Source organism: Uloborus diversus, chromosome 8 (genome assembly GCF_026930045.1).
Source record: "Uloborus diversus isolate 005 chromosome 8, Udiv.v.3.1, whole genome shotgun sequence".
NCBI lineage: Eukaryota > Metazoa > Arthropoda > Arachnida > Araneae > Uloboridae > Uloborus > Uloborus diversus.
Genome location: NC_072738.1, coordinates 24,854,568 through 24,998,746, shown reverse-complemented (window position 1 = coordinate 24,998,746; position 144,179 = coordinate 24,854,568). Strand labels below are relative to the sequence as shown.

The 144,179-nt window shown below is 33.9% G+C and overlaps 1 protein-coding gene across 1 annotated transcript; it reads left to right on the top strand.

Annotated features, from left to right (window-relative positions):
- The first annotated feature begins 62,115 nt into the window (after positions 1 to 62,115).
- On the top strand, positions 62,116 to 127,924 carry LOC129228076 (staphylococcal nuclease domain-containing protein 1-like). The gene is made up of 18 exons (XM_054862712.1): positions 62,116 to 62,485; positions 67,935 to 68,078; positions 73,975 to 74,095; positions 74,831 to 74,909; positions 79,589 to 79,847; positions 88,441 to 88,590; positions 90,611 to 90,717; positions 93,821 to 94,003; positions 98,417 to 98,611; positions 99,993 to 100,176; positions 105,553 to 105,694; positions 105,826 to 105,935; positions 106,395 to 106,583; positions 110,766 to 110,901; positions 118,092 to 118,285; positions 122,080 to 122,187; positions 125,635 to 125,883; positions 127,557 to 127,924. The coding sequence occupies exons 1-18, from the start codon at positions 62,429 to 62,431 to the stop codon at positions 127,611 to 127,613; spliced, it is 2,664 nt and encodes an 887-aa protein (XP_054718687.1). The 5' UTR covers positions 62,116 to 62,428; the 3' UTR covers positions 127,614 to 127,924.
- Positions 127,925 to 144,179: the final 16,255 nt, after the last annotated feature.

The window sequence follows — 144,179 nt, the reverse complement described above, 5'->3', positions numbered from 1 at the left end:
CTTTCAACTGTCTGCGTAAAAAATTTTCCTTTTTTAAAAAAAATAATAATAAACGTTTCATAAAGTTCTTTAAAACTTTTTGATTACTTTTCATAGTTTCATCAATTTTCTTAAAGATTTATTTACTTGTGCATAATGATTTTAATAATCAACTTCTTTACGGATTTAAATATTATACATATAGTAAATAAATGATATTAAAAACCGTATAATTAAGTAATATAACTGTTCTTTCCTACTTTGTTACGTTTTTTGCACAAATTTTTACAGTTAAACGGGTCGAAAAAGACTGAGAAAAACTGTGTTGGCATATAACTGATAAAAACCATTTATGCTCAAACAAACTTTCAGCAAGGAGGGGAGTAACTGCCTCCACAGTGTTAGATCGGAAGGAATTATTTCAGCTTCATTTTGAAAAGAATTTTCAATTTTGACTATGAATACAATTCTTTTCTTCATCTTTTCTGAACCATGCTTCATCTCGGCGCTGAGCTGATTCCAAGGAGAGGTTTAACGCTACATTTTACACAACCCTTAGTGTTAAGACACATTGCTAATCCTGGTACAGGGCGTCCAGGAAAGGACTTCCTGATTTCAAAATTAGATATCTCGAAAATAAAGGCCGATATTGGAACAAAATAAAAGTATGTTTATTGTGAAACCCATAAAAATCATGTACAGAAACTTGGAAATTAGTAACAAAATTGCCACCAGGGGGAAATAGAAGTCCCCATAAATAGTGCTGCGAAGAGGTTGGACGATAATTTCTAGCGTAAATGTGAGTACCCCTGAGAGGTAAAACTACCGCTGAAGCGTCTAACCCCACTGCAGCACTATTTATGGGGATTTCTATTGCAATTACAGCGTGCAGAGCCCTCTGTTGGAAATTTTTGTTTCTAATTTACAAGTTTCTATTCATGATTTTTATGGGTTTCACCAAAACACACCGTATATTTTATTTCAATATCGTCCTTTCTTTTCGAGACATTTAATTTTGAAATCAATGTAGTTTGTGCCACAAAGATTGTAGCACAAGCTTGTAGCAGATCTTGTAGCACTAAATGCAGTTCATGCTGCTCCATTTTGTAGCGTCATCAACAACTGTTGGAGTTTGTGCTTAGTGTTGTATCGTTTCGTTCAACAAGTCGAAGATTACACCAAACAAAGAGCATTTCTTTCTTTGCATTAATATGCAAAAAAGTGCTGCCGAATCATACGGATTACTTTAACATGCTTTAGTGTAAGATACGTGTGAACGACAGCTTTGGTGTTTCAAATGTGGTGAGTTTGGTCAGAAGGACGATGCACTGTATTTGGTGGAATCAGACCAAAGTGGTCTGTTGGGAACTCTTAAAACCTGAAGAAACGGTTAACATTAGACGTCAGCCAGCAACAAGAGACCGATTTGAACCGTTCACTGACCAGAATGACAAGAGAGGCTGCTCGAAGTCATTTTTCTTCAAACTTCTGAAGTCAACGCTTCATCATGGAAAGTAAAACAAGCTCGCGACACGTTTGACGCGTTTCACCCCAAACGGCTCACTCACCAGACTTGGCTCTCTCTGTTTACCACTTGTTTGCATCGATCGCTTGCGCACTTATTCAGCAGCGCTTTGAATCTTATTAAGATGTGAAAAATGCCTCGAGGAAGGTTTTTGCAATCGTGGTGTTTACAAATCGTTCGAAAGATCAAGGAAATGCAAAACAAATCATGAAGCATATTTTGGAAAAAGCACTTTTCCAAATTCAACATTTATTTTTAGATAAAAAAAAAAAATCTGCATTTCATACTTGTACTGCGTGCTTCTGTGTGTGAAAGGGTATTCTAAATAAATTTAAACTACCAATTCGGTTACTGTCATCAGTATCATCAACTTCGAGAACAAGTGACTATTTCGTGTTCTTCAAGGGAAATAGCCACTGTTTGCACCCATAAAAACAATAAAAATACTCCATTTTCTGCGCCTTTTTCAAACCGCTTTATCATCGTGTATGGTGAAATAACAAATCTCTGTTCACAAACTGCCGAACCCGCTTTTGAGCCATGCTATTCTCTCGTTTCTCACAATCATGAGTCTCCAAGGTTAAAGGCATTATGTTTCAAAACTTCCGAAACGGCCGGGCTTGCTTAACGACAACCGTAACGATATCCTTCATTCAGTAATGAGGGGTTGTTATCCTTCTCCTTTTGCTTCTGGTCCTTTGTTTGTCTTCTTTTTGTCTTCTTTGGGGATCGGGCGAGAGAAGTGGAAGAAGGGGTAGGAGCGTAGCGCAGACGATGTAGAAAGTTCTGATATGATGGGAATTCAGATTCGTTCAATAGCACTATTGTAGATGTTAATTTCAAATCTACGCTAAAATCAGTTCGCGTCAATCTTAAAAAGGCTATCAAATATTCCAACTCTGCTCCATAATTACTGCACAGGCAGTGTGATTGGATTTAATACAAATTTTAATCCAGAATAAAATAAAATCTAGAAGAAGGATCTTTTTTTATATTATATTTGTTCTTTGCACCAAAGGGTTAACCTTAACATCCTCCAGAATGCCTAGTTTTAATAAGTGTTTTTGTCAGGTCTTGAAATTAAATCTCCTTTTTAACTGGAACGACAGCCCTAGAATAGAAATTAAATCGGGATTGAAAATGTACAGCTTTGAAACGGATATTTCTTTTTATTGTTGTTCGTTGTAACGGGATTTTACTGTAATAAATAAGCAATTAGGCCTTGGCATTTTCCAAAATTCAATTCCACATCATCCTGTTCTTGGCCGAAATTTTTCACAATTTGCCACTTTAATAACTTTTAGGTCCTCAGCGGACCTAACTTTTGGTTTCCCAATGTATTGGGTGTCAAAAAGTTTGTGCAAACAGATGTTTTTAGTGGCTCGATTGTCATCCATCCTTATTTGGTGTGATCCTGTTTAAATTTCTGTATCACTATGAAATGTAATAATACAGGTAACTCACCAAATAGTTTAAATTTGTGGATTATATTACCAGGTCTAGTATGGTAACATTAGTACACGTAAGAATTGCCCCCTCAGACAGGAGTAACTTCTTTCAACTTCCCTTACCGTTACTTTTTTTACTTTTCTTTCTTTTCATTCCTGTTGTTATTGCTTTGCATTTAGCGGCTCAAGACGCCAACTGCTTATTTATTACAGTAAAATCCCGTTGCAACGGACAGCAATAAAACGAAATATCCGTTTGAAATTTATAAATGTTCAGTCCCGATTTAATTTCCATTACATTTCTTAGGCTCCATTACTACGAAATTCCGGTACACGAACAAAATTTTCGATTGGAAGTTCATTGTAACACAGTGTAAACAAATTCCGAAACATCACTGATTGTTTCCATGTAAAGTTTCGGAATTTCACGGGTTTTCATTTATTTCCCCGTAAAATTAAGTATCTTTGCAAGAAAGTCTCCTGAATTACTACAAGTTGCCATGAATGAAGACTAGGGTGGTAACAAGGTACATGGGGGAAAACTTTTTTCAACTAATCTTTTGCGGCACCCCCCCTAAAATGTGCCAATAGACTAGAAAATGTGATTTGCAAATTTTCAGGTCATTTCGATGATATTAACACGTGCCGCAAAGAGGCTAAAGTTACGAAAAACGGCAATTTTTAGCAAAAAATCGTAGTTTTTTAACTCTCAAACCAAAACTATTCATTCTAGAAACTTCTTTCTGGTCTCATTTTATAGGAAATTTTATTCTCTTTAAGTCTAATTGCATCTAAATTCTTGTAAAAATTGATTGAACATTATTCAGGATTTTTCAACTCAGGTCGTAGCTAATATCCTCAAAATCGCTTAAAAAGAATGAATCATTATAATATAAATTGTATTGCTTCTTTTAGTTAATGTTTGTAACCCCCCTTACAATGTTTAGCTATCAGAGTAAAAATAGCAATATTATCAGAAAATATATGCAGTGAAATCCTGTTACAACGAATACTGATACAACGAAATATCTGTTTCAGCGAAAGAAATTTTCAGCTCCGATTTGATTTCCATTTCGTTGCTTGAATTTCATTGCTACTAAAACCTGGTTACAACAAAGAAACTTTCTGGTAATTTAAAGTTCGTTGTAACAGAATTTCACTGTAATATATTTATGTCTCTAAAACTCAAAGCTAAAACAAACAACTGCATGTAAACCTTATGAAATTAGCTGTAGAGGGGATAAATATGGAACGTTGCTTTCCTCCTCGGTGGTCAGTGCTAAAGACTAGCTTAAAAATCACAGTCTTGTAAAGGCTTTCGACACCCCCCCCCCCCCCCCCCCCAGAGAAAGGAAAAACTACGATTCCCAAGAAAGTGGCCTGTGTTCTTAGACGAGGACTTGTTAGGGCTTTCGTTAAAATGACAGTCATTTTAGGGTTCCCATTCTGCAGTACAAACCTTCGTTTTGCGAATACAGATGTTACAGAAAAAGTTTTTGTATTTAGCATGTCGCTACCACATCTTAGAAGTTGGTTTGAAAGCAGTTTTGATTTGCAAAATAGGTACGTCCACTAGTCCTCAACCAGATATTTTTCAAGAATTTCAGGATGAATGGTATAGATAAGAGTCAATTCAAAGCAAGTATAGAAGATTAAAAACAAAATAAGCAATCCAGGTGAAATTTCAAGCTTTCTTTTTGAGAAATAAAAACAGTAGTAGCTTAGGGATGCCTATAAAAAATGTTCATTCCATTTTGCTTAACTTATTTAGGGAGTCTTTCTCCAAACAATGTTACTTTTCGAGTATCTGGCGCTATTTATCACACAAGGTGGATGGCAAAGGCCATATGAGACAGTGAGAAGCAAAGTGATGCAAGTGGACTATTTTAAATTTCAAGTAAAACGCGTTTAAAGATCAGATCCTAGGTAGGCTTTCATTGAAATTTTTTTCTAAATCAGCAGCACCTACAAGGGCTACTAGTACAATCTCTTGCCCCAAGACAGAGGAGAGGTTCACCTACCATTTGTTCTGGTAATCTCCAAAATTTTAATTTTGCCACTTGCATCCTTTTGCTTCTCACTACCTCATATGACGTAGTAAGAAGCAAAGGGACGTAAGTGGACGTTTTAAAGTTCCTCATAAAATGCGTTTAAAGTGCAGATTCTAGGTAGGCTTTCGTTGAACTTTTTTTACAGCCCCTACCAGAGCTACTAGCACCATCTCTTGCCCCTAAGCAGAGGAGATGTTCCCCTTTTATATGTAACTAGCATTCCCGTACCCGGCATTGCTCGGGTAATGGAATTAGCAGGGGTTAACAGTGCTTGGTGCACCTAGTTTCGAAAATCCCCTATAATAATTACTTATTACCTATAACTTTTTCTAATTTGGGGAGGATCCCGTGGCCCCTGAACTCCTTACATATATGCCTTTGTCCTTAACCGATCTTTGACTGTTATTAACGATCCTTTTAAAGTATTGATTATCTTTGCAAACACAGGCCATCCACATTTTATTGATATACCTATGTTTAAGCAAGAACTTCTTTGTATACAACATTTTTAGTTTTTTTTTCTGGTGCTAAAATTATTAAGCTGCTTGATGAACTGACTTTGGAGAAAGCTATATAACATTGGCCATGTTAAAAAATTCTTCTCTTAAATTGGTCCCTGCTACTTTTAATGTCTGTCCTTGTGATTTATTAATGGTTATTGCAAAGCAAACTTTAACAGGAAACTGTACTCTTCTAAATTCAAAAGGATAGTTCGCCTGTGATGATGTTCTTAAAAACTTCGTTTCTAGTTTTGAAGAAATGAAAGCAATAGACAGAAACATTATGATTTGACTTGAGAAAAGCCTCGAAGAACCACGTGAGAAACAAAAACAATATCAAATTTATAGTTCGCTATCGACCAAAAGTTGAGATGAAGTACTGAATAATGATTTGAATGGAGGAAAGCCTTCGAAAATAAGGGATTTGAATTCAATGACAGGTTTTAATTTCTCAGAAATTAAGAGGTTTTAATTAATTTCTCCCGAACTAATTCAGATTTCGAAAAATCCTTTCTTAGTGGTTACTTTCGTAATCATGCGGACATGCCTGCCAAATTTCAAGTCTGAAGCTTCAGCGGTTTCGGCTGTGCGTTGATATATATATATATGTATATATATATGTATATATATTATCTCAGGACATTGATTTTTATATATTAAGATGATTATCGCGAAAATTTTAATTTTGTCAATTACATTCCTTTGCTTCTCACTGCCTCATACACTCTTTAAAAATATATCTTCTCAGGGATCAGCTTTCCTTAATTGATTTAAAGATAGAAGGTGTTGAAGATATTTGGTTGTTTATTAACAATATTTATGGAAAAGTATGGTTTATTGTCTGCGATCCAGCTATGGCCCCCAACCAAGATTTACAGTTAGTAAAATCTTTGGTTCAATACAAGAGTATTTATGAAGATGATGTAGACACAGAACTACCGAAGGTAATTAATCATTTGTGGTCCCTGAACTCAGAGAAGGTTGCATTTCCCTTTTTTGATGATACTTTAGGGAGAAAAAAAAGATCAAAACGAAGAAGGCTGCAAAATTAAAATCCGAAGTAGGAGATAATGAAGATGATTGTGATGATAGGGATACAAAAGCACAGCTCAATCTGAAAGAAGCTTAGTTTACTAGACAAAGAAGTAGATATTTTCATTTCTCCTCAAACTTTTTAAAAGATACATTTTTTTTTACAGAGATTCGAAATCGATACAAAGTTTTTAAGTACTGATCTTTATGAATAATGTAAAAACCAATATTATATTAAAGTTAAAAAGAGAGTAAACAGTTTAAGGGCTGTCAATGGCACATCTGAAACAGGTGTAAAACTAATTTCTAACTAACGACAGTTTCTATTACAAGTTATGTCCGAATGCAGGCACATTTTTCCACATTCATCAAAATTTGTCATATCGAAGCCATTACCACTTTAACTTCTCAATAAAAAGTAATAACATAATGATGTATAATTTGACAGTGTAAGCAATAAAATGCATTAGATTTTTTTCTTTTCTTTCTTGTAATTTTTTAACTCTGCTTTCTCTTCTGAATTGCTTAGTTATTTTATTTTAAATCAACAATTTGTTGCATTTAATTTTTAAAGTACCTCCAAATGAAGCCTTTTTAATGGATAAATTAAAATTAACAAAGAGCAAATAAGTGTAATTGAATATTGTTATGCTTTTAGATCTTTGCATGAAAATTCCTTATTGATGGTATCTTCCATGACCTGACCTGAAAAATGCCCAGTACCATTTTATAAATTTTGTTTAAAAAATAGATAAGATAACGCATCACGGAGAATAAAATTTCCTATTAAATGAGACCAGAATGAAGTTTCTAGGATGAAAAGGTTTGGTTTTAAAGAAGAAAAACTACGATTTTTTGCTAAAAATTGCTGTTTTTCGTAAATTTAGCCTCTTTGCGGCACGTGTTAATATTATCGGATTGAGCTGAAACTTTGCAAATCATGTTTTCTGGTCCATTGGCACATTTTAGGGGGGTGCCGCGGAAGAAATTCGAAAATCGATTTTTTGTGACCACCCTAATGGAGACTTATCACTTTTGTGAAAAATATTTTTTGCTACCGGTTTAAAGATTGACAGAGCGTGTTTAATAAGTATATCGGCTTTATTTTGATTGTGATCCGCCCAGATTGACCTAGAACCCCTTAAATAGGACAGGCCGACTTATCCGACACTTTGGTTCCATGATAGCTTAGGATCCAACCTTGCTTCTAGTATTTTTAATACGTTACAGTATTCGCTGGTTGCTATGTCGTGAAAAAAATGATGGAGGCTTTTGTACAAATGCTAATTTTTGTCAAACGACAATTTTGGAACCAAAATGTCGGATAAGTCATCTCTCCTCATGTAATGGCCTTTGATTGACCAAGCTCCCAATGAGAGCAAGTAAGGCGCTGGTTAGCTGCAGCATTGCAGGCAAAGGCGATGCCTGGATCCTTCTTGCAATCCTGCCTCAGTTATGGCCATGGTTGCTTTGATGCTTCTGGAGCTATTTTAGTTAACTAGGAGGGTTCTAACCCATTACGGTGCGTACATAACTAATTTTCCTTGAAAGGTTGCAGACTACTTGGAGATACCCAGTCCTAAGGCCACAATAACAGGGGAGCTGACTTATTCGGCATTTTGGTTCCAGAAGTGTCTGTTGGCAAAATTAGTATTTGTATAAAAGCCTCATTGCAGAAAACTGACCAAGCTTTAGATGTGTTGTCCGATTGATGTTTGCTTATTTATTCTGTAAATGAAGAAGATTTAATCTTACTACTATTATATATGCGAAAGTTTGTCTGTATGGATGTATGGATGTATGGATGTTTGTTACTCTTTCACGCAAAAACTACTGAATGGATTTTGATGAAACTTTACAATAATATAGCTTATGCATCAGAATAACACATAGGGTAGTTTTCGTCCCATTATGGGGGGCAAAACCCTCTTAGGGGGGCAATAAAACACAATTTTCGTATAAATTCTTTAATATGGGGGTGAAAAAATACTTGCACATATTAACATTATATGTCCATCGAAAGCTCTGATTTTTCTGCTGAAGTCTTACTACTATTATATATGCGAAAGTTTGTCTGTATGGATGTATGGATGTATGGATGTTTGTTACTCTTTCACGCAAAAACTACTGAATGGATTTTGATGAAACTTTACAATAATATAGCTTATGCATCAGAATAACACATAGGGTAGTTTTCGTCCCATTATGGGGGGCAAAACCCTCTTAGGGGGGCAATAAAACACAATTTTCGTATAAATTCTCTAATATGGGGGTGAAAAAATACTTGCACATATTAACATTATATGTCCATCGAAAGCTCTGATTTTTCTGCTGAAGATGGCACCTGTTCGAAATTTCTAAGTAGAATAAAAAACGAGTTATGAGCTTTTTAGTTCCATGTTCGAAGGCTTTCCTTAACTCAATACAATATTTAGTGTATCATCTCAACTCCCTGTCGATAACGACTATTGTTGTATTGTTGACTATCTGCTTTTCGTGACTGTTCAATGCTTTTCTCAAGTCAAATCTTGAAGTAAGATTTTTGCACAAGATTGGCAAATAATACATTTATTTGGCTGATTTTTTTTCCATTTTAATGCAACTTTGAGGCAATTAATGCTTTTTTTTTATTTATTTGTATTGACTGGGTCGATCAGCTGGAATCTAGCCAAACTTTTTTTGTGGAATCATTTCAATAGCTAAGGCATTTGGCATTTTTTTCAACTGTCGCTGTTTTTGAAGCTTAAGACTACGCAATACTGTTTCTCGGTTTTCACCATGTAACCAAATATCGCCATTTCTTTGATATTTCTTTTTTTAAATTTGTTAACACGTAAAATAATTCGCGAACTAATTCGCAAATTCATAAACAGCGCAAAAACTTCCATTACTTTGTCTTTGCACACAATTTCAAACAATAGCCAAATTTTTACTGTTTATTGGAAACATTTCGGGTAGCATCATCGTTGACCCTATTTTGGGACGATTTTTACGGTAAGAAGTTACACATTATACAATAATTTAGATTGCCGGTGTAGCACTGGCGATTATGTATTTGATGGAGATCGGGATTATAAGGGAACTGTTTCACATTATTTAAGAATAGTTGACCTCACTCGAATTGGATTTTTTGGGAATTACCCAAACTGACTTCCTTACAACTCCTGAACGTTTTCGTGATTTATTTTTTGCGATTTTTGGGTTTCTTCTCAGTTTTGCCAACATTTCATTTACTCCCTTTCCCCATAATTTTCAGTTTTAATCATACCTTTTGATACATTTAAGGGGGCAGGCAATTTGAAATGTTGGCGAAACTAGAGACAAACAATGTTTAAGTAACTATTTGACCTCTGCCTGTAATGACCATTAACTTGAATCAATCGAAAAAAAAACTACATCAACGTGAGCGAAGCCGCGGGCAAGAGCTAGTTAATAAATAATTCAAAATAAACAATGTGTGAAAATGAGGTTCATTGCAGTAAATATTTATACATTTGTATACATTTTTGTTGAATTTACGAACTAAGTTATCTTTCTAAATTTACCTTAAGTGACATTTATCATCAATTATTTTACGTTACAGCAACCAGCATATATAATACTGTAATTATAAAGACAAGAAACAAGGTTGGATAAAATGCTGTCTTGGAACCAAAATGTCGTATAAGTTGACCTGTCTTTTCAAGGGGTTCTAACCAATCCAAATGGAAAGTGAACCTTTCCTCTGCTTTGGGGCAAGAGATAGCACTTGTGGTTCTGGTAGGTGTTGTTATACAGCATGATTTAGAAAAGTTTTCCAAAGAAAGCCAACCAAGGACTGCATATTTAAACGCGTTTCAATCAAAACTTGAAAATGTCCACTTTGATCCCTTTGTTTCTCACTGCCTTATACATACATATACAAATATACAAATATATATATATATCTTAATATATAAAAATCAATGTGCTGAGATAACATATATATATATATATATATATATATATATATAAAAATCTCGTGTCACGATGTTTGTTCGGGGTAAACTCCGAAACTACTCAACCGATTTGTATCAAACTTCATACGTAACTGTAATTTGGTCCAACTTAAAAGATAGGATGGTTTTTATAATTTTTAATTGCAAATAAAATGTTTATTACACATTAATAGTGTGTATTAATTGTTTAGTTCAATAAATTCTTAATAGATGGCACTGCAAGTAAATTCTTCTTCAAAATCCTTATTCTTAAGTTAATTAAAATTACAAATGATACTATGTTACGGATATCGATGGCAATTGTATCGCCGTAGAAACGATGAGAATAGTTGCCACTCTTTTCAATGTAAATGTCGAATTCTACAAATCAAGTTGAAATTGATAAGCAGCGGGTAGTTCCATACTCACCACTGCTTTTAAAAACGTATGAGGCTCATATAAATGTCGAGCTTCGTAATTCCATGAAATCAATTAAGTACTTTGTCAAATACGTTATTGAAGGTCCTTATTAGCTCGCATTTGAGGTACGAGTTGTGGACAAAACTGACGAATTAATATGATGAGCGGATATATAAGCAGCAACTAAGCTATCTGGCATAATTTAGTTTCCCCGTACACAAAAGAGACTCTTCTGTACAGCATTTTGCAGTACATCTTGAAAACAGTCAACGAGTTTATTTTACAGAAGATATTTCCAACAAAAAGCACTTGAACTACCAAAAACGACCCTGATTTTATTTATTTATATATATTTTTTTTACATTGTCAAAAACCTAATGTGTTTGGCCCGATTCTCAGAAATAAAATTATTTACGAATGATACACGCTATTTTACAAAAATCCGAAACGTCACTGATTATTTCTGTGGAACATGTTGGACTTTCACAGGTCCCCAGAAATTTTATTTGGAAATCAAGTATCTGCGTCAAAAAGTTTCCTGAATTGCTAAAAAGGTCATGAATGTAGACTTCTTACTGTTGCACAAAATATTGTAGCTTCCAAGTTTAAAGATTTACTGAGCGTATTTATTAAGTTTATCGCCTTCAAGTCAAGTACATTCTGTCTGCATTGTCTAAGCTCCCAGCGAGAGTGAATGAACCTCTGGACTCCGTTAAGGCACCTATATAAGGGGAGCTGCTTTGTCCGACATTTTGATTTCAAAATTGTCGACCGAAAAAAATAGTATTTGTACGAAAGTCTCATTGCAGAAAGCTGGTGTCCAAGCGTTAGATGTGTTGCCTAATTGATGTTTTATTATTTTATTCTGTAAATGAAGACGATTTAATTAATACAAATTAAAAACAAATAAGGTGTGAAAATAAGGTTTATTACAGTAAACATTTCCCGATGCATTTTTGTTGAATTTGTAAACTAAGTTATCTTTATGGATACGCAATAACTGACATATTACTCAACGTATCATCAATTGTTTTAGAGCATAGCAACACGCGAATATTATAACGTATTAATAAATACTAAAAACGAAGTTGGATCCTCTTTCGTCTTGGAACCAAAATGTCGGACAAGTCAGCCTGTCCTATTCAAGGGGATCTAGATTCCGTAGATTTGCAGGACTCACAGGGGGGAGTCAGACTTATGATATTTGCTTGCAAGTCTTTCTTACCTTTCACCATGCTTGCAGCATTATTGTTGGAGTTTTCTTGGAAAAGTAAATAGGTGTCAAGCTCGGTATTGAACTTACCAAAATTTTTTCTGAAGGTCCAGCGACACGACTGGCTTTTAGCCTGGGATAGTACTGAATACTAAAAAAAGATTTCAGGAAAGTTAATGAATTTTAGTGATAAACTGACTTCACTACTGTCGTCGTGGTGCGTCCAGATTGACGTAACTCCCAATGCGAGGAAGTGAGTCTCTCGGTTTCGTAACTTTCCAAGAGTAACAAGCAAGTAGAATTCCTTCTTAGCAGTGGTTATGGTTGCGATAATGCTTTTGGTACTTTCTTGGTGAGTCAAAAAATGTGCAAAGCCATTACTTTCAATCTTATTTCGGTTCTCTCTAAAGGTTTCAGATAAATGGGTGTCTCGAATCGAAGAAGCCTCTTCAGAAAGACTTCAGGATAATATTAGGAAGGTTTCGGACTTTTAGTGGGATACTTTCTTATTTTTTTGCAAGATATATTACTGGCAGAAATTGGGCGCATTCACTGCCCATTATTTTTCAGCACGTTTCTTAATTGTTTTTACAGTGTTGAATAAAATCAAAAAAAAAAAAAAAAAATCATGGAAGCCATGCAAATAAAGAGCACAACATTCATCAATCTCGGGCATAATTAAAAATTAAAGCCAACACATTGGGACCAAAACTCCATCCAAAACAAAGTGAATGTTGTTTTTGCATTTGTTTTCGTTAAATGTTCCCGAACAGACGGGAGTATTTGCGAACCGATAATTGTCGAGTATTTAATGCATATCACGTTGCATTTCGCGAATTGTAATTATTGATAGCGCACAATCATTGGGAGTTGCATTTTCTAATGCAGGTTTTGCATAACGAGAAACAGTATTCGTCAACTGTTTAAGATAAATTTGACGACATAATGTCCAACACAATCATCATTTCTGTGGGGAAACTATTTAAATTTTACGCTTGAAGATGTACTCCATAACGTTAAATAAACACATCGATGTCCAAATCTAGGCTTTACCCCATAGATGTATAATGAATTTTTCGTGTTGATTAAAGATTTATGTACTCCAATTTCAAATTTGTTGTTTAGTCATTATTGTGTGATATCACCCGATTGATTCGTCACCGACTTAGTTAACACTGATTTACAGTGAGAAAAAACAGTGCAACGACACTGTCTTAGCTACAATTATTGTGAATAATGAGCCATTTCTACCAGTTGAAAAAAAAATCATATTTAGGTTGTGCTGACCGTTGATGTTGAACATGGCTATACGGTTGTTGATGAAAACAAAGCCGTAAACATTCCATTTGAATTTTTAAATTCTCTCAAAATGACAGGAATACCATTACCCGATTTCCGGATGAAAATTGGTTCACCAATTATTCTTTTTCACAGTTTAAACCCACCTAGATTATGCAACGGTACACGTTTCTTCATCAAAATTTCAACAATTTTGAGGGGAAAGTTTAAAGGAGAAATTTTTGTGTTGCCACGTAATCCATTAGTAGCGTCATAATTTCCGAACACATTTGAAAAGCTTCAATTTCCGATTTGTTTAGCTTTTGAAAAGACCATAAATACATCTCAAGCCCAATCGATGTCTACCTTCGGTTTGGACTTGAAACATACATGTTTCTCTCATGGGAAACTATCTATCGCCTACTCACAAGTGGGAAAGTTACCATCCCAATTCGTGTTAGCAAAAGAAAGGTTAAGCAAGAATATTGTGCTCAGCTTAGTGATTAAATAATTTTCAGTTTTCAAATAATAGAAACAATAGACCGAAATCAATGTTATGTACCTCCTTTATAAAATTTAATTTTTTATGTTTTTAATTTAGTTAATGAATTTTGTTAAGAAGTTATTGATAACAAACTAAAGAAAAATCTGAGATGAATAAAATGTCGTGTACATTCTAAAAGTGTGTGTTGATTTATGCGTAATTTCTGCGTTCCAATATTTTACAACCAGTTTCGATATTTACTATCTTTTCCAAGTTACTTTGCTTTTATTTTTGACCGAAGTCATATCGCAATATATACTATGCGTAAGAACAGAGCTTTTACCATTGAAAATTTAGTTAGTACTTACAAAATTCAATAAGTACTTAATTCAGCCAACACACACCTTTTATCAATTTCACATGTTTTAGAATTACCTAGACTATTTTTAGATTTACTAAAAATATTAATTAAATTCCATCAAAATATTGAACAAAAGCTAGTATATATATATATATATATATATATATATATATACTAGCTGACCCAGCCACGCGTTGCTGTGGCGAAGTAGTTGGGTTAAAATAACCTTTTGTTCAATATTTTGATAGAATTTAATTAATATTTTTAGTAAATCGAAAAATAGTCTAGGTAATTCTAAAACATGTGAAATTGATAAAAGGTGTGTGTTGGCTGAATTAAGTACTTATTGAATTTAGTGAGTACTAACTAAATTTTCAATGGTAAAAGCTCTGTTCTTACGCATAGTATATATTGCGATATGACTTCGGTCAAAAATAAAAGCAAAGTAACTTGGAAAAGATAGTAAATATCGAAACTGGTTGTAAAATATTGGAACGCAGAAATTACGCATAAATCAACACACACTTTTAGAATGTACACGACATTTTATTCATCTCAGATTTTTCTTTAGTTTGTTATCAATAACTTCTTAACAAAATTCATTAACTAAATTAAAAACATAAAAAAATTAAATTTTATAAATGAGGTACATAACATTGATTTCGATCTATTGTTTCTATTATTTGAAAACTGAAAATTATTTAATCACTAAGCTGAGCACAATATTCTTGCTTAACCTTTCTTTTGCTAACACGAATTGGGATGGTAACTTTCCCACTTGTGAGTAGGCGATAGATAGTTTCCCATGAGAGAAACATGTATGTTTCAAGTCCAAACCGAAGGTAGACATCGTTTGGGCTTGAGATCTATTTATGGTCTTTTCAAAAGCTAAACAAATCGGAAATTGAAGCTTTTCAAATGTGTTCGGAAATTATGACGCTACTAATGGATTACGTGGCAACACAAAAATTTCTCCTTTAAACTTGCCCCTCAAAATTGTTGAAATTTTGATGAAGAAACGTGTACCGTTGCATAATCTAGGTGGGTTTAAACTGTGAAAAAGAATAATTGGTGAACCAATTTTCATCCGGAAATCGGGTAATGGTATTCCTGTCATTTGGAGAGAATTTAAAAATTCAAATGGAATGTTTACGGCTTTGTTTTCATCAACAACCGTATAGCCATGTTCAACATCAACGGTCAGCACAACCTAAATATGATTTTTTTTTTCAACTGTCAGAAATGGCTCATTATTCACAATAATTGTAGCTAAGACAGTGTCGTTGCACTGTTTTTTCTCACTGTAAATCAGTGTTAACTAAGTCGGTGACGAATCAATCGGGTGATATCACACAATAATGACTAAACAACAAATTTGAAATTGGAGTACATAAATCTTTAATCAACACGAAAAATTCATTATACATCTATGGGGTAAAGCCTAGATTTGGACATCGATGTGTTTATTTAACGTTATGGAGTACATCTTCAAGCGTAAAATTTAAATAGTTTCCCCACAGAAATGATGATTGTGTTGGACATTATGTCGTCAAATTTATCTTAAACAGTTGACGAATACTGTTTCTCGTTATGCAAAACCTGCATTAGAAAATGCAACTCCCAATGATTGTGCGCTATCAATAATTACAATTCGCGAAATGCAACGTGATATGCATTAAATACTCGACAATTATCGGTTCGCAAATACTCCCGTCTGTTCGGGAACATTTAACGAAAACAAATGCAAAAACAACATTCACTTTGTTTTGGATGGAGTTTTGGTCCCAATGTGTTGACTTTAATTTTTAATTATGCCCGAGATTGATGAATGTTGTGCTCTTTATTTGCATGGCTTCCATGATTTTTTTTTTTTTTTTTTGATTTTATTCAACACTGTAAAAACAATTAAGAAACGTGCTGAAAAATAATGGGCAGAGAATGCGCCCAATTTCTGCCAGTAATATATCTTGCAAAAAAATAAGAAAGTATCCCACTAAAAGTCCGAAACCTTCCTAATATTATCCTGAAGTCTTTCTGAAGAGGCTTCTTCGATTCGAGACAACCATTTATCTGAAACCTTTAGAGAGAACCGAAGTAAGATTGAAAGTAATGGCTTTGCACATTTTTTGACTCACCAAGAAAGTACCAAAAGCATTATCGCAACCATAACCACTGCTAAGAAGGAATTCTACTTGCTTGTTACTCTTGGAAAGTTACGAAACCGAGAGACTCACTTCCTCGCATTGGGAGTTACGTCAATCTGGACGCACCACGACGACAGTAGTGAAGTCAGTTTATCACTAAAATTCATTAACTTTCCTGAAATCTTTTTTTAGTATTCAGTACTATCCCAGGCTAAAAGCCAGTCGTGTCGCTGGACCTTCAGAAAAAATTTTGGTAAGTTCAATACCGAGCTTGACACCTATTTACTTTTCCAAGAAAACTCCAACAATAATGCTGCAAGCATGGTGAAAGGTAAGAAAGACTTGCAAGCAAATATCATAAGTCTGACTCCCCCCTGTGAGTCCTGCATATCTACGGAATCTAGATCCCCTTGAATAGGACAGGCTGACTTGTCCGACATTTTGGTTCCAAGACGAAAGAGGATCCAACTTTGTTTTTTGTATTTATTAATACGTTATAATATTCGCGTGTTGCTATGCTCTAAAACAATTGATGATACGTTGAGTAATATGTCAGTTATTGCGTATCCAGATAGATAACTTAGTTTACAAATTCAACAAAAATGCATCGGGAAATGTTTACTGTAATAAACCTTATTTTCACACCTTATTTGTTTTTAATTTGTATTAATTAAATCGTCTTCATTTACAGAATAAAATAATAAAACATCAATTAGGCAACACATCTAACGCTTGGACACCAGCTTTCTGCAATGAGACTTTCGTACAAATACTATTTTTTTCGGTCGACAATTTTGAAATCAAAATGTCGGACAAAGCAGCTCCCCTTATATAGGTGCCTTAACGGAGTCCAGAGGTTCATTCACTCTCGCTGGGAGCTTAGGCGATAAACTTAATAAATACGCTCAGTAAATCTTTAAACTTGGAAGCTACAATATTTTGTGCAACAGTAAGAAGTCTACATTCATGACCTTTTTAGCAATTCAGGAAACTTTTTGACGCAGATACTTGATTTCCAAATAAAATTTCTGGGGACCTGTGAAAGTCCAACATGTTCCACAGAAATAATCAGTGACGTTTCGGATTTTTGTAAAATAGCGTGTATCATTCGTAAATAATTTTATTTCTGAGAATCGGGCCAAACACATTAGGTTTTTGACAATGTAAAAAAAAATATATATATAAATAAATAAAATCAGGGTCGTTTTTGGTAGTTCAAGTGCTTTTTGTTGGAAATATCTTCTGTAAAATAAACTCGTTGACTGTTTTCAAGATGTACTGCAAAATGCTGTACAGAAGAGTCTCTTTTGTGTACGGGGAAACTAAATTATGCCAGATAGCTTAGTTGCTGCTTATATATCCGCTCATCATATTAATTCGTCAGTTTTGTCCACAACTCGTACCTCAAATGCGAGCTAATAAGGACCTTCAATAACGTATTTGACAAAGTACTTAATTGATTTCATGGAATTACGAAGCTCGACATTTATATGAGCCTCATACGTTTTTAAAAGCAGTGGTGAGTATGGAACTACCCGCTGCTTATCAATTTCAACTTGATTTGTAGAATTCGACATTTACATTGAAAAGAGTGGCAACTATTCTCATCGTTTCTACGGCGATACAATTGCCATCGATATCCGTAACATAGTATCATTTGTAATTTTAATTAACTTAAGAATAAGAATTTTGAAGAAGAATTTACTTGCAGTGCCATCTATTAAGAATTTATTGAACTAAACAATTAATACACACTATTAATGTGTAATAAACATTTTATTTGCAATTAAAAATTATAAAAACCATCCTATCTTTTAAGTTGGACCAAATTACAGTTACTTATGAAGTTTGATACAAATCGGTTGAGTAGTTTCGGAGTTTACCCCGAACAAACATTGTGACATGAGATTTTTATATATATAGATATATCAACGCACAGCCGAAACCGCTGAAGCTTCAGACTTGAAATTTGGCAGGCATGTCCGCATGATTACGAAAGTAACCACTAAGAAAGGATTTTTCGAAATCTCAATTAGTTCGGGAGAAATTAATTAAAACCTCTTAATTTCTGCGAAATTGAAACCTGTCATTGAATTCAAATCCCTTATTTTCGAAGACTTTCCTCCATTCAAATCATTATTCAGTACTTCATCTCAACTTTTGGTCGATAGCGAACTACAGTGGCTCCCAAAAGTCTTCGTACACCTACGACTTTCAACGAAATAGGCACTAAATCATTGGTTAGAATTAATATTTCGGAATAGGTATTTAATTATAAGATTTATGATAAATGTTTAACAAAACTGCATGAAAAGTTTTTAAAAAATATTAAAACTTAATTTTTAAAAAATCAAAACCCGAAAAGTGCCGGAAATTTTATCTCACAAAAGTCTTCGTACACTTTATTAAATGTCTATATATTATTGAATAATCCAACTTTTGATTAAGTTATTAATCAGTAGAATATCATACATTATTAATAACACCTTTTAAACGTCTGGGAATAGATTTCATTCTTTTTCTTTCTTTTTTTAGCGTAATTTCTGAGTAAGTGTTCTACCACACTTCGAGTATTACTATTTCTAGCTCTATTTTCGTTTTAAAGCCCTATTTTCGTAATCTGGCCTCCAGATATCTCTAAATACGTTACATTAAGTTACAATCTGGAGATTGAGAGGGTATTTTCTAAACTTTAGGACAATTTTCGAGTCACTAGACGCAAATGTTGAAAACCGTGTGCTTCTTATCGTTATCTTGATAAAAAAACAAAGTTGTTTCCAATAACCAAATTTTTGGCTAAGAGTTCAAAATTGGTTTTTAAAATATTTAAAGGAACAGCATGATTCATTATTTCATCAAAAAATTACAAACTACCAAGTCCTGATGCTGATATGCACCCTCACACTAAAACACCTTCACCGTCCTGATTAACTGATACACATAAGTTCTTAAGATTAAGTTCCTAATTTTTTCTTCTACTTACAGTTATACAACAATTTAACCAAAAATGTTGAATTGATTTTTTTCTGTAAGTAAGACATGATTCTAAACTGTTTTTAGCTTATTTATTATTGATTTTGGGCCGAAAAGCGTAAGCTTTCTGTTTTTCGCACGACCAAGAAAATTTCTGCAGGAAGAGGTCCCATTTAATCCAGCTAATCAAAGAACTTGGCGAACAATTTCAAGTGAAAATTAAATGTAAAATGTTTCATTTAACTCTGCAGAAACTTTTACAGTGCTCAAATGTGTATTTTTCATTATTTTTTTAACTTTAAATCTACGATCACGTTTTGTCAACTTTGCCGGTTGACCTTTTCTTACCTTGTTTTCGGTCCGATTTCTTTCTTTAAAGCATTTTATCAAGCAATTTACTATACAAACAAATAAATTAACTAATTTAGAGACATTTCAAACCAATTTACCACTACTGTGGGAAAAAAATTCAAATTTTGAATGGCGTTTGCGGTTTTTTACGAATACCAGCCATTTTACAGTAATAAGCAATATATTAAGGAATAAATAAACAAAAAATTAAAGCCAAATGACTTATAAGGGTCAACATAATGCAAAAATATTAATAAAACGGCATATGATAATTTTAATCATGAATTTATTCGAAAATATTTGAGTGTACGATGATTTTGTGGCGTGTTATTTCTCTGTCTCTTCGTTTTCTGACCCATTTCAAAAAAAAGATCTGTCAATATTTTGAAAAAAACCAATGGGTTATATTTAGAATGACATAGGAAGGATGTGAAAAAATATTGGACTTCATATTCGAATTCAGTTTTGAGTTATTTTGGTTTTACTAAAAAATTTCAAAGTGTACGAACACTTTTGGGAGCCACTGTATAAATTTGATATTGTTTTTGTTTCTCACGTGGTTCTTCGAGGCTTTTCTCAAGTCAAATCATAATGTTTCTGTCTATTGCTTTCATTTTTTCAAAACTAGAAACGAAGTTTTTAAGAACATCATCACAGGCGGACTATCCTTTTGAATTTAGAAGAGTGCAGTTTCCTGTTAAAGTTGGCTTTGCAATAACCATTAATAAGTCACAAGGACAGACATTAAAAGTAGCAGGGACCGATTTAAGAGAGTTTTTTTATTTACTTTTTTTCACACGGCCAATGTTATGTAGCTTGCTCCAAAGTTAGTTCATCAAGCAGCTTAATAATTTTAGCACCAGAAAAAAAAAACTAAAAATGTTGTATACAAAGAAGTTCTTGCTTAAACATAGGGTATTAATAAAATATGGATGGCCTTTGTTTGCAAAGATAATCGATACTTTAAAATGATCGTTAATAACAGTTAAAGATCGGTTAAGGACAAAGGCATATATGTAAAGAGTCGAGGGGCCCCGGGATCCTCCCCAAATTAGAAAAAGTTATAGGTAATAAGTAATTATTACAGGGGATTTTCGAAACTAGGTGCACCAAGCACTGTTAACCCCTGCTAATTCCATTACCTGAGCAATGCCGGGTACGGGAATGCTAGTATTATATATATATCTATATACATACATATATAAGTAGTTATCAAAATAATGGAAACACCTTTGAATAAAAGTGACATTTTTGAATGTGCTTCATAAATAGTAACGAAAAACTAGATATCTTGGTTTTTTAATAAATCGCAATGTTCATTTTCTTGTAGTATGTGGTGACTTAACTGAAGTTCTGGAACTCTTGGATTTTTTTCAAGCGCGTGAAATGTCGGACCTCTAAGATTTTAAAAGAAGCCAAATTGTTGAAGCACGTCTAGCTGAAGCAAGTGTAACAGAAAAATCTCAACTTTTTGACTTTTCTAGAGGTACAGTATCTAAAGTCATGACAGCATACACAGAGCGCGGTAAGACAAGCTCGGCAAAGCAAAATAGTGGCGGAAAGAGAAGCTCAGTGAAAGAAACCGACGGGTATTGAAGCGGATTGTAATGTCTAAAAAGGGAACAATAGAAGCAAAAGTGACCACAGAACTCGATCACCATCTGGATTCTAGCCCAGTCAATGAAGGTAAAAAAATAGGCTTTGTCGCAACTAATTTAGGGAAAGCTGAATTTTTTCAGGATGTTAGCAAATAAAGTATACACTAAAAAAATACAAAGTCCCGACCCCCACCCCTCTTGCTTTCTCCCCCACCTCCCTTCGAAACATTGCAAGAGCAGTACTATGATTATACGTTTTTCGTGTCGCAACTAATTAGGTGAAAGCTGAATTTTGGCAGGATGTTAGTACATAAAGTATACACTAAAGAGCCACGAAGTCCCGACCCCACCCCTCTTGCTTTCCCCCACCCCCTCCGAAACATTGCAATAGCAGTACTATGATTATACGTTTTTCGTGTCGCAACTAATTAGGTGAAAGCTGAATTTTGGCAGGATGTTAGTACATAAAGTATACACTAAAGAGCCACGAAGTCCCGACCCCACCCCTCTTGCTTTCCCCCACCCCCACCCTCTCCGAAATACTTAGACCATCAAGAGCAGTACTATGATTATTCGCTTTTCTTTTCGCAGCTAATTAAGAGAAAGCTGGATTTTTGCACGGTGTTAGTACATAAAGGGTACACTAAAACCTACACAGTCCCGAGCCCAATCCCTCTTGCTGCTCCCCCCCCCCCTACGAAACATTACTCACTGATCAGTTCAGTACTATGATTATACGAGTACAGCTTGAAATTTTATGATGTTACCGGGGTGTTCCTTTTGTTATTTCACTCCTAACAATATTATAAACCAGTGGTGCCGAACCTAAGGCCTAGGTGCCGTATCCGGCCCGCGAAGCTGATCCGTGTTGCCCGTTGTTTTGTGAAATGTTACAACTCGAAAAGCACGATTAATGACAATGTTACAAATTGTTAGCCAAATATTTAGAAATTGGTTTCTGAAAACATTGTTGGGGACCACTGTTATACACAAATTATGAAACATACACTTTTTATGTAGATAGCTCAGTTTCACCATTTTACCAACTTAATCATATGCAGAAATCTCACAACAAAAACCAAAAAGTAACTTCAACAAAGCAGCTTTTTATCATTACGTCTGGAACGAAATGTTTGAACAAAATTTATAGATAGATTTTATATGATAATAGTCATTTTCTTAAAATGGATCAACAATGTAATAAGGGGCCATCTTCTAATATTTCGTTGGCTTGGTCCGAAATATTGTTACAGTGCATTCCACTACAGTGTCCACACATAGACGTGCAATCGAACCTAGCTTTACGACAGATGCAGTTTGAAACACATAATCTTTTCAATAGATTTTCAATAGATGTTTTCATTCTTCTGCAAGATACTAATTGGAGAAGTTCACTTGAAGCAGAGGTAATCTTCATGAACTTAGGAATCAGTCTGTTGCATGAAGTATAATGCCAACCCCACTCTTCTGGGGGAAGTTTAAAACCTAATCGAGTTTGAATCTGGTGTTGACCCTAAAAACTCTGGTGGAAACTTTAAAAAGATGTTTACGAGTGACGTCTGAAGTTGGTGGAAGTTTTGATGAACCAAAAGTGGACTGTAGGGACATTTTTGTGATTACTTGCTTTTCACAAACTTTTGTTCAAACTTGGTTAGGTTTTAAACTTCCAGCAGAAGAATGGGTTTGGAAATAGATTTCAAGCAACAGACTGATTCCTAAAATCATGACAATTACCTCTCTGCTCCAAGTGAAATTCTCCTATTAATATCTTGCAACTGTAAAACATTGTGTTACAAACTGTAGCTGTCGTAAAACTGGGTTCGATTGTACGTCTATGTGTGGACACTGCAGTGCAATGCATTGTAATAATAATAAAAAAAATTACAACAACGTGTATAAAGTACAAATAAAGTAGTATAAAAGAGTTAAAAAACTCAGCAAACAGCTGTTTCGGGGCTGTCACATGCAAGCCCCTTCATCAGTGCAAAAAAGAAGAATTAAAAGTCCACACAATGTGAACCGAACGATAAATGAACAAAAAATGGAAGGCAGCAAAGTAAATAGGCATGGAAACCGGAAACGCATGCGTCACAGAACACCAACGACACCTATAGTGCGGAAAAACGTCACAAACAGAAAACAGTTTTTTAAAGATTTCCAAACACTGGGGAAAGGGGGAGTACTCGACAAATCATTAACTATTGAAGTAGAATTTTTCCAAATGTAATAGGATTCCCAAAAATCTAAATCATAAATCGAGGAACACCCATGAATAACCTTGGCAGAAGAAAAATCGAAAATATGATTGAAAGACCAACAGTGTTGTGCAATCGAGGAACGTTTTAAATCTTACTTCTTGACATAATTTTCATGTTCTTTAATACAGAATTTCAGAGAACGTCAGGTCTGTCCTATGTATGTCATTTGACACTGACAAGAAATACTATAAATGCCCCATGCAATTGACATCATTGACACCATACACAGGAAACTGATCAATTCAACTAATAAAAATCAAGCACTGTCTAAGATGAATTATTCTAATTTGGTTGTTTTACCCTTTTTCCCAAGAATCAGTCTTCAAATTGCAGGAATTTTAAAAAGGTTTAATTTTTCAGTTGCATTTTCTCCTATCAACAAACTTAAATTTTCGCAACTAAAACACCCGGTTCCGGAACTTGACCGATGGGGCATTTATAGTATTTCTTGTCAGTGTCAAATGACATACATAGGACAGACCCGACGTTCTCTGAAATTCCGTATTAAAGACCAAGGTTATTCATGGGTGTTCCTCGATTTATGATTTAGATTTTTATGAATCCTATTACATTTGGAAAAATTCTACTTCAATAGTTAATGATTTGTCGAGTACTCCCCCTTTCCCCAGTGTTTGGAAATCTTATCTTTAAAAAACTGTTTTCTGTTTGTGACGTTTTTCCGCACTATAGGTGTCGTTCTGTGACGCATGTGTTTCCGGTTTCCATGCCTATTTACTTTGCTGCCTTCCATTTTTTGTTCATTTATCGTTCGGTTCACATTGTGTGGACTTTTAATTCTTCTTTTTTGTACTGATGAAGGGGCTTGCACGTGACAGCCCCGAAACAGCTGTTTGCTGAGTTTTTAAACTCTTTTATACTACTTTATTTGTACTTTATACACGTTGTTGTCATTTTTATTCATTCCATAGTACAAAGTTTTCGACTGCTTTTTTACAATTGTAATAATATTTCAGACCAAGTCAACAAACTGTTAAATGACCCCTTATAAAAGAAAAATTGTAGTTATAATAAATTGATTCCTTTTTTTTTTTTTTTTTTTTTTTTTGAATGCAACCTGTTTTTCAGAAACCAGTTGCTACATAGTCCTCGAATTGTAACATTTCGCAAAACAACGGCTCACACTGATCAGTTTCATGGGCCAGATGTGACCCGTGGGAAGTAGGTTGGGCACCACTGGTTTATAATATTTTAAGAATTAAAATAAAAAGGGAATTTATCATCATTAGTTTTCGAGCTGTAAGCGTATAATCATAATACTGCTATTGCAATGTTTCGGACGGGGCGGGGGGGGGGAGTGAAAACAATAGGGGTACTGTCCAACCACGGATTGTATGGAATTTTCAAACGTCCAGATAAGACGAATCTATCTGAATGAGGGGGAAAACTAAAAATTTGATGCTGTTATTCCGCTCATTTGAATGAGACTCAGCTTTTGCAAAAGCTGGCATCGCTAAAAAATAAGAGTAAAAATAAAATGTGGCAAGTTTTTTGATAATGCTGATATGTACTATCCAACCCCCCAGCTCTGACCTGCAAAAAAAAAAAAAAAAAAAAAAAAGATGCAGAAATCTTTCTTACCTATTCTATTAGAAGAACATAAAAACGCCAAGATATCGGTCATCCAATTACACGAAGTCCAATTCCATGCCAGTTCTAACAAGTAACCGAAGGCGCCTTAAGGCTAAGCATCCAAGTGAACGCCTCCCTTGCAGAAGGTTTTGAGCGCCTCTTGTCATTCAAGCCATCCAGTGGACCATTTGCCATTCGCAGTTATTTGGGCGGAGACTATAATTGTCGATGTTTTATAAAAGATTTCTTGAATAAATTAAAATAAACGAAGTTAACATTGGCAGAGTAAAAATTGCAGTAGTACAAATTCGCAGCAAACTTAAAACATAGTTTGTTAAATTGAACATTGTTTTTTTTTTTTTTTTTTTTTTTTTTTGTCGTGTCCGTGGACAATTACATGGCTCCGTGTGTCTTCAAGACCGCGTCCGCTAGCTGCAACGCATCTGTGCATTGTTGTTACATATCTTGAAAAATCTGCTCAACTGTCCAATTATTATATTAATAAAAACTTTCTTATGCAGATTGCTAAACCAATGTCGCATACTTTTAATGAAAATATTGAAATTATCCTTTTTATTGTAGATATCAGTGATGAGTCCAAAATTATCGATTTCAAAAGAAATATCCAGAAAATTAGCTGATTGTTTGTCATCATTGACTTTATTTAATTGTAAGTTTTGTGTGTAAATTAGTGAGAACTTCTCTTCCAAGTTACTATTGAAACTCAGGATGCCCTCGATATATCTAAAAATATTGTGTTTTTTGTTGTGTTGAACCGTGTTCTTGAATTCATAGAAAAATAGATATAAATTGGCAGCCGTGTTAGAGTAATTTGTGCCAATGCCAATTCCATGAACCTCTTTAAATGTAAAATCATTGAAAGTTACGAAATTGTTGTAAAAACAGAAATGGCAAATACTGTCGAAAAAATTCTTATCGATTCCGAGCTCCTCACCAATAAGAAAAGTATCAAAAAGTTTTAACAGAGTTTTATATAAATCATCGATGGGAATATTATGAAACAAATTTTCGAAGTCGAAATAAGCAAGTAAATTCTTGATAATTTGATAAAAATGCAAATACTCGCTGACTTGTGCGTTACCGACCTCTATAGAAACCTGCAAATTAGTATAATATGCCAACTGCTCCAGCTTTTAGATAACGTTGAAGTTACTGCCTATTTTATTATCTTAATATTCATATTGTTCAACTTTTCATATTTACATGGCTTTAAATTTACATTGTTAATATTCTTCTGAGTTTCTTGACGATGTTCTTTGACGACATTTTGAGTTTTTGAAATATATATATATATATATATATATATATATATATATATATATATATATATATATTTAAAGATGAGCCATACTTCCGGCATAAAGTCGATGAGTGCAGTAACCTTTTTATTTGAAAAGGGGAAAGAAAAGTAACTGCCTGAGCAAACGGTAAAAGACGTGCAGCGGTTTTCAAGTCGATGTTTATTTTGAGAAATAAGAACATTGTTATAATTTTCGAAGTTAGTATAATACAGTTTGTTCGAAAAAAATCAGAAAATTTTATAAATAAATAAAGTAAGGGTAAAATAATAACCTAGTTAATTATTTTACTCTTACTTTATTTATTTTTTTAAACTTACTTTACTTTTTTTCTTTTTTCTTTTTTTTTTGGGGGGGGGGACTTGGCCTACTTTGAACTTTCCAGTCCTGTAATGACTTTATATATGCATATTTTTTTTTCTTTTTCTTGTTCAGCTTAACATTATGACTTTCCAGAATAGTTTTCTACAAATCACATGCTAATTGACCCTTTTGCATATAAATGGCAAACATAAGTTTCACTATACCCAAATTACCCCGTGGATGGGAGAATTTGGGTATAGTGATGGTTAAAGAACAAAGCATGATTTTAATAATAATCTTACTCAATATTTTCAAACTGAGGTTGTGTGTAGGTGCAATAGAAATAAAGGGATAGTATGAATGCTAAATTGTTTTATTTATTACTAGTGATACCCGCACGGCTTTTGCCCGTAATAGAAAAATTAAAAGATCTTTTGGTTCGCCTGTATATTTACAAATAATGTATGCTGAATTTTCTCGCCAGTTGGCTTGTACCCATCTTACGGTTCCACGTTATCATAATTTCGTATCTCGCCAATTGGCTTGTGCCCATGTTACGGTTCCACGTTATGATAATTTCGTAATTTACTCGTCCATCTTATGAAATTTTTTTTCTTAAAATCGGAATAGAAAAAGAACCACATCGAATTTTCGAAAAATCGCTTCGAGGTGCACACCCCCATGCTACATACTAACTTTGTGTCAAATTTCATGAAAATCGGCCGAACGGTTAGGCGCTATGCGCGTCACAGACATCCTACAGACATCCAGACATCCAGACATCCTCCGGACAGAGAGACTTTCTGCTTTATTATTAGTAAAGATAAATAAGATAAAGATAAAGATTCTTTCCCATTTTATTAAATTTCTGTGAAAAATGGGCTTAAAATTGGAATAGAAAAAGAACAAAATAGAATTTTTGAAAAATCGCTTCGAGGTGCACACCTTCATGCTACAAACTAACTTCGTACCAAATTTCATGAAAATCGGCCGAACGGTCTAGTCGCTATGCGCGTCACAGACATCCAGACATCTAGACATCCTCCGGACAGAGAGACTTTCAGCTTTATTATTAGTAAAGATTAGTAAAGATAAAGAAGATGGATTAGACTGAAAATAGCACAATTTGACAAACTGTTAATGAACGGGAAGTAGTTTTTTGTTACAGAACTTTTAAGCAAATTTAAACAACCTTCCAATTTATTTATTAGCATATATTACCTTGGGTACACATGCATGCCTATGTTTGAAGTCCAATAAAATTATTATTTGTCCTTCTGATTGGTAAAATGTAATTTATACCTAAATTACCCCATGTTTTTAAATCATTAATTACATGAAAACTAATTATGTTAAATGTTTCAATTCAATGCCAATTTAAAGTAAACATATGTAATTTCTACATACCTAAACTTGAAAAACAGAGTGGCAGGTTAATTTGAAGCACTATTTCACTGTAAAAAAATTCCGAAACGTTACTGGTTATTTCAGTGGAACGTCTCGGGATTTCCCACGTTTTCACCTATTTCCCCGTAAAAACAAGTATCTTCACAAAAAGTTTCCTGAATCGCTACAAGTTGCACGCGTGCAGACTTTTCACTGTTGTGGAAAATATTTTTAGCAACCAGTTTAAAGATTGAATGAGTGTGTTTGTTAAGTGTATCGGCCTATGGGTTCTTTAAGGCCTGTCCAGGTTGACTAATCTCTTAATGATGAGTGAAAAAGTCAATGGATGGCTACAGCCTTGCAAGGCAGGAACTGCTGGCAAGAGATATGGCTGTGGTCGCTATGATTTCTATGGAGCCTTCTTGGTAAATCAGAAAGATTCTAATCACTAAAGCTAAACCTACTTAATTTTGCGAGAAGGTTCTAGAGACATGACTGGCTTTAACAGGGGAGATTTCGCATTTATTTAGTTTCAAGGTTAATTTCAGAAAGGTTACTGACTTTTAGCGGAAAACGTTCCGGATTTTTCCAAGATATGTGACTGGAAGAAATTGGGCACATCAGCTGCCTATTATTTTCCAGGAACGTTTCTGAATCGTTTTTACAGTGTTGGAAGAAGTTGGTTTGCATGCATCGACATCACCAAAAAGTTTAATTTATTTTTTACTAGTGGTACCCGCACGGTTTTGCCCGTAGTTGAAAATTAAAAGATCATTCGGTTCACCTGTATATTTACAAAAAATGGATAACGAATTTCTCGCCAATTGACTATGTTCATTCGCTCTCCCATCCCACGTCATGATAATTTCGCAATTTACTCGTTCATCTTAAGATAATTTTGCTCCGGAAAATGTTCCTAAAATTGAAATAGAAATGGAATAAAATTGAATTTTCGAAAAATCTCTTCGAGGTGCACACCCCCATGCTACAAACTAACTTTGTGCCAAATTTCATGAAAATCGGCCGAACGGTCGACTCTATGCGCGTCACAGACATCATACAGACATCCAGACAGAGAGACTTTCCGCTTTATTATTAGTAAGGATCAATTTCAAAAAGAGTGCTGGCAACATTATTTCGGCATATATTCATATCTAAGAATGACGTTTATAACTGTGAATTTTTGTAGGTGTATTAAATGAATAGTTTTCATTTTATTCAATGAAATATGACTTATACCCAAATTACTCCGATTACCCAAACTACGTCGGCGGACCCTAGCGAAACTAGATTTTATTTTCTGTGTTGGGGGGAGGGGGGGGGGTCCGTCGTACTCACAATAGTCTTATTATGTAAACTGTATAACAAAAAAATCGACGCATCAAGAAGGAGTGGTCCGATTGAGACGAAAATTGGTGGATAGGTAGACAATGCACAGAATAGTAAATGATTAAATTCTCAGAACAACTGAATAATTTTTGTCTGAATTACAGTAACAAGTTCAATAAGGTGTTGACTCACATCTATTCTGGATATAAGCTGAAGCACGACTTAGCAAAAACCGATAAAGCTCCCGGAGGATGTCCTGCGGTATTTCCGGCCGAATTCGCTCCAATTGTCGGAGGAGATTATCAACATTCCTTGCCAGATGCAATCGCCATCCTATCATATCCCAGACATGCTTAATGGGAGAGAGATCTGGCAGGCAACGGAAGAGTTTGACAAGCTGGCAGACAGTTCATAGCAACACGTGCCGTATGTTATCTGGCATTGTCCTGCTGAAAACCAGCCGAGGGTACTGCAAAAGGAAAGGCAGGAAAACACATCTTAGGATGTCGTCGCCTTACCGCTTTGCAGGAAGTGTGCCTCTAATTGCGACCATGGGGTCCAGCTATCAAAGGAAATGGCACCTCAGATCATAATGCCTTGTTGAGGGCCAGTGTGGAGTGCAAAGTGAAGCCAGGATCCCCCTCTGCCCTGGGTGTCTCCAAACACGTCTTCGATGATCGTCATGACACAGTTGGAAACGGGATTCATCGCTAAAGACTATCCGTCCCCAGTCGGTATCATTCCAACCTGATCGAGCCATGTACCACTGTAATCTGGCTCGGCAATGTGTAAGCGTCAGTGGCAGGTGGCGTAACGGTCGGCGCGAACGTAGATTTTGCTGTCTCAACCGTCTGAAAATGGTCATGATGGACACTGGTGTTTGGGTTGAACGTCTGATGGTTCATAGAGATGAAGCAAGCGCTGTAACGGCTGATCGGACAATCACTCTATCATTACGATCTGTTGTGACCCTACGTCGACCGCTACCATCCTGACGCTGAACTCTGCCTTCTTTCCCCCCATCCATGCCAGCATCTTCGAATCGCCGCATCGCTTCGGCTCAAATGACGAGCGATTCTCCGATTTGACTAACCAGCCTCTTTCAATACAATGATGTGAACTCTTTTAAACTCTGACAGTTGCTCGTAATGAACAGGAACCACGCGACGAGGCATTTTTAATTTCATGAAAGGTAATATAAATCGCAATCAAACCCAAAGTTTTAACAAATATTGAAGAACTGCTCTTTATATAGATCTGCTGGATGCACAGTTTCGATGCGCTGGAGATCAAACTATTCTTTCATTGGACACCAAATTTTAATCATTTGCATATCTTTTCAAAACACTTATGTATACAAAATTTCAAAGCGATCGGATGATTGCTTCTTGGTGCGTCGATTTTTTTTGTTATAGAGTGCATATAAATTCCGTACCTGGATTGGTTATATCGCTTGAATCCAAGTTTTCCGGTGGGGGGGGGGGGAGGAACTCCCCTGCCGTTCCCTTACAATCAAGTATTGGTCAAACCGCTGAAGAAAGTTGGAAATTGAGACAAAAAATTGGGAGGAGAAGGACCTGTGTACTAGTTAGTGAATAGTGAAAAAAAATCTAACTGCTTTGCAAATCTTCATTTTTTTTCAAGTCTACAAATTACATTATACAGAGTCCACGTACTCTAGAATTTTTATCGCTTTCACTTGAAACAAGCATTTAACGTTGAAACTTATTCAAATATTAAACCACTGTTGATAAACATTTTGATGATCATAAAGCCGGCTAGTTCAGAATTTAAAAACTATGCATTTTTGGAGATTCTACTTATACAGGAAGTTCCGTTTTAACCTGCAAGACCTTTATTTTCGCAACCGTTAGTCCTAGATGCATACTTTCAGTTGCAGAAATGTTCAAAATCAGATGCAGAGTTCAGATATTGAAAGTTTGAAGCAAAAATAAAAAGGAGTCAAAAAATACAAAATTTAACTTTTTATACGATCCCTAGGTCTCCTAACTAATATTTAGAGTAATAATCTCCATTGAAAACTATTACTGATACAAAAAACTTAACATTTGTGCGACAAAAACGCAAGGAGATATTCCATTTCAAAGTTTTAAGGAACCATACAGGAGATGAGATTGGAACTTATCGCCCTTTCAGAAGAATGGCAGGTTGTCAAAGTAGAAATTCATGTATTTATATTTTTTCATTGCTATTCAAAAATAAATGAAAATGTTATGCCGTGATACGCAAAAACATACTACAGAATCTCGAACAATTTGAAAAATCACTCTATGCACACATATAATTTTGAACACTTACCAACCACTATATTTTTCCCCCAGAAGGTGTTACTGATGGCGAGTGTAAAGTAGCGTAAGTCGTAAAACGCTGCGTGTCATAGCTCGGCAAATATTAGTCGCACTAATGTCTAACTTTTTGTGTTGTATTGGTTTTTCAATGGAGAAAATTTCCCTAAACATTAGTAAGGGGACCTGGCGCCCGTATTAAAAGTTAAATTCTGTATTTTTTGACTTTTTTTTATATTTACTTCAAACTTTCAGTATCTTAACTCTGCATCTGGTTTTGAACAATTTTGCAATTGGAACTATACATCTAGGACTAATGGTCGCGAAAATAAAGGTCTTGCAAGTTAAGACGGAACACCCTGTATATATATTTGGGGATTCTACTTACGTATAAAAATCTTACTTTTACCATATTTTCACAATAGGGGTCGGTTCATAACACTGTAAATAAAATTCTGAAATGTTCCTTGAAAATAATGACTAATATGCCTAAATTCTGCCAGCAACATATCTGGCTAAACGTTTGCCCAGAAACCTTCCCAGTCAAAGCCAGTCATGTTTCTGGAATAACCAAAGAATCTTCAAGGAAAATTTACATACCTTTAAAATCATAGCTTTTGGCACAGTCTTGATTTTCCAAGAAAATTACTAAAGCATTTTAGGAACACTGTAAAAACGATTCAGAAACGTTCCCGCAAAATAATGGGCAGCTGTTGTGCCCAACTTCTACCAGTAACTTACCTTGCAAAAACCAGAAACGTTTTCCGCTAAAATCCAGCAACCTTCCTGAAATGATTCAGGAAGCCTCCTGAAATTCAGAAATCTTCCAGTTTGAAGCCAGTCGTGTCTCTGGAACTTTAGAGTAAATTTAGTTAGCTATAATATAATAGCTTGTCAACTTTCTAAGGTATTAAGAAAGTGTCATATGCGGTATTGCAAACATGGCCAAAACAAAGGCAGAATCTCAAGTAAGCATCGAGAATTTATCTCGCCTGCAATTCTTGCAGAGCACCGTAGTCCATTCTCTTTCGCTCCCTTTAGGAGCTTAATCTGCATGGACGGGTCATAACAGAACTGAAGCCGATAAACTTTATTAAAACTCGGAGCTAAAAATATTTTTCACAACAGTGGAAAGTGTGCATTCGTGCAACTTGTAGCCATTCAGAAAATTTTTTGACAATGATACTTGATTTTTCCGGGAAATGGATAGAAACCATTGAAATCCTTCAGCTTTACACGGAAATACTCAGTAAGGTTTCGGATTTTTTTACAGTGAAATACTGTAAAAAAAAATCCGTCTAACGCTATTGCAGCATTTGGAGCTAATGCCTTCAAAATGTCCCCCTCCTTAGCCAATCCCGGGCAGGCAGTAAAGCAACTGTACACTGTAAAAACGATTCAGAAACGTTCCTGGAAAATAATAGGCAGCTGATGTGCCCAATTTCTTCCAATAACATATCTTGGAAAAATCCGGAACGTTTTCCGCTAAAAGTCAGTAACCTTTCTGAAATTAACCTTGAAACTGAATAAATGCGAAATCTCCCCTATTAAAGCCAGTCATGTCTCTAGAACCTTCTCGCAAAATTAAGTAGGTTTAGCGTTAGTGATTAGAATCTTTCTGATTTACTAAGAAGGCTCCATAGAAATCATAGCGACCACAGCCAAAGCTATGCCAGCAGTTCCTGCCTTGCAAGGCTGTAGCCATCCATTGACTTTTTCACTCATCATTAAGAGATTAGTCAACCTGGACAGGCTTTAAAGAACCCATAGGCCGATACACTTAACAAACACACTCATTCAATCTTTAAACTGGTTGCTAAAAATATTTTCCACAACAGTGAAAAGTCTGCACGCGTGCAACTTGTAGCGATTCAGGAAACTTTTTTGTGAAGATACTTGTTTTTACGGGGAAATAGGTGAAAACGTGGGAAATCCCGAGACGTTCCATTGAAATAACCAGTAACGTTTCGGAATTTTTTTACAGTGTAGACGAAACAGTTAATGAAAAAGGAGTATAATTTTAAATCTGACAGCTAAATTTGTAATTTTGGAAATATTTTTCACAACAGTTTGCATTCAGATAACTTGAAGCGATTGAGGAAACTTTTTCACAAAGATGTTTGATTTTCACTGGTAGCTATTGAAAACCCGTGAAAACCAGGACCGTTGCCTGGAAATAATCTGTTACGTTTTTAGAATTTTATTTCAGTTCATATATGAGTCAACCTCTATACAAAAGTTATTACAGTTTCGCTATCTAATCAAAGAACTATTTTCAATCTAATCAGAGAGCTATCAATGAATAAATGAGTTTTTTCTGCAATGGCAGTATTAACGCATGGTAAGACAACTCTGCATGCTAGGAATTTAAATTTCTTAAAATTGACCTGGTATATTGCATGTTGTCCTTTTCTATTAGTAATGACATATAAAAAGCATGTTTCTGGGTGTCAAGTTGTTGTTTGCGAAGATTGTCTCGTCTAGATCTTCTATTTCTAATAGCAAAAGCGTCCTCTCTTTGCATCATGCACTGACCACGGATTGTATGTAATTTGGCAATCGGCCAAGTTAAGACGATTCCACCTGAATGAATATAACAGGGAGAAAGGAAAATAGCTATGGGAGATTGATGCACGCGTTTTATAATGTCACTAAAGTACCCTATTAATTTATTGCATTCTCTAAATTGAAAATAAGGGGAAACAAAAAGAGTTTCTATGGATACAACAAAAGGAAAATAAACTGTTTTGATTTCGTCCGGAAATGTTAAATCAAAATGGTCTCCAGATTATGATGTAAAAAAATTTATCAATTCATATTAATATAGTATAGAGATTAAAAAAATGCCATGAACAAATTGTCATTTGTACGAAACTGCGTCAAATAAGTAAGAGACAAAAGTGCAACAAACTACCACCCCTGTAAACTAATAGATGCGTCGATTTCCGGCTGTAAACCGGAAATTAGCCTTTCCATATAATCCGTGGTCAAACTACTGTAAAAGCATTTATTTTTGCGAAGGTTTAATTTTCACGAGCCCGTTGTAATGGTGAAAATTTAAGTCACGCGAAATATTGGTACTCCAACTTGCGGTTTTCATCATATGAAATTCACGAAATTTTCATATTGCAAAATCATCGGTATCTTCAATTTTGCGAAAATTACAGCTCACGACAAAAAGTGCTTCTACAGTAGTTGTTTCTGCTTTAAATGAAGGCATGGCTTATCGGTATGATATGAGCTTCGACAATAACATATACGAAAATTGTCGTAAAACCGGTCAATATAAAGGGACCGAAAACGTGAGACATAATCAAGCGAAAAAAAAACTTTTTTTTTAAACATGTTCTGGTGCATATGAATATCTGCAAATGGCAAGTTTCTAAGAGCTCTAAAGACCCAAAATGTTCTTATGAAAGAAAGTGATTAATAGCTGAAATTTACAGAAACATACACAGAAGACTTTGAAGTTTTCCTTCGTTTTAATAAAACTTAATGGTTTTCTTTTTACATAAAAGAAATATTTTGTATTCAAAACACTGTTTTTAATGTAAAAAAGACATGTTAGAAATAATTTGAACCTAAGCCAGTTAGGAGAGAAGCAGGGACGCGCCAAACTTTTGGGAGGGCGGAAATTCTCCAAATTTTGCTGAAGGATGATAATTTTTCCGAACATAACTCCAAATTTTTCGGAATGATGATAATAGGGAAGTTGCAACCTATTAAATTGTTATGTTTTGGCTATTGGATATTGTTAATTGACGCTCAAAACTAAAAAATTCACCATCGCCGAATTTTAAAACACCGTGGTTGATTTTTAATGAATTTTTTAAAATCCACGCGCAAAAGTGCGCGCTTCTGAAACGTCACGAGCCTACGTCACAGGGCGCGAATGGGCAGCCTTCTGCCGAAGATTCCTTGTTTTCGCTAGGAACATTTTGAGCGCGCTGATATTTTTATTTTTTAGAAATTCAGTAATCCTTTTGAACACACTATGGAGACCGGATTCGTTAAAGCACAATCTAAATAATCTTCCTCATGTAACATCAATGAGGATATTCGAATATTTCCGAGAGGATGAGAGGTTTAATGTTCCAGAAACGCGAGGAGTTAAATGCGAGGAGATAAACCTTTTACGTTTCGGAAGAGGGCATGACGTCACTTCCTATGCCATTTGACGTCACAAGAGCTTGAACTTTAGAAATTAATTTAAAAAAAACTACTTATCGTATCGCAAAAATTTTTTCACCTATGATATCCATACATGTTAATCTATCATATAAAAATAAAATTGAAAAATCGAAAACTTCCCTATTCTGCCGAATTGTCAGACAGACTTTAATTTTTGGAGGTCACAGTAACCTCCCGCGACCATCCATCTGGGTACCCTTGGAGAGAAGTATAGATAAAAATGATGTGAAGAAATCGATGCTGGAGAAAGGAAAAACAGTTCGTCTAGTTTTGGACGAAATTCTTGTTTGCATTTTAGTTGTGTATAATATATACATCGCACTTCTCTGATGAAGTTTTATATTGCAAAGCTCTTTTTCCTTTTCTAAACTTTTATGTTCAACGGTTGAATCATTACTCAATTCGTTTCAACGGACATTTTTCACTTACGCCTTTAATGACCAAGATCGACAAAAAACACATTTCTTTTTTTTTTTTTTAATCATGTCATTCAAGCGTTGGACTTGTCGTTGAACTCAAGATATTTGAATTGTCGTTGTGCGCCGACATCCTGTAACTCCTTATTAGCTCTTACACAAAAAGTTATGGAATAAAATAAAGGCTGCGAGAAAATTTTCCACGTTGAAAATTCAGAGACAAAAGTTTCATTGAGGCAAACATTTTGCTCGGTGAGAAAATCTAAATTGTTACTTATTTCCAAAAAAAAAAAAGAGAGAGAAAATAAATCCAACTCAGACTGTATTTTTCATTTGTACACTCCTGTTTGTGAAAATTGCAACACCATGAAGGAAACATCATAGTTGAATGACATTTAATACACAGTTGAGTGGTAATTGTACAAGTAAATGATTACATTTTCAAATCAAACGAACAATAAAAAGAGATAGAAATTAGTATTTTGTGTGGCTACCACGCGCCGCAATAAGACTCGGCATGGAGTGAAACAAAGTTTGAATATCTGCCTGCGGAAGAGTATTCCATATTGTTTGTATGCACAACCAAAGTTCGTCTGTCGAACCAACAGGACAAGGATCACGAGCGAGACGCCGCCCAACGAAATCCCACACATGTTCAATCGGTGACATATCCGGGGAATATGCAGGCCAAGGAAGAAGCTGTACCTGCTGCGAATTAAGGTAGGATTGGACAGTCCTGGCGACATGTGGACGGGCATTATCCTGCTGGAATACAGCCCCTGGCAATCCTTGTAGGAAAGGAATAGTTTGGGGCTGTAAAACTTCGTTTATGTATCGGATACTGTTCAAATTGCCCACAATTCGTAGCAATTGTTATCGTCCATGATATGCTATGGCACTCCAGACCATAACTCCGGGTGTTCGTCCACTGTGGCGTTCGATAATGCACTCCGGAATATGCCGTACATCGGCATAGCGCCTGACATGAATTCGGCCATCATGGTGCCACAAATTGAAGCGGGATTCGTCAGAAAAGACGACCTACTGCCAATCATTACGCCATCTCCTATGCACATTGGCCCATTGTAGCCGCAGCGACGATGGTTTTGCGTGAGAGGAATCCTGTATAAAGGAATCCTTGCGCGCAGTCCACGCTGCAGCAGACGTCTCCGAATTGATGAAGCACACAATAAAACACCTGTAGCTAATGACCACTGTGCTGCCGATTGTCTAGAAGAAGCTGTGCGGTCCGTCAGCGCCATACGCACCAGGTGTCTGTCATCGCGAGCTGACGTCACATTTCGGGGTCCACTCAAGGATTTCCGAGCTGTCCGACCCTTGTCCGTCCACTGCTTCCTAACACGCATGATTGTGCTACTGTTTCGCTGCACACGAGCGGCTACTGCACGATAAGACAACCCAGCTTCACGAAGGCCGACGATTCTGCCCCGTTCAAACTCCAAAATTTGCTCAAATTTCGCTTTCTTTCGTAAAAGAGACATATCAAAGATTCAGTTAACGTTTACTCTAGCATATAAACGATAATCATACACGCCTCGCTACAGCCGTCTATTTATATTCGGTTCGATCCGCCGTTCAGAGGGCGCTGCCCAGCATGCGCATGCGCTAACGATCTGCAATTCTAATCATTTGCATATCATGCCCTACTTTACATTTCCTGCAATTTTCAGTTCACTCGCGTAAGTCCTTCGTGGTGTTGCAATTTTCAGAAACAGGAGAGTATGCATATTTTTCCGACAATTCTTATAAACTGCTGCAAAAATTTCATCTTTACGAATAATAAAGCTGAAGGTCTGGATCTCTGCCTAGCTGTATCGATGTCAGGATGTTTTTGACGCGCCTAGACCGTTATGCCGATTTTTATGAAATTTGGCACACAATTATTTTATAACATGGGGGTGTGCATCTCGAAGCGATTTTTCGGAAATTCGATTTTGTTCTTTTTCTATTTCAATTTTAAGAAAATTTTACCGAGTAAGTTAACATAACGTGGACGAGCGCAAATTACCGTAACGTGGACGAGAAAATAATCATAACGTGGAACAAGGGCGAGCAAATGAACTTAGCAAATTGGCGAGAAATTCATCATCAATTATTTGTAAATATACAAGCTAACCAAATGACCTCTTCTGCTACGGGCAAAGCCGTGCGAGTACCGCCAGTAAGGAATGAAGTACCATCATTTAGAGGAGTCGTGAGGAAGCAATCGCCCCCACGTCTGAATTTGAGTAATCAATGTAGTACTTGTGAGCGTGGTTTTCGTTGATTTTTGATATACAGTAGACTCTTTCTACAGGGTGTCCCAAAAGGTCGTTTACAAACTTAACATGCTGGTCTGCCATATCATGATGAACAAGATTTACATAGTAACATACGTTCGCAAGCCCAATGCTGGCGCACTACGCACACCAAGTCAGGCACTAACGGATGCAGAACATGTCGCATATTTATTACACAAAGACGATTTTACACAACATTTTAGTTTTCAAGGAAGGCTTATAGCTGTTGTTGAAATTTGCTGCCTTTAACTGTCAGACACCGTCGCAACGAAGTACCGACCGTCGTAATAACGATCCATTCTGACAAGATTTCTCTGATCGCTGCGTTGTCATTGCAACGTGATTATGAGAGCTGGCAGGACTCAAATTTTAGCAACTGCTTTAAGCTTTCCTAAAAGACTAAAATGTTGTATAAAACCGTCTTTGTATAATAGATATGTGACATGTTGTGCATCCGTTAGTGTCTGACTTTGTGTGCATGGAGTGCGCCAGCATTGCGTTTGCGAACACATGTTCCTATGTAAATCTTGTTCATCATGATATGACAGACCAGCATGTTAAGTTTGTAAACGACCTTTTGAGACACCCTGTATTCTGAACACTCATGGGACTGAACAAAAGTGTTCTGATTATAGGGATGTTCATTATAGAGGGAGACTGGATGATCCGTGTGTATGTATTCTATTACGTTTGTGGATTATGTTGCGTACTTTGCCTAGTGAGCTATATCAGTTACTGAGATAGAGGTGCAGAATTTTGTATTGGTAGCTAGTGCAATGTCTAATTAAACTCAGCAGGACCCAAAGTATTGCGTTTATTTATTTCTTTTTTAATTCAAAAAGTTTAACATAGCATTCAACAATAAAATATTTTAATACAGCTATCGGTACAGTAACCTGAAAAAAGAGTTATTTTCAATCTTTTTTTGCATTGTGCATCCTCGTGCGAGGTATGTGCTATCAACCAAGGGAAAATGTTTCTGGGCGATTCTCAGTCGCATTTTGCTTAAAGGTTATCATACTTTAAAGGCCTTGAAAACAACTTGATACAATAGTTAAAGTCTTGAAATATAGTTCAGTGGCCGAAACTTCTGAGCTGAATGATTTCATGTGATGCAGTAATATCCAAGAAAATATTTTTTCATCTTCCTCTCTCCATTTTCTCTTTAGTAACATTTAATCATTGTGATGATGTAATTGTGAATGTATTTCAGGCTTTCCAATTTCATTCATAGGAATTCCCGAGCACTGCTTGTGAACATGTTCAGTACTTATACAGAGAGGTAATTATTGAAAGGGGGTAAAAATAGCGTCCATAATACTGGGGTGTTCATATTATAAGGTACAGAGAGGTCAGCCTATGTTAAGTCTACACTAAAAATGATTCAGAAACGTTCCTGCAAAAAATTAGGCAGCTGATGTGCCCAATTTCTGCCAGTAACATATCGCGCAAAAACCAGGAACGTTTTACGCTGAATTTCAGTAACCTTCCTGAAAAATAAATAAATCTTCTCGTTTAAAGCCAGTCGTGTCTCTGGAACATCAGAGTCATCTTAAGTAGAGATAATATAACAGCTTGGCTCCTTCCTGGTTTATCAAGAATGTTCCAAAAACAGTATTGCAGCCTTGGCCAAAGCTAAGCGAGAATTGCAAGTATCTCACTTGATTGCAATTCTTGCAAAGCTACCTAGTCCATACTTATTCGCTCCCTTTGGGAGTTTAATCAGCATGGACGAGCCGCGGCTGAACTGAAGCCGATGCACCTTATAAATACTCTCTATTAATCTTTAAACTGGGAGCTAAAAATATTTTTTACAACAGAGAGAAATCTGCATTCGAACAACTTGTAGCAATTCAGAAAACTTTTTGACAATGATACTTGATATTTCCAGGAAGTGGATAAAAATCATTGAAATCCTGAAACGTTACATGAAAATACTCAGTAACGTTGCGGAATTTTTTTACAGTGTATGGAGTTTCGCCGGGACCGTCAAAATGTTTTCAGAATATCGGGATGTTCACATTAAGGAGTGTCCAGATGGAGAGAGTCCACTGTAGTATCAAGGACGGATCCAGAAAGTATTCAAAGAGGGGCCGATTTATTTCAGATTCTTACTCTTTTTAAATCCCCTGATTTCTGCACAGTAACATCATGGAAGATCGTCTCAAATCATTATTATTATTTTTTTTTTTTTTGGGGGGGGGGGACTTTGGAACTTTTATTTCTAAAACATTCTGGACGAGTGTATTAATTTTCGTCCCTTACCTTGACGTCATCAAAGTTGTTTTATAGTTCCTTTTTTTTTTTGGACCGCAAAAGACTTTCCAGGAGAAGTCCCCCGAACCGCATCTAATATCATCTAAGATTGTCTATAATTGAGCTTTTGGAAGTTCGAAAAACATGCTGTACAAAGCCCCGATCGTTATCACTAAAATGTTAAGAGATGTGCTGCAATTGTGCTTTCAAGAAAACAATTCGGAAAAATTGCGAGAGAGAGCCCTCTTTTTCGTAACATTACTGAAGATCGACTAAAATTACGTTTTTGGAACTTTAGTGTCGAAAAAGACCAAGAAAGATTCCCTGCATCTCGGCTCAAGGAGGGGGCAGTTGCCCCCATCACCCCTCCCTTGTATCCGTCCTTGTGTAGTGTGCATTGAGTAAACAACTGTTAGTCATTGGTTAGGAGGTACTAGAAATTAAATTCCGTTGTCACTCAGGTCTTTGCCCGGACAATCTTGAAATTCCAGGCCAGGAAGAATGACTAAGTTTCAAACTCATAAAATATAACTGGTTAATCCACTTATAACTAAGCTATAAGTTACCGCCCTTAAGACAGTGCTAAGACAGAACTACATGCAACATACCGACAGCCTAGTTATCACATCCAGAGACAACAGTTTCGTCCTTCTTGTGAATAAGGATAACAAACGATTTTTTTTTGGGGGGGGGGAAGTATATTTTAATGAGCTTTGTATTTTTAATTCTTTTTTTATTTATTTAATTTATTTTTTTTTAAACGATAAAAGAAATTTTTTTATGAGAAAAAATACGTTAGGTGCATTGTTATAAAGGTGCTACTACTTTATTTGTTCACTTATTTATTTTTTATGTAAGTCTTTCATCAGCAGATTTTGTTTTCCGAAATCAGCTAAAATGTTGAATAGGTACGCTTGACATAATATGCAGTCCTAGCCAATTTAGAAAATAATGATCACATGCAAAAAAAATCGATGTAGGTATAGGGGAAAGTAGGCTCGTTTAGTTTTGGACGGAAGTATTTGCTAATATTTAATACTTCCAGTCGTCAGCAGTGGCGTAGCTAGGGAGGGGCGGAGGGTGCGGTTCGCCCCGGGCGGCACTTTTTAGGAGGGGCTGCAATTTCATTCTTTTGATGCGAAAAAATTTAACGCGTTTTCCCAGTAAGGAAATCATGCTTTTAATCTATTACTGTAGGCAAAAAAGAAAAAAAAAAAGCCATCGAATTGTAAGATTTTAGTACGACTACGATAATAAAATTACAATAATACAAAGCATTTGTTTTCCTTGTGGACATCTCAGCCTATTGTTTGTTTTCTCTCTTCCTTCGTCTGAACCTTCAAACTGAGGGAGGTGGTAGTGTAAAGTCAAAGGACAACGTTTTTCCTTTTTGCTGTTAAGGTTAAGTATTACGGAGGAAACAGTAAATTTCATAACCTTTCGTTATATGATGAAGCTACCACTTGATTTTAAATAAGTTCCTAGGAAACCACCGTATTTTATTTTAAAAAAAAAGTTTTTTTAAAGCAAAGTGACAACAAGGACAAAAGGAGACAGGTCTCAAATGTTGAACGATTTCTTGCTCTTTTTTAGGATAGTACTATCTGTTTCAACAATTGCTTTGATTAGTCACTGACTACAAAATTTTCACTAAAACAGAATGAATCTTATGTTCATTTTATAAAAAAATATTCATAGCTATAATACACTACTGGCCATTAAAATTGCTACACCAAGAAGGCGACATAGTACAGACATGAAATTTAAACGACAGGAAGAAGATGATGTGATATGCAAATGATTAGCTTTTCAGCGCATTTAGACAGCGCACGCGCCCGCAGCGACACCTACAATGTGTTTAAATAAGGAAATTGTACAGACATTTTCCCACGTGCTAATTCAGTTTGAACGTTGCTGCGTGTTGGAAAATTGTTGTGATGCCTCGTGTAAGAAGGAGAAATGCGTACCAGCACGTTTCTGACTTTGATAAAGGTCGAATTGTAGCCTACCGGGATTGCGGTTTATCTTATCGCAGTATTGCTGCTCGCGTCGGTCGAGATCCAATGACTGTTAGCAGAATATGGAATCGATGGGTTCAGGACGGTAATACGGAACGCCGTGCGGGATCTCAAAGGCCACCTATCACTAGCAGCCGAGAAGACAGGCATATTATCCGCATGGCTTTAATGGATCGTGCAACCACGTCACGAGCCGTGAGTCAAGAAACGGGCTCGTTTGGAAGACAACAAGTGTCTGCACGAACAGTTCGAAGACGTTTGCAGCAGCATGGACTCTCAGCTCGGAGACCATGGCTGCGGCTTCCCTTGACGCTGCGTCATAGACAGGAGCGCCTTCAATGGTGTGATCAACGACGAGCCTGGGCGCACGAATGGCGAGACGTCATCTTTTCAGATGAATCCAGGTTCTGTGTACAGCATCATGATGGTCGCATCCGTGTTTGGCGGCATCGTGGTGAACGCACACTGGCAGCGTGCATTCGTCATCGTCATACTGGCCCATCACCTGGCGTGATGGTATGGGGCGCCATTGGATACACGTCTCGGTCACCTCTTGTTCGCATTGACGGCACTTTGAACAGTGCACGTTACATTTTTGATGTTTTACGACCCGTGGCTCTACCCTTTATTCGAGCCCTGCGAAACCCTACGTTTCAGCAGGATAATGCCCGACCGCATGTTGCCCGTATTGTACGGACCTTCCTTGATACGGAACATGTTCGGCTGTTGCCCTGGCCAGCACGTTCTCCAGATCTTTCACCAATCGAAAACGTCTGGTCAATGGTTGCCGAGCGACTGGCTCGTCACCAAACGCCAGTCACTACGGTTGATGAACAGTGGCATCGTGTTGAAGCTGCATGGGCATCTGTACCTGTATATGCAATCCAATCTCTGTTTGACTCAATGCCCAGGCGTATAACTGTTGTTATTACTGCCAGAGGTGGTTGTTCTGGGTACTGATTTCTCAGGATCTATCCACCCAAATTTCTTGAAAATTTAATCATTTTTTATTTCTAACATAATATATGTGTCCAATAAATATCATTTTGTTATCTGCATTTCCTCCTGGTGTAGCAATTTTAATGGCCAGTAGTGTAGTTGTACTACTGTATTATATCAACTAATTCCCTTATACAATGAGTTTCACGTTTAGTTATTCATTTTAAGTAAAAATGATCTCTAGGCAAAGCCTTTAACATTTCGACCTCTATTAGTGAAAAAGAGAATCATCCAAATTTGGTAATAAAGCAGTACCGGTTCTAGGGAAGGTGAGTGGGTAAGTCTTGCTCGTACCCTGGGTGGCAACTTCTGAGTTTGTCGACATTAGGTAAGTCGCTCAAGTATGGATCCAAAAGGGAGTTAGTTACATCTCCCTTTGAGAAACCAAATTGATCCTAAATTTGCGTTTCTAAAACTTTAAAATAGAAAAATTTCCCCGACTTTTACGCTTCTTCCTATTGTCACAAAGCTTAAAATGCATTTTCAAGACTTAAAAATTTCCGGAGGGGGGGTCACTTACCATCCTTTCTTCCCTTAATTTGGCGAAACATAGCCTAAAACAGCGTTTTGGAGGGCTCATTTTCAACACCCCCTCCCCCCCCGCCTTTTCGCTGTCTAAAGTGTGCCAAAGATAGCTTTAAAATGTGATTTGAGGCCGGATAATTTTTGCCCACCGAAGACACCTTAAACCTGCACTGTTAAACCCTCAATAAATGTTACATTTTTCGGAAAGAGCAACCGAATCTTCCTATCCCTTAACGTCACCAAACTGCCCAAAAGTGCAGTTTTAGGCCTTGAGTCCCGAAACATTTCCAAGAGACAACGGCTAACCCATCCCTTAACATCTCATCTTTTAGCCTGATATTGATTATTGAGTTTTTATAACTTTAACACCAAAAACATCCTGAGGGCGGTCAAGCCCTAAATCTTCCTGTATAATGATTTAAAATAGTCTAAAGTGTGTATTTAAGACATCAACTTCGAAGTTTAAAATCCCCATCTCATCCAATGTCTCAAAAAATAGCTTAAAGTTGGGTTTTTTAAACTTAAACTTCAGAAAAATTCTAAGGTAGGGATCTCAGATATGAACGAAATAACCTATCGTCATCACAGTTAGCTCCAAATATCGTTTTTAAAAATTCCTGAGGGAAGATAGCAAATCCTTTTTTTTTTTTTTTTTGTCGGTGGTGAAGAGCTTGAAATAAGCAACAGTTTTTTTTTCGAAAAAGATTTCGGGTGGGAAACCCCCCTCTGATCTCTCTCTCATAACGCTGTCCGTCAAACAACGGCTGAAGTCACGTTTTTAGGACGTCATTTTCAAAACGTTTCAAGGGGAGACTGAAAAACCATCTGACTACCCAACGTTTTTGGGAACTTATGCCGTCATAGATAGCCTACAATTGCGTTTTTGAAACTTCGGCATCGAAAAATTTCCAGAGAGCTCCTGAGCGTTCCCTGTTCTCTTTAACGTCATCAAAGACAGACTAAAATAGATTTCAAGTTTGAAAATATTTCGGGAGGAAAATCCAGTCTTTGTTGGAATTAGGGGAGACCCTTACACGACTTGATACAGCCTACATTTACGTGTTTTGTTAGAAAGCTTTTCAGACAGCTCCCCCGAATCTTCCCCGATATCTTCACGCATCCGAAGATAGCCTAAAATTGCTTTTTTAACACTTCAGTTTCGGAAAATTTCCTTGAGAAGTTCCAAACATCTAACGTCACCAAAGAATGCATAAAACCAATTTTAATTTTGAAAAAAGAAAAAAAAATCTGGAGCGAGCTTTAAGCATCTTTTCTATAAGCGTTACTAAAAATTGCTTAAAATTCCCAATTTTGACTCAACTTTTGGAATGTTTCGGTGGGGCTTTGAATTCCATTTTTTTTTCTTCTGCAAGAAAAAAGGAAGGAAAAAAATAAGTTTCTTTTCTTGTTTGTTAAAATCTTATTAAACTGCTTTTGACTCTATAATGTGTCAACTGTTTCCCATTAAAAAGGGCGGTAATTTGAGGAACCGCCCCGGGCGGCAGAAAGTGTAGCTACGCCAAGACAGTGTTTTATAATCACAAATTGCAAATCATTCAGTTTCTTTCAAATTCTTTGAAAAAATTAAGTGGGCAAAGCATGAAATGCTTTTTGTCTATCCTGATCTGTTTTCTCTCTTTTTTTCCTTCCTTTTTTTTATGAATTGAGCAGCTTTTAATTATAAATTAGCCTTAGTTATACTTTTGAAAAACTTCTTCCACATTTAAAACGACATTTTTCTACCATATTGAAAAATAGACAGAAATGCGCTTCTCTCTCTCTCTCTGACGGTTTCGCACAATGGTGAATGTAATTTTAAACTTGAAGTGCGATTTTGAATGATTAGGTTGGGGAGAAAGGGATTCTGCCGGGTAGATTTGCATTTTCAATATGATGACACATTTGAGAAGAGGTAGGGAATGACAAAAGAAAAAGAAAAAATGAAAAAGGTTTCGCTGATACTTGTTTTTTAACTTGCTTTTGCAATCATTTTTCTGCGTGAGTTGACGGCAGGGGTGAGCTCGTATAAATGTTCTAGTGCCGGATCGCCAATGAGAAATACAGTGAAGCACCGTTTATACGTTTTTGAGGGAACAGTATGAAAAAAACGTATAAATGAAAAAATAATAATAGGTATACGTTAATATGTGTTATACTCTGCAGAGATTAATTTTAAAAACGTATAAAAGAGGAACGTATAAACGGCGCTTTACTTTACGCTGTAAAAACGATTCAGAAACGTTCCTGGAAAATAATGGTCAGCTGATGTGCCCAATTTCCGCCACGAACATATCTTGCAACACACAGGAAAGTTTTTCTCTGAAAGTCAGTAACTTTCGTGAAAGTATCATTGAATCTTTCTGAAGAATTCAGTAATTTTTCCGTTTAAAGTTAGTCGAGTAAAAACTTACGTAGGTTTAATATAATAGCTTCACTGTAAAAAAATTCCGAAACATTACTGGGTATTTCCGTGTTACGTTTCGGGATTTTAAATATTTTTATCCACTTCCCGGAAAAATCAAGTATCATCGTCAAAAAGTTTCCTGAATTGCTACTAGTCGTACGAATGCAGACTTTTCACTGCCGTAAAAAAATATGTTTAGCTCTCAGTTTAAAGATTAACTGTGTGTATTTATAAAGTGTATCGGCTTCAATTCCATTGAGGGCTGTCCATGAATTAAGCTCTCAAAGGGAGCGAATAAGTATGGACTACGTTGCTTTGCAAGAATTGCAGGCGAGTAAAATTCTCGTTACTTACTTACCAGCAATTCTGGCTTAGCTTTGGCCATGTTTGTAATAATGCTCTTGCAATTTCCTTGATAAATCAGGAAGATGTCGAGCTATTGTATTATTCCTTCTTAATTTTACTCGGTTTTCCAGAGGCAAAACTGGCTTTTAACGGGAATATTTCTTAATTTTTCAGGAGGCTTCCAGGATAATGTCAGGAAGGTTACTGAATTTCAACGAAAAACGTTCCTGGATTTTGCAAGATATATTACTGGCAGAAATTGGGCACAACAGCTGCCCATTATTTCCCACGAACGTTCCTGAATCGCTTTTACAGTGTTGGCACCTTCCTGTTTTGCCAAGAAAGCTCCAGAAGCATTTTTGCAGCTGGGGCCAGTGCAAAGACGGAATTGCAAGCACCTCACTTGCTTGTAATTCTTGTAAAGCTGCGGAATCGAAATGAACTCGATACACTTAATCTATACGCAAAGTTAATCTTTAAACTGAGAGCTAAAATTATTTTTCACAACAGTGAGAAATCTGCATTCGTGCAACATGTAGCAATTCAGGAAACTTGTTGACAACGATACTTGATTTTCTCAGGAAGTGGATGAAAACCATTGAAATAACGAAACGTTACACCAAAATAATCTGTAACGTCTCGGCATTTTTTTTACAATGTAGTTGAATCTAAGGTTGTGGCCAGTTTTGTGTGAATATGAATTTGTTTTTCCAGAAAGGCAGAAAATAGCGCTCCGGTGTGTTCTAGCCCCAAACCCCCCAAATCGCCGCTATTTGGATGTAGTATTTTCCAGTGTATTATCTGTTAACAAGAAGGTAGGTTCAGAACTAAACGAGCCTATTTTCCTGAATACAAGTATCGACATTCTAGTATCTGATTAATATTCTCAAAATTAGCTAAAATTGCAAATTATTTCCAGAAAACTTCTTCACATTTTAAGCTGATTTCTATGAATAAAATATGCCTTGCCCATCTAAAGAAATAGATGCGTTGAAATCAATGAACGAACAAATAAAGTAGCAGAACCTTTTAAACAAAGCCGATAATATCCTTTCCATTTAAAATAAATCTTTAATCGCTTTCAAAAATAATTTAAAATAATAAATTCATTAAATTAAATACTTCAAATTAAAAAAAAAAGACATTTGTTTTCCCCCGTTGCCAAAAATATAATTTTAAAAAAAGAATAAATATGCTTTTAAAAATAAATTAATAAAATGTCAACTTAAAGTAATAATTTTTATCATTTGACAAAAAAGAAAAAATAATCTGTGCTTATCTTTATGTTAAAATATGAAGGACTCCAAATTTCTCCGTCAAAAGCTGAATACACGTTAAATTAAAACTTTAGAGTGAAAATAAAAACAAATCATATCAGCAATAACTATTTCACAGTAAAGACCAAGGCTGCGGAGTCGGAGTCAATCTCATTTTGGGGTAAAGGAATCAGAGTCGGGAGTCAAATATTTTTAATTCAAGGACTCAGAGTCGGAATCGGTCACTTTCTCTGAAAGTCCGCAACTCTGTCAATGTTTGCGGAGTCGGAGACGGACTTATTTTGAGATAAAGGAGTCGGAGTCGAATTTCCAAGAGTCGGAGTTATTCAATTTTTCCTCCGTGTATAAATTTTTACCAAAGTTACGAAGTCAGAGTCGAAGTCCGACTAATTTTCGCTCACAGGAGTCGGAGTCGGAGTCAGGTGCCTCAAAACTCTCGGAGTCGGAGTCGGGAGCTGTTCGTCGAGATCTATTTCCAACAACAGTTGTTTGAAGTAAATCTGCCTTTAAGTTCGGAATCTATATTGACTTCCAGTTTTCCCATAGGCGCTAATGTTAAAGGATTTGAACTGTTCAAAATTGAACGGAAAATTGTTCAGATCAAAAAGATATTTTCTACACATGGTCTTCATCAAAAGCTTTTTCTTACAAAGTGTTTTGAAGCAAATTCGCCTCTAAGTTCGGGATTGCCTTGAATTTCCCAGTAGGTGCTAATAATAAGTTTTTTTGAACTTTCCAAAATTGGACGAAAAATTGTTCAAATCATAAAGTGAAACATAGGAATAAGGTGTCCTCGTCAAGATCTTTCGAACAAAAAAAAAGTTGTTCGAATCGAACTGTTCACTCAAAAGTTATTGAGGGGGGGGACAGACAGATCGACAGGCCACCAGACATTTTTCCCTATCTCAATGCACTGCTTTTCAATATTTAATTTTTCGATATTTATTTTTTTATTTAAAGTTTTTTTGACTTATTTGTTTAGTTTTCCGCGATCTTTTTAAGATGCATTAAGCCTTCTTTCATGCTTTTTTCTTCTTTCTCTGACTTTTATTGGGAAATTAAGCTAAATATTTTTTAAATTATTTTATTTATTTTTGATTTTTTTTCCTTTTTTTTTTTTTTTTTTGCTATATTTTTAAAATGCATTAAGCCTTCTTTCGTGCTTTTTTTCTTTTCTTAGACTTTTCTAGGACTTTTTATTAAGACAATATAAAAACTTTTTGGTTTTTATATTGTCTTAATAAAAAACCATGAATTATAAAGTTTTCTTTTGAACAATGAAAATGTTACAAAAGAATGATAAACAAACTTTTAATATTAGTATATATTCGTATGCGTTACTCAGAAAAATTAGTTTTGAATATTTAAACCACAAAATCTGCTAGACGTTCATCAAATGCTAGGTAGCACCATCTGTTGAAAGTAATTGAAGTATATATTGGGAAAAAAAAAAAAAAAAACATGCGTAACGAATAGGTGCAGAAAACAGCTCTTGAAAACAATTGTGAAGACGAATATTTTTCGCATCTGCGGCAATCAGAAATAATTATTTTGTTGAAAAAAAAAAAAAAACAGAAAATCACTGATTAAATAAATTATCTGTGGATTGTATTGCCATTTGTTATTTTTCGAATGTGTTAAATATGGAAAGTTGACTTTATTCATTAAATAATGGCCACTGGGGCAGTTTGAAAAGAAAGAAAAAAGCTATATCATGAAGCAATCTCGGCTACAAATCCAGCGAATATTACAAAGAAACGCAAACTCAAGGAGATAATCCATTAAAAACACCAATTTCACTCACCTAATGAAGAATATTTTTATTGCAAAAGAAATAAAAACCTTTCTGTTCATTTTCTGAATTCCGTACTTCTTTTAGATAACAGAAGAACTTAAATGCAGTAAAATTGAAAATTTGTAATTACATTGATTAATTGTAAAAGCCCTAATAATTATGTTGTCATGTGTATAATATCACAACCAAAGGTATTGTGAAAACAAGACTTTTTTTATTACGTGATTATAGCACTTGTAATTTATTTTGGAAAAATAGAATTTACGAAACGAGGGAAAAAAATCGATTTCATTCAAAATCGTTTATTAATAGATTTCTTTTCCCGTCACTAGATGGCAGTAGTACGGTACTTTACTTAGATATTGAATACGGAGAGATTGGACAACTTCGGAACGGCAGCCATCTTATGTCCAAAGATGCTCACTCCCCGTAGACCGTAATGCATCTTCTGCCCCAAATATTACTGTACATTGTATCGAAAAAATTGAAAGCTAGTTATGATATTTTGAAATGCAATATGCAGATCACAAATATCTGTTTGTTTTCTATTTTAATGCACAAGTTTTCGAGAAAAAAATTTCTTTGTAAGCGCTATGAGACGATACGAAACAGTTGACGCCGGATTGCCAGACTTGGCGCTCACTCCGTTTAATGAAAATACGAGGAGAGAAAAAAATCAGTTGTTCTTCCAAACTTTCATGTCCTATATTCCGTGGGAAAGCTAAAAATTCACACAGCACAGCATTCGAGCTGACAACACTTGGACTAAACATGGCGGAAATCGGCACGCCGTTGTCCAATCTCTCCGTTTGTAGGATCTCTAACTTGACTTTATCGCACAAGGTTACTTCCTGGAATGAGTTCGAGCTGCATATTGTCCGTTCCCAAGCGATAATTCTGTAATACACATTACGGCTTGGTTTTTTTGCGTGCTCGATAGATGGCGCCACTACTTTTTCATCATATTTTTTTGCGCTCTCTTCAAAAATGTCTTGTGTCGTATGAAGTTTTAACCATGGATAGCTTACCATCCGGCTTTACTTATTCAAATATTAATATTACAAACGATCAAAACGAAAATTTAACTTTCAGAGTAAAAGAAATCACTGATGAAAATGCTGCAAATGTAAGTTTTAAATTTTTTTCCTTATTTAATTGCGGATAATCCCGAAAAAAATGTTATTAAAGGGACAGAACAGCCTATTTAAATTATTGGAATTTAAAAAAAAATGTGACAATTCATGTGCCTAAATTCATGTGCCGTTGTAATTAATAATTTAATCAGCGGTCTAATTGATACAATATATCAATTAGATAACATTATTATATTCAGTATTCGGGGGGGGGGGGGAGTACATATATATAGTGTGAAATGTAAGTCAGAACAGGGCGCTCATTCCAAACAATTCTCGTTTCGACTTCGAGATTTCCCGTCACGTGATCGATGTTGTCGAAAAAATCTCGCAACATTGAATTCTGAACAGCTCGCAGCTGTCTCTCGAAGAGGCACCGATTTTTTCGATTAGTTTGGTCGGCCAGGAGGTACACGTGACTTCTTCCAACCAATGTCCTTTCAGCGCAGCTAGTTTTGTTTTGTTTAATCCTTGCACGGAAGAGCGCGAACTTTGATGACTGGCACGCTAATGGCTACTTTTCAAAGAATACGTTTTACGTTACAAAGAATCACACCGAAATAATTTTAGATTTTCTTGAAGCAAACCCAGATGTTCTTAAAAATTAATTCTCCGAGAATTTTACAAAATAGTACACAAAGGAAAAATGGCCGAGTGCTCCGGTGCAAAAAGCTTAGTCGAATGGCAAAAAGTAAGTCATATTTTTTGCATATTTCAATATTAGTGTCTAAAACAAAAATCGAAAAGGTGAAAACAGCCAATACATAAATATGATAAAAATTAACCCGTAAATTTTGTTGATTTACCCTATAACACCATCTATATTAGTAAGAACGTCTTATATGAAATATATTTTTCCCAAGAAACTATAATCGAAATAAAAAATAATGATACTAAAAAAAAATCTTAACCCTCATAAATGCAGAAGAAAAAATACAAATAGTTCGTAATCGTGGACTGAATAATATGTTGTTGCCGTGTCTAATGAAGTGCAGAGTGCGAAAGGTTTAGAGGCATTCAAAAGTCTTGATGAAAAAATCTACTAATTCAAATTGAATAAAAAAAAACACTAAAATGCAGGGAGGGGGGTGTTAGGGCATGGCGCTGACTGCGCCATTGAAATTTTTAAAGGGGGTTGAGGGGTATTTTTTTTATTTGGGGGGCTCTTGCTTTTGGAGGGGGGGAGTCTACCGGATATTTTGGGGGAGGACACCCCTACAAAATGTAAAAGGTTTGTTGTGCTAATTGAGCTTTTGGGGATGGGAGCAGACATAACAGAATATATAATCTTCCATATTAGGATTAGTAATGTAAAAACCAACCCTCCCCCCCCCGCTCCCAGTTGCAATTATAACAATAATCTCAGTTTCAAAGATATGTTCCAGATTTTTTTTCTCTTCTCCTTTAAAATTATAATTTAATAAGCATATACTAAATAAAAAGTATTACTTCTTCAATATTCCTGTTTTCAAATTCCATTTTTTCTAGGTATTGGTTTTCCAAAGATATCCTCAAAACAGTACTTTTCTAGCTTACTTTTTCAAAACAAGCAACTTGTACCTATGATTACACAATTCCATCTTTATTTTCAAGATTAAAAAGTCAAAACAGTAATCTTGGTTACAAGAGCAGTTTAAAATAAATAAATACTCTGCTTCTGTAAATGTATATTGAAAAATATTCGTAAAAGGAATAAATTTTTCGATCATTATTTCTCTTCATCTGATAAAGAACTTTAAAGTTCAACCCAAAGGAAAGATCCTAAATTGAAGAAGAAAAGAAAAAAGGAGCATTTTGAAGCATTCTCTTTTCCTTGAAATGCATCATATTACATAGCAGCCAATTTACAAATGCGCACACGATAATCGAATACATGTATAATATTGCTAATTTTGATGTCGGCGAAATGGAAAATCAAACTTTAGAAACAATTCCCCAGAAATTACCAGTATTTGTACTGTTTTGTAATTAGTAAATCAATATCAAATTTCAATAAAGAAAAATAAATTTTCTTACAAATTGAATTCAATTGAAATTGAATATTGACAGTAGGTAATAAATAAAGAATTTAGGAAAAAAAAGGGGAGGAGGATTTTATATCAAAAGAAGACAAAAAAAAAAAAAAAAAAATACCTACGTCAGTGGCGTACCCCAGCATGGGTGACACCCGCCGGGGGCGATAATTTGTGATGTCACCCCCCCCCCCTAAAACGCAAAAAAAAAGGGATTGTATATTCTGTGTAAGTTTGAAATTCATACAACTTTCAGAAACAACTAGTACTTTTGTGAAAAAAACTAAATTTTAAGTGGGATAATGTACAAAAGAAAAATAAAATTTATAAACGCTTTTTACATAAAATTTCCCCTAGACGCATTAGTGCAGGCCGTCGAGCGGTCAAAAAAATAAGAGGGAGTAGGAAATTCCTAGCCCCTTAATTATTTCAAATGCATTATATCTTGAAAATTTGGAGTGCCCCCCGATTCCCCCCCCCCCCCCCCACTCGTACCTTAGTTCTTAAATGATGGGTTTGGTTACTGGAATCAATGGAAGTTATCAACCTTAGCCTAATGCATTTTCATTCATAAACATTTTTTACATTGAAAAAGGAGCTCTTAACACGTGTCTACCGAAACACGTGTCTGCAATTTAAATCGGATGTTTGTACATTATAATGTTGTTATTAGTTGAATTAAGCATTTTAAGCTTTGAAAACTTGTTGTAAAGCGAAAAATTTAGCATATATACCTGTTTTATGTTGTCAGTTATAACCCCCCACCCTGCACCATTTTTGGGGTTGGCCACATCCTAATTCGTTTTCCTCGTGCCAATACCTATCAGAAAAACCAACTGCCGTAATTTTATCACAAAAATTCCACGGACAACCACTTTTTCACCCCCCCTTCACTATGTTCAAGGTTCCTAACATTCTAATTTGTTTTCTGCTTACCAATACATTTCAGAAAAACTAACTCCCGTTTTTGTGTCACAAAAGTTTTACGGAAAACCACTTGCCCCCAGCGCGGTTTTAACCCCCTTCCCCTCCCCTTCACAATGTTCAAGGTTTGTAACATTCTAATTTGTTTTCTGCTTGCCAATACCTTTCTGAAAAACTAACTCCCGTTTTTGTGTCACACAAAAGTTTAACGGAAAACCACTTGCCCCCCAGCGCGGTTTTAACCCCCTTCCCTCCCCTTCACAATGTTCAAGGTTTGTAACATTCTAATTTGTTTTCTGCTTGCCAATACCTTTTCTGAAAAACTAACTCCCGTTTTTGTGTCACAAAAATTTAACGGAAAACCACTTGCCCCCCAACGCAGTTTTAACCCCCCTCCCTCCCCTTCACTATGTTCAAGGTTCGTAACATTCTAATTTGTTTTCTGCTTGCCAATACCTTTCAAAAAAACTAACTCCCATTTTTGTGTCACAAAAATTTAACGGAAAACCACTTGCCCCCCCCCCCCCAGTGCAGTTTTATTCCCCCCCCCCCTTGCCCCCTGCACCATCTCCAAGTTTGGCAACATCCGAATTCGTTTTCCTCGAGCCAATACCTTTCAGAAAGACAAACTACCCCAAATTGTATCACAAAAAATCGCTCAATCTCACCTACTTTAGGGCAGTCGAGATTTCGCTCCGCAAATAAGCGCCCGAAAAGTCACTTTTTCCCCCTTCTTTTGGCGCTTGGAATTGCTACTTGCGAGAATTTCCTTTCGAGACCGCTTTTTTCCCTATAGCGCCATCTAGTGAGGCGATCAGAACTAATCTCGCAAGGTGAATTTCGAGCTTGGAATAAGCACCCTGTGCAGAGGAAAATAAGAAGCTGACGTAAGCGCTCATGCGCTTTTTTTAAAAACTACATTTTTGCCGCCAAAAGAAGACTAGTGAGAGTGCTTTTCGTTGCATTTAACGACAGACGTTCATTGCTGTATTCTACCTCGTTTTGTAGTGGAAAATATTTTTGGAAATGCGAAATACCTTTGACGTTTGCAAAATCAAATTAAAGTAGAAATATTTTGCACGATAGGGGGTATTCCTATCCACGAGAAATTTCTGCATTTAAAAGTGCCTAAGAGCCTACGAAAAACTGCACGGTGTAATCTATTTTAGATAACCTATTTAGCAATATGCCACTGTTGTAAACTAACAACTCATTTTTTTCTCACTTTACTTTATTTTTTCAATGTGATAGAGTTAAATTAGATTTTCAAAACGAGTTTGGTGTTTGAAATTTGCTAAATAGCGCCAAAGCAAAATAATTGTGTTGTCATCGTGAACGGGGTATTTGAAATATTCGGAAAATCATGTATTTTTTGACAGTTTCAGAAATTTTACTATTTCAATATTGTTTTTAGTTTAAAAAGAAAAAGAATAATCTTTTAAATCGCAGGAAATAGTCGCCAAAAACTAAAACTAACTTGCTAACACTTAAATAAACGTTTTCAAAATGCATTTAACTTCTCAGAGGTTAAAATTACTGCTAGAAAATAAGAAAATAGTGAATAAAAATCTATTCCTCTTTATTAAACTGATTGAACTTATTATTTAACAAAAATATGTATAAAACCTCATAGCGAAACAATCGGCTCGAATAAGAAAAACTACTAGGCATTTAAGTAAAATGTAATATTAATAAAATGCTTACGTGTGAAATGTGACAGTTCCTCCCTTGACACGTACAGCAGTAGTGTGCCATCTCGCACTTGTTATTTTTAATTAGAAAACTCAACTGAACCAAAGTTTGGCAAACATGATTCCGCAGAAATCAATGACATGGAAGACGTCGTCTGCTACGACAGCCGTAAGTAATATGATTTGTTTGTGAGCAATGAAAAGGTTGGTAAACACGAGTCATACAAAATCAAATTTATTGAGTTCCAAAAAAGGTGTCATTAGTAACAATTAGCTATTGATAAAACATAAACTTAAATACAACTTTTTAGGAAAAAAATTAAATAATGCTCTTTTATAAAAGATTAACCGCAAATAGCATCACTACAGAGACAAGCCATATAAAATTAAAAATTAAAATAAAACTCCGATTCAGTCGGAACTGTAGAATCAAGAGGGAAAATTGAAAATCCATTTAAAAGCCTTATACTATTAAAAATCAATTTCAATTATTTTATTTGCTAACAAATAGAAACTGGCAACAGATAAAAATTTTAAATCATTGCGTTTAATTTTAATGTCGGCCAACAATGAATTCGGTGATCAATCGCGTGAATAAAAGCTTAGCCGTTATTAAAATCTGCTTTAAAAATGTTGTAGGTCGAATTCTACGTAACATGGAAGTTCCAAACACATTCCATCAGACGCGGAAAAAATTCTCTTTATTTTGGAATGAAATTTAAAATTTTTTAAATATGTTTTCTCTGCAAAAATTACGAAAAACCTTTTAGAGGTTTTTAATTAAAATCTTCGTTAATTAATGTCATCCAAAGACGCAACCTAGCTAAGAACACTCTCGATCACTCTCCTTTCGAACGATCTTTTTATTTATTTATTTATTTTTTTCAAAATCGGTCCATTCGTTAAGGCGCTAGAGTGCCTCAGACAGATACACAAACACACAGATACACAGACACGTCAAAATTATAACCCCCTTCCTTTGTGTGTCTGGGGTTAAAAATGAAATCGATGCTTTTTTTTCTCTTGTAAAAGTTTTCAAACTGAGTAATACAGTAATACACCGACTTAGGACAACCCGAATTACACGAACTTGGAGTTTCGTGGTTTCTTACTTTTTATCACATGGCCAATACAGAATTTGTTCCACCAATGTTTTAGCGGCTTTATTTAACTTTAATAAGCAAAAAATATTTTTTTTTTACATAGTCTCAAATAGTTACCAGTAAAATTCGTTTACCAGATATTAAAAGTACATATATTACAAGGTTGAGTCCTTTACATCAAAAACTACCAGTTTTTTAAATGTGATTAATATATATTTATTCTATTTGCTTGAACATTCGCGGTATAAATTTCTTCCTGTAATCCATGTCGAGAACATTCGTTTTGATAACGAATAACACTGGAATGACTGTTTACATACTAGTATTCACGCACATTGATGCTAGTTAATGACTAAAAAGCAGTGTTTAAACAAATACCGAACAAAATGCAATTCGTTAGTGGAAATGGTAAAACACTTTGCATCTCAATTTTGTTTATACGGTACGCATTTTCATCAGGGACCTTTTTTCCTAAGGGACAATTTTTCCTAGGGGACGTTTTTTCCGGGGATATTTCATCCGGGGACGTTATGTCCGGGGACGTTTTGCTGGGGACGTTTTTTCCTGTCACCTACTTTCCCACTCTCTTTAAAAATGCGATCGTAATCCCAATCCCCAAACCAAATGCTGACCTCTCACAGCCTATCAACTACAGGCCTATCAGCCTCCTCAGCTCCCTATCAAAGCTCACTGAGCGGACTATCCTAAACCAGATAAAAAACCACATTACTCAGCACCAACTGATTCCTAATTTTCAATTTGGGTTTAAAGAAGCTCACGCCACTACCCACCAATTACTTAGGACGGTTAACTATATCACAAAAAATATGCAAGACGGAAAAATCACCATCGGCATTTTCTTTGACATCAGTAAGGCCTTCGATCGCGTATGGCACGAAGGTCTTATCTACAAACTCATTAAACTAAGTTTCCCCAGTTACATAATCCAAATTATTCACCACTATCTCCACAAACGCACGTTTCAAGTGCGCATTGGTGATTATATATCCAGCAAACACAACATCTTGACCAGCGTGCCCCAGGGCTCTGCGATTGGATCAACATTGTATAACATTTATATTAGTGATTTCCCCAATATTGATCCACACTTAACTTGCTTATTTGCAGACGACACCAGTCTCATGGCTAGTGACTGGAATAGGAACTTTGCCCAGTTAAGATTACAAAAATACGTAAATAATGTCACGTCTTACCTCAACAAATGGAGAATTGCTATCAATCCTAGTAAAACTCAGGCCATTTATTTCTCCAAAAATGACCTCAATAATGCTCCCAAACCCCTCTGTCAACAACGAAAACATCAAGTACTTTAAATATGTAAAGTACTTGGGCGTGAGCTTAGACAGAAAACTCACATTCAAATATCACATTCGTGAAACCATTAAAAAAGCTAAAACAAAAAGTGGCTACATGTACGGTCTATTAAGCAAGACCAACTCATTAAGCACCAAGAACAAACTCGCCATATATACTACCATCATCCGCCCAGCAATGGTTTACAGCATCCCGGTATGGGGTCATGCTGCAAAAACCAACATGATGGGGCTCCAAGTCATCCAATACAAAATACAGAGAAAGGTCTTTAATGCCCCTTGGTATGTCTCCAATGATACGATCCATAATGATTCCCACATTGTGTATCTAACAGATTTCATTATTGACATGGCAACAAATTTCTTCACTCGACTCACCTACCACCCCAACCCACTGATACATGACCAAATACAATACACATACAATAAGGGAGACACAGGCTTCCCTTCGGACACAATGTTCATTACTTACCAACTCAAGGGGAAAAAGCGCCCCAGGCGCATTCCCCCTGCCGTCTCCGACGGCTAAATCTCTTCTCTGCCATTCCGGCAGATGGTTCGGCTCTCGAACTCTCCTTGCGGGTAGGACAGGCCTTACCCGCACTGATCTTCCTTTGGATTTTCGCTGTACATATTGTAAATAGTCCTTATTTATCCACTTATATTTATCCTTCGTTCTTCATACTTGTAAATTATTTCACATGTGCTTGTAAATATTGTATATACACAAGTGGCCCTGAAAAGATTCCTTTTTTATATATATTTATCCCCCTCATACCATCAATGATCTGTTCCATGCTATGACCCTATACCCTCACACCCGGCAAAAGAGCTCACGCTCTCCACCGAAGAAAAATCATGATCCGTATCCGTATCCGAGAGCACAGCGTTGTACTAGTAAGTGTGCCTCGTTGTGCCCGCCTACGGTTATAAACTTCCAGAGAGAAATTTGATTGATAATCTGTGTCTGTCACGTTAGGTATTAATTCCAGGTTCCAAGAACCTCTGTTTCTATCAGAACAAGCAACGAAATTTGGGCTGTGGCGACACCTACCAGCGCTGTGTTGCAAGATTGTGCGTGAAATACGTAAATTGCGAGGCTTTTTCTTTATGGCGCGCTAAAATTTTTGCATGGCACCTGACTCTTTTTGGGTAGGTTTTCGGAAACTAACTTGCGAAAATTGTAAAGGGAGGCGAATTATTTATTTCATTTGTGTGTGTGTGGGGGGGGGGGAGTGCATTACAGACATAGTGAATTTCCTACGCTTGTCTCTCAAGGAAGTCTTTAAAGAGCAGAAGTATTTTTTTAGGTTCAAGCAATGAAGATACAACAACAAAAAACGTTATGATTTTTTTCTTAAAAAAAAAGTCTTCTATATCTGCAAAAATCAAGGTGAAACTATTAAAAACTAGTTGCTCAAAAGAAACATTTGTTGAAATGTAGAATAAATTGAAAAATTGCTGGTACTGTTAAAATTTGAATCCAGATTTGTAAGGATATGAGGTTAAAGTTCACACACACACACACCCAAGTTTTCATACTAAACCATAAAATTTCTGAAAGAGTTTTATTTTCTTTGTAACAAAATGCTTCAACTTTGTCCAACACGATGGCGCCAAAAATAATAAATAAATACCTAGAAAGGGAGAAATAGTTCGAGGGGAGTACGCACACACAGTGGCTCCCAAAAGTGTTCGTACACCTTGAAATTTTGTAGTAAAACCAAAATAACTCAAAACTGAATTCGAATATGAAGTCCAATTTTTTTTCACACCATTCCTATGTCATTCTGAATAAAACCCAGTACTTTTTTTTAGATTATTGCCAGATTTTATTTCTGAAATTTGTCAAAAAACGAAGAGACAGAGAAAAAATACGCCACAAAAGTCATTGTACACTGAAATAGTTTCGAATAAATTCATAATTAAAATTATCATATGTGGTTTTTTTTTATTATTTTTGCATTGTAATGATACTGTAAAGTCATTTACCTTTAATTTTTTTTTTGTATTCATTCCCTAATATTTTAAAATGGCAGGTATGCGTAAAAAACAACAAACACGATTCGAAATTTGAATTTTTTCCCTCACAGTTGCCGTAAATTGGTTTGAAATGTCTCTAAATTGGTTAATTTATACCATTCTATAGTGAAGGGCTTGATAAAATGCTTTAAAGTCAAGAATCGGATCGAAAACAAGGTAAGAAAAGGTCAACTGGCAAAGTTAACAAAGAGTGATCGGAGGTATACAGTTGAAAAAATATGAATACACATTTCAGAACTGAAAAAGTTTCTGCAGAATTGAATGAAACATTTTACGTTTAATTTTTACCTAAAACTGTTCGCTAAGTTCTCTGATTAGCTATATTAAATGGGACCGCTTCCCGCAGAAATTTTCTTGTTCGTACGAAAAACAGTAAGCTTACACTTTCCGTCGTAAAATCAATGATAAATAAGGTCAAAACGTTTTGGAACAACGTCTTACTCATAGACGAAAATGAATTCAACATTTTGGGTTAAACTGTTGTATAATTGTAAATGAAAGAAAAAAATGAGGAATTTAATCTTAAGAACTTAGTTGGATCGGTTAATCAGGACGGTGAAGGTGTTCTTGTGTGAGAGTGCATCTCAGCATCAGGACTTAGAAATTTGGAATTTTTTGATGAAATAATGAATTATGATGTTCATTTAAATATTTTAAGAAGCAATTTAAAACTATTACCCCTAAATTTGGTAATCGGAAACAACTTTGTTTTTTATCAAGATAACAATAAGAACTAACGATTCGCGTTTGGTGCCTCAAAATTTGTCCTTAAGCTTAGAAATATCTCCTCAATCGCTAGATTTAAGCTTAATGGAACATATTTGGAGATATCTGGTGGCTAGATTGCCAAAATACACCATTGAAACAAAAAGCGAACTAGAAACAGTACAACTCGTAGCGCGGCTGAACACTTACTCAGAAATTGTACAAAAAAAGAAAGAAAAAACAATGAAATAAAGAAGTCTTTGAAAAAATACAGACAGAAAATATCAGAGAATGGTGCTGATTTAAAACAATTTAAATATTTAGAATCGAACTTCGAGACATAGTCCCATTGGATGACAGCTAATATATACTTAGGGGAAGTAAGCCCAAAGCTGGTACTTTGAATTTGATAGTGAAGAAAAATATTTATATTTACATTAGATACTTTTTTAGCATTCATAATTTTTTGTAGATATTTTGTTTCTATTTCAAACAACAAACTCAAATACTTGATTTAATGCGAAAGTTATCAGATACTTAACTCTTCCAAAAACCCACTTTAGCCGCGGTGCCGATCCCAGAGCGGGTAAGCTATATCGGGGCTATTCCGTGCTGTTTCCGAACGTAGATTTTCCGCACACCTAAGTAATTTTTCCTGATTTCAAGGTGCCTCAGGGACTGTAGTTCCGCCATCTCTGCAGAAGAATCAATCAATAGAAGAATTCCTCCATAGCTTTATTGCGCTCTCTAGTGGTGAAAATTGGTTTTCATTCTTATACACAGTGAATGTGTTGTAAGAAACACCTCTTTTACCTTTCCGTAAAAAATAAAAATAAACTTCTTCAAGCCAGTGCTTCAACACGGCAATATACGCCACATCATCTGTTCGGCTTGCTAACTTGTGGGGCAGGTAGCAACGACTTTGCGTACCAAGTATTTATGGTCAATTTGTTTGTTCTGTGATTTATGTCAAATAAATTAATTCTTAAATGATGTATTTGAATGAAATCTCATAAACTAGATCTCGGTAGTTTTTCTTATTGGTCTAGAATCACTTGCTTGTTTAATTTTGCTGCGCTAATCATTCCGACTATCAGAAACGTGTTCACAGGTTTTAAATCCCCCAGAATTTGAAAAATTGAAAATTTTTACCATGGCTTCTCAACAACAACCTCCTCAACGACAGAGCGGTTACGCAATCGTGAAACAGGTGAGATATTTTATGTTTAACTTGTAAAAAATATGTTATATGGTCAACGACTCCTGATTCCTAATCTAGTTTTTCATGACACGTGACATCAACATATTTTAAAGCTCAGTCATATTTTTAAATTATCCAAATATGTTAATGAACTTCAGTAATGTTTAATCGGAATTAAACTACTAAAATGTTTGATCTTTTCTGTGGGTATAATTTTCAGGAATGCTGTAGTTGTAAGCTGTTTGGAAAAGTTACACACAACGTCCTATTTATTAAGTTATGTATTTAATGAATATTTTTTCTTATTTGTCTGCTCCCTAAAATTTATTTTCTTTATATTATAAGTATTTTCATGATTACCTTCTTTTTTTCAAATGTTTGGTTTGCTTTATTGGTCATGTCATTTCCTATTTTGTGAATGAGTTAATTTAATTCTTAATTGGTAAAATAATTTAAGCTTATGATTTGTATACTAGGTTTTGAAAGTTGTGCGCTGTGTGTTAGATTGAACAATTTTTGCTTAAAGCGTGGTCTTTTATATATGTGCCCATGCAGTTTGTACAAAAGTTATTTTCCGAACCCAAATTTTATTGTACCTAAAAATACCATTTTCATACAATTTACAATTTCAAATCTAACTTTTCTGCAGAAAAAAAAAAAAAAAAAAAACTAGAGGCGTTAGTAATGCAAAAGCTGTAAATATATTTTACACTTGTTGCTGTTGTTACTTCATGACCCTGCAACAGCTGGATCTAACCCATGAGTCCATGAATTCTGGCAAAGTCTATCACCTGAAGAGGAAATGATATCAGGTCCTCTAAACCTTATACCAGGGAAGTCCTCAGGAGAGGCTGGTTCTGATGACACTTGTTGCAGGTTGAAAAATTTTTGCAACCGGCAATAAATGTCAATCCTTTGGGATGTCCACTGTTAAGCCCAGAAATTTCTATGATTTGTCGACAACCCTCAAGTTCAGTAATACAGCCTTGGTGCTTTCTACAGTAATACCAGTGGCGAGCAGGAGTAGTAAGCTATATTTGTTTGCTGTTGCTTTTACAAGCAGAAGAAATCTCGTGGAAAGTGAGGGAGTCTGGGGGTTGAAGCCCCTCGCAGAAGCATGAAGATGAAATCTCTTGAGCAAAAAATTCTAAAATTGTTTTTTTTTTTTTTTTGGCCTTGAATTTTAGAAGTTTATCAGGAGTGAGCACTCAATCCCCAACCCCCATCTTAATTTCATCAAAGAAAAGTTTAATTTTTTCCAATTTCTTCAAATTCGTAAGATTTTCGAAGAAGGGCCAAAGGTATTTTTCAAAGGTAAACTGAACTCTTTCTCTTTACTAACATCACCAATGATAGCCTATAATTGCGTTTTTTCTAATTTATTTCTAAAATATTACGGGAGATGGTTCTGAACCTTTCCATTCACCTAGAATTGCTACATAGCCTAAAATTGTATGCTAAATCCTCAACTTTAGAAATTTTCAGGGCAGATCCCCTGTCTAGGTAAGTGAAGTTAATGAAAAGTTGACTACGATTTTGAGACTTTATTGATTTTGCCTTTCATTTCAGCTATCGTAGTTTCTTGTGAAACTTCTAGTCCCTCCCAGGAAACAATCTTTGAGTGCGCCCCTGGGTATATCCATTGAAAATGAACAGCTTGTTTCTGGAACATGTAATTCAACGTTTCAAGTACTTGCAAACCCACTTGGTCACTGACTTGATTTCGGTTTTGAGGGTGCCGAATAGCACTATGACCAGGGTTGGCTTTCTGCCAGCAGAAACTGGTTATAACCGGTAAAAACCGGCAGAAACTGGCAAAAACTTAAAAGTGTCTTTAAGACCTTTAACTTTACTTAACTTTTGAAGTAATTACTAAATGATATTCGTTTAAATAAACTGAGATATCAAACATCATTTCATCATTGTAAAAAATAAAATACTATGCTAGTGCCCTTGATTTAGTTCAAAAAGGGAACTTTTCAATTGCAGATGCTTGTAATAAAGGACAAAAATTAGATGGGTTCTTGGGAAAGAGGAGTGACATACAGAACTAAAAACAGGAAATTACTGATTGTAATTTGCTCGCTTTATATGCTTCATCTAAATTGCTTGTGATTGAAATTATCACATGCTTCAAGAAGAAAGTGTCAGAATTTTACTTGCCAATATTAACCTAGATTTTGTATGTACCTAATGTCACAGCTTTACAAAATAAATTGGCTCCATTTCTCCAAACTTATTTTTCCAGTCAAATTCCAACCAGTTTGAAAAAATATACAACAGATGAAAGTTTCACGAATATTGCTTGTTCTTTGATGTATTGCCTGCTAGCTCTTCTGTTGCAAGAATAGTCCTAAGTTCCTCATTTGGGCACATTAAATTGAGAAAACTGTTTGGATTTTCGAAACCACCTTTTCTGAGAGGCAACTGCAGGGTCCAAACAATGTAACATTTGTTGCAAAGTAACAATTGATTGTGCTTTAGTTAACAAATTAATTATTTTTCCCATGTATTTTCTACTGTGTGTCAATTGTTAATTTTTTGTCATTTTGTGAGTTTTTGCCAGTTTCTGCCATGCCGGTTTTAACCGGTTTCTACCAGTGGTTTTAACCGCCTTGGCAGAAACTTGCCAACCCTGACTATGACTACCACCAAATATCCAAATGTTTTCAGAGCAGGGCCAGATTTGGGGGAGGGTTGGCGGGGCTACTGCCCCTGGGGCCTCCACAATAAAATTTTTACAAGATATCCTAACTTTCACAGGTCAGGGGATGTATTTACTATTAAAGTGCTGATCGAAAATATCAGATATATTCGTATATATATCAAAGTATCGGATATTTTCGAAAATATGATGATCATTTCGAACTCTGATTAGGGCCTCCACTCCTTCCTTGTCCCGGGGCCTCCACATTTCCAAATCCGGCCCTGTTTCAGAGTCTGTGTCTTTGGTTTCCAATCCAACATTTATGGCGATGAGTTTGCCCCGAAAGAGAGAGCCGTGATCTGGATTACATCTAAAGAATTCTAAGGAGTGGTTATAAGTAAATACTCTGCTTCTAGTCTGACTAAGGTTGTTTTAGTTTCTATCTGTATAAATTTTTATAGCCTTTTTAGGGATGTCACTGTTGACCTCAAGAGCCAGGAATTTAAGATAATCAAGTACTTGTGTAAAAGACAATCAGCAAAAGCTCTTTGTGTCAGATATTATTTCAACTTTAATTTTTTATCTTCTGGGTCATTCTCACAGAAACTTTTATTTTCATACATATTTTATTTTATATATTTTATTTTAAATGTCTTTAATGCAAGTCTTAAGTACCCAAATGCTATTCCCTCATTTTTGCTCCGAAATCAGGACGAGGGGTCATTGTTTTAAGCCATTCAAATCTCAGGCTAACCTGGAAATAAAAAAAACTACTACTTTAGTAGGGTTGTGTGTGTGGGTATGCACTCGGAACAGCTTATCGGAAGATGTGGTAATGAGCAAGGGGCTGGATAGCTTTAAGAGGGCCATTGGTCTTCATTGGGGACTAATAAATTGACTAGTATCAGCCTAACTGTGCCAAGAGCCTGTTGCTGGTTGTCAGATTTGTAATTGTATTTGTGCCCACTGTTAGTAAAATGTAAGCAAAAATTATTTCTAAGCAAACAATGACTTCAGGTTTTTCTAATTTTTATTTCAAATTATTGAAACATTTAAGTGAAAAAAAAAAACACTTAAAATTAAATTTTTGTTAAAAATTAGTTTACTCAATCATTTTTAAGTTTGTTGCCAGCGGTTGATGTCATTTCCTCACTTGTCAATTTCCTTCCCAGAATCGCAGCAAAATATTTTTTTTTTTGAGTAAAAGGTGTAATTTAAAACTGGAAAGCCAGAAAAATTTTGCAACGTATTTGCATCTTTAATTTGTCGGAAATTATTGCTTGGAATCTATATGAAAGCATAAAATTAGAGAAGGGTTTTGCATCTGTCATTCCCTTATTGCTGGTTTTACAGAAAAATAAAACAATGCATGAAAACTGCATGATCATAAGTTGTTTCCCAATTTGAGAATATTTGTATGCAAATAAATTCAAAATAGCAGGTATAACAACTAGAATCTAATTTAAATGAATTTGTCATTCTTTCCCTAGTGAGGGAAGGGTGCTTAAGTGAGTGTAAGAATGAAGACTTGCATGGCTGTAAATGTCAATAATGTTGTAAGATTCCGGGCTGTTGTGCCGGGGTCTGAGTGTTGTTACCCTTGTGACGATCTCCAAAAAGCACCTTGGAAACAGCAGAGATGACCTTCAGAGAGTGGTTTTTTGCCGCTGACCGTAGGCGGGATGCAGACCAAGTGGAGCCAACGTGGTAGCAAATGGGAATTGCTCCCTGGACCAGGAGTCGATCGCCACACCATCACTTATCCAATGAAATTAAAATTCTGGACAAGACAACGCCCTTTGATGAGAATGCGAGAAGGAAAAAAAATTTAAGATTTAGGAGACTCGGAAGAAAGATCTCTTAGAGATTAGACGCGTCCGATGGTGAAGAGCTCACGCGAGCTGGACTTTGATAATGTGTGACTGGCCTCGGAGATAGACCTCGTCGTGAGGACTGTTGACGAAATCATGTTTACCACGAACATTGCTGTTTATATCTGTAAATATTTATTTTAACCAAGAGAAGTACTCCAGACCGAAATGGTATACAAGTATATTTCTGTAAATAAAAAAAATGCAGTAAAAAGATTGAGTCTGTGACAAATAGTTCGCCGCCAGATCCCATGCTACCAGGTGAACCCCCAAATTCGTCACACCCTAAACGTTTCAACCGCATCTGTCGCAGCCCTCTTCAGTCCACTTTCCTGGAAGCATCAACCCTTGTTAACAGTGAAGATAGCCGCCGCAGATACGATCGAAACATTTGGGGTACCACACTCAGACCACGGCACAACAGCCCAGAATCTTACAACATTATTGACGCTTTAGTGAGTTCATGATGCTGAAGGTGTAATGCTATTCAAAAAATATTTTTGTTTAACAGGGCCAATATTTTTTTTCATAAAGCCCTTACATATATCTATCTCTAAAAAAGGCTTCATCTGATTCCACCCACTTGAATTTTTTCGAACTTAATATGTTCAAAAAGACTCTTTTTTTGAGAGTGAACCTTCTGCATTGTAAAAAGGTCCCTTGAATTGAAATTCCAAAACAGAGATTTTTGCTATTTATGCAATTTTAATATTATTAATCATTTTAACTCATCACACAAAAGTTAACATTTTAGCTGTAAATCTTTTACTTTTAAAATTGCTTCCATGATTCAGGAGATCTTTCTAATGTCCCTTAGGTCCCTTCACATGAATTGCTTTATTCTGTTTTTACAGAACTAAGCAATAAATCAAATAAGTGAAAAAAAGCAGGATAATAGCTGTAATTATTATTATTATTATTATTATTTTTTTTTTTGCAGGTACAATCTGGAGATACTGTTATCCTACGGGGACAGCCGAGAGGTGGCAAGCCAAAAGAGAAAACTCTTGGTTTATCTAGTATTATTGCTCCCAAATTGGCACGTCGACCAAATGCAAGTGGAGAAGGTGCTACCAAAGATGAAGTAAGTATTTCGCAAAGAAAGAAGACCATTGTGAAAATGAATTGATTAAAACAATGTTAATAGAGTACAAAAAAAAAAAAAAAAAAATCTATACATTTGTTTTGAGGTGCTTTTTTCTAAAGTCCTTTTGTTCGATATCGCACATATTCTAAATTAAACTGGTATGTTGTGACCATCATGAAACTTTCTTCTATATTTTTCCTTTTTCTGATCCCTCCCCATGCTTGACGAGGAAGCAATATTCCTAACAAAAACAAAATTACACATGCAAAAACTTGACGACCATCCCAATGTCGGAATTATTGTAAAAACAAAACAAAGAGCGAAAATTGAAAGTTACTTTAAAAGCCTTACTTGAATTAATTACAAATATTTTATTTATTAACAAACATAAGATGGCAACAGTTAAAAATTTTAAATCATTTAGATAATATTTCCGATCATTTCCATGCAATTAAAATCACGAGAAATACGCAGACGACAATCTATTACGATTTATCTTTCTTATTGTTGCATTAATAAAACTATTTTTATTCGCAAAAAAAAAAAAAAAAATCAACACCTTGGAGCGATTGGAGTCAAAATTGAACCAAAGCCTGTTTACGTATGGATTCACATATATTCCAAATTTCAACCAGAACGTAGCATTACTTCTGGAGATAGGGCACTCACAATGGAAAAAAAGAACGGGCGATTGCGCTACCACCTTTTTAGCTGTTGACACCAAAATAAAATCGGCTCTTATACCCACTAAGGGCTACTTGTCAAAAAAAATTTTGTTTGATTCTGTTCGTTATTTCTTGAGAGACAGCAGTCGCAATTGACGACAAAAAACGTTCTGTAACCAACCCCCATTTGAGCTATTGACACCAAAATTGAATCAGCACCTGCGCCTGTTAGGGGCAACATATGGACCAAATTTTGTTTGATTCCGCCAGTTACTTCCTGAGAAATAGCAAGCACGCGTAACTCAAAAAACGTCCCATTGCTCCACCCCCCTTGGAGGAATTCGCGCCAAAAACCAATGGGCACAAGTTCACATAGAGGCACATATGTGTACCAAATTTCGTTCAATTTCATGCAGTAGTTTTTGCTGTAGAGCGGCCACAAAAAACTGGTCACACACAGACGTGACACACATACACACACACATACAGACAGACATTTTCCAAAAATAGTCGAAATGGACTCGGCACACCTCAAAACGTTCGAATCCGTCGAAAATTCGAAAATTTGCACAAATCCAATACTTTCTTCTATATATTAGATATAGAAGAAAGTAAAAAGGGCCTCCTTGCAATATTCAAACATGTGTATGGGGAAATTTGCACGTATCATGATTGATTAATCTATTTTTATGATTTAATTTTTCTGTACCTATATATCATATTTTAAATTTTTAATTCCGATTATCTGAAAAGGGTTTTTGGCCGAACAAACTGATTTTATCCAGGCCACTGACTAAAACCGGCCAAAACTGGATTAAACCACCATAGAGCTGGCCAAAACTAAATTACATGAAAATACACAACTAATTTGTATGTATGTGAGAGATGTGTGTTTTGCAACTCATAAATGTGGTAGTTGGAAGTTTTTAAATCAAGCACAGCAATTTTAGTTAATTAAATATAATAGTGAAGTAATTTACATTATAAGAATAGTAGTGAACAAATTTCAACTGTCTTCAAAATAAATAACTGAAATTGCTCACAACTAAAACAAAAGACATAAGGAATACAAAACAGCTTGTAACATAAATATATTAACTTTTCAGTAATGTTGCTTTTTAATTTTCAAAAATGTTTCCCCCTGTACCTTTAGTTTTGTTAAAAAAAAAACAAACCATATATGTTTCTAAAAGAAGTTTTTTTCTCTCATTTATTCTGTAAAATTACTTGAAATACTTTCAAATACTGTACTTTTTTATGTGAGAATTAAAATCTATCTGTTCAGTTTACAATGTTTCACTCTATTATTTTTTTTTAATGTTACTGCATATTTTTCATGTAAACCTTCCTTATCTCCTAAACATCCTGTAATTTCTACAAACTGTGAAACATACTGTTTAGATAAATAATGAAAGATGATTGATTATGGTTTGTTTTGCATTTCTTTTTAATAAATTATTATTTGGTTTTCATTTAAAATTTTATAATTATCTAAGTGGCCAAAACTGGATAAAACTGATTTTATCCCGGCCAGTTTAAACCGGTTTTTATCTATGGTGAAAACTACCACTGGCCGAAACTCTTACAACCCTCAAAGAATGCAGCCACCGTTTTTAATATCTTTCAGTAAAATTTCTACTAAGATTTACATAAATTTATTGTTATGGTGTAATAAAATCTATATATATAAAAATGGAGTTTGGTAAATTTGTTCCCTAAGATCTCAGAAACTACCCAGCAAATTTGGCCGAAACTTTCACCGTTTGTTCAGTTTGGTATTGGGAAGGTTTATAGACCAGTTCGAAAAAAATCCGATTGATAGTTCCATTTTTATTCCAATTTTAGTCCCAATTTTCGCATAAATGCCCCAATATGGGGGTGGAAAAAAACGTGCACATATTAACATTGTATGTCCATCGAAAGCGCCAATTTTTCTGCTGAAGATAGCATCTGTTCGAAGTTTCTAAGTTGTATAAAAAACGAGTTATGAGCTTTTTTGTTCCCTGTTCGAAGGCTTTCATCAACCCAAGTCATTATTTAGTGTGTCATCTCAACTCCCAAGAATTGTTGTATTGTTGAATATTTTTGCGTTTCGCCTGACTTTTTGAGGCTTTTCTCAAGTCAAATCTTAAAGTAACGTTTTCCCAGAAGATTGGCTAAAAATAAATGGATTTGGCTGATCATTTTACTTTTAAACGGAACTTATGTAATTAATGGTTTATTATTATTATTTATGCTGATTGCACACTTGCTCACTATATCCAACCAACCAGCAGAAATATCGCCAGAATTTTTTCAGAAAGATTTCAGTAGCTGATGCATTTGGCAGTTTTTTCCACTGTCGCACTTTTTGAGCCCAAAGACTACGTAATAATGTTTCTCAGCTTTTACCATATAAACAAAATATCGCCAATCAAAGATACTTTTAAAAAAAAATACTATGTAAAATAATTCAACAACTAAATTAGGCAAATCCAAAAACTGCACAAAAACTTCCATTAATTTTTCTTTTTGCACGATTTCAAACAATCGCCAAATTTTACTACTTATTTTGGAAACATTTCGGATGAAACCGTTTAGCGCCATTTTATTTTGACCAAAAGTATCTCAGCATCTGGCAACAATATTTCTGTAATAAAAATTAGTAAGGAGGGGGAGTGTTATCGAAAGTGTCCCAAAATGACTCTCGCAAATTTGGTAAGATTTTAAACTGCACCAAGTGCCCACAAAAATTGAAATTTCCCAAAATAACTAAAGCAAGCTTAAGGGGAACACGGGCGACTACATTTTTTAAAACAGTTCGTACATCAATAGCCATACAGAGAAGGTTTTAGAATTGAAAAAAGTACTAACAGATAAATCTTTTTAAACATGTGAAGTTTAATTTCATATTTCGGAAATTCTTCAAATTTGTATATGCTTAAATGTCGTGCTTTCGTTCCTAATTGAATACTATATTGTTTTTTATACTTATTGCTATTTTAGTTTAATGAGTAAGGAAGAAATCGATTTTTAATCACGTCAAAAAGGTTTGTTTTAAATTCTTCCGCTTAAAACAGAAAACAAGGGCAAGTAACGATTGTTTCTCATAATTATTACTGACCCAGGCAACGCCGGGTATTTTTGCTAGTTAGTATATAATTCTAATACATTACCTATTATGAATTAATATTGAATGATTGTTAACTTTAGAATTTAATAAATCCACAATTTATTTAAATATACATTGGTGCAAAAATTTTAGATCATAATTTACTTAAAAGTAATAAAATTTAATAATGCAAAAAAGCTATTGGGCATGATTACACTATTATATATTACAATAGTAGGAATTAAACTCAATGGGAAAAGTCATGTGAAATGCTAGGCGACATACATACAAAACTAAGATTTGTAGACTAAAAACATTTTACTGTTTTATTTTTTGAGAGTTTATTGATGTCGCACGCATATGGTAAAATATTTATGCATTCTGCATGTTTTTATGCATATGTTAATGTTATAAAGAAAAATTACTGCTTTAGTAGGGTTGTAGGGTACTTAGAACAGTGTACAGGAAGAGGCTATAATGAGCAAATGGGTAGTGTTAGCTTTAAAAGAACCATTAATCTTCATTGGGGACTAATAAATTGACTTGAAACAGCCTAGCTGGGTTCAGAGCCTGTTGCTGATCATCACATTTGTATTACAAGAACAGATTTCACTTCATGTCAACATTTCTTTTATTAGCATCAAGTAGTTTTTCTTTTTTTTTAAAATATGATTTTTATTGTTTTGAGAATCCACAAAACGTTTTATTTCTTCTTTTTAATTTTACAAATGCATTTATTATGGTCAATAAACCTCCATATCACAGATAAGAACATCTTAAATTGAATCTGTTATTTCAAAAAGGGCATAAGTCCTTCGTAAATCCATTGGACTTACATCCTTTCTGAAATAATGGATTCAATTTACATCTGGTGTGTTGTTTTATAAATGTTATTACATGCATTTTTCTTATCAACACTCATCTGATTTATATACACACTTACATGAACTTCAACTGATCTTACTTTTTTAAGGGTTGTCCACCTAGGGGCAGTTTTGATGGTATCAGCATCCGCAGACTGTGCCATTGAAATTTTTAGGGTGGAGGGGGGGGGGGGGGGTGAGGAGAATTTTTCTCATTTTAAGGGGGGGGGGGTTGTTTTGAGGGATCTTTGCAATATTTAGGGAGGGGTGGGCACCCTTGCTTTTTTCATTTTTACTTTGGAATATTTTATAATCAATTGTTTGTATGGATATTTATGTATGCTATTTTTATATTAAAATATTACTTGAATAGGAAGAATCTATATACAGTTGAGAGAGAGACTCTCTGTTTAACAACTTTCTCTATTTAAAGACGACTTTTCATGGTCCTGGATGATCCACTAGTTTTAGAAGCATTCTATTTTAAGGACAAATTCTACTTCAGGACGATTTTTTGTGGTTCCTTGAAAGTCGTTAAATAGAGAGCCAACTGTAATTATTTATTATTTTCAAACTTTTATTTAAAACTAAAAACTTTAGTTTACTAAAAAAATGCACAAAATTACATTTTATCTTTGACGGTTTTTTCCAGTGGTTTTTTCTGGGGTGGACAAAATAGGACAACCCTTGTTTAAACTACTATTAAGTTCAACAATACTTGGTCCTAAGGGACAGTATACCCCCAAATAAATGTGTCGTTGTCTTTTTTCAAAATGAAACTGATGTTCTCTCAATGTTAAGTGCATATATAAAAAAAAAAAAAACTGTGTATTTACAGTTGGCTCTCTGTTTAACGACTTTGAAAGGAGCACAAAAAATCGCCGTTAAGTAGAAAGCGTCCTTAAATAGAATGCTTTTTACGTTATATTGGACCATCTGGGACCGTGAAAAGCAGTCTTTAAACTGAGAAAGTCGATAAATAGAGCGTCGTTAAACAGAGAGCCCACTGTATTTCTTTAAAAATATCATGGCTGAATTTTGAATTTAGATTTCAACTAAAGATGAAACACAGAAAGAAAAATCTGTAAACATATTCATTAACCTTCGACGTTTTAGCATTTTGCTAACTTTTTTCTGAATTTTAGCTTTTTTGCTGAAAAACTTTTGAGCTCAGCTTAAACCCTGTAGTACATTAGTGAGCTGTATTTGAATTCATTTGATTTTGATTGTACTTAAAAAAAATGATTCTTCTTAATCTTACTTTCTATTTGTAGCCCTATGCCTGGGAAGCTAGAGAGTTTTTGCGGAAGAAGTTAATTGGCAAAGATGTCTACTTTGTCATAGAAAGTACTCCTAATGCGGCTAAAGAATATGGATATATCTATATTGGAAAAGGTATGCTTTACTGATATTGTCAGTTTCCCATAAACAAATATAATTGGTCCCAATTCAATGAAGTGGGATATTTAATTATGCAGGAAAATGTTCTTTACCTTACCAAACTGACAATGCTCATTTGAAAACCTAATAATAAATTAGTAGCTTTTATATATTCTGCACCTTTCAATATTATATTCTGCCATGCAGATTAAAATGATTTAAATCTCAAAACAAAGAAGATTTGTCTTGCTAAACTAAAGTAAAAATCACTTTTATAACTGGAAGCACTAATTTCCAGATGAAATCCACAAACAATGAAGTTAAAAAAATTAGTGTACACATATCTTAATGTTTCACAAATGAATTTTTATTAGAAAACTGAACTAAGTTGAATTAATTTAGGTTAAATTAATTAGAATTCTAATGTTTGTTTAATTGATTTTAAGGTGGATTTTATCTTTTATTTCAATTTTTGGGATCCCACTTCTTCTTGAAAAGACCCAGATTTCTAAAGATGTCCGTATTTTCATTACCCAGATTGTACAAAACTCAATGGCAACTCTACCTCTAAAAAATATAGTGTTTATATAAGTTGCAAATGAGTTTGGTAATTCCTCGACTGGATAAATTTCTTTATTGATGTTAATTTCATAAACATTCAAGATTTATACTCTTTATGTTTCATAATGTACTTTTGTAAGTACAGCAAATTCTAGAGCTTTTCATAATAATTATCTGATTTTTTCCTAGATACAACTGGAGAAAATATTAGTGAATCACTTGTTGCTGAAGGTCTTGTTGATGTACGGCATGCAGCTGTCAAATCTGAGTAAGATTTTGATATATTTTTCAGCTTTCACATTTTTACTTTCTAAAAGTATAATTCTGTGGTAAGAAAATTTAATTAAACCTTTGTAACAGAAGAATCAATGAACATTGCAACTTTTATGCAACTTCTTAATTTAAATTCTAAACTCTACATGAGCTTTATAATTAGCATTATTTCACGTCTTTTTTGAAAATTTTTATTAGGTAACTATTTTCTGTCATTGTAAATACCCCATGATATGCATTAACTGAAGCATGGTTTTCCGGATTCTTTTTCACATCATTACATTCATCACAATATTTTTCCTATAATATTTCTAATATACGGCTCTCCATCACATTTGTACGGAGTAATTTTGGATGAAAATATAAATTTTCTCAAAGCTTTGCATAATTAACAGCTAAGACAACTGAAATCACACAAGAAAGACAGAAACTACATTTTAGTTACATGCAATCAATACCAAATGTAGTTTTAAAAAAAATCAACTGTAGTAAATTTTTTAATTTTTGCAATTTTGAATTTACGTCATTTAAATGTGGGAAATATGTAGAATTTTTTTTTCCTGTCTAAAAATAGTCTTGATAGTTTCAAAGTTTTGGTCTATGGTAAATGTTGCAAGGAATATTTGCAAAGCAAAATTTACAGTTATTAAATGTACATTTTAAAAGCTCGAAAAGACTCCTTCAGAGTAAAGAAATCTAGTATGTAAATAAAAAATTATTAAATAAAAACAAAAAACCTGACTGCGTAAAAATAAAAAAAAACTAAAAAGAAAAATTATAAGCCCAGGAGTTTAGAATGCTATTATATACAACTGAATAACTGCACCATTGAAATGGTTTTATATTCGTACACAGATAAGACATATCATAAATTCAAAAACAGAATAGAAGGATCAACAGTCGGGGCCCATTCCTTTCTGAATCAAGGAACCCCGTAAAATTTGAATGGGCCCTGACTGTTTATCCTTCTATTCTGTTTTTGAATTTATGATATGTCTTATCTGTGTACGAATATAAAACTAGTTCAATGGTGCAGTTATTCAGTTGTACTTAATAGCATTCTAAACTACTAGGCTTATAATTTTTCTTTTTAGTTTTTTTGGTTTTTACACAGTCGGATTTTTTGTTTTTATTTAATAATTTTTTATTTTACACTTTTTAGTTAATTTTCATTGACTTAGTTATTTCGATTAGAAGACGGTACATTTTGCAACCTTGTCATTTCAATGGGAGAGTTTGTATTGTTGTTAGGTTTATTAAGTAATTTGCGGTGGTCTAAACTACTGATAATAATTAGTCCCTCTAGGGACCTAACTCGACTTAAAGCTACATGTGATTGACCTTCGGCAAAAATGCGCGAATTTAAGTTAACCACAGCACAGCTATATAACAGCCTGTATAACTCATGATGACGCAAAATCGGAAACGTCCCGTCAGTCAAATTTTTCTCGCAAAACTAAAAAAGCCTCTCAAGAAAGTACACGCCCCTTGAATCAAGTCAAAAACAAATGCAACATGTTAGAGATGAAAATCGAATTAGTAGACTCTCTTTCTTTTGGTGCTTATTACACGGGTTTATTTTGATGAGGACTACAATCTGAGTGTCTTGCCTTTGTTACGCGTAATATATTGTTTATTACAGTACATAATACATATAAAGAACACATAAAAAGACTTACATCAAAAGAGGGGAAAGTACATCCGTAGCAAAGGTGCCTTGACCCACCGCCTCAAGTCTGAGAAGCAATCGCTTAGACCACTCGGTCACTGAGACCCCCCAATTAGTAGACTAAGTAAACAAAAAATTCAGGCAGTGAAAACTACCTGCATTTGTCGCATGCAGGTAGCGTGCGACACAGTGTGCGACACCCAGCGTGCGCCAATCCCAAACTGACAAAATGGCAACTGGTTTTTCAAATGGTACTTTTGATTACCGTCATGTGTTTAGGGACACTCTCAAGGTTAAGACAAATCGATTGACGTAACAATTACCAAAATTGGCCAAGGCCTTTAGCCTGTAGAACGCCACATAGAAACGGACATACATACATAGACTGATAAACACATTACCCTCCTTTGCGTCATGCACGCGCAGTCGGGTGAAATAGAAAAAACACTCAAAAGCTTGTATTCCATTATTAGCTTATCACCAACTGCATCAAGCTGTTTTAACGCTGATTAAAAACAAGAATCAAATGAATAAATAAAGTAATGTTGTGTCCTGCTGTTTGTTTTCAGTGTTCTGGCATTTACGTTCTAAGCGGCTGTTCATGAATAATGCTACTTTTTTAAAACATATTTGGCTTGCTTTCTCCTCTCTTTATTAAAGTGTTGTCGCACCTAACCTCACCTCCCATCATCACATGTCACTCTATATTTAACCAATATGTGATGTCACACTACTTACAGGATTGCCACGCACCTGGAAAACACGGACAACCTGGAATTGTCAGTGAAAGTGAAAATCACCTAAAATGGTCAGGGAATGTCACAGATTATTGAAATTTCTGGAAATGTCAGGGAATTCCTTCCCAATTTTCCCATCTGACAGGCAAAACTGCTGCGCTAAAATGCAGTAAATGTCGCATTCCTGATAAGCAAATTTTCCTGGTAGTTAAGAGGAAGGAAATTCAAGCTCATTTTTTGTATTGAATATACTAAAGCTTTAAAAGATATATAAAAATCATATTATATTGCTTCTTTTGGGGGAAAAAAATCAAGCTTTTCTTAGCTGGAAATAATTAGTATTTTCTGCAAAGGTTAGGTGGTTTGAATAGTATGTTAATAGCCTTTATTCTGAAAAATTTCTTTTTATCTTTTTCATGAAATGAATTATCATAAAAATTTAAAGTCTTAAAATTTTAGCTTTTTTAGGTCGCAACTTGTTCTTTTGGAAACATGCCAACATTGAAAGTAACTTTGCTGAAAATTGCTTAGCGTGTTTGACATTTGAGTTCTTACGCATTCTTCAAACTTTTCCATTCAATGGTTGGAAGATACTTTTATAAATTCTGGATTAAAATGGCTTTATATATATATATATATATATATATATATATATATATATACTTTTTTTGCAGACTTTAACTGTTAAAGTTAATTAGATCTTACATATTTTTGTGAAAAGCATTTAATTTTTTAGTTCTTCATTTGCTTTTAAAGCTAAGGATTTGTAAAAATTCTTTTTTAATTAAAAATAAAAGTGTATTTTAGAAGAATACTGCAATAATTTGCTATATTCTTATAAATTAAGAATATAAATTTTAAAATTAATCATTATTGCAGAAAATATTTACCTTTTTTTTGAGACAGAATAAACTATGATTTTTATGAATCCTTGCTTGCCAAAGAAAGATTTGTTAGGAGTTTATTCCTTGATCACATTGCTAATAATTTTTTCATATGTTTGTGTTACAGTTGAGAATACATGTTGATGTTTTGGAAACTTCGCAATATTTGCAAAAACATTGATGTTAAAATTTTGAACATCTATTTTTTTTAAACATCACCACTAGTTGAGAGTGTGGTATCAACAAGGGCATGTTGGGTAAAAGTTGGAAGGAAATGTCTTGCAGCATTAGGGGCTGACGGAATGCTGTTATTCATGCCACAAGGGAGATTTGAATGAGATTTCTTACAATATGCTCAGTTACTCTAGAATGGTCCCTAACATATAGCATCTTGCCATAGGAAAAGGTTGTAAAGTAAGAAAAAGAGTAATAAAAAAAATCTAAGAATACGTTTTGAGTAAAATAGAATGCTTGCATTGAAAGGAGAAACAAACTTTTGCGCAATTCAATTGCAGAGATTTAAAACTAAAAATAAAACTAATTGGAAATATCTGGTCTTTCAAATTCTTTCAAAGCACTTATAATTTAATTTTAAGTTGATCTTCATTTAACGCAAATTTTGATAGCAATCATTAGTAATATTTTAAAACATTATTTGGTTTATAAAGTAGGTTTATTTGCAGTAAAAATTATATTGTATTGCTATTTAATAACTTAAGTTGACATTAATTTGGACTTTTTTCTAAAATCAAATGGAAAATCTGGAAATGCAGGGAATTTTATTCTTGAACTTTCATGGCAACCCTGTCCTAGTGCCTCCCCCCCCCCTTATTGCAATTCCGTGAACCCCCTTCCCCTCAAGGGATGTAGTGAACTTTTTCAAGTTTTGAGTTAAACACATTTAAAGTTCCGGTCCTAGTAGACTTTTATTGAAAAGTTTTGTTAAATCATGTTGTATAGCAGCACTTACCAGTACTACTAGTACTATCTCTTGCACTAAAACATAGGAGAGGTCCACCTACTAGTTCTGGTTATCCTCATTTTTTAAATTTTGGCTCTTATATCTCCTTGCTTCTCACTGCCTCCTTTGTGGAGTACCCTTAAAAGTTTTAGGGCGATTCTGAAAAAAATGTCCGTTGCGTAACGCTAAGTTTTTAATTTTTTTCCAGCTAACCAAAGCTTTCAAAAAAAAAAAAAAAGCTATTGGGGAATGATACATGCTTTAATATACTACCAAAGCATATCAGTTAATCCCAGATTTAATTAATAGTTACTTGAATAAAATAAAATAAAAAAACTTAGGATTATGCATGGGACATTTTTTCGAGAATCGCCATTTAGCGTATTCTTATTCAGGTTAATTCAGAGATTGCTTCTGCACTAGGTCTCATCAGCGTTTATGTGAGCTTGAAGATGCTGCAAAAGCTGCCGGAAAGGGTAAACATGGGCCTAATGCCAGCGAGCATGTTCGTGATATTGTTTGGACCATTGAAGCTCCCCGTAATTTCATGGATTCTCTGCATCAAAAACCTGTAAAAGCGGTTGTAGAGCATGTGAGAGACGGCAGTACTATGAGAGTTGTACTCCTTCCCGGTGTATACAATGAGTACTATTACATTACTGTTATGCTGTCTGGAATTAGGGTATGTTCCATTCTTTCATTTGTTTTCTGAATTCTCATAACTATTCCATAATTTAAAAATGGTTTAATTGTTGCATGTTATAAAGTTTTTTTTTTCAAAACTAATATAAAAACTTATGAAAGTTTTAAATGTAAGATTTTAGTTTGCAATTAAAATATGTTTTTAACATTGTAACATAAGTTTTCCAGTTTTTTTTTTCTTTTCTTCGATCCGTAAATTTATTTTTTTAGCTCGCTTCAATCAGTATTTGTTATTTCTGATCATTCCTTCTTGGCAGGGTTGTGGATTCGGAGTCAGACTAATTTTTGGGGTTAAGGAGTCTGAGTTATTCGAAAATACGCCGACTCAGAATCCCGGTTTCTTTTTTTTCTTTAATTTTCACTGACTCTCCTTGCATTTTTTAAAAAACTGACTATCAATAAATTTGATTACATGTATAAAAGCCTCTTAGTAAGAAAATGACTGTCATTGTGGCAACCAGCTGGCTTGATTGTTTATCGAACTTTATACAACAGCTACCTACCCCGTCTCCTAGTTTGCTTATTTTCTAACTTTATTTAACTGATAGCAATTGTCAGCAAACAGTTTTGTTGCCTAACATTTTCTAAGCAATCATTTTCAAATAAAAAAAAATGCATTTTTTACCTCAATCTCACTTATAAAATAGTAAAAGGAATGTATGTATCACTTGAGCGAGTCGGGAAACTTCTGTGAATGCTTGGTAAATTCAAATAAGTGTTAATACAAAAGCACAAAGATCCAATAAAATATAAATGTTTCTTTTTTAAATCTTAGGACTTTAACTAAAAACCTTGGTTGTCATTAAAAAGTACAAAATAAAATTAGTACATGATTTATTGGTTACAACACTCAATAACTGTAGTTAATCCTAAAATCTTCATATTAGTGTTAATTCTAAAACTGCCAATAAAATTAAAATTAAAAAGTTGCATACAAAGATGTATAGCACCGCATTTTGTGTAAAATTTGCTCTAGACGCACAATGTAACCGACCTCTGTCCGCAATATAGTGCAATATTTTTGTTGAAATTTTCAAGATGAAATTTAAGATTTATTATTCGGGAAATTTTTCAGAATTAAAGTATTTCAAATTTTATAAACTATGAAATTAAGTTGAGGTGTCACTAGAGATGAAAACAGGCGGAAAAAAACCAGAAAATTTCCGAAAAAAACGGAAAAAAAACCGTTTTTTTTCCGAAGGAGTAAATTTCCACTTCGGAAAAATTGAAAAAAAAAAAACTTTTTTCAACTTTTCGGGGTTTTAATTGAAATTTTCAGCAAAAAGTGATTAGAAATTTCTCACGCTTAAATTCTGATTCAATTTCCTCCCCCCCCCCACCGTTTTATGTTAAAATACTGTAACATTAATGCAAGTTGTTGTATGACAATATAATTTGCATATAGATCAAAAAAATTTTAAAAATATTTTTTGCAAAAAAGCTTAAACCAATAACCTTAGTGAAGAATTTATTTTCCTTCGTCATAAAACAAACAAGCATAACTTTAATCACAAAATTATGTTTCTGCTGACTGTGTGAACCAAATGTACAGGGTGCGGCAAAAAAAAAAAAAAAAAAAAATGGGCAAGCAATTTCCCAAGAAACTCTATTAAAAACAAATAAATTAACAAAACACAAAAAATAATATGAGAAGAACTTTAGCAGTCAATAAATTTAATTGGTTTCAAGCTAGCAGCCTTTTGCAGTAATAAGAGATGTGACTGCTTATTGAAATTTTAATTCAAGGGCAGCATGTCCTTTAATCAATCCTAGTCCCTACAAAGCAATTGGTTTTGAAAGTCCAAACTTATGTGTAGTTTCGGGTAGACCTTTGACTCTGAAACAGGCCATACAGTGTAATAAATGGGATTGAGGTCGAGCGAGTAGAGCGTTCACTCTAAGGATGATATCATGTCAAAAACAATGCGCCTTGCACCACTCTTGTCTTTTCGGCCATATGAATCGGTGTGGAGTTAAAAGAAAATGTCCAGCCTACAATGCTGAAGTGCTCTTAGGCCCACAGAAGTACAATAACTTCTAAAATGTCCTTCTGGTTCACTTTTTGATTCATTTTAAAGCCCTCATCCACAAAAAACTAGAGATTTCTTGTCGCTTGTGGTGATTCCATCTCAGACCAAGCCTGACTTCGGGTTTTGGCGATATCTAACACTTTCTAAGTAGTATCTACGACCAAATCCTATGGTTCTGGGGGATGTGAGCCGGTTAAGCGGTAAATCAGTGAAAGGTATCCCTCCAGCATGGACTTGTGGCCCGTCTCAAACGTTTCTGGCATCTTTGGAGTCATATGAATGCCTGAACTTTTTGGAACTTAAAGTTCTGTGTGAGGTGTATTTTCCCTTAGTTCGTTTATCGTTTGTTCGTTTATCGGTCACCAATTCCCACAAGCGATTTGCTTTCGTGGAAATCCAAGGATTTCATTGAACTCACTTTTGGATGACCTGACGATTAACTGAAATGTTCACTGTTCGTTTTTGTACACATTCCCGACTATCATTTCCAAGCCACTTGAAATGGCACACAGTGGAGTATTTGACTGAAAATCCTGGCCAAAAGTCCATTCCCCAATTTTTATGAAAATTTATTCCATGATAGTTGATTAACTGGTGCATTGATCGGCACCTGTTTTGGAAACTTGAGTCACATACAATTGCTCATAGCATCGGTGAAAGATGAGATTTCTATAAGAATTTTTGCTTTTTTGTTACGTTTCAGCTTAATTATTACGCTTCAATGTAGATTTTTTTGTGGCTTTCTAAATGAATGGAATTGAACCAAATCAATTTTACGGCATAAAGAAATGTCAGGGCTTAGTGCTAATTATAAATCAAAGTAAATATTTTTATTTTCTTTTTGTGAAAAAAAATAAAGAAAACTTGGTATGTGAGATTTTTAAAGGCTTTTCGCCTTAATTTATAACTAGAGAAAGCTTTTTAAATGGGTGTCGGGCTTGGTCGGGCTGTTTTGAAAGTTGCATCGTATTTGGCAAAGTCTCTAGTGCTAATTTCAGCAAGAAAATCTTCCGCCTACAACTGCCCTTTTTTAAAATGATTTTTTTATAAAAATGCATAATCCGATCTTTTTGTGACAAGTCATCATTTTAAACTGAATTTAACTACAAAGATGTAATAAATTTGTAAAAAAGTTATCATAAGTACTACTGAATGAAAAGATCGACATATTTGAGCGCACAAACAACGATAAAATTTCAGACACGAGTTTCATGGTTACGAGAAACCGTTTCATCAATGTGTAAAGATGAAAGTTATGGAATGAGAATCATCCAATTAATTTCGAAAACGCTTACCTTTATGCATCGCTAAAGAGATTCATTGCACCCCTAAAACATGTGTTTGCGTTCAGTTATGTTAATTTTCTCATGTACGTTAATGAGTTAATAAATTAAATTATTTTGTGATCTCGCTAAGAAAATTTGCTCTTCCTTAAAATTGAGATAGATTTTAGATAAAAGAAATAAATATTTATATTTTTTCAGATCATTGCTGCAAATAATGTGCCGGGGGAGGAGAGTCTTTTCCCCTTTATAGGTGTAGCAAAAGGGGGAAAAGACCCCCCCCCCCACTTGCTAGCATTAGGAGACAATTGTAATTGTCTCCTAATGTTCCCACGCTAGCGAGCTATCCATATTTAAGACATTTTACCTACTCATTTTGAAATTGAAGTTATATAAAATTTTAGTTCCAAGTTTTTGTTCGTACAATTTTTAGCGGGACACATCACGCGATGTAAAACTTAGGATCGACCCAAGGTACGAGTACAATATATACAATTCAAAAACAAAGAGCTTTTAAATATCCATTTTCGAGTGTTTTTACAGTTATAACATCCTAGTTCATTTATTTATTTATTTTTTCAATAGAAAAAAGGTTCTCTGTAACCCCGAAACCCTTGTCTTTAATTCTTTTTGTGCATGATTAACTCAGGGTTTTAATGATTGAAACCAAACGAAAATAATAAAATTGATTTTTTTTTTTTTGGTTTCAAATTAGTGTTTTGTACAGAATATTAGAATTTTTTAACCGCTTTTTGCTTTCTTTCCCCCTCGAACAGTGCACTTAATTACATATCTTCAAAGGAAAACAGCCATTCGCATCGAACATGTTTACTTATCACTTGTCTAAGCATTATTGGCAAAGAGCCAACCGTGGCCTCCATTTCGGATCGAGTGAAAATTATTGAAAATTTTTATTTCAATTCATTGAAAGAAAATTCATTATAAATCTGTGAAAGAACATAACTTCACCGTTTTCGCTGTGAATGAAGGTAAGGTGTTTATATTTCCTCAAAAAGGGTCAGAGCTATAACATTATTAGAATATTGGATGCAAGAATTGTAGTTTACATTGATTGAATAATTGAAAAAAGTAGAAAAGGTTGACCTCCCGTTGTAAATTATTAGAAATTCGGTTAATTACGTTAGAACTTCAAACAAACCATAATCTTGAAGAAAATTATTTTTTCTATCTAGTGATGCATTGGTTTTTTTTTCTACGTTTACTAGGATCGTTTTTACGGTCGTAAACATGCAAAAGTCTAAACCGTGGATAAAATATTAAATATTTCATTTTCTAAGTCAAATTTAAAAAATCGAGTTTCAAATTGTAACATCAGACCTTTCAGACAACTTGTATATCAAGTTTCGTGTCTATAATTGGGATAGCTTCAACGTACAGCGCACAAACGCACACAAGGGTGTCGCCTTCAGAAGAGTGAAAATTTCAAACTTGTTTTGGCCAGGATTTTCAGTCAAATACTCCAATGTGCGGCATAACGTTTCAAATACTGTTTGTCGAAGGACAACAAGCAAACGAACTGTCGTTCTACTTGGTTAAACAACTTAAAATAGCAGGTATTTTGCTTAAAATTGTAAGAGAACCAAAAACAATACATAAACTGGGTAATATATTGTAAATTATTTTCTAATAAAGTGAGAAACAAAAATAAACTAAGCTCTCATTAAAATGAAATTACCTTTCTTCCATTCGATGATACAATTTTTGTTCGCTATATTTTTGCAGCACCCTGTACACTGCTGTGCTAAGCAAAAAAGGGGAATTTGCAGTTGGGCTCAAGCTGAGATATTGTATTTTAAAGTGTGACTCTTCCGTATATTTGATTCAGATTTCTTTTTTTTTTTTTTAAAGAATTTTTTAAAACAATAGTTCTTGATCAAATGACCCTAAAACATTTTATTTATTAAGTAAAATTCGAAACAGAGAACATCTTGGTTATAATAACTCAAATTTGTTCAAAAGTGCTGGTATGACTGCTTTTACTACTGTGCTTAGCACGGCCGTATGAATGAACTGAAACTGTAGTTTAAGTTTTGGTTCAGCTTAAGAAACACCAATTTAGTTTTGATTTAATCTGAGACTGGATTGGAAAAAATCAAAATTCAATAGCTTTCATTTTCAGACAGTAAAGTTACATTGTATTATTTTTCTTTCAAAAAAAGAAAAAAAAATCAATCATGCTTGAAAGTCAAAAATTTCAATTAATACTTCAAGTTTCAAAGGCAATCTAAAATAGAAATTGTAATTGTTACGATTAGACACACATTACCCAATATTATTTGTTGAATGACAACTTGACTTATTTCTGGTGTTGGATCATGAAAGCTGTCAGTTATAAAAGAAAAAGTTTTTTTTTTGTTCTAATTGATCGTACCTTTATGTGTATTTCTGTTAAGCGGATGTGTAGATAGCATATACACTAAGTGTCAAAAAAAAAAAAAAAAAAGTCGCGGTCGAATTTTAAATGTTCAAATTTAGGAAGAAGGTGATTCAATGAGTATTACAGATATTTGCATAAATCTTTGCTCAATGCAAGCTTAAAATGTGGGCGTTGCACTAGAAGACTGTTTAGTTCGAAGTAAGCATGGCTGGAATCGGTAGTTGTGTTTGAGGAAGTGATGTAACAGAGTTCAAAAAGGGGCAAATTGTTGGCCTGTACCAAAGTGGGAAAAAATGCAAAGACATAGTTGAAATTAGTGGTATAGGATTGCGAACTGTTCAACACATTATTAAAAGGTGGAAAGATGGTGGAGAAGCTACCTGTTCGCGACATCTTTGTGGTCGTAAATCCATTCTTGACGAGCGTGACCGGCGTTCTCTGAAGCGATTAGTGAAGAAAAATTGCAAGAAATCGACCATTCAACCCACAGCACTCGTCAACGAGGGAAGTAAAACAATTTCCAAGCTCACAATACATCGAGAACTTCAAAAATCGGGACTAAGAATCTGTGTTGCAATAAGGAAGCCTCTTGTGAGTGGCATTGATCGAAGAAAGAGACTTCAGTTTGCAAAAGATCATAAAAATTGGACTGTTAATGATTGGGGAAAGGTCATGTGGTCCGATGAGTCAAGATTTATGCTCTATCAAAATGATGCACACGTCAAGGTTTGAAGAGAGCCACACGAAGCAATGGACCCTATATGTCTGGTTCCCTCTGTGCACTCTTTCAGAGCAGTGTAATGATCTGGGGTTGTTTCTGTTCATTTGGACTAGACTCGGCTGCATTGTGCACCAACCAAATGAAGTCTGCACAGTACCTTAACATCTTGGATGATCATGTTGTGCCTATGGACTTTTATTTACCTGATGGTAGTGGTGTATTCCAAGACGATAACTCCAGAGTATACTGGGCTACAATTGTTAAATCTTGGTTCGATGAGCATGATGCATCATTTCAACACATGATTTGGCCACCAAGTCCAGACCTCAATCCAATCGAGAATCTGTGGGACGTACTCGAAAAGGATTACGATCACACACCTCACTTCCTTCATCTATTGAACATTTAGGCGAGCTCTTGATGGAATTGTGGGCGAAAATAAAAACCGATACTCTACAAAAACTCACTGAAGCAATGCCACGGCGTATGAAAGCTGTAATACACGCAAAAGGTGGTCCAACCAAATATTAAGGCATGCGACTTTTTTTGGATATGTAGTGTATTTCTTAATGCTTAATCCTTTATATGTTCCAAGAAACACAGAGTATTAAGAAACCCGAATTTTATTCATAAAAAAATCAAATTTTCCAATTTTTCTCCAAAAAAACTGGTAAAAAAACGTTTTTTTTTCCACCATTTCAAAATTTCCGGAAATTTTACATCTCTAAGTGTCACCCGGAAGGAGGGAAAGACTGTCCCCTCTCAAGAAATTTTTTTTGACTTAACAAAAAAGTTTCTTTTTTTCTCTCAGAACTCTTTCTCTAACTCTTCTCTGTACTTTCAAAATTTGAAAGCACAGGATTTGATCAACATCTTTTTGTTAAACATTAAAAGGGATCAAAATAATCTTTTTCAATTATTTTAAAAGGATTTTTGAGTAATCTCACTTTAGAAATCGCAGCTATTGGATAATTTGTTTTCAAATTTAGTTTCAGATGTTGTATGCATCTTAGGTTTACAATAAAATGCAACGCGAAAATTTCATAAAAAGGAATCAACATTTCAATCTCTGTTAGGGGTTTTTCCCGCTTCCCATGAGAGGGTCCGGTTTGAAAAAACAAAATTTAAAAAAATAATAAATAAAATAGCCGGAGTGTCGGATGCTTGCTTTAAAATCCTGGAGTCGGCCATTTTTCTTCCGACTCTGCAGCCCTGCTTCTTGGCTTTACAAATTAGTCATTTTTGTAATGCATAGTAACTAACTGAGTGCTTTAACAATTCTAATGTGCTTTGGTAATCTTTTGAATGCACATTGGATATGTTGGTATGTCCTAACCCTCTGTTCAATTATAAATTTTATTACGTGTATGAAAAAGATAGTGATTTAAATGTTGCAATGCAGATATACTATGAAGTTATACTTCCTTCTGTTGCCAAAAATCTAGTCCCTTCATATATAATGTTGACTCAAATTCTGGTTGTTTCTCTAACATAACAATGCTCTTTCAATTTGCTTAGCATCTTCATGTCAATAAAAATCCATGAAAGGCAGACTTAGCATCAAAATAAAAATCTGAGAACAAGCTGGTTAGTCTGTGTTATTCTACTTTCAGAATTTTGCTTTCATGCAAAGCTTTTAAATTTGTTGAAATGAATTAGCATTCTACTTTCAAACTGTGTTCAATTATGCTGTTAAAACTTAAGTTCAAGAGTTTTTTTTTTAATTTATTTTTTATTTTTTTAAAGCAACCTGTGTTTTGTTTTACAAATTAATTAGCAATATTAACGATGGTAGCTGCATCAAAACAGTTTTAGTTATCCAATATGCTATTGCAAAATTATCCTATGTATTTACATTGTAAGTTATGCTGAATTCAATTAAATTTAAGTGTTTCATGTTAGTTTTTAATTTTTTTAAAATTATGCATTCATTATGTTTGCTTATACTTTTTAAAATGTCTGCTCACCTTTTAAGAATGTTTTTAATGATAACTTTTTTCGCCAATTTCCGATATATCATCCCCTCAGAGCAAAAATAAGATATCTTAATGTTATTTCTGGGATTAGATATCTTACTGTTGCTCTGAGGCAATGATATATTTGTACTTTTATGATAATTGAGAAGTGCATGTATGTTTTAGTGTCCTTCCTTTCGCGGAGAAGAGCAGTTTGCTGAGCCTTTTGCAGAAGAAGCAAAATTTTTCACAGAATGTCGATTGCTTCAGCGTGATGTAGAAGTAATTCTAGAAAGTGTGTCAAATCAGAACTTTCTGGGAACAATAATCCATCCAGTAAGTATTCTGTGCTGTTAAGTTGGCAGAAAATTTTCTTCATAACTTAGTCTACTGATATGCAGTAAAATTACTTGTAGAATTTGAAATTTGTTGTTTGGCAAAAGGGCCTCCTTGTTCAACATTGTCATTCTAATCTTAATTATTCAGCTTAGCTATAAAAATGCTCTTTTCTATGAGCTTCATAGCTTTTTATATGAAGTCTTTTACCCAAGCATTGTTCAAAACCTCCTCTCTAGCTATTCCATTGAACTTATATATTTTAATCTTAAACTCTTTTATAAGCTATTCATGTGGCTTAACTGTTTGCAGCTTTTGTGCATCTTTAAGCTTCGGATTTAGTATTTTTGTTACTTTGTATATGTTTAATATACATATATATCAGGGTTCATACTGTTCAGGGAGAAAAAATTCAAACACTTTTCAAGTACTTTTTAAGGCAAAAAAAATTTGTACTAAGGCAATATCAAAATTTTGTACTAAAAATATTGTATGAAGATTTCTTTTAATGCAATCACATATAAATAATAAGCAATAATACAAAAATGTAAAGGAAAACAAAATTGTCTTTTTTACAACAAGAGACTTCTCATAAAAGATCTTTACTGTGTCAAAAGTTTTTCTGCAAATGTCTGAAAAGCTCGGTCATAAAGAGGAGCAGGTCCCATGAGATTTAATTTTGTAATCTTCACATTCAAAGAAGTATAATTTATAGAATCTGCAAGCTAATATTAAAAAAAAAAACCTTTCATGAATGCTTTTAACTTTTATGGGAAGAAAATAAAATATATTACGGTAGCACAAATAAATTAGAAGGAAGACTAAAAATTAATTTATAAATGGAGCCAGTACTCATCAGCAGCTTAAATTCCATCTATGGTTGAAAAACCAAAAATATTTTTAAATAAACTAAGAGAGGAATGTATAAGTTGCCAATATGTACAGAGTATTACAGCACTGCGCTACACGCACCACCTACTACAGTGCAAATAAATAAACAATAGCTTATACCTAAAATTAAGGTGGGTGTTTCCTCTTTTACCATTAGATGCCAGATGGCTACAATAGTGGTACTCCACTGGACCCAGTACCAGCACATGCAAAAAACAAACAGGATCTTACCTAAATTTCCAAGTAGACGAATCAAATCCAGGCTCACATAAAAATTGTCCATTTTAGTTGTCAAAAAATAACATAAATGCCAAAGAAAGGAAAAAAATCAATTAATCCATTCCAAAAACAAATCCCAGTCATTGGCCAGTCATTCGAAAAAATGGGCCAAGTATTTCATCCATAAGTACCACCCATGTGCATGGTTTCTCTCGGTTATATCACAGTCTTGAGCATTAAGACGGTTACAGTGAAGCATAGTGTTGATTAAAGGTGGTATTAAAAAAAATATTTGTGATTAGATTAATTGGAAAATTATTATCAATAAGCTTATTTCTAAGCAAAGAAATTTATTGGTTGAATGCAGGGATTGTGTTACAGATTCTTTTAACTCTAAGTGCTTTTGGTGCGATTATACCTGTTAAAACCTTTTTTTACCAAGGCATGAAATACCTTTGTGCTTAAAAAGTAATAAATGGAAAAAAAATGTTTTAATGGACAAATTAAAAGGAAGACTGTGTAAATAATATTTTTGCGTTATGAAGAACCCTTTTTCATTGCAAAAAAAAGAGAGCTTATTAATGAAAATACATCTGGCAAATGCCGCTTTTGTCGGATGCCTTTTCATCCATAAAATTGCTTCTTTTGCTTTGAAAAAAGGTTCTTTGTCACCCCAAAACATGTGTATTCTGTATCCCTGCTAATTTGTGCATTAAAACTTTATTTGTTCTTTTACTTATACTTATTTGTTTAATGTCTGCGCTTTAAGGCTTCTTTTCAATATATCTTCTTCATCTTTCATCTGATAGGAAATTGGTAAACCTTCATATCCATAATTCAAAGTTTAAATTTGACTTTGTAGATTTTTATAATGTAGCGATGAAAATATACAGATCTATATATTTTTTAGAATGGTAACATTACAGAGCTCCTTCTTAGTGAAGGATTTGGAAAGTGTGTTGACTGGAGTTTACAATGTGCTACTTCTGGTGTTGAAAAGCTCAGAGCTGCAGAAAAGTATGTTTTTTTTTTTCATGTGAAGGCATAATGTTTTAAGCTCATTTCCGTGTCTGTCGTTATGAAGAAAATAAGTAGTTTTTTTTGTTATCCCATGAAAAAGATGAGATTTGTCGCAGTTTGATTTAGTCTTTTTTTATTCCCCCTCCCAAGATGGCTTTTTACAAAAGTTTTGATTGGAAAGAAATCTTTATCACATAAAGGGATTATTCATAGAAAAGGAACTGTCATAGAAATTCTTAGTTTGTGCTAAAATTCATTTATTTTATCGTTTTCATATTATTGTCATTGTCGTTTTATAAAAGCTGGATAATACAGTGAATTTGGTTTTTGGCTTAATATGTAACCAGCAAAAACTCTTGATGTTATCTATCTGTTGCTGTAAATTTCCTTAAATGAATATCATAGCTATTTTGAAACATTGTAATTGTTATTTGTTTCTCGTAATTATGTAAATATTACTTATGTACGTAGTTTAAAACTTATTTTACTTCACTCCTTATTTTTTTTTTATTTATAAGTTTTTTTTTTCTATCTTTTAACTCAGATTTCTGTATAAGTCTTCAGTTAGTACTCAGGTACTATATGAAGAATAGGTTTGAAATTAGTAGATATTGTAGACACAATATCTACTAATTTCATTCAAATTTATCCTTTCTTGAAAGCAATGTGCAATTAATAATTAAATTACATATTAAAAAGAAGGATTATGTAGTTTGGCACTTTTGGCTTAACTCCTCTCCTCTTTTAAATATTTTTTAAAAAAATCTTTTCCTATTTTAAATTTGGATGTTATTTAAAGGACAGAAGGTAAAGTTTCAATGAAAGTCATGTATTGTAAAAAATCAAAAATGAGGAATTGAAAGAATTAAATTGTAATGTAATAATACAACAAAACAAGATGCTCACAGTTTTATGTGATGTGATGTTTGATATATCAAAAGCAGGAAAGAAATTCACTTTGTACTAAGCTAATATTACCTCAAAATTTCTATACAGTCGATTCCGGTTAATAGGACCACATCGAGACGGGACCATTTTGGTCCTAATAACTGGCTGGTCCGCATAAGCAAACAAGACCTGTGTAACTTGACCGAACAGGCTATATACAAAACATATAAATGGCCTTAGGATTATTGTGAGCCCCATATTTATGGTAAGCATTTGTAAATTGCTGTTTATGGAATTTTTCCATTAAAAAGTAAATTAAAGTGAAGCAAGTAATCTTTTTACATGCATCCCAGACCTATACGATTTTAGTTATTCCTTCCAGTCAGTATTGATTAGATTCAACAACCAGAAGTAACTAAAAATGCAATAGTGAAAAAATAAGTGCTAAAATTACTAATTGGTCATTTAAAATTTCCAATGAAATGTAAATTATGTATTTTACAGCAAAATTCAAGAAATTTGAAATTTTTACTGAAATTATGATTTTTTGCTGGAACAGAGCCGCCATGAAATTGGAATTTTGTTAACCTTTTTTATTTTCGAAGATATTGCTGAGTTTAATTGTAAGTTACGGAGAACCATTATTGATTTTCATTACCCTAATTAGCACGTTTACCCACTTTAAACTTGCTTTAAGTGGGCAATGTTTACTTTTTTTCCAATTTGTTCTCATGTTCCTTGGTTTGATTAAACAAATTTTGGTCCCAATAAGCAAATATTAGGCTTGTGTAATGGGATTTGTTTTGGTTCTTTAACATTTGGTCCGAATGAGCGGCTTGTCCAATTAAGCGTATTCCACTGTATTTATTTTAATTTATATGTAAATTATGACACGTGCACCCAAATGAATAAATAAATGAAATTATATTGATGAGTGATGAAAAATCAGCATGAAAATTGAAAAACATAATTACTTTTTGACCTAAGTAACTGAAAATTCGCACATCCTGGTCAAATTTTTCAAACTGATTTTTTCTTATGTGAGGAAATGCAAAGGGGTGTAAGTGGGCATTTTGAAGTTTTGAGTGAAACAAGTCTAAAGTTGCAGTCCTAGGTAGGCTTTCATTGAAAAGTTTTTCTAAGTCATGCTGTATAGCAACACTTAGCAGTACTATCTCTTGCCCATATATATATATATATAGGAAAGGTTTTCTTGCCGTATCTACAAATTATCTCCAAATTTTTATTTTTGGCACTTATATTCCTTTGTTTCTCGCTGCCTCATTTGCATATTTTACTTCTGAAGTATTTTTTTTTTTCTGTTGCTGAGTTTGTAATAAACATGTCTGTAGTAGCCATGGAGGCCCCGGTATATCATGTCTAGTTAGACACTGTTAACATGAGCAGAATTTCTCTGCAATATTTTTCTGAATTTGATATAGATACCAAATCTCATATCATTGTACTCATAAATAATGAAAAGACTTCAACACTGCTTACACTTTTTGAGTAAGAGCCCTATATCTATGGCATAGTATAAAGGCACGAGGCTTTTCTGCCTAAGGATATCACAGCAGGTAAATTAGGTCAGCTATTATTTAAGCTGAATCGCACTGGCTTTGGCAGGAAACAGGTAGCAAAGTTGCATCAAAAACTGAGTCATTCCATGTCAAGTGACCTCGTTGTCTCCACCTGATCATTTCCATATTGAACAAAATTTTAAAGAAGTGCAGACATGCCTTTGAAACTCACCTGTACAAATTTTCAGCTTCTAAGACCCGAATCCTAAAGTTCTATGATCGATCTAAAAAAAAGCGTTTCAAAATGGCGTTAGCTTTGAGAAATGAATTGCCATGTTTGACACAGTTTCCCGATTGGAGGCCATTTTGGAGCCCACTTTTTTTCTTTTTAAGGTATCCTAGGTCATGGGCGCCCATGCGCAAAATTGTAAGGGGGGGGGGGCTCAGATATTTTAACCATGGTTTAGCAGGATATTTTCTCCACGGAAACCGATGTTTTAGTTTCTACTTTAATTTAAATGATTTGTAATTCAAACTATAACATGATTAAATTCTTCTATTTTTTATGGTAAGTTGTAGTACACTTTAATTTTTTTTTTATTAATCTGTTTTATTAAATCATTTGAGAAAATCATAAATTGCTGCAGCACTTAATTTTTCGGTTGAAAATATTGAAATATATTTTATCCTAGGTATGCAAAAGAGAGACGTGTGCGCCTTTGGAAAGATTATACTCCAAGTGGACCAGTTATTGATGCCAAAGAGAAAGAATTTAGTGGAAAAGTTGTAGAAGTAGTCAATGGTGATGCTTTAGTCATAAAGCTTTCTGATGGTTCAACAAAAAAAGTATTTTTGGCTAGCATCAGGCCACCAAGGTATGTGTCTTTACCAAGTATTTTCTTTAAATCTTACAGGATATTGATGTTCTTCATAATAAAATGGTGCATTATCTGATCTCGATCATTGAGACTCTGATGCTCGAAAGGTTAAACCTTACTACCAAACGGCAGGATCTTGAGGGTAACAGATCTGTCTGAAATTATGGATTTAGGTCAGTAAGCCAGGGGGGTTTTTGGGGACAAACCCCCCCCCCCCCCGAAACGTTAGTCTCAAAAAAAAAAAGAGAAAAAGAAGAGAGAAGAGAAAGAAAAAAAAGAAGAAAAGGAAAAAATTCCAAGCGATTATATATATATATATATATATATATATATAAAAGAAGTAACCCCCCCCCCCCCGAAAGTCGGGTCTAGCTACGCCACTGCAGTAAGCACTAGATATGAAGCCAGGTAAAGCGGTTTGACTGCATAGGCCCTAGTTCAGCTGCTACAGGAGTCCAAAGTTGCTAGTTCAGTCCAGAAATGCAATGGTATTTCATTTGAAATAAACCTTTTCTATCCTTTTCATGCGATTTCATAGCAGAGCGAGCCAATTGAATTCAGTGACAACCCCACCCGCTTGCTACATTGTACTGACAAGAGACCAGGGTTGTCCTATTTTGTCCACCCTGGAAAAAGCCGCCAGAAAAACCGTCCCGGACAAAATATCATTTTCTCCATTCATCCACTTTTTCAGTAAATTGAAAGTTTTAAGTTAAAATTCGAAGTTTGAGAATAATAAATAAATATATAGATTATTAATATTCAAGTAATATCTTAAATTAGTATACATAAATATATAAAGAATTGTGATTGTAAATTATTTTAAAGTAAAAATGAAAAAAGTAAGATCAGTTGAAGTTTATGCAAGTGTGTATATAAAATCAATATGTTGTAATTGCATGTAATAGCATTTATGAAAACAAACTCACCAGTAGTAAATTTTCAGACGTTTATCTGTGATATGGAGGTTTATTGCCCATAATAAATGCATTTATAAAATTAAAGTAGAAATAAAAAATTTAAAAAGTTTGAGGTCTCAGAACATCAAAAAACATATGAATAAAAAAAAAAGAACTATTTGATATTAATAAAGGAAATGTTATCATGAAATGAAATCTGTTCTTGTAATACAAATGTGATGATCAGTAGTGTTCACTCTAGGGAAAAAAAAGGGCAGGGTCCTGGCAATTGAAAGGAGCACTTTTTTAAAAAAGGGCACAATTTCAATGCGGTGTCGCTCCCCCACCCAAGACCATTGGTGCACCACTCAAAAAGTGCTGAGCGCAAAAAAAAAAAAAAAAAAATTAAGAGGGGGCAATAACACTTAAAAAACTTGCAAAAATTCAAACAGTCTAGTCTACACCATGACCCCCCCCCCCCTTGATTGCCGTCACCACTGACTTTAGTATTAAATATGAGTTCATCCAGAAAATACACTTGACTTCAGAATAGAGTTAACTCACACCCCCCACACACAAATGCCAACTAAGCTAAGCACATTTTCCACTCTCCATAGGAACATTTAGCTAATGCTGAAACTTGGCTTCGGGTGTTTTTCAACACTTTTCAGGCCATAATTTTAACTACCTGTAAGAGTTTTAAAAAATTCTAGGCATTTCAAAACCTTTTGAATTTCAATTTAAGAACAGTATTTAATTATTGATCTCCCCTTCCTACCAAAGAAACTGCCTAGTTATGTGCATTCTGCCATTAAGTATTTTAGTGGACATCAAAATCGTGATGAGTGTAAATTCTCCTTTTTTAAAGTATATTATTGCACTTCAAATACTAGAAAAATTAACTTAAAATAATGTGTGCAGTGCTTCAAAAATGCAGTGGTAGCAAGTTGCAACACTAAAAAGACTTTATTTGAGCTCAATTTCCTAATCTTGGAGTTGTTCAAATTCATAACACAAATGTGTTGGCAGATGTATGCGTTCCTAAATGCAATGCATAAGCAGCTTGGGCCAAGCTAAGATTTTTATCTCAGACAATTTTTGTGAAAATTTAATATATCGGTATTTTAACTTTGTGATTTTTTTTATAAAAAAACCAATTGTATAATATTTATAAAAGAAAAAGAAACAGTGCAAGATCATTTTAGTTAGAAAAAAGCACAAGTATGTCAAAAGTATGCTTTTTATTATGTCATTAAGTGTTTTAAATAATCTGTTATATGAATCACACATATACAAAGATAATAAAAATACTTAGCAAAAAGGAAAGAATTTAATGAACACCCTGTCAATGTGATATGTTTCTATTTCAAATGGTTTTTAGGGAGGGGGCTGGGGATGAGGGTTAAAAATCCAAGATATTAAAAAAATACCCTTGCATTTTAGCCCTGTAAGCTTTGTACTATGTTGTTCTTAGGAAACAATCAGAAAGTTAACTATCCAGAAACAGATGTGAAAAGATTGCTACACAATCGCTAGCAATGCGCTAAAATTAGCTAAGCCTAATTTCCACGTGCAAACGAAAAACGGACACAAAGGGCAGAAATGTTAGGAAAATGTCCTATTCCCTCTCTCATTGTTGATTCTCAGAAGATCAAGGATGGGAAGGAAGGAAACAAAGATCTCTCCCTTCCCAGAGGACCCTACTCCTTCCCACAACCTTTCAAAAATCCACCTTCAGTAGAAAGAAGATCATGCCTTTGTTTCCTACTGATAAGCCTGTTTGAATTCTGAGAATCTCATCCCCTCTTTGCCTAGGTATTTGCTTCCCCTTTTGTTTATGGGGCCGTTTTCAGGGTGAAATTCTGGGAACAAGGATAAGACATGGGCGTTTTTGCTGACGATCGCTGGACAAATAAAATTGCCCCGATACGTCGTCAGGTCGAAACGATGGTTGAGGCATCTTTTTAAAAACACAGGGTGCAATTTCTTATTTTTGAAAATGGAGAAGGACAGGGTGCATTCTGCTGATATGGAAAAGGGTAGGGCGCTGCGCCCTTCAAAAAAGTCCTAGCGAGAACACTAATGATCAGCATCAGACTCTGAGCCTAATTAGGCTGTTCCTAATCAATTTATTAGTTCCCAGTGGAGATTAATGGCCCTTTTAAAGCTATCCCCCCCCTGCTCATTCTATCCTCTTCCAGTAGGTACACTATTCTGAGTATCAACAATCCTACTAAAGTAGTATTTTTTCTTAATTTGCATGATATTAACATATCCATAAAAACATGAAGAATACATACATATTTTACTAGAGGTGACATCAATAAAAATTCTAAAAATATAACAGTAAAATGTTTTAGTTTATAAATCTTCGTTTTGTTTGCATGTCTCCAAGCATTTAATTTGACCTTTCCATTGAGTTCAATTTCTACTATTGTAATATATAATAGTGTAATTATGCCCAATAGTTTATTTACATTGTTAAATTTTATTACTTATGAGTAAATTATGGTCTAAAGTTAGTTGCACCAATGTGTAATTAATTTTTTTTTTTTTGGATTTATTAAACTTTTATTTAAATATCAAATGGCAGAGAACTTAACAAATTGATAAAAGACAAAAACAACTAAAACAAATAATTATTAAATTCTAAAGTTAACAATCATTCTATTTTAATTAAATGATCAATTGATAATAGATAATGTATTAGAATTTTTACTAATGATATTACTCCATATTTACTCCCAATTTTACTAATGATATTACTCATGCTAAAATTCAAAATATAGTACATCAAATTCTAGCTACATTGTCATTGCTTATGAAGTTTGATCAAAAATTAGTTTTAACTGTATATTAAGCATTAATTTAACTTTTATTCTGCAGTTTCATGTTTCAACTAATTATTTTATGCCTATATGAAGTAAAGAACTTTCATATAATTGTACTTAAAAGGATAGTAAAAAATCTACTAGGAAAAAATCTAGTAGAGTTTTTTTGGAAGGTTGGCAGGTATGATAGTTCATTAGAGTCTAGTAACAACAACATGTTAGTCTAGCTTCAGTAGCACTCCCCTACAGGAGGTTTTTGGGTCAACTCCTTGGGTTTAACACATATTTTCAATCCCAATAATTGAAGCAAATCCTGAGCATATACAAAAAATAGGTAAAAAAAGTTAAAAGTTAGTTAAATACTGATGACATCAACTAGTTTTCTCTTACTTCATTCATTGCTGCAAATTTGATAGGTGTTTGTTTTCCCCCTCTCAAAGTCAAGTTTCTAGAGACAATATGCTTGCTACCAAGAGATGTAGTTTCCAAATAGCTTGCTGTTACGGTGATTGTTTTTTCAGTAATATTAACAAAACTCATATAATTCATTAGATATAAGCTGTATTCATAAGCAGTGAAATATTTCTGTTTGATAACCTAAATAACAACTTTAAATGTAAACTTGGAAGATTGATTTTTGTATTATAAACTTATTTTAAATTCTGTATTTTTGTTTTTAGGTTACCCGATACAAACCCTGATGCTACGAAAGCTCGAATTCGTCCTCTTTATGAAATACCATACATGTTTGAAGCCAGAGAATTTCTGAGAAAAAAATTAATAGGAAAGAAAGTGAATGTAGTTGTTGATTACAAACAGCCACCAAACAATAACTTTGCTGAGAAAACATGTTGCACTGTAACTATCGGAGGAGTGTAAGTATTAGTACTACTATAGAGATAACTTTTAGTCATTTAAATTGAACCAAGTCATTTTATCCATTGAACAATAAAAATTCTAATGATTTTAAACTCAAATAAACTTTGAGTTATTAAGATTTCAACTGTAATAATATTTTAGTCTTTTTGAAACATAATCACATTTTGCTATGCATGTCATTTAAATTCTAAAGGATTCTGACTTAATATATATTTATATTCACTGTTTTCCTTTCAGTATTCCTAATTTTTATGTTGTTTAAACTTTCTCAAATGTTCCCGCTGTTTTGGTTTATGTCGAATACGTTCTTTTGCCGCGCTGTAGCAATAGTGCTGTTACTAGTATTACATTGCAGTACAGTACAACCATACACATTCAAACATTATTTATCAGAACACTAAAAAGTTAAAAATTTTGTAAAGAACATAAAAAGGTAAAAATCTGATATAAGGCACTCACACCTCCATTGCCTAAGTTAAAAGTGAGGATCTCCAAATCCACAGGTTTGCTCATTTGCATGGCATTTTGTGCCGCCACAGTTAGTATATGTGTATTCATTTACTAATAACATGACGTGACTGGTTTTGCCACATCCTTAAAACTAACTAGAAAATGCTGTCTTGTCTTTATATTAAATTAACTTTCTCTTGTAGTATGATTATTTTATGCACAGTAAACTCCCGATTATCCGCGGAATAGGGTGGCAAGGTAACAGCGGATAAGCGAAAACAGTGGATAATCCAAATACTAGATAAAAAACGATACTTAGGGTGTACAGTACCTAAAAATGTTATTAACACTGACATATACATTTAAATTATTACTAGAAACATTGCTACATTGCATCTACTAACATAGAATATAAAAAAAATATGCAAAATCTAAAAGCAAACAATAACACAATCATGGAAGTTTTTTAAAAAAAATGTGAAAACACTCACGGATAATCTGAACCGCAGATAATCCGATCGCCGATAATCAGGAGTTTTCTGTATATAAAAAAATACATTACTTTATCTCAGAGAATTTGAAAATAGAACTTATAATACATAATATATGTGATTCTACAAGTTTCTATGCAATTTAATTGAGTGTTAAATTTTGAATAATAGAAAGAGCATTTAATTAATCTTCAAATTAGATTTTCTTGAAATTACTAACACATGAAGCTCAATTTGCAATTGCTTAGGGCACATATGTAACTCAATAAAATGTACTCTTTTTCCTTGCTCCTGTTTTTCCTTGTTACTATAAAACACCATCAATATTTATGAAACTTTCTTAAGAAAAATCTTGAATGAATGTGATGATCACAGCTTTCACTCAAATTAAACCTTTAACATTATGCTTCTTAATTTTCATTTTATTTTATTTTAGAAATGTTGCTGAAGCTTTAGTTAGTAAAGGCTTAGCAACAGTAGTCAGGTATCGTGCTGATGACGATCAGAGGTCTGCCCATTATGATGAGCTTCTTGCCGCAGAAACTAAAGCTATGAAGTCTTCAAAAGGAGTTCACAGCAAAAAGGATGCCCCCGTACATCGTGTTGTCGATCTATCTGGGGTAAAAACTGATGCATATTTCTGTTATATTTACTTGCTTAAAATTGGTAATTTAAAGAAAGATGATTAAGCAGCACAAAAAGTTTTATTGTGGCCCCGGCTCATACCAAAAAAAAGTGAGATTTTTCCATCCTGACCAAAAATTCAAGTGGGATTTTTAAAGTTGAAGTGGCAGCTTTTTTTTTTTTTTTTTTTGCCATACCATGTAGAGCAAGTTTTATTCAAAACTTCAAAAGATAATACTCCATTTATATGCTAGAGTGCATCTTATTATTTTGGTGTCATTGATTTTTTATGGAAAAAAAATTAAAATTTCTTTCAGTGTGTGTTACATTGGCAAGATTCTTTTTTTTATCACTTGTTTATTAAATATTTTGCCATGGAAGCACTCCCAACAGTTTTGAAAAATTCATCATCTCCAAAAACGAAGTCCAAAAGTGCTGATTGTTTTGGTGTAGCTTCATCGCTGAAGGTGAGAAATTTCTATGCCTACTAAGGGGGAACACCAGAGCTAGCCCGTAAACAAGATTTTTTTTTTAAATATGATGAATTAAGAAATCTTTTAGAAAGAATAAATACCCCTGTGAGTCTTCTGACTTGCTGCAAATGTTCATGCTTTTGAACTTTGCACCTCTCTAACCCCTCAGAAGAGTAATGGCTAATTTAATGCTCCCTTCACCTCCAAATAAAAATAATGGTTATGAAACTTGAAAACTGAAAAAAAATTTGGGGGGAGCCCTTTCCGAAAAAGTGGGACATGACGAGAAAAACAGTGGTCATTTTTGGATTCAGGGGGCTGTTTTACATAAGAATCAGCAAGAATTGTCTCAGAAGCATTTAGAAAGTTTTTTTTTTGTCACTCAGTGAAAATTTGATTTTATGTATAAAGTCATTTTGTATGTGTCGTGCTCTCATGCCTCTAAAATATGAATCATTTATGTTTTTAAATGCGCACAAATGTAAACTAGATTTATGCACATGTCTCCTTGTGATATGCTGATTGGATCAGTAATTATATCATTTATATCATAAAAGAGTCTTCTGTTCTGATAGCTTTTTTTTTGTTTTTTAATTTCAATTCTTACCACTCCTTTCCTCTTGTAAGCTTTGACCATGAAGACTATTTTACGTTCTTAGAAGAGAAAGTAAATTGAATAAGAAAATCAGAAAGATACCACTTCTTTGCTCAATTGCCACTGGTTCTGCAACATTCATTTGTTACAGTTTGAAGATAAATGTAATTTTTCATGAGTACATTGAATAATTTGGTAGATAGCACGATTTTTGAGGGACGAAGGCAATTAAAAAATTTTGTTGTTAGAATGTTCTCACCCGTTCTATTGAATTGATATTACAGTGAAGTGCTGTTTATATGTTTTTGAACGGACTGTATGAAAAAAGCGCACAAATGAAAAAAAAAACGTATAATCGGTATAGGTTAATAAGTATTAGGCTATGCAGTGACCAATTTAAAAAACACAATACAGTAAAACCTGGCTACAACAATGCTGTTGGGACCAAAAGAAATATCGTAATATATAAGTTATCCACATAGACAGTTTGGTTATTCATGCTGACATTTTGCTGGGGCCAAAAAAAAAAAATTGTTATAGACAGGTTATCGTTACAGACAGTATCCTTATACACAGGTTTCACTGTAATCGATAAAAAGGTATAAAAGAGAAAGGTATAAACGGTGTTTCACTGTATTATAGTGACTAGAAAGAGTAGTGTGCCGATCGACGGGGAAAAAGTGAGGTCAGATCTGAGGAAAATCCAGATGGCGCTGCGCTCGAGGAGTACGTTATGCTCCTCAATCAGACTCGTTTTAAATCGGTGATTGTATGTTGATTTCGCAGTTTAAAAGCCCCGTTTTTCGGATTGAACTTATTTCAGCTCAAAAGACAAATTCGGTAATAAGTGCTATTTGTTACATGGATGTTCATTTATTTTTTGAAGCATATAAAATTACCTTATGCTAATTTATCTTCAGTGAAAATAGTTGACTATAAGGGGCCATTCATTAAATACGTAAGGATCCCGAGGGGGAGGGGGGTTGGAAAAGCCTCTACGTACCCTTACTTGGGGGGGGGGGGGGGTCAAACTCATTCTTACGTAATATTTTCCAAGTCGGTATTTCACATTAGAAATTGCGCGGTCAAGTGATTTGGCAGAGATTATGTTCCATTTCCGTCTGGAAGGTAAGATATGTGTTAGGATAAGATGTTTTTTTATTTGTTTTACAAAGAATTTATAGTGTAAAATATAATAAGAGTCACATTGTGTATGGCATGTTTTATTTGTAATTAATAATGCATCAGAAAAAAAAAAAAATTTTGAATGTTGACGTTTTGAATTTAAATTATGTTTTTCGCAATCACGAGTGTGTGTATGTAGGCGTGTGTGTTTGTGTGTAGAGGGTATGTGTATGTGTGTGTAGGCATATGCGTTTGTGTCTGTGTGCAGGCATGAATGTGTGGGTAGTTGTGTGCATGTATGTGTAGGTGTCTGTATGTATGTATGTGTGTGTGTATGTGTAAGTGTGTGTATGTGTTTGTGTATGTATGTAGGTGTATGTGTGTGTATGTATGTGTAGGTGTCTGTATGTATGTGTGTGTGTATGTGTAAGTGTGTCTGTATGTGTAAGTGTGTCTGTATGTGTAAGTGTGTCTGTATGTGTAAGTGTATGTGTTTGTGTATGTATGTAGGTGTATGTGTGTGTATATATTTGTATGTGTGTGCATGTGTGTGTGTGTGTAGTTGTATATGTATGCGCGTGTAAGTGTAGGATATTGACGGCAAACTGGAGACGGTTTTCGCTATAGGAGCAGCATCATGAGGAGCCGGTTGACGGTGATGCTGCAGAGGGTGCTGACGGGAAAATAAAATGATAGCACATCAAAACAGTCAAACGAAGGCAGTAAGCAATCGCGATTGCTCACAAAAAAATGTCGAAAAAACATTCAGTTTAGATTCTAACTTTTCAGTAACTATTTCTTTACGCAAAAGGTTTAATTTAATAATGTGAATTTAATAACGATTCCAGTGATGTAATGATTCCAAGATTTGTTATTTTATCATTTTGAAAAACGAAATGGAATCTTACGTAAGAATAGGGGGGGGGGGGGAGGTGAATGCAGACAAGGAAATCGTCTGTGATAAATTGGTACCTTCAATCCCTCGCCAAGTGTTTAAATTTGCCACTTCTCTTAAAATTTCGGGAGATTTAAATACCTTTTATCTCGATAACGAGGGAATGATAACAATAATAATTACTAATTTTGTACAGGATTTTAAAAAGCTGAAATTCAAGAAAAAAAACTTTTTTTTAAAATATAACTTACATGCTCGTAGATTCCGTTTGTTCGAAAGTCTTATGGTCGGTCGCTAAAAGTTACCAGGCGTAGCGTTGCTGGAGATTTCCAACCTATTCTCCAGGCCTATAAACTGTAAAGGTGGTGCTACAATATACCGTGCCCAAGTCGGGCTCTTTCTCATTTAGGAGCCACATTGACTCAGGAGTCGCTCCTTTCTGCTTTAAACTCATGCTGGCTACATGAATGGGGCTTGAGTCTCCCAAGTGGCATTAAAAGCAACAACAAACTGCGCCCTAAGCCATCTCGATTGATAATACATTTGCCTTAAAATATAAGTATCAAATTTTCAGAGTCAGTTGTGTAAAATTTTGTTTTGAAAACATCCTTGTCTTTGTGTCTACTTCAATAATGATCTTTTTGTCGTTAATATTATTTTCCACATAATTTTCATCATATGCAAAAACTGCAATATTTGGAGATTTTTTAAATTTCATACAAACCCAATATTCGTTTAGGCAAATTAATATGAACGATTTCATTTATAATAGATTTATACGTGGTTATTTCAGTTTCATCTGCGGACAGATCAAGTTTTATTTTTTTCAAGCAGGGAACATTTTTTTTAACTACATAATTCCTGATGGACCTTTTCTTTGGTAATTTTTTAGTAAAGTATGTTGGCAGAATTGGAAAAATTGTCGGAATTGCCTCATCTTTCAAAAAAGGTTTTCCCCGAGGAATCAAAACTTCCTCACCATTTATAATATGCTTAAAATGCGTTTCAATAAAATGTTTTTTCGAAATGCAGAGCACAAATTGAGCAATATTTATCAAAAACTTTATCTAACCTGGGAATTAACGAATTCCACTCTAGTTTTTCTTCATCTGCTGGAGATTTAAAAAGCGTAACTTTTTCCTTGAATGTTTTGTATTCACTTTTGCACCCAGGTACGAAACAAGATGAAGCTTTATTTCTTCTAATGTTCAACTTTGATGCCTCCATTAAAAGCCTTAAACGCTGTTTCATGAAATATTCACGAAATAAAGGTAAAAAAGAGAAACGCGGAACTAAATTGTAACAAAATCCCGCGTCTACTAATGTCAACACCGCGAAATTGAACGTGCATCTCGACCCCTCTTAGAAATGCTTATAACTTCAACTGTAATTAATTTACGTGCTCTAAACTTTGCCAGTAAGACAGCAAATATCGTCTTGTGCAGATTTTTACAGTTTTTAAATTGGTACCTTACCAAACTATTTTTGATGGATCTGACTGATTTTCCAAACACTATAATAATTCCTTAGTATAGAATAAGCAAATTGAAATTGGAATGTTTTAGAACTTTATTATTGAAGCTTAAAAACGCTCTCTTAGGACCCTCTCTCCAGGGCCCGACTAACTCAAAGGGAGACCTTAGGCCTACAATAATTTGGAGACCCCCTGAAGACTCTATGGCGGAATACAGTGGTTGATATACAGGTTTAATAGCCGATCGGAATGCATTTTTGAGATCATTTGCGTCTATCACAGAACTATGTAAATCATTTATCATTTGCATTATGAATTCCCTTTGCTTCCCTTCATAATTGTGATATAGTAAATTTGCTACTTTCAAAATGAATAAAATTTCTCTTTTAAGGAAGCTTATTTCCACTTGACAAGTCGAAAATGAGACCCAGGCATAGTCGGTCTGTCCAATAATCAGGCCCTGCTTCTTTCTGTACAAAATTTGATGATGTTCTGTGGTAAACTGAACTTTTATAAGTAACAAGCATGTACAATGTACATACACATACAGCTCTATTTATGTAGACTTCTATTTCTTATTAATTTCTATTCAGTATTTTTAATTATAATTTTTATAAATAACAGGACAGTGTTAAAAAATGAACAATACAAACTTTTAATCATGTTTAATTATAAATTTATTAAATTTATCTCAATTGCATTACATAATTTATATTTAATTATTTTATGAAAATGTTAGATCATTGCAAAAAAAATCCTTTTATTAAAAGTACTATACGCTGTTTCATTTCCTGGTTCATTCATTTCTAGGACCTCCAAAAATCCAAACAGTTCTTGCCTTTCCTCCAAAGAGCTGGCAGAATGGAAGCTGTGGTGGAGTTTGTTGCATCTGGGTCTAGGTTGCGTGTGTTTGTGCCAAGAGAAAACTGCCTTATCACCTTTCTCCTCGGAGGTAAAGTTAATGCAAATGCTATAGACTAAGTTTACTAACACAAAAACTAATTTCTTTCAGTTTTGCTACTTAATCCAATTGTGTAATTGTTATCTTATTTGTCTAAAGTATTTTATAATATTTTTCTTTAGGTATAAATTGTGTTAGAGCTTCCCGTGAAACGAGAACTGGTGTTGTGAATGGGGATCCATTTGGTGATGAGGCCTTAGCTTTCACAAAAGAGCTTTGCATGCAAAAAGAGGTTGTTACTTTTTTTTCTTTTAACTATATATATTGTTTAAATCTTTCATAATTAATCCAAGTTTATGGTGATATCAGTATATGTTGTATTAACCTTATTGAAAAATAGTCAAATCCCTTTACAACAAAGTCAAAAGGACCGCAGATTTTGTTTATTGTAACATGGATTTTCTTTGTACTGGAGAGTCTCTCCCTCCAAGAGTTTTGTTTTCCCCAATGCAAGTCAACCTTGGCAAGTTCTGTTTTATGTTACTAAAATACATGTTTACATAAGGGGTTTCTTGTATTCATTTTTACACCAGTTAAGTGCTTTAGTAAAGGATATAAATTTCTTTGTTTTGGTCCATTATGTTGTTAGTTATATTTTTAAAACTCTCATTTCTTATAGTGTAATAAATACATTTTATCAGACATCAGTCTGTTTTCAAAAATTTTTGATACTGATCTCCTTTTTTTGTAGGTTCAAATTGAAGTAGAGTCCATGGACAAAGCTGGTAACTTCATTGGTTGGCTATGGATAGACAATATGCATTTATCAGAAGCATTGGTGCGTGAAGGTTTTGCAGAAATTCACTCTACAGCAGCAAGAAGCCCACACTATAGAGCATTACAAGTTGCCGAAGAAGAAGCCAAAAAGAAAAAATTAAGGGTGTGCATATGCATTTGATTTATCTCACTTTATCCGCTCTTTTTCTTATCAACTTATCCTTGTCTCACTCTCAATCCCAATTCCTGAAAAAAATATATAGTACAGTAAATTTCAGAATTCCAAAATCTGAAGGACTCGAAATCTGAAACTTTTTCACTTCAATATAAAAAGAAATGAAAATTTTTTTTTCAAAAAAAAAAAAACCCAAAATTCCCCCCCCCCCTCAGTTTTAAAGGTTCAAAATTGTTAAAGTTCGACAATTACTCGTTCAAGACACAGTCCTTTCAGTTCAGCTTTTTTTTCAAATGTGTTTTTGATGCCACGTGTTACGCATAAACATGCGTTTCGCTTTAATTGTTCATCAATCTTTAACTTTCACTTTTGGTTAACGAAAATTCTTTTTTCCTTTTCATAAGTATGCAATACAAAGCCTACTGAAAGAACAAAGCAAAGTTATTTTAGAAAAAATATGATTCATTTTTTGTATTGATTGGCACACTGCATCCCCAAAGCAGAATACTACTAAATTTGCAACATATGTCGCAGAACAGATGCCTGAGCTGCAGAACAATTCTGTTCAAATGTGAGAAGAAAACTCAGATAAATTTTTTGCAGATTTCTCTGAAATTCCTGCAGAAACTGCAGTTTTTCTGCAAATATCTTCGAACTCGAGACGGAATTCTGCACAAATTCTGCAGATTTCTTTAAATTAGAAGAAAATCTAAAATTCTGGGAAATTACGATAATTCGGCGGAAATCTCGCGAAAAATATTGAACTTGAAAAGTTATCTGCAGGAACTTTAGTTTTACTTTAAGCTTAAAGAAATATGCAGAGTTAGTGCAAAATTCTATATTGAGTAAGAAATTTGTAGAAAATCGGCAGTTTCTTCTGATTTTCAGCAGAAATTTCATGTTCTAAATCTCAAGATTCTGATTTTTCCACGTTTTTGCTTCACCTTTTTATTTATTTTTCCCCATAGATCGTCACCACAGTAATTTCCTCCTTAAACGTATGTTTTGGAAACATGCCAACATTGAAACACGTCCAGCGCCAAAACTTGCGTGTCTTGTTTCAGGTTTCAATCCTTTTGCATCCTGAAAATATTTGAATTGTTTATAAAATTTTGAAGTGTTTTATTATAAGCTACCCTGACTCGACTCAGTTTATTTATTATTTTAGTAATTTACTTTGTTTTAATTGCTCCTTCATGCCATGTAAAATCCCCCCCCCCCCTCCAAAAAAAAAAGAAAAACGTGGTTAGACGCCTAGGTTCGGATTTTTATAAAATTTTGTATCTTTGCGTTTTCAATGCATTTGAGAAAGCACATAAAATATTTTTGGAGAATCTGAATCGGTTTAGGTTCCACAGAAATGCATGGCAACAGTGAAGGTTTAAAAATTGAAGAAAAAAAATCCTCCAGTTCAAAATGATTTTGTTTTAGGGCTCTCGATTTGTGGAAAAGGATGCTGTAAGTACTTGCAGAACAGTTTTGGTCAACTGATTTTACGTTGCAGAACATTGTCAATTATTCTGCTTTCGGGCACTGCATAATAATAAAAAGCAACATCTGTGGACTGTACGCTGCTGCAAATTAACTCCAACTTTTGTTTCAGCTTAATGAAGTATACTTTCATTCAGATTGATCAAATATAAAAGAAATTTAGCACGAACATTAGTGAAACCAAGAAACACGTGACAAATACCGTGCAACAGGAAAGTATCGCTATCTTTGATTCAGAATCCAAAATCCAGAAAATTCCCAAATCTAGAAAGGTCGTGGTCTAGAGCATTCCGGATTTGGGGTCCCATACTGTAGATAATTGGACTGTTTCTTTTTTTAAACAACCTTTTTTCTTTTTTTAGGGAAAATGTGGGGCACTTGTAGCATATTGTAGCGTAAGTATATAGACAACGCGCAAAAATTGTCTTGGGGTAAAAAAAGCTGGAAAACTAGTTGAAATTCAGCGTTTTCTGAAGAAAAGTATAAATGACGATGAAACCCAAGAATGGTGAAGTTTCAGATTTTTTAGTTTTCATGATTACCAACAGTTAAGGCAAAGTGACTTCTTGAGTGATAAAATCCATTGTTAGTTTTTAATTACTACATTTTTTTTTTCATTTTACTTTATTGTAGTTCATTTTGTTATGCAAAACTACTGCAGAACCTCAAGTAGTTTAAATCTCTATTTACTGAATTCCAGCTTATCAAGACATTTCTTTGAATTTTATGTTGCCTGTATTTCTATTTCTGTGTATAGAGTAAGAAATGTTAAACTTTTTCGTAAGATATTGGAAATACTGTGCATCCTATTCTGTTTTCTGTCCCACCGTTTGTAAAACCTGTTAAGTTCTAATAAATATACCTTGTTTATTCGAGATTTGTGACATGTTGGGTTGCAGAAAGTAATTCACATGAAAACCTTTTAGCTAGATTAGTTTTCTGTACAATCTACAAATATTGAGAAAATCAGATGTGACAGGACTTAGTCAAGATAATTTGCTTATTTATTGACCATTTAAAGAAAAAAGTTCAAAGATTTTAAATAAATATATTTAAGTATTTTTTAAATGTCGTTAAGAGTTAACAAATACTATTAAAGTTCAAAATTCATTTTATTCATTTTATTATTTAAATTCATTCCCATTATTTAGCCCAGTTTTGGGTTTTTAAAAATTTTCTGAGAAGTTTTTTAAAAAATTAATTTAAATACTTTCTCAATTTCAACTTCTTTTTCATTTGTTCTTCACCACAGACAATGGACAAAAAAAAAATGAATTTTGAACTTTAATAGTATTTCTTAACCCTTAACGACATTTAAAAAATACTTCAAATATTTTAGATAAATATATTTAACTTTTTTTCTTTAACTGGTCAATAAATAATCAAATTATCTTGACTAAGTCCTGTCACATCTGATTTTCTCAATATTTGTAGATTGTACAGATTAAACTACTCTAGCTAAAATGCTTTCATGTGAATTATTTTCTGAAACCCAACACGTCACAAATCTCGAATAAACAAGGTATTTATTTTAGAAATTAACAGGTTTTACAAACGGTCGGACAGAAAACAGTAGGATGTACAGTATTTCCATTATCTTACGAAAAAGTTTAATATTTCTTACTCTGTGCACAGAAATAGAAATACAGGCAACATAAAATTCAAAGAAATGTCTTGATTAAGCTGGAATTCAGTAAATAGAGATTTAAACTACTTGAGGTTCTGCAGTAGTTTTGCATAACAAAATGAACTACAATGAAGTAAAATGAAAAAAAATGTAGTAATTAAAAACTAACAATAGATTTTATCACTCAAGAAGTCACTTTGCCTTATCTGTTGGTAATCATGGAAACTAAAAAATCTGAAACTTCACCATTCTTGGGTTTCATCGTCATTTATACTTTTCTTCAGAAAACGCCACATTCATTTAAAAAACCCAAAAAACTCTGGGTCCATGAGCTTTTTTAAAAAAACCTGGGTTTTTGCCAACCCAGCTTTAATTATGCCTGTTTGAAAATATTTAAAACGCAATGATCAAAATATTTTATTTTAAATCTTGAAATGCAGTGAATTCAAAAAATTTACATAATCATTAATGTGTTACAGGTGTGTTAATGCTACCATTTTGTATGATTCTACCATATAATGTATGAATTTTGATTAGATTGTAAAATTTTTTGGAGATTTGTATGCTAATATTGCTCATGGAGGACTCATATTCTGCTTCTATTTACTTAAAAGGTTAAAGTAAACTCACTAGTGTTTCATTAAAAATGACCCTTTTTTTTCTTGGGGGAAGGGGAGAGGAAAAGAATAAAATGTATTTATTTGATTATTTATTGTTCTGATAGGTTTAATAACAAAATAAAAGTATTAGAGTGTGTTTTAATTCCCCGTATTGTGATAATTTTCATTAAATTGCAAGGTTTTTCAAAAGATTTTTTTAACGTTCAGTTTATCAGGTTGACAGCTCTTTTTTTATGCACAGCATTCTTTAGATTTACTTCACATGCCAGTACAACATTGTTTTTTTTTTAATTTCAAGTATCATATAGCTCTTTTTTTTTACGAAAAATTACTAGAAACTTTGCTGTTCTGCTTTGAATGTTAATGATTTTGTAACATTGCATATAACGTATGAACTTTTGAAAAATGAAATGGTTTCTTTTCCCTTCACAGCTATGGGAAAAAGATGAGCCAGTTGAATTTGTAACTAAAACAGAAGAATTATCTGATCGTGTCATCAATTACAAACAAGTCATGGTTACAGAAGTACGGTTTGATTTAACTTTCTATGCACAGCATGTAGATGAAGGTATGGAAACTTTTCCACCTTTTTAAAAGTTACCCCTTGGATTCTACACAAAATTAAAATGATATTTTACGCTCGTTTGGTATTTTGTAAATGTAATTGAGAGGAATGTTGTGTGCTTTCTAAATAGTTCGTAGCAACAAGTTTAGTTCAAGTAAGGCTTGACATCCACTTACCCCTTGACCATTAGGGTGGTTCAAAAAAAAAAAAATCTATTTTTCAACTGGAGTCCAGGACACCCCCTATTTTTTTAGACTTACTAATAGTATTATGCTTCAAAAGTTTTAGACTTACTAATATTATTATGCTGTAAAAGTTTTGGCTTCTTACTCAAGTTTTAAGAGGGTTCTCAATGACCTCTCGATTTAACATTGACTGTAGCATAGAAAATGTCACAAATTTAGAAACATTTAATTTCCCCAGCTGTTTTTTTTTTTTTGTAAACGATTATTTTATTGCAATGTATTTGTATATGCATAATACTCGTGCATATTATAATATGTAGTATTGTTTTTTCAGTTTAATGTATTATTTTAAGCCCCCTCCCCATACTTATGAAGTGTGGGGTAAGAGGGGGGAGCATCCTCTTTCAGTTGAAATAGGAAGCTAAAATTCTTCCAGCATATTACTAACTAGCAGTTCTCGCATGTCTTTGCCCATAGTAGAAAATTAAATGGTCATTTGGTTTGTCTGTATATTTACAAAGATTGGATGATAAACTTCTCACCAATTTGCTATGTTAATTTGCTCGCCCATGTTACAGTTCCGCGTGATGATAACTTGCTAATTTACTCTTCCACGTTATGATAATTCGCTCGTTAAAATGTTCTTAAAATTGGGATAGAAAAAGAACAAAATCGAATTTTCGAAAAATCGCTTCAAGGTGCTCACCCCTATGCTACACACTAATTTTGTGCCGAATTTCATGAAAAATGGGCAAACGGTCTAGGCGTTATGCATGTTACAGACAGATCCAGAGATCCAGACTTTCAGCTTTATTATAGTAAAGATAACAAGTCTAAAAATATTGAGGGGTGTCCTGTTATCTAGGAGAAACTTTTTTTACATGTATTTTTGAACCACCCTATTGACCATGTTAATCAAATGTCTTTATTGCGATAATTTTAATCCATCAATGTCCAGTTTTTTCTTGTCGCCCACCCACTGACCCCTTTTACAGCGGTGACTTATGTTGAAATAACTTTTTCATGTAAAGACTGTTGTTGAATTAATTTATTTATTTTTGAATTAGCAGACTATTCCCTCACTTATCCCAGTAGACAGACCATTCCTTCATTGTCTAAGAGATCAGTCGCATTTCTGTGCCATCATACATGGATTTGCTTAAAACCATTCTGGTTGATATATTTTTTTTAATCTTGTTTTTTTTTTTAATAAAAGAGAGTATTAATAAAATTTTGCTGAAGTAACATTCAAAAAAAAAAAAAAAAAAGAAAGAAAAAGAAAAAGCTTCAGATACATAGTTAAATTATAATTTTTGCTTTGTTTGCCCTGAAAGTGAAGTTTAATTTTAATTTACATCACTTTTTTTTCAGCTGTCATGATTGCTTATTGTTTCCATTTCACTGCAGTTCTTTTCATTTTACTTTTCTTTGTTTTAATGCAAATGCCTCTGGTCCACCGGGCCAATGTTTTCCCCAATCACAAATTGTGATAGGACTCTACTCATTAGGTTCCTTGTTTCTAGAAAAAGCCCTATCACAATCATAATTGCGAAAAACATAATTTGAACTCAAGACTTCAAAATTCAAATCAATGCCAAGGGCTGAATGCTGGAGGGTTTTTTTTCTTTTTTTATAAAATATAATTTAAATACTTATTAATTTTTTACCATCCCAAACAAAATATATTGAAAGAATATTGCTCTATATGAATAAAGCTGTTGTCTATTCTAGTTCAGTAAAAAGGAATTTTAGCAACAAAATCTTTACTTTAACGCTTTTTTTTTTTTTTTTGACAACAGCCAACACCGCAAGTCTTCGCTAAAATGTTTTCAGTATGTGATTGGTACAACAGTCCGAAATACAAAATCGATCCATGCTGAAATTGAGCCCACTTTGTGTTCCCTTTACAAAACTCTGTCGTAAAAATGCTCCTTTTAACAAAATTCCATAAAAGGCAAATTTGCTTTGAAAGAATACTAATGAAAAGAACGTTTGACTTCAACTATCTATGCACAAAGAGATTTTTCAATTTGGTTAGTTACAGTAAACATTTCCAAATTTTCAAAAAAAAAAAATCTACAGAAATATTTGTACCTTGTATGAATCCTGAACTAAAATGCAGATTTGAATACTGTATGAAAAAGAACTTTTTAATTTTTGACTACTTTGAATATTTTAATGGGAAAATGTTGCTACAAACATTTAACATGGGGTTCTATGGAAACTTTGCCAAGTATTACCAAGATGATATTGGTTTTGGAGTCTCCTTTTTTGGTGCAAAATCTAATGAAATGTCGCCAAATACATTCGAAAGCATTTTTTTTTTTTGCCATTCTCTGCTACTCTTGACTGTTAAAACAATATTAGATGAGGCTCTAGCCAATAGTTTGAAAGATATTTTTTTAAAGTTTTAAGACAGTTTTGATTTTTATCCTATGTTAACTGTTTAGCTGTGCTTTATAACTTTTGATTCTTCTGTGTTTGTTTACTTAAGTATCTCAAAAAAAAAAAAAAAAGGTACTTAGACTTAAATATCTTAAAAAATTCAGTTATATATTATTTTGAATTAAATTTTAACTGAATGTTTCATAATTTTAATCATACTTAATCCATTAATCGTCAGTTCAAACGTGTAGAAATGACAGTTTTAGGAGATAAATATCTCTTAAGCAGGGCCCGCACTAATTATTTCAGACTCTTAGCCAGTAAATTAGCCAGTTTTTAAAAGCATTAGCCAAAGTTCTAAAGTTTGAACCAAAGATTAATTTTAACAAATTTTAATGGTGAATTGCTCTGTCTCTAGAAAACTTTAGATGACAATTAGAGTTTAATTTTAATAAAATATACAATGCAAACACTTAATCTTATTTTGAACAGGCAGCGCACACTTAAATCAAGTAAGACATTCAATCATAATGTATAAAGATATTTAAGGGCCATTTCACAGAAAACGGTCATTTTGTCTTGCACGTGATGCCACATATGTCATAAAAAAATACTCATAAATGTTAATGAACAAATTTTTTTCTGCTTAACAAATTACAAACTTATGTGTGATATCTTAAGCAAAAAAATTTTGTCATTACCCTTTAAAATGATTACTTTAATAATGAAATACACGAACCGTTTTGTGCGAGACAAGTGGTTGAATTTTTCAGAGAATGGTTCTTAATTTTCATTCTGCAATCAGCATTTCTCGCATCAAGCAGCGACTCCAAATCAATTATCAATATAACAGCATTTCTTTTTTTTTTTTGCTCTTGTGGAACATTTAATAATTTTTTGCTGTAATTTCTGGACATCCTTCAATTGACAGAGTGGCATAGCGGCCAGGAGTTGGCCTCTTATGCCAAAAGGCAGATTCAAACCAGGCTTCTGTCAGTGGATTTTCAAGATCCAAAAGATCTTGAGAGTCCATTTCATATAATCATAGGGCATGTAAAATATCACTTGAGTATTCGTTTTCCCTTGAATTCCCTCAGTGAAATCAAATTTGTAGTGCAGTTTCATATCGTAAGGCCAAAGTGCCTCCGTCTGGTGGGGAAACTGAACCTCAAAATTCTAACAGTAATGACTATCCACTGGTAGAGGTACCACATGAAAAAAGGAATGCCAGCTCTTGAGGAATGCAAAGGATTGCAAATGGGGTGCAACCAATATGCATCCCCATTATATTATGAGCAGAGTATTATGATTAATTAGTTTACACATTTCACAAGTTTCACCTTCAGGGGTCGATCCAGCGCCAAATTGGGGCCGCTTTGCGGCCCCTTCACAAAATTCCGCATGGCAAAAGCGGCCCCCATTCACAAAATTCCCCATCACAAAAGCGGCCCTATTCACAAAATTCCGCGTCATAAAAGCAGCCCCTTCACAAAAATTTATAAAAAGGCAGCCTTTTCACAATATTTTTTTAACCGCAAAATGTGCAAATGTGTACGCATCTACGCGGGAGCCTCTTCCACCTTCCCCCATCTTATCTTTTTGGCTTTGCTGCGTGAGGTGTTTTTGCTTGAGAGCGTCAGAGGGGGGACGGGAGAGGGACACTTGTGATTGGTAGCTTGTTTTCACGAAAAATCATTAAATTTTACTAGGATTACGCAATATATATTTAGTATTAATTTGTGTTGAGTTTCAAAATCCAATTCTAAAATTACTTTACTTAAAATAAAATTATTTTACATGCTGTTTTTATATTTTTATTTGTTTTGAAGATCTTGATTTCCTTACATCGACCATGGTAAAATGAATTTTTTCGCATTTTTTGATGTTTACTGTACCTTGTTAAGAGTCAAACAAATAAAATTTCTTATATATTTATTAACATCATTAAATTGCAAAGTTTTAAACGAAATACCTACTCTGTAAGAACGTCAAAAGTCAAAAAATTAAACGCTGAATGCTGGTGCAAGTATTATTTTGGGTTTTAATTACTTTTAAGTTTTTCAAACACATACATGGAATCTTTAATGAGTATTTCACTTCTGTGTTAAGAAATATGTGATATCTTTGAGTCTGTTCATATTGTATTTATTAGGAGTTATCATTATGTTCAGCAGCATGTGCAATTTTCATTGCTCTTAAAGTATTTGAGAGGGGCAAACAGGAAATCTGTTGTGAGACTTTCACCTTAAGAAAGTGTGCCTTGCATATGTATATTTGTAAAAAGCAATAAATGTAATGTATGTGTCAAATTACGAATAAAATGTTAAGGGTCTTACTTCCCCCCTCCCCCAGCACATTTTCTCTTGACAGCTTTCAGGTATTCTTCAAGAACTTGCAATCCCCCCTGAAACCTGTCTAGGGCTTTTCTATAACGATACGACAGCTAAAAATGCTTTAATATAATCTTTTCCAAGAAAAAAATCACGAGAAGGTCTTTTTTACAAAAATAAAGAAAATTCACAAAAATATTTTGCTTTTTAACAAAAATAACGAAATTTCAAAAAATATTTTGCCTTTTCACAAAATGGGGACCCAAAAAATAAAACCTGGATCGACCCCTGACCTTTATTGAAAGTGTTTTATCCAAGGAAGAGAAAAATACTTCTAATTAATTAAAATTTGAAAATGGTAGTGTAATTGCATTGAAATCAAGTCCTCATATTCTCCAAAAATCTTCAAAAAACCTTAATGTATTGAGTTATTTTCGAAGCAGTATGAAAAAAACTAGAGTTTTCTTACCTAGTGTTGGTGCTCATCTCATCGATAAACAAGCAAAATTTTGGGACAAGCATCTTGTTAAATTAAGGTATTAATGCACTGGTGCACAACCTTTTTTTACCCACAGGCCACTATCTTATATTAAGGTGAACCTTACTGGCAGAACAAATATAAAATTTAATTATATCATTTGATTTTTTTTTTCCAGAAAGCATGGGAAGATAAAAAAAATGAAAGGCAATTACAAATTAAAAATTTCGGTCATCATTACTACGTGCTTATTTTATTTTGCTAAGAACTTTGTGCATGTTTGTTAGAAACCAATCTATAACTACTTGGCTTCAAATTTGCAATGCCTCATTCATAACACCAAATGAAGATGATCAGTAGTTTTGGAAAGTTTCAGAATATGTTTTGTTTACAGGGTTCGTAAGGGTCATGGAAAACCTGGAAAGTCATGGAAAATTTTTTAGCAAATTTCAGACCTGGAAAAGTCATGGAAAATTGACATTTTCGTTCAAAGTCATGGAAAATTATTTAAAGTCATGAAAAAATGTCCTGGACAGAGAGAAAGTAACAGTAGCTAAAAGAGCATCAGAAATATTGAGTGATTTAACAGTCTTACATATTAAAACTGGAAAATTAAACGATCCCAAAAACAATTCTGAATTTTTAAATCTCATTACATCTACTTCTGTAGCAGCCACTCATCTTTTTTTGCAATGTGATTTTACTGCTTGGACATCACTCATTTTGCATTTACCATTATTTTCAAGACTTTTTATATTCTGTAGTAGCGAACGTGCACATTCTTGATTTTGCCACGCCCACTTAAAAAATGCAATTCAATTGCATCCGAGTTTGTTTCCATCACTCGTAAAACTTTATTGCTAAATTTATCAGAGTTTATCTCAGTTTGTTGAAAATTTTAGAAAATGAAGATCTTTAGTCAGGTGATAAAACACAGAAATAGGGGAATTCTAATACTCTAAAACAGTACTGCCCAGCATACAGTCCGCAGAACTAATTCATGCAACCCACTGCTACGTTCAATGTCAGAAATCAAACCCTATGTTCATTAATTTCTGAACCTACTAATTGATATGCGTTTGAAAATGTGCAAATAAGTAAACAAGTACATTTGAATCAGAAGATTTATTCGCTACTGAATGTTTTTCTTTCTTTTTTCTAAAATATAAACATCTGGTTTAGAAACATGAATTTACTAAAAAATGGCTTTTCTTTAATGAACCAAAGTACTGTCAAGTTATGTGTATGCTTAAATGCACTGCTGATGCTAAAAGACAATTTTTGAAGCAAATGTAGTGAAACTTAGTAATGACTCATTCAACTTTGTCCTATTCATTATCATTCTACCTGTTTATAAAGATTATTAACATTTAAGCACCGTTATATTTCATTCACTGTAGTTTTACTAACTTTACTAAAAGTTATATGATGCAGACAAATAAGAATAGTTTAGTTTTAAAAATTTCCAGTTTGAAATTAAATAGTACTATTCTCTTCATGTAACAAGGTCATGAAATTTTTTTATGAAGTCATGAAAAAGTCTTGGAAAAGTCATGGAATTTTTTCATCCGAATAGAGTATGAACCCTGTGTTTAGTAACATTGAACACTAGACATGCCACTTGGGTCCGTTTCATGCGCCACGTATGACCTGCAGGCCATAGGCTGGGCACCACTGAATTAATGTGTTTGACGCATTTTCAGTGTGTTAATTTCTAATTCACCGAAATGCAGACAATGATTTGGAAAATTTTCTGTTTCCCTCTTATGAAAAAATTCGATGGAGAAGTTCTATTTATTTTGTCTTGCTTTGCAGGTCCAAAGTTAGATGAAATGATGAAACAGTTACGCCAAGAATTTGCTTCCAATGCTCCTCTAGTAGGCGCTTATACTCCAAGGAAAGGTGAACTTTGTGCTGCCTTGTTTTCTGAAGACCAGTTATGGTACAGAGCTAGGATAGATAAAGTTCAAGGCAGTCAAGTCCACGTAACTTTTGTCGATTTCGGCAATGTAAGTATTTAATTGAACCTATATGTAATAAAATAAGCATTGCTTAAATATTACATGAACTTGCCTCTTATTCCTTTTTATTTCGGTTAGGCAACTGCTGAAATTTATTTCGGTTATTGAGCTCCTTTAGTAGTCTAAGCGGGGACAGTACAATAGACTTGCTGTCTCAGTTCTCGCGCTCGTTTCAAGTGCCCCCCTTTTCACTTCATACTTTATACATTCTTCATATTCCTTTTTATTTAAAAATATTAGTAATGTGAGGAAAATGAAAATTATGAATAGTCTTTCTAAATAATAAACAGATTGAATGTCTTGTAGTTTTGAAACACGTTTCACCATGATAAAAATGCTTGTGTTATTCTGCGTACCCCCCCCCCCCCCCCCCCGCAGAATGAAATTATGTAAAATTAATGCTATGCTAAAAGTCCTGTGAAAGTTAATTTTTACAAAGTAAAGAAAGAGCAATGCTCTAAAATCTTGACTGTCTAAAAAAATTCAGAAACACATCACACCCTGGACAAACTAGTTTCCTGATAGTTGAATGCTTGAAAAGTTGACCTAATTTTCAAAAATTGAATGTATATGAATGCAAAAAAAAAAAAAAAGAGTTTGAACTTTTTGTATTATCCACCTTTATATACATTCCAGAATAGGAACGGGATTGCCTAAAATGCTATCTCAGAAACAAAACTTTTATGAAAATGGCATTCAGAAAGGCTTACCGTTCTCGTTTAAGAGTTAAGAGAACAAACACGATACACACATTTCTGAGTTTGAGTTCATGTATTACCGTTTTCAAAAATCTTTAAGTTCTTGACGTAGCCAAACCCTCGATAGTGTAAACCCCCTTATGCAAAATAAATACCAGTCACAGTCAGATAAAGCTGAAAAATAGTGCTAAATCAATCGGTTAAAACGCGGATAATTTGAACGAAATTCCACTTAAGGGAGAAACCAGTTGAGACGGGTCAAAAAATGCACTTTTTTTAAAAATATCATAATATGTTACCAAAAATAATCAAGAATATGTTGTCAAAATTTCAGTGAAAAATTACGATTACTTCTGATGTTATGAACACTTAAGTAAACTGTGGAGACTTGAAAACGTTCATATTAGTTTTTTTTTATTTTTTCAAACACATTTTTCCCAAACAACTTTTTTTCTACTGGCGAGCATCCTAGCTCAAAGTTGTTGACCAATCATTCTAAAAATTTATGTGAATATTCTTTATTCAATTATACTGGATGTGAACCTAACTCTGGGATGATATTGTTGATAAAAAAAAATTTAATGCAAGAAATCTGAAAAAAAAGGTAGAAAAACATGGCATTGTAATCAAACCCCTAAAAAACATGCAATTTTCCTTTTTTGATCACAAGTAAGTTCATATTCTTAGGAAATACGTTATTTACGAGATAGAAACATTGTAACGATTACAAATAAAAACTGCAGCTCTGGTAATGCCCAACCAGCAAAGAGCTCTGATGGTAGCTGCCCACAGACAGCAACTTAAAACTCCACTATTTCTGGTAGAAATGTCTTGGAAAAATCATAAAGTATTCTTCAAAAGATGAATAAAATATCCTCCAAGTTAAAAAAAAAATTCTGATTATTTCTTTCCTGTTAAAAAATTCACGAAAAATACAAAAGTTTCAGCCTCCTAAACTGGGTTCCCCCTTTAAAAGAAAAAAAAATTTAAGGTAAAAAAAATAATAAATAACTAAATAGAAATAACAAAGAAGAAAAAAAGTGAGTGGAAAGACCCCATCCATTTTGCATGAAATTTCTTAACTACCTTTGCTAAGGTTAAAATATTTGCAGTTCAACACAAACCAGTGTCTAGTCATACACGGTAGGTCTTCCGCATCAAACGCAACACAGAAAATTTATTCCTCCATCCTGTTAAATTTTCTTTAATAGTAATTTATCTATATATATAAAAATGGAGTTTGGTAAATTTGTTCCCTAAGATCTCAGAAACTACCCGGCAGATTTGGCTGAAACTTTCACCGTTTGTTCAGTTTGGTACTGGGAAGGCTTATAGACCAGTTCGAAAAAAATCCGATTGATAGTTCCTTTTTTATTCTAATTTGTCCAAATTTTCGCATAAATGCCCCAATATGACAGTGAAAAAATACTTGTACATATTAAAATTATGTGTCCATCGAAAGCGCTTATTTTTCTGCTGAAGATGGCATCTGTTAAAAAGTTCTAAGTTGTATTAAAAAAGAGTTATGAGCTTTTTTGTTCCCTGTTCGAAGGCTTTCATCAACCCAAGTCATTATTTAGTGTGTCATCTCAACTCCCAAGAATTGTTGTATTGTTGAATATTTTTGCGTTTCGTATGACTTTTTGAGGCTTTTCTCAAGTCAAATCTTAAAGTAACGTTTTTTCCACAAGATTGGCTAAAAATAAATGGATTTGGCTGATCATTTTACTTTAAACTGAACTTATGTAATTAATGGTTTATTATTATTATTTATGCTGATTGGACACTTGCTCACTATATCCAACCAACCAGCAGAAATATCGCCAGAATTTTTTCAGAAAGATTTTAGTAGCTGATGCATTTGGCAGTTTTTTCCACTGTCGCTGTTTTTGAGCCCAAAGACTACGTAATAATGTTTCTTAGCTTTCACCATATAAACAAAATATCGCCAATCAAAGATACTTAAGAAAAAAAAAATGTGTAAAATAATTCAACAACTAAATTAGGCAAATCCATAAACCGCACAGAAACTTCCATTAATTTTTCTTTTTGCACGATTTCAAACAATCGCCAAATTTTACTACTTATTTTGGAAACATTTCGGATGAAACCGTTTAGCGCCATTTTATTTTGACCAAAAGTATCTCAGCATCTGGCAATAATATTTCTATAATAAAAATTAGTAAGGAGAGGGAGTATTATCGAAAGTGTCCCAAAATGATTCTCGCAAATTTGGTAAGATTTTAAACCGCACCAAGTGCCCACAAAAATTGAAATTTCCCAAAATAACTAAAGCAAGTGTAAGGGGAACACGGACGGCTACATTTTTTAAAACAGTTTGTACATCAATAGCCATACAGAGAAGGTTTTAGATTTAAAAAAAAGTACTAACAGATAAATCACATGTAAAGTTTAATTTCATATTTCGGAAATTCTTCAAATTTGTATATGCTTAAATGTCGTGCTTTCGTTTCTAATTGAATACTATTTTGTTCTTTATACTTATTGCTATTTTGGTTTAATGAATAAGGAAGAAGCTGGATTTTTAATCACGTCAAAAAGGTTTGTTTTAAATTCTTTCGCTTAAAACAGAAAACAAGGGCAAGTAACGATTGTTTCTCATAATTATTACAGACCCAGGCAATGCCGGGTATTTTTGCTAGTTATATATATAATTCAACGTTCTTCATTTATTCATTCAATGTTTAATTTTCAATCGTTTTATCCCGCTAATTACTAGTGGCTAATTTAATAAAGTTCAATTCACTATGAAATACAAGTATCTACACTTTAATTACTGGGGTCCACGCTGAATATTGGTCCATGAAAGGTGTCCATTAGCTATACAGTTTAGAAAGCCCTATTCTAGAATAATTAAGGGGAACTGAATTACTGGAATGTATGTTTAAATGCCGGATATATGAGTATTTACTGTATCTACACATTTCGTAATTAACGCTGGTACAAAACAAATTCCCTAGTGATGTGATGTATGTGACAATAGTTTTCTGCATTTTATTTTTTATGGATATAATTTATTTTTAACGAATATATAATATAGAGAATATCTTTTTACAATTTCAGAAAGAAGTCACAACATCCGTTAACTTAACAAGTCTACCATCTACATATCATTCCCTTCCATATTATGCTCATGAGTATTCGTTAGCATTTGTAAAAGCTCCACAAGACGTAAGTATTTTTGCTGCAAGTTTTTGCACTATCCAATTGTACATATCGCTAATTCTGCCAAAAGATGCACCACCACACATTGAAAAAAATGGTGTTATAATCTTCATTAGAATTTCACTTTATTCTTTACATTTCATTAACCATTAGTTATATTCATAATTTAGGGGGCTGCTGCCCCCTGCTCACCAACATCGGACGCAATCCAAGCTGGCTACGCTCGCCTACCAATCACTAAAATATTAGTCTAGCTATATATGTATTAAAATATGTTTAGGTTTCTTTTTTATGAATCTTATTAGTGGTACCCACATGGTTTTGCCCGTAATAGAAAAATTAAAAGGTCTTTTGGTTCGCCTGTATATTTACAAGTAATGTATGGTGAATTTTCTCGCCAATTGGCTTGTACCCATGTTACGGTTCCACGTTATGATAACGTGGTAATTTACTCGTCTATCTTATGATAATTTTGCTCTAGAAAATGTTCTTAAAATCGGAAGAGAAAAAGAACAAAATCAAATTTTCGAGAAATCGCTTCGAGGTGCACACCCACATGCTACAAACTAACTTTGTGCCAAATTGCATGAAAATCAACCGAACGGTCTGGGCGATATGAACCGTCCCAGAGATCCAGACATCCTACAAGCATCCAGACAGAGAGACTTTCAGCTTTATTATTAGCAAAGAGTTTTTAAAATTGGAATAGAAAAAGAAAAAAATCAAATTTTCGAAAAATCGCTTCGAGGTGCACACCCTCATGCTACAAACTAACTTTGTGCCAAATTACATGAAAATCGGCCGAACGGTCTGATTGATATGTGCGTCACAGAGATCCAGACAGAGAGACTTTCAGCTTTGTTATTAGTAAAGATAAAGACAAGAAATACTTCATTTGATTTTCATACATTTAAAGGAGGCAATTACATTTACATGCAACTTATGCATTACATATTATTATGAGTGCAACTCCAACAATTTGTGCATTTATTACTGGAGTTCAACTTTTCTTCTCCTGCAAAGTGAATGACAAAAATCACTAATTTCAATCATCATTCCACAACTGAGTTTGGAAACACTTGTTTCTATTCAATAATTTGCTCTATTTGCAATTTGCCGTCAAAGCGTGCATTAGCTCGCCTAAGCCTGTTGCCACCGATCTGCATCTGACTGCTCTGCATTCAGGTCTTTCATCCAAAGACTCCCTAGCTAACTGTTCTCTTAGCAACGTATATTAAACAAGGTTGCCACACACCTGGAAAACCTGGAATTGTCAGTTACAAGTTACTAGTTGCAACTTTTTTTGTGAACCAAAAAGAAAGTAACTAAGCAACAAAATAGTTTTGAATTGCTGTATGAGTTGAATCTAATTAATGGCAATAGCATTAATTGTATATTATGAAGTGTTATTTATGCTAAGAGGGAATAACTTCAATTTTAAGATCGTTTTCTGACTACTTAAAATTGTTATTCATATTTTCATTTTATTTCACTCTTTCCTTAACTTATTAACTATGAATAAACAATTTTTTAATCCAAAAAAATATGCAAATATTATTAATTTGATATTTACTCCAGACAGTGTCAAACCACCGCAACCTTTCTGCAGTATTTGCATGGCAGTCCTTCAATTGAACTTTGAGTTGCTTTATTTTTAAGTGAAAATTCTAATCCAGTTTTTGATGACTCATGTCACACTTCTGACGTTAGAAAACATGTCGTTGGGCTGAAATTTCTGAAAAAAAGAGAGGACCAATGACATTGGTGGGTTTGGGGAGAGTGGCAAATGAGGCAAATATTTTTAGTCGCCACTTTTTTTTAAAAATTATTCTCCATACGGCGAGTAGCAATCACCAATCTTAATCTTAAGTTCTGGGGTAATTTTGTTTGTGGGTAACATTTTTTAAAAATCTTTTAAATTATTTTTTTTTTTATTTATTTTATATTATTTTTTTTTTTTTTTTGACCTGCTTGTTTAGGCTCGGATCTATAAATTTTGGGCCCCTCTGCAACGAAATCTGTCGGGCCCCTCCCCAGAGGCCAGCTGTGGATTTGCAACGTTAATAAGTCGTAGTGCTAGTTTATTTCTTTTTTTTTTTTTTTTCAATTTCTTCAGCCGTTGGGTCCCATAAGGATGTGGACTTTGCAGGGTGTGCGGGTACGCAGATCCAGGCCTCTGCTTGTTCCTTTGCTTTTTTTTTTTTTTTTCTCATTAGGGATGGTGCATTTTTGTGTATAGTTCCACTTTTGTTTAATGTTTTTCATTGTCAGCCATTTTGGCTCACATATCTTTTTTTACCGCAGAAACACTCTTAGTCCCCTCACAGCTACGATATTTATTATAATCTTATATTTAGTTCTTTTGTATAGGCAATGGTTGTTGCATTGCTACTGCTTGTTGTTGCAGAACATCCTGAAGCTCAAAATTTGCTCACAGTAAAAAACAAAAAAGTGCAAACCCAACAAGTATTAACAAAGATATACCAACCTGGGATCATCAGTCTTGAATATTTATAACCAAATCAAAAGCAATGGCAATAGATACTTGTAGTTCTACCTTAGCCCCGGGTTGAGACCACAGCTTATGGCTTAAGAGTTGATAGTACTTCTTGCAATTTATGATTCTTACAGAATCTTATTATCTATCATTAGTTCACACACAAAAGTAAGCATTTTTTATTTACTTAGTAGATTGCTTTACTTGTGTGTAAGTCATTTTTTCCCTGTTTTTTCCCCTCACATCAGGTTTTTCTTGTTTTAAACTTTTATAGGGGCATTAATAATTTCACCAACATTTTGCTGTAGATCTTAATATTTTAATTAAACAGGAGTAAGCACATTTTTTAATCTTTGCACTTGATACAAAGATACTCCTGACACAGTATTATTTTATGAAATACCTCTGTTATTTAAAATTTAATTTATTTGCACTCGTCACATGCGGGACGTCTAAAATCAACCTCTTGTAGTTTGCTCTATGCATTATTTAAAATTTTTTTGCTATTTAACACAGCAATGTCAAAACAAATTGTGGGTTTTAAACGTTAAGGTTCCAACGTAAAATAAACATATCTCATTTGTTTTTTGAACCAGTGAAAAAAAATTATTTGTATGACCATTCCACTGAAAAAAGTAATTTTGTCCCGCATGTGACGGTTCCTATTTCTTGTAAAAAAGAATTAATTTTAACATGCAATGACAAATTTTTTTGTTTATGAAGTCACACCTAGGTTTGTGATTTCTTAAGCAACAAAATTTTGTTCAATATCATTTTAATCTATTATTTTTAGTGAAATGTATAAAGCGTCACGTTCAGGACAAAATGACCATTTTCCATGGAATACCCCAAAATGTTTCATAAATAGGGTGGATTTATTAAATTGATTTTGTATAAAGCTTTAGAGCCGTTTTATTATGTTTTTTTTTTGTGATGTGTTTTTATTTTTGTAACAGACTGAAAGTGCTGCAGATGCCCAGGAATTCTTCTTCGATGCCACTAATAATCGAATGTTAAAACTAAATGTTGAATATAAAGTGGGCCCTTTATCTTACGTTACTTTACTTAGTCCTGATGAATCTGAAGATATAGGGAAAGACATGATTGCTCAAGGTTACGCATTCTTTGAAAGAAAGAAGGAAAAAAGGTTTCAAAAGCTTATGAGTGACTATGCAGCAGCGCAAGACTCAGCGAAAAAAGCAAGAGTATGTATCACAAAATTTTTATTGCTCTTCTTCCTCCTTAACTAATTAGGTATTAACCTTGTAGAGTATTCAATTGATGCATGGTTGATGCAGTAAATGAAGTATAATATAAACCCATTTTAACCAAATAGTTGCTTTAATTCATATTGACTACTAATTGCTGGCGGGTATTTTGAATCAGGCAGTTTCTTAGCCAGTAACCACTAAAATAAAATGACAGTAATAATGTGCTATGCAAAATCTATTTTACTTGTGGTTGTAGATTCATATTATGCATCAAATAGAAATTCATGATGTATTTCATGGTAGGTTGAAAATCAGCTGTGTTGTTTCATAGTACAAGGCTTCAACAAGTAGTGATAATTAAGAAACAATTGATAAATTTTTGAACGTTTCACATGAGAGAAGCAATGTTCAATACATTCTGAGTAATTGTTGGGATCATTGAAGATATGGAGGAGGGATGGGGGGGGGGGGGGGGGGTAGTAGCTGAATTCTAAGCTTTTAAAGAAAAAGTTTTATTATTTTTTTCCAACTTTTAAGTGAATCATAGCTTAATGAATTATTTATTGTTAAATGCTCATCATAAGTTTTCCTTCATTGTACATTCTTTTGCACTGATACTTCTTCGTATTAGACAAAAAATACCATAGATGGAGTAAGACTTTAAAGTAAGCATCTTCCTAACGTGTGAGTAATTCACTACTTATGCTGGAAGCTCCCATAAACTTTTAATTGACTATGAGCATAAATATCAATCTAGCGGCAAGTTGTAGCTGTAGAAGAACTTCTTTCTTATCCTGACATTCTTTTTTTTTTTTTTGCCTGGAGGCAATTGCATTTTGTCATTCACCGAAATGTTACCAAAAACCTAGTAAATGACAATCATTCAACAAAATTTAACAAGAGGACCATAGCTTGCTTAACTGTCAAGAAATAGCGCCACTTCCACAATTTATACACATGACTGAAGAAGATGAAAATTGGCCTCAGACGCCTCCTCCTGTACATACGCTAACTGCTCAACAACTGACTTTGGGCCAACAGAATTCAAGAGTATGTGATGACCTCAGGCATAAAAGTTAAGGTTCAATTCTGCACCCTATGTTTTAACCTCTTCTATCCCAGGGTCAAACAAAACTAAACTTGTATAGTTCATACATAAATGTTACTCTTACTGCATATTAATTATGTTGTGAAAAGTTTGTTGGTACTATTTTAATTTTATTTATTTATTTTTTGTCATTGTTTTTGTTGTTACTTCATATAGTTCTTGCTGTTTTTAATAATGAGTCATATTATTAATGAGTTGTTAGCAGACTAAATATTCAAGGTATAATGCAGAGAGTAAAAAGTGATTATGACAGTATGGTGGCTATAAGTGTTAATAATAAACATGAGTTTTTATTTATTTTCTATTTTGCTCTCATGAAGTCGATCCTTATTAGTATGCATTTTTTATATTAAGATATTTCCCTGCATGCACGGTGTTGTAGAGAAGAAAAGAACTGAAGCTCTAAACATCATTGGTAAACATAAGAGGTGTTGGATTTTTTAAATGCTTTTATACTTGTATGTTTTCCTGTAGCTCTGTATAATAGTCCTTGTGCATAATCAAATCTGTATACTTTTCTTTGTTTTTTCTTGATGAAAAATATTTTGTCTTTCAATAGAAAAATCTTTGGATTTATGGAGATATCACAGAAGATGATGCTAAAGAATTTGGATGAATATTTTTTTATTTATTCTGCTGGCAGTACCACCTAGAAAGATGTGGTCCAAAATGTATTTACTGTGATGGCTGTGCCTAAAAATGTCTGGAAAGAAAATTGAATCATATTGAATATGAATTTTGAAAATTCACCTTTTTAAACTCTGTACAAATCTGTAAGACTCGAAACTCTCTACCAGTTTTTATGTTAGGGCCATTTTTTCCTGGTGGTGTGAAAAACAGGTCTTCTTCCTGTGGTACTAGTTTAACTAGTATCAATTATGTAAAAAGCATGCATTAAGTTTTACAATAAAAACTTAAAGATTTGGACTTGTGTGTGTGTGTGTGTGTTTTTCCCCCTTTCAACAGCATAAAAATTTCATGTGTTTTTTCTAACATTATAATATGATCGCCATGTTGTTATATACATGTGCATTTATATCGTATGTACGAGTATCAAGTGATGACATTTTTTTTTTTTTTGAATACTTTTTCAATGTACTAGCTTTTGTCCTTGAACAATTTTATTTTTAGCACCCTACCAGGAAAAAAAAACTGATTTTTCAGTAATTCAACCTTTGAACCAACATACTGGTTTTTTGGAGAAAAATCCTTTTCAACTTAAATTTGCATTAAAAATTGCACACTCTCCTCAGAGCAACAGTGGGATATCTTAGTGTTATTCCTGGGATTTGATGTCTTACTGTTGCTCTGAGGCAACGATATGTTTGAAGGTTATAAGTAATTCTTCAATGGGCAAGAAAATCAAGCTATAAGAGACAAATAGTCTTGCATTGCTCAGTTGTCCTGAATTGGAAAAAAAAAAAAACTGAAATTCATGTATGCCGTTTTATATTTGGCTAATTATGAATTTAGCAATCAAAATATCCAAAAAAAAAAGATGGACAGTTTTCTTCTATTCAAGGTAGTATCGTTTTATTTTGTTTGCATGATAATGTCCTTCTGCTACTTTGTCTGTTTCTCCTTTTTATTTTAACTTAAAAGTTAGTGATTCATTGTTAATTATAACAGTAAAAATATTGCCTTTTAGTTCAGGGAAATTCCAAGTGTGCCGAAATGATATTTTTGATTCAAAAAAAAAAGTTGAAGTGATATCAGTGAAATTATTTTCATTAAAACTGACATTTTTTTCTCTCTTTATCGGTTGCATTTAACGTACTTGAAAAACATAACATAAAAATAAAGTTTACTCTCCCCCCCCCCCCCCATTGGTTATGTTTTTTACCCCCCCCCCCCCCACCATCACTGCAAAACTTTTAAATAATAATAATAATTATTATTTTTTTAATTTCAATACTGCTTCTATTACCCTTGTTTGCAGTTACTATTTAGAGCGAAGTTCTGCACGTTTTAAGTGCAAAAAAAGTTAATAGAATTAGTCTTGATTTAAAAAAAAAAAAAATGTGTGTGTGTGTGTGTATTTAATTTCATTTAAGAAACATAGGCTAGAAACAACCAAAGTTTGAAACTTTTCCATATTACCACATTGCTGACTCGTTAATTTCTTGTTTTGTGGAATGTAAACTCTCATTTAAAAATGACACAAAAGTAATCAATGATGAATCAAAACTGCAAAAGAATTAAGTTTATTTGAGCTGTGATTCTCCATTATGATTCTTATTTACATAAGATGATTTGAACCTGTAATGTAAAAGTTCTCAGATTAGCACTTATGTACATTATATTGATCAATGTTTGCATATGCACAATTTAATGTAACTCAAAAATTTACAAAATCTCCCATAAGTATTTTTTTTTGCATATAGTAATACATTTAAACATGGACATATTTAATTCTTCGAATGTGCCTTAGATTGGGGGATTGCAGGTCCCTGTTTTTCAAATAAATGTGTGAATGATTATATTTAGGCGTTGGGTCATTCACAAATAAGGTCACACTTAAGGGGGGGGGGGACATTTCAAAAATATATTCCCAAATTTCCAGTCGTTTTGATAAAAATCCTCAAAGTTATCAAGTACTCAGTATCGCTCCTTCAAACTAGCTCCGACAGCTGTGGATGCTCAGAATATCAATGCTGCTTGTTTGGGGTAATTAAATATAGTATAAATTAATGATCAAAAAAAGGAAATGATGGGGAAAGCGAAGCCCCTACTGGGACTCTTTTATGGGGGGCTGAAATTGATGCCTTTTAATTTCTAAAACTTTAAAATCGTTTTTCTCAAAACCACTTTTTCAAAGTCTGTGTTCATAACCATTTTAAAACATATTAACCGATCCATTTAAAATTTTGTACACACATTCTGCATGTAAAAAACCTCCCCTGTACATTGAGTTTTAAGTTTTTTTTACTAACAAAATAATGGAATTTTTCGTGAAAAATAGCATTTTTAACTCCAAATGGCTGACAAAAATTTTATAGTCAAACAAAAAAAGATTCGAGAATGTAGAGGGGAGGATTAATTAATACTTTGACTAAATTCAAATAGAATTTGATTACAGATAAATTTCAGCTGAGATAGTGAACACTGCAAATCATCTTTCTCCAAAGGTGCTCTGGGAAAAGCTGGGTCACCCACTTGTCTGTGGATATTTTTAGATCAAAAAATTATAAAATTTTCTTAAAACCATACATAGTAATGTATGATTTTAAGAAGTATAAATATATGTATATCTAAAAAAATAATATGTAAGAAATGAATTTTTTGATGTTGACCCCCCCCCCTCCTTCTTAAAGAGAGAGGTAGGAGGGGGATCATGAAATTATGACATGACGCAGGGGCATGGGTGCAAGACCTTCCGTCTCAGGACGGATTTCCGTCTTGACAAAATTTCCGAGACTGAGGTCGGGACGGAAAGAAATTCAATGACTTTCTTTTAGTTTTTAATGAAAAAAGAAAAATTGAGTGTTTGAAAAATATGCTTTAATATTACTGGACCGTTCCATAACCACGAATTTACATTGACATTCTTTCGGTTTTCCGCCATGTGCTTGTTTTGTTTGCAACGTGCTTTTGGAGGAGTCGCTTTTTGACTCGCGCCGTTTGACTTTTTTTTAGGTATAGCTTTGTTATATCCAACTCACTGCATTGCAGACCGAGGAATTGCTCGCTATTCTCCCTGATTTTTCGAGGCAATCGGCTCTAATTGAAAATTTAGCCTTTTCTCATGCTATTTTAAATCATTCTTTCGTTTTTTTCATTTGCTTTTTTTTTTTTTTTTTGCAAACTTTACACGCATAAATGAAAATTATGTACGCTCTTAAAATGTCTTAAGAGTTGAATCTGCATCACCGAATGAGAGTGATTGACAAAAATAAATGAAATATTTTCGCCAAAGCAAAGGGCGTCCACATACCAGGTAAAACAGAAACTATCAAGGATTTTGAAGATTTTAATGAAAATGAGAATTTTGGAAATAATCGGGGGGGGGGGGGGGGATTTCAAGCTGGTTAGAAACACCGATGGACAACCGTTCCTGCATTTTTGACAATGACTTGAGGAATCACTAAATTCTAATGTCATTGAATCAAACACTCGCTAGAATGGAAATATGGGATGGGGGGGGGGGGGGGGAGAGAAAGGAAAGGGGAGAAAAATGACGGCAGCACGAGTTTGCGAAAAAATGCTGCTCTTGCAAAGTGGGTAATCTGTCCGCAAATTAACCCACGATACTGGGGTCTTAAAACGTTGATATCTTGAACAATCTAGGGGGGGGGGGGGGGTTACTCACGGGTTACAGTATAAAATATCGAAAAACTGAATTAATTGAAAATATTTTTGAAGCTAGGAGTGATTCGATATTTCTCCTCTGCAACCTCTTAAAAATTTAAAAGTCAAAAAGTTTTAGGCTGTCTCTAATGATGTAAAAGTGTGTTTTAAAAAAATCGAAGACTGGAGTCTTAAAAACACTAACTTAGGCAATCGTTGGTGAATTTATGCGAGATGGTTTTGGTGTTCTAACATGAAAATGTTTTGTAGCTGTCGTATTAAAAACTATTTGAGGCTATACTGAAATGACTTAAGTTAAAGGGCATTTGCGACCCTCTCCCGAAAAGTGTTTGTAACTGAAGTCTTAAATCTTTTAGGCTGTCTTTGTCAATGTCAAGAGGGAGGGAGGGGGTTCTCTTTAGGCGAAATTCCGAAACTGGAGTCTTAAAAGCGCAACTTTGGACCGTCTTGGCTCTTGGGGTTCGGGGTTTTCCTTTCCCGAAAAATATTCCAAGCTAAAGTATTCAGAACTCAGCTTTAGGTAATCTTTGGAAGACTTAAGAAGAGGGAATGCGAAGGCTTTCTCTCAATACGTTTTAGAATTTAAATTCTTAAATCTTCGGTGATGAAAAGGGGAAACCGCAAATTTAAATAAAATTTAGTGACCTTAGAGGAAAGAGTTCGGGGGGAAGGGGTCTCTCTCCCCGAAGCATTGAAATTGAAGTCTTAAAACTTTGGGTTGTCTTTGGCGATGTGTGGAAGGGAGTTGCTCTCTCAATAGAAAAATAAATCTTAAACAAAAACTTACACTGCGTTTAGTAAACACAATGAGAGGGGGGGGGGGTATTCCGCACCCCCAGCCCGAAATATTTTAGTTTCTGAAATTTTAAGAGCTTTGTTTTGGGCTATCTTTGGATGACTTAAGGGGGAAGGGTGTAGGAAGATTTTTTCAAAAAGTTTCCAAAATTAAAGTATTAAAATTTTTAGGCGATCATAAGTCATGTTTATAGGTAAGAGGGGAACTATTCCTACAAAACAATTTAGAAACTGAAACTTCAAAAATTGAAATTTAGGAAATTTGTGGTGAGAAAGGGGTTCGGGAGTTCTCTTCCGAAAATTCTTTGATGCTGGAATATTTAAAGCGCCACTTCAGGCTATATTCGAGTGCCTGAAGAGGGATGTGATTCGGGAACCCTGCCTGGGGTTAGGATTCAGTTCCCCTATTACTTTTTTTAATTAATGAATGTTGGAAAGGGTATCTTGTTTAAAAAATATATCTACTTCCCTGAAGCGATTTTTTATTGCTAATTTCACCACCTGCTATCTTATAAAAGAATTCTTTTTCAAATGAAGACTGTGGGGAATGGTGACAGTTCATTATCATTAGTCGGCCTTACCCTTCCCCCACCTTTCCTTCTTTTCTAGTTTATTGGCGCTACCTTGGGTAGGCTTTCGAATCAGAACTGATTTATGTTGCAAAAGTGAAAATCTTATGTCCTAAGCGATTTTATTGCTACAATAAAAATGTTTACGATCGGCAAAAAACTAATGGTGGGATGCTGCAAACGCTTTTACCCCTTACATTATCCAACATCGTCTAAAATTGCGTTTTTGAAACTTCAATTTCGAAATATTGCCGAAGGAGGGTTCCTGAACTCTATCCCTTAAGTAGTGCATTCAAAAAGCGTATAAACGTTGTGAAATTTAAATTACAATTTCGTTTTTAAATCTTCAATTTCGGGGAAAGCCCATAGCGTCCCCCCCCCCTCTTTCTTTAATATTTTTTGAAGGTTGCCCAATATTGTGATTTTGGGACTATCAGTTTGAAATAATTGATGTAAGAGTCCCTGAACCCCTCCTTTCCCTGATCTTTACCAAAATGGCCTACCACAGCGTTTTTTGGACTTAAATTTGAAAAAATTTCTGGGGGAGAGCCCCCAGACCCCCCCCCCCCCACACCTTTTTTTTTTTTGTCGGATTTTAGATTTTTTGGAATTATGATGACAAAACACTTAAATATTACAATTTTAAAGGCTTAAAATTTAAATCAAACATTCTAAAACTGACATTGTTAAAATCTGCAACATTTATGCATACAAATTTTTTCTTAAGCCCGCATGCGGGGGGGGGGGGGGGGACTGAAAATATTTTCCGTCTTGAACACATCACCAAACTTGCACCCATGCACGGGGGTAATAAGAATTGAGACTTCCCTCATTTCTGTACTTGGGGTTGCCGGGAGTGACTCTGTCAGAAGTACAACAGCTAGAGGGATGGCAATTTACCGAAATTATTTTGAAGAAATATTATTTGTGATTTTTATATAAGTCAAATATTTTAATGATTTTTACTTAGAAAAATTTGAAAGAATATAGCTGAAAGGAGAAACAAAACAATTCATAATGCTCATTAAAAAAAATTTCATATATGGCACATTCCCTGGGTTATCTCAATATTTAACACAACAGTGGCGTATCTGAAAGGGGGGAAGGCGGTTTTCGGCCCCGGAAGATCCTTCTCTTTTGGGAAGGAGGCTGCATTTGAACTTTTTATGGGAAAAGAAATATTTTGAAACATTTTTTTTGAATAAGCTAAAAATGTTCACATTACTTAAAAAAATAATTTGGGGAATAAAACTCCTCCTACAGACTTTACCAAAGCTCGTCTGAAACTAGAATTTCTATTCAAAAGGGTACACACACACCCTTGGCTAGTTTTTAGAGGGTAGTTCATTCTCAATGTTATTAATAAATGGTAACTAATTGAACCAAAACCAGGCAAGTAAATTTAATCATTTTATTTCTTTCACGTTAATATTTATAACTTACTTTAGTTAGAACGTTACAGGGTTCGTACGCTCCGGGAAAACCTGGAATTGTCAGGGAAAATGACATAGTCAGAAAATGTCAGGGAATTTTACAAATGTGTCCCCAAAATTTTTTTTCCCATGTAATTTTGTTCTATGTGATCTAATTTTCATTTTTATCTGTTTCTTTCAAAAAAATGTCAGGCAAAATGACGCTGGCAATAAAAAAAGTGGCGACCCTACATTCCGCAGCCGCCATTTTTGACTCTCAATAGTTCCCAAGGAAAATTTCCTCGGGTGAACAGGAATTATGCACAAACTCAACAAGGAAGAAGACAATTTACGTCTTTGGAAGCACAACCAGAAGATGGGAGGGTCGATCGGGGAAAATCATTTTTTTTTTTTTAATCGGAAAGTTATTTCAGCTACGTGTGAAACGGATTCGCCATTTTTGGATGAACTGGAGCAGAATTGGATGTTTTCTTTGATTGCAAACTAATGAAAATAATACAAAATGCTCTGCAAATTGTTTATTATTAGTAGTAGTATTATAAATAATTTTCTTGAGAAATGAGAAATTTTGTTCTTAAAACTTAATCCTATTTTCATTGCCTTGAACGTAAATGTGATAAAAAACTTTTCATCTGAATTATAGTTTCATGAAGATTTATTATTTTTTAATTGTCTTCATGCGACATTCAAAATTATTTCTTATTTGGGGGGGGGGGGGTAGCCGCTATATTTGCTCATTCCCACGATGGAAGCGCACAAGACTTTGTGTGAAGACAAGTGCCCAAGTTCCCGAAAACGGCATTGGATGTTAATTGCAATGCAAACTATTGAAAACAACACAAAATGTGCATTTTTTTTCCCGGATGATTCGTAATTATTTTCTGGAAAATGCAAAGTTTAATGTTCAGAACATTTTTTTGTTCTTGATTTAGACGCTTATGTGCTAAATACTGACTATTTTGTTTTAATTGTAGTTTTTTAAGGATTATTATTTATAACTACTTTTATGCTATAAATTCAAAAATCTAATTAGTATTTTAAATTTTTTACTTAATTGCCATATTTGGTCGTTTGCACGATGGAAGTAGCTTCCAAAAACAGAATTGGATGTTTATATCAATGTAAACTATTGAAAATAACATAAAATGTGCAAACAGTTATGAATTTTTGAAAATGAACTATTACTTTCTAGAAAAGAAAAATTGAAATTGTAATGTAAGCATCCTTTAATACGCAAAAGGAGAAAAAATAAATGATTATTGGCATTGGCTTAGGATCAGCGGATGTTGATTTGTGTTATTATGCAAAAAATGTCATGCCGACCGATGCAACAAGATAATCTTATTTATACTGAAATTTAGCTTTGCATTTTGCACAATATGTTGTGTTATATACTAATCTTTACTAATATTACAAAGAGAGAGGGCGGATTTTTGTGTGTTTATATGTTCGAGGTAATCTCTGGAACCATTGCACCTATTTGAAAAATTCTTTCACTATATGAAAGGTGCTTTCTTACTGAGTAATATAGGCTATAATTCGAAAAAAAATCCGATAAATAGTTCTTTTTTATACAAATTTAGTCCCAAATTTCACGTAAATTGTCTATTATTGGCTATTAAAGGGGTGAAAAATTACTTGCACATATTAATATTATATATCGTTAAAAAGGGTAGAATTTTCTGCGTTCTCAACAATTTATTTCAATGTTCTAACTTAATTACGGCGGGAGTAATTTGCGTTTTTAGCTCGAACTTTTTTAGGCTTAGCTGAAATTTGGGCACTACTTTCTTTATTAAATCTATCAATAAAAAGTGAAGGAATTGTCCCACAGTTTTTATTTTGACAGCATTGGAAAATGCGAGATTTTTTAATCCAGATCTCTCTCGACCTTTGGTCGAAAAAATCAGCTTCTATCTTCAAAGGAAAAAAAGTTACAGGCGTTTTAAATCAGTTTCGAAATATGTCATTTTGATTCAGGTTGTCAACCATTTTATTTCCGCGTTTCCATGGTTACGCTATTTGAATCCATTGTTTATTTTTTTAATTTGCATCTGATTTCTTAAACTTATTTTATTTCATGTTTCCATGGTTACGCTTTTAAAATCCATCTTTCGCATTTTAATTTCTTAAAAGTATTTTAATATCTGTCGTCATTGTTTAGAAGGGTAATTTTGCATGGTGTTTTTTTTTTCTTTTATGTAAGTTATTCTTTAAGTTATTAAGTTATTTTTTAAATTAATTGTTGAATATAAGTCAATTGACACAATTTTTGTTCTCAAGGTAGACCGGGCAACGCAGCTCTTAATATATAAAGATTTGAAAGCTATTGTTTCTGTGATTTTATACCTTTTTGTTTGTTTGGCGAAACATTTATTATTGCCAAAGAAAAAGCATCCGCTTCTATCGCAAAAGAGCTGGTTTAAGGTAGCGTGATCGCTTGGCACGTTAGTCGCTGAGCAGTTCAGTCTACGATTATTGTTTTAAGGCAACCGTTAATGTAATTCATTGTTTTGGCGATTTGTTTTCAAAGAAATGAAACTTTTGATTTGTTTTTACCCGAGTGAAATGTGCGACATTTTCTTCTTTTTTTCTGACGATGATTTTTGAATGTTCCACGGGATGTTTTTTTTTTTTTTTCGTTAGACGGATGGATTATGATAGAGTGGTTGCTAGGCAAGTTTGGCGATGAACAATAGAGCTGTGGAATTATTTTTACATTTGAAAGACATTATTTGATTTCTTTTTTTGTTTATTTGGCGAAATATTTTAAATTGCAGTGAAAACCACTTCACTCGCTAAATAGAGTTTTAAAGCAACTAAATCTAATTTAATGATTTGACGAAAAGTTTTAAATTCCAAAGAAACTTAATTTTTTTTTTTTTTTTTTGAAAAGGTTATACGCATTTTATACAAAGAAAAACGATCATTTCACATCAGAGGAGGAGGGGGCGTCAATTTTTTTTTTTTTTTAATTCAACGGACTTCTATTACATTTTTAGCACGGGCATCGCTGTGCGGGTACTGCTAGTCTTAATATATAAAAATATAAAAATCAATGTCCTGAGATAACATATATATATATATATATATATATATATATATATATATATATATATATATATATATATATATATATATATATATATATATATATATATATATCCTTATATATTATTTCTGTAGCCTGTTTTTGGTTTCTACGCCAGATTTTCCTCAATTCTTGATCGATTTCTTTGATTTACACTTTATTTTAAAGCTTATGGTGCTGGCTACTGACGAAAAATAGACCCACGGTCTAAAAATTGTTTTTTTCAGCCGAAAAACCAGTTTTAAAGAACCAGAATGAGGTTTTCGGTTAAACTTATAACTTTAACTTGCACTATGACCAACAGAGCTGAATAGCTTGATTGGCAGCGCGTTCTCCTCGTAACCAGGAGAATGAGCGTTCGGGCCCACGTCCGGACAATCTGCATCAAAAAACTAGAGAAATATCGCGCATTGCATGAACACTTAATGAAGTGAATAACAAATATGAGGGAATAGAATAAATGAGAAGGAAATGCTACTTGCTGTTATGAAAACTTGATGCGACTTTGTGCTAAATTGCTAAATTGCTTCTTAATTGTACGTTTTTTTTTTTTTAAAGCTTTGGCTCTGGTAAGAAAATTAAAGCATAATGTAAGCGAAAATATAAGTAACAGGTTTAAGATTTCAGACTATAATAGAATTGTTTTTTGTTAAGAAAAAAATAATAAATCATATATTGAAATATATATTCTTATAATGAGTTTTTGACTCTTTGTACAAATAAAAAATATACTACCTCAATTTAAAGGGTAAAATATATATTTTTTCTACTTTTTGCAAAAAGAAATAGCTTATCACATTTTTACTACATTCGAAAAGCTACGCTTAAAATAGAGCATAGTTCAATTTATTTTGTATTTTAACCGTGCTGTTAAATGATGAACATGTGCTGCCATCTAAGTCATAACGGTTCAAGCTGCCTGCGGTAACGAATTGTAAAAATTTTCAACAATAAAAACATTTCTCTTCAATATCTTATCTTCTATATTGTTCCCTTCTCATTTTAAAACTTATCAGGCTGGCTAATGATGAAAAATAGACTTACGGTCGAAAAATCAAGTTTTCGAAAACACCCCTTGCTGTTTGAAAACCTTGATGCAGCCTGTAGTTCTTATGCATTTTTTTTTTTTTTTTTTGCAAAGTTCTAATGCAGTTTTCCAATTTTTTACGTCGCTTTCGGCAAAAAAAAAAAAAAAAAAAACCTGTGTGTGTGTGTGTGTGTTCATATTTTAATAAAGTTTAAAAGCACCGGAATTAGTTGTTTGGTTAAATTGATAAGTTTTTTTCAGTAGAGCGTTCGGCTATAAACTATATGAACTTCGGGCAAGCTTGGGCTCTTCGACATAATATCAAATTTATATTAGTATTACGCATTACATGTACTCATAACATACACACGTAAAAAAAATAAATGAAGTGGGAATGCTACTTGGTGTTTCGACTCCATTATGCAAGCTACAATTATCATTAAGATAAGTTGACTGTTAATCGAAGGGTATTCTTCCTTTTTTTAAAGCTCTGACTACATTCAGATCACTCAGCATAATATAAGCATAAAAAAAGTATTAGATTTACCTAAAGGAAGTCATTTTTGTACAGAGAAATATTTTCATTGTATGCTGAAATGTAGATGTTTCTAATAGCAGTCTTCAACCTTTTGTACAAATGAAAAAATACTACGCCAAATTAAAACTACGAGTTTCAACCAGTAAATCTTTAATTATTTATTCGAATACGATATAAAACATTAAAATTATTATCAACTTCATTAGTAAGATGTCATTTTCTACTCCTCTGCTTTCGGCTGAAAAAAAAAAAAAAAAAAACACATTTTGTCTACGTTCGAAAAATTACACTTAAAACGGAATCAGTTCAACTGGTTTTGGTTTTGAATTTTAAGTGTTCGATTAAAAGAAAAAGAAGTACGGGCTTTTAAGCCGTACAGGTTAAATAAGCCTATTATGGGAAATTGTTGAATATTCAAAAATAAAAACACTTATTTTTTCAACCCAATTTATTGCTTCTCTAGAATTTTTGTTTCAATCGCTACGTGAGGTCTTCCTCATTCTTTAATCAAATTCCATGTTTTACGAATAATTTTAAATAGTATCATGCTGGCTAATGAAAAAAGATAGACGCATGATCTTATTATATTTTTTTCGGCGAAAAGCTTTTTTTACTGTGTTTTATTACGCATTCCTTCAATGAATAGCATTCGAAAAGGAAGGCACAGTTGCTAGGTTTGTTGGAGCATCGTACTGTTAATCAGAATGGCGCCAGTTCGAATCCATGCCACTAAATATCTTTAATGTTTCTTCTTTTTCCGTCAGATGCTCACATGGGCTGGACTGTATTTGCCACAACCTGTTTTTTCACATGCAAAATTACTGATTTTTCACGTGTCACTCAGCCACACTTTTATTGATATTTATATTTGCATTGAAAATACATACAACCAAAAGGGGAGCGATGATCAAATTATCACAACGTTGTATTTAACGAGATTTTGTTACTGATGTCTTCAAATTACATGCCTTCTCTTGTGCGCTTACTTTTTTCCGTTTACTTTTTTCGGTTTTTCTTCATAATATTCAAAGATAAAAACACTTATTTTCAATCTAATTTATTACTTCTCTAGAATGTTTGTTTCAATCGCTACGTGAGATCTTCGTCATTCTTTAATCAAATTCCATGCTTTACGAAAAATTTTAAATCGTATCATGCTGGGTAATGACAAAACATAGAAGCATGATCTTATTATTATTATTATTTTTTTTTTTTTGGCAAAAAGCTTTTTTGCTGTTTTTTACTACGCATTCCTTCAATGAATAACTTTCGAAAAGGAAGGCGCCATTGCTAGGTTGCTAGGTTTGTTGTGGTGCCGGGCTGTTAATTAGAATGGCGCCAATTCGAATCCGCGCCAATAAATATCTCTTTAATGTTTCTTTTTTTCCCGTCAGATGCTCACATGGGCAGGACTGTATTTGCCACAACCTGTTTTTTCACATGCACAATTATTGCTTTTTCACGAGTCACTACTCAGCCACACTTTTAATGATATTTAAGTTTGCATTGAAAATATGTACGACCAACAGTTGAGCGATGATCAAATTATCACAACGTTGTATTTAACGAGGTTTTGTTACTGATGTCTTTAAATTACATGCCTTCTCTTCTGCGCTTACTTTTTTTCGGTTCTTTTTCATAATGTTCTTCCTTTGAAAATTTTAAAGAAAGAAATGCCTTATAAAGCGATTCGAAGCACAGTGCGGAGTTCCGCACGGGTCGACTAGTATATATATATATCAACTCACAGCCGAAACCGCTGAAGCTTCAGACTTGAAATTTGGCAGGCATGTCCGCATGATTACGAAAGTAACCACTAAGAAAGGATTTTTTGAAATCTCAATTAGTTCGGGAGAAATTAATTAAATCCTTTTAATTTCTGCGAAATTAAAACCTGTCATTGAAATTCAAATCCCTTATTTTCGAAGGCTTTCCTCCATTCAAATCATTATTCAGTACTTCATCTCAACTTTTGGTCGATAGCGACTATAAATTTGATATTGTTTTTTTTTTCGCGTGATTCTTCGAGGCTTTTCTCAAGTCAAATCATAATGTTTCTGTCTTTTGCTTTTATTTTTTCAAAACTAGAAACGAAGTTTTTATGAACATCATCACAGGCGGACTATCCTTTTGAAGTTAGAAGAGTGCAGTTTCCTGTTAAAGTTTGCTTTGCAATAATCATTAATAAGTCACAAGGACAGTCATTAAAAGTAGCAGGGATCGATTTAAGAGAAGACTTTTTTTCACACGGCCAATGCTATAGCACCAGGGAAAAAAAAAAACTAAAAATGTTGTATACAAAGAAGTTCTTGCTTAAACATAGGTATAACAATAAAATGTGGATGGTCTGTGTTTGCAAGGATAATCAATACTTTAAAAGGATCGTTAACAACAGTTAAAGATCGGTTAAGGACAAGGGCATATATATAAGGAGTCCAGGGACCCCGGGATCCTCCCAAAATTAGGAAAAATTATAGGTAACTAGAGGACCCGACAGACGTTGTTCTGTTCAAACTTTGTAAATTGAAAAGTAAAAAAAAATCAATAAACTTTCAAGTGTTTGAACCGTTTTGTTGAAAAAAATAAGTAAAAAGAAAAGGTTTTAAGCTGCTTGGTGTCAGAATGCGTATATTTATTACAACTTGATTTATCTAATGCCCACTGAGCAGTTGTTATATTAACTATTTTTTCTCCCGTACTTGATGGTTTGTCCTTTCAGCCATACTCAAAGGATAAAAAGCGTCCTCAGATATTAAGTGTAAAAAACTAACTACCCATCTAGAACAAACGGGAAATCCCGTTGCAACATCCCCCATATGAAAAAGAATAAAACAATGAAAAAGATATCGTATAAAAAAATGATAAAGGTAAAAACAGTTCTCTGAATAAGCGAAAATCACTCATCCCTCCCCCCCTAACAATGTAAAATAAACGCTTTCTTCAACTAAAATAACTAAAAACTCTTTAAAAACGAAAAGCAACTCTTTGCAATTGGAAATAATTCGCCAAATAAACAAAATATACAATAAATTACATTAACAGTAGCTTTAAAATGTAAACAAATGATCACACAACTCTATTGTTTACAGCCAAAGTCGCCAAGCCACCACGTTACTGTAATCCAGCCGATCAGTGAGCGAAGCCAACTCCGACCGATTAGCGCTCCGATCTTTTGAACGAAAACTTTTTAAACTTCATATATTGCCTAATTTGTTCTTTCCACCAAAGATAAAGATCTCCCACTGCACTGATCTTTCGTGTACAGAACTACCCTGTTGTAATTTATCTGGACGAAAATAAAATTTCTTTCGTCTTTAAATTCCATCATCTTTTCCTTTAATAATGTACTGATTAGTTAGATAATCCTGAACGTATTCTCGACATTGGTGCCAAAACTCAGATGGAATTCAGCCGAGAAACAAATGTTGCTAAGTATGTTGCTAAGCAATGTTGCTAAGAATGTACGGACGGTACTTTCTGATCATTTGGTTAGGAAAATCTAAAGCACCGATCGGTCACATGGTTCAACTACGATGACAGAACACACGTTTTGCGTGAACCATCCAGTACTTTACTTTAAAATATATCACGGGACCTAAAATCGTTGCTTTTAAGAAATGGAAAGCTTCATTCTCTCTCTACGTTTTATCTATTCTCAATTGACATATCACAGTAGGAAATTTCATTACAAAAAGCAGAACTGGCTTTCTTATTATCCTTTGGCAACAGGTTAAATATTTATTTCAGTTCTCGCTCAACAATAGGTTAAAATAAATATTAATAATTTTGGAGGTATAGCCATCCAATGTTTAAATTAATTAATTAACAGAAACGTTTCCGATTCGATCCATCGCCCTTCGAAACCATTCTTGCACAAAAAAAATTTGCTCAAAATTGGTCCAGCCATTTAAAAGCCTTATGGTGACAAACTTCCGCACAGAAGATTTTTATATATTAAGATAAGTAATTATTATTACAGGGGATTTTCGAAACTAGGTGCACCAAGCACTGTTAACCCCAGCTAATTCCATTACCCGAGCAATGCCGGGTACGGGAATGCTAGTAAGAAAATAAAAAGAAGTATTGTAAACCAAAAGCGGATGCTAAAAGATTACTGCATGACTACAGCAAAATGCTATAATATTACGCATGACACGTGACATCAAAGAAACGCTAAAATGAGTTGAAAGTACTCTGTTTTCAACAAGTAGTAAATGAATTAAATACATTTTGTTCAAAATGGTTTTAAAAAAAGTTTTAAATTTTGAGAGAATAAAAAAAGAAAAAAAAAACAAGTGTTTTTTTTTTTTTTAATTTAAGGGGAGAAGTTTCAGTTCTTCCGCATTTCTACTTTAAACAATTTTAATTATTTTGAAAATATTGCTATTTAACTTAAATTTTGAATGAAGCGAGTAACCTGGAATTTTCTTAAAAAAAACAACCTGGAAAACCTGTAAAAGTCAGGGAATGTTTTTTAACCATAAGGTGTATGAACAGTGGAAGGAACACTTTGAATGAGGAATAAAAACTTGAATAATATTTAACTTTGGGCTAGAACTTTTTCGGTTTTGATCTTGTTCTAAAGATCTTCACAAAAGCTAAACCAATACTAGTTTTACTTGTTAGTGTTACAAAGGTTGAAATAATTACCCAAAATAATCCTTCACCGTTAATTATTTAGAAACTTTTTTGGGCATCTTTTCTTCGATGTATCTTTTTGCCGGGCGTGAAGTAAACTGTTCGAGACACCAGAATTTTGTCTGAAAACCGGAACAGTCCCGGTCAAACCGTACGTCTGGCAAGCCTATATACGTACTTTTGAAAAAATTAGGAGCCTTCGAGAACCCTCCCCCCATACAGACCTAAGCCAGCCCTTCTCTCTCGTGATGACTCTGCATGAAATAGAGCTCCAAGAGGGTTTTATTTTTTGCTCTTGTTCTAGTTTCCTTTTCTTCTTCTTCTTTTTTTAAATCTTAGTAGTGTGTTAGTTTATTTTACATTTTCTTTTAAAGTTATTTTTTCTTTCTTTTAGAAAAACTATGTTTATTATATACATAACCTTCTTTTTTTTTAAACGAAAATTTCATAGTTAATGCCTATTTGAAAAGAAAAAGAAAAAAAAATGCATTGCTAGAAATATAACTGAAAAAGGTACCCCTGTATTTGGTTAAAGAACTAAGTCTTATAATGAATCGCTAATATTATTGATTTTATTGAATTTCTATGTAATGAGGGACATCGCTAAAGTTCGCTAGGGCGCGTTAGACCCCGTAGGAACGCCATTATTTTTATAAAAATATGATTGTAATATGTCATGACATGCGACAAAAGGAGGGGAAGGTGAATTGTGATGAGAAGGGTGGCGGGGGGGAGGGGGCAAGGATCAATTTTGTTGAAAAAAAGTGGGACATAATTTATATA

Excerpts from the sequence above, each read along its gene's own strand:
- LOC129228076 (XM_054862712.1), top strand. The coding sequence starts at position 62,429 with ATGGCTTCTCAACAACAACCTCCTCAACGACAGAGCGGTTACGCAATC. Across the intron at positions 94,004-98,416 it reads GCTAGCATCAGGCCACCAAG|GTTACCCGATACAAACCCTG; the intron begins GTATGTGTCTTT and ends TTTTGTTTTTAG. Across the intron at positions 122,188-125,634 it reads TTGTAAAAGCTCCACAAGAC|ACTGAAAGTGCTGCAGATGC; the intron begins GTAAGTATTTTT and ends TTTTTGTAACAG.